The 143,638-nt window shown below is 51.5% G+C and overlaps 2 protein-coding genes, 1 long non-coding RNA gene and 1 other non-coding gene across 5 annotated transcripts; 3 read left to right on the plus strand and 1 right to left on the minus strand.

The window, feature by feature from the left end:
- Positions 1-5,377: 5,377 nt before the first annotated feature.
- On the minus strand, positions 5,378-8,146 carry LOC140403394 (uncharacterized). Its single transcript, XR_011938295.1, has 3 exons — positions 7,978-8,146; positions 6,759-6,902; positions 5,378-6,643 (listed from the first exon to the last, which is right to left on the minus strand). It is a non-coding gene; the product is annotated as an uncharacterized lncRNA (long non-coding RNA).
- A 3,344-nt stretch (positions 8,147-11,490) lies between these two features.
- LOC140403295 (Krueppel-like factor 1) lies at positions 11,491-60,016 on the plus strand. Of its 2 annotated transcripts, XM_072491113.1 has the most exons (4): positions 11,491-11,777; positions 16,846-16,963; positions 49,966-50,980; positions 55,255-60,016. In XM_072491113.1, exons 3-4 carry the CDS (start codon positions 50,038-50,040, stop codon positions 55,428-55,430), a joined length of 1,119 nt encoding a protein of 372 aa, XP_072347214.1. In that variant the 5' UTR covers positions 11,491-11,777; positions 16,846-16,963; positions 49,966-50,037; the 3' UTR covers positions 55,431-60,016. The 2 variants fall into 2 exon arrangements, with proteins under 2 accessions (XP_072347214.1, XP_072347213.1); XM_072491112.1 differs by lacking the exon at positions 16,846-16,963 and having other exon boundaries at positions 11,492-11,777.
- On the plus strand, positions 55,972-60,016 carry LOC140403243 (uncharacterized). The gene is made up of 3 exons (XM_072491010.1): positions 55,972-55,978; positions 57,184-57,697; positions 58,025-60,016. The coding sequence occupies exons 1-3, from the start codon at positions 55,972-55,974 to the stop codon at positions 58,752-58,754; spliced, it is 1,251 nt and encodes a 416-aa protein (XP_072347111.1). The 3' UTR covers positions 58,755-60,016.
- Positions 60,017-126,433: 66,417 nt separating this feature from the next.
- LOC140403414 (U6 spliceosomal RNA) lies at positions 126,434-126,540 on the plus strand. Its single transcript, XR_011938308.1, has one exon. It is a non-coding gene; the product is annotated as a U6 spliceosomal RNA (small nuclear RNA).
- Positions 126,541-143,638: the final 17,098 nt, after the last annotated feature.

The raw sequence follows: 143,638 nt of genomic DNA on the forward strand, positions 1-143,638 counted from the left end.
CATTGTCACAAAACCCTCGATCAGCCAACAACCCCGAATCGAGCTTCCCCCCCCCCCCCCCCCCGACCTCAGTTCCCGTCCCGATGTAAGCCGAATCTCCAGCCAATGGGGCGCATAGTGCGAGATTACTACCCCCGCGTACTCTGCCCTCCCTCCCAACCAAAAACCTCCTGGCTCACCACAAAAAATGGCTATCCTTGAATACACCCTATAAACATGTGAGAAAAAGGAATACTCCCTTCCCCTGGGTTCTTGAAGTGCCATGGGTCCACCATACCCCATCTTTTCCATAAACCCGGGTTTCCCAGAGGAAACCCAAGCAGGCACGGGGAGAACGTGCAGACTCCGCACAGACAGTGACCCAAGTCGGGAATCAAACCTGAGAGCCTGGCGCTGTGAAGCAACAGTGCTAACCACCTTGCTACGTGCCGCCCATCAGCCCATCTGATATTCCCCCCCCCCCCCCCACCACCAAGTCCCCAAGTACAGTTGCCCCTTTCCCCCCTAGATCGTGAAAGTCCACATTAAGATCATTTTCCTTCACCGCTTTTTCGTCCCGGTGTGGGACCCTAGTCCACCCGGATACAGCATGCCAAACTGCACCTTGCTTTTAAACAGCGCAGCGTTGGCCTGTCCAGCACTTGACCAGGTCCGTTCAAATGTCCTGGCACAAGCGAATGATGTGTCCTTCCCACTTACATGACCACATGCTCTTCACCCACCGCAGAATCCGCTCTTTGTTCTGGAATCTGGGAGCCTCACTATTGTTGCCCGTGATGGTTCCCCGGATTTGTGTCTCTGAGCGACGTGTGGGCCCGGTCCACCTCTGGGGGCTTGGCAAAGCCTTCCTCCCCGACCAGCTTTCCGAGCATCGATGCCACGAATCCGGTCGGGCTCCTCCCCTCCGTGCCCTCTGGTAACCTGATGATCCGTAGGTTCTGCCGGCGGGGCCTGTTTTCCTGGTCACCTACCTTCCCCTTCAGTGCCTTCTGGGTCGTCACCAACCTTGCCACCTCGGCTTCGAGCAAGGCAATCTGCTCTCCCTGGTCCGTGGCTGCCTTTTTCAGGTCCCACACCATTGCCCCCTGGGCCCCAGTCTCCACTCCGCTCTGTTTCTCGGAGAGAGCCACCTTTCGTGGCTCAGCTCATGGCTGCCACAGGAAGGCCTCTAAAACTGACTGCATCTGGCAGAGCTGTACGAGTGGCCTTCTCTCTCACCACCTATCTCCAACTGCCATCCAATTAGCTAAACTAAAACTTTAAAAAACCTTCTCTGCCTTACAAGGCCCCAGTTGCTCAGCAACCGCTGCTGATTTATTTACTCTTCATGCTGTAGCCCTCTCTAAGCACAATCGAGACACAGTTGGAACCGAACCAACCCACATGCAAATAAACACCTTTGTCCAACATGAATCTAACTATAGGGGTGAATCCTCCTCTGGTAGGGTACTGTGTTACGCTGGCAGGGCACTATGTTCCACTGGCAGGGTACTGTGTTCCGCTGGCAGGGTACTGTGTTCCGCTGGCAGGGTATTGTGTTCCACTGGCAGGGTACTGTGTTCCGCTGGCAGGGTACTGTGTTCTGCTGACAGGGTACGGTGTTCTGCTGGCAGGGTGCTGTGTTCCGCTGGCAGGGTACTGTGTTCTGCTGACAGGGTACGGTGTTCTGCTGGCAGGGTGCTGTGTTCCGCTGGCAGGGTACTGTGTTCCGCTGGCAAGGTGGTACAGTGTTCCGCTGGCAGGGTACTGTGTTCCGCCGGCAACGCGCACCGCCCGCGGGTTTCCTGGCCAACAATGTGCCAAGAAACACATGGCTGGGGAGGCGGAGAATTCACCCCATAGGTTTTAACCCTTCCAGGCACAGAAACATTAAATTGAACCCACTTAAAACTATACCTTATTTCTAATGTTTACCGATACAAATATAAACCCCTTCAAGTTGCCTTTGTTTTCCTAACACAAGTAATTTAGAAATGTTCGTTCCAGACATCCGTGCTGTATGACTGTTCCTCTCATTCGGTATGAGGTATTGTTCCACGTGGCTGATACCCTAACCAAGTGCTCATTCGTTAAGTTTGTGAGATATCTCAGAATGAATGGACATCACAGCTGTTCCGATCCTGTCACCAGCTGATGCTGACTCAGATAGGTCACCCTGACAATGGCCGCCAATTTAATTTTGCTCATGGCGTCATCTGCACAGTGCGCCGTACCACTGCAAGTAAAGGGTGCTCAGACCATTGCCCAGAAATCACCACATGGCACTTCCCGGAGGTGCGATCAGAAAGAAACCGAGTCAAAGGTGGTGATGTTGGAAGGACTGACCAGTTAAATGCTTGGCCTTAAACGTGGGCTTTAAGGAGGATCTTTTAGGGGGTGTGCAGGGAGGTGGAGGGGTTTAGAGGGAATTGTGGCTGCCCAGAGAGCACTGAGTAAAGGCTGAAAGGCTTAGGAGGCACGTAAGAGCGAGGGAGATAGACAAGGGGTTGCGAATGCTCGAGGGTTTCCACCAGAAAAATATATAAGCCCCGCCCGCCCCATCCTTATTGGCCCTGTAGATACTGCAAACAAAATTAAAGAGGACAGCAGCCCCCCCCCCACTCCGCCGCCCCCCCCCCTCACCCCTGCTCTCCCCCTCCTCACTCAGTGAGTGGGTTATAGTCCAGATCACAGCCCCAGAATTCCAAATTTTAACACCATTAGAAACTAGGGGCAGAATTTCTGGGCCCCACTGATATCGAGAATAGAGGTGGACGACACGCTGGTTTCCCCCCACCGCTACCCCCCTAACCCCCCCCCCCCACTGCTACCCTCCCCTACCCCCCCCCCCCCCCCACCGCTACCCTCCCCTACCCCCCCCCCCCCCCACTCCCGCCGTCAGCCCTTTAATGGAAGGTGAGTTTAGGGGCGATGCCCATCCCAGTGCAACGGGCAGCCGACTGGATTCATTAAGGGACTGGCTGAGTACAATTAATAATAATATAATACTAATATTATTATTATCAATTAAAGGCTGACTGGGATTTCCCAGTTAAGTCTCCAGTTTAATTATAATCTTTATTATTATTCTGTCACAAGTAGGCTTACATTAACACTGCAATGAAGTTACTGTGAAAATCCCCTCGTCGCCACATTCCGGCGCCTGTTCGGCGACACAGAGGGAGAATTCAGAATGTCCAATTCACCCCAAAAGCACGTCTTTCGGGACTTGTGGGAGGAAACCGGAGCCCCCGGAGGAAACCCACGCAGACACGGGGAGAACATGCAGACTCCACAGGGACAGCGACCCAAGTGGGAATTGTACCTGGGATCCTGGCGCTGTGAAGCAACATTGCTGCCCGATGCAATGGGCAGCCGGCACCCAGTCCGAGGCCAGAGGAGTGGGGGAGGGGAGGGGGGAGGGGAGGGGGGGAGGGGGCTTGGGGAGGGTGTTGGGAGGCGGTGAGCCAGTACATGTGGCAGACCTACAGACTCCCCCCCCCCCCCCCCCCCCCCCCCCGCCAACACCCCACCCCCTCACTTGCCCCGAGCTAGTAGCCTGGATTGTCACCTAGGTTACCCCCTAGTCGGGTTCTTCGCTCAAGCTGGCAGGTCTCTGATTAGCCGTCCGGCTTCGAGAGCCAGCCTTAATTGCAGGGAACCCCTGACTCCACGCCAATCAAGGAGGGGTGCAGGCCAGGATCCTAAAGAGTGACTGTATTTCCAGGTGATGGGGAGAGAGGAGGGGTGGGGGGCGATGGGAAGGGGGCAGGGCGGGGGGGTAGGTGCCGGGAGGTTTAGGACCCCGGAATCAGCCCCCGGCTCCTGTTTCCTGCCTCCCATCTGAAAACTAGCCCTCGGGTTTTCTAAATGAAAGGCTAGTGTTGGAGGAGATCCTGTACGAAACCGCAGGAGGTGACTTCACCCGCTCAACGGCTGTTTCTGAGTCGGCTGTGTTGGCATCAGAGACTAAAATCCCTCGTGCGGCCACGTTTATCTGGGTAACGGCAGCTAAACCCCACAGGAGCTACTGAGGTGGCCGCCCTGGTGGTGCAAACGTTTAACTCAAGATAATCTCAAGACTGATCTTGAATGTTTCCGGTGATAGGGCCCTGATTGTTCCATTGTTGGATCATCTTTGGGAAGGAAGATTGTTGATACGACGGGAGGGATTCTCCCGTCCCCCAGACACGTGCTTCTCGGCGCCGCGCCGTTTGCTGGCATGGGGTTGCCTACTCCCGCCGCTTGTCGATGTTTTGCGTTATTTGAGGCACTATCTGACATGAGTTCTAAAATCTCAGGTAATAACAATGGAGCTAAAACAAATCTTCCTTCACAGATTCACAGAATTGTTCCGGTGCAGAATGAGGCCATTCGGCCCATCGTGTCTGCAAACGAGCATCATGACTTCGCGCCATACCCCTGCCTTTCCCTGCTCATCGTTGCTATTCGAATAATCATCTAACGTCCTCTCTCTCCAATGCCTCGATTGAACCGGCCTCCAACACACTTCCAGGCAGCGCGTACAGACCCCAACCACTCGCTGGGTAAAATGTTTTTTCTCACTTCACATTTGCTTTTTTTGCTATGCCACGCAATGGCCATTTCTAACACGAGGGAATGTGGCCATTGCCCCTTGACAGTCAATGGCAGGACCATCACTGAATCTCCCACAACCAACATCCTGGGGGTTACCATTGATCAGAAACTGAACCAGATCAGCCATGTGAATACCAGGGCAGGTCTGAGGTAGGAATCCTGCAGTGAGTAACTCACCCACTGACTCGCCAAATCCATCTGTAAGGCACAAGTCAGGAGTGTGATGGAAAATTGCCCATTTGCCTGGATGAGCGCAGCTCCAACAATGCTCAGGAGGCTCGACACCATCCAGGACAAAGCAGCCCCGCTTGATTGGCACCCCTTCCATAAACATTCACTCCCTCCATCACTGATACACAGTGGCAGCCATGGTGTACCATCTGTCATAATATCCACTCATGTATATAATGAGATGCAGACAGGCAGTGATTGACCAGGATGACCAGTAAGCACACGACACAGTGCAGCCAATCACCAGACAGGACACTGCCACTATAAAGCCAGAGGGCACTAGGTTTCCCGCTCTCTCGGGACCCAGCCACTGAGACAGTCAGAGTCCACGAGCTAGCAAGCACAAACACCATGCGGTAGCTAGTAAGTCTGGTCAGGCTACTACAAGGTCACTAGTCAGATCAGTATAGTGTCGACCCACAGCTGAATATGTTTATCAGTTCTATCGTTCAATAAAACAGTGTTGGATCTCCTCCAGTGTTAGATGTCTGTTTCTAGTGTTGTAGGGAAAAATCCCTTGTACCGGTGCATTCAAGAGGCCGAGTCTCAAGGCAAGGTTCAAAGCGTTGTTCTTTATTGTACAATTACTGAAGCCTTCAGGGAGACCCACGCAGCCAGCTCAGAAACAGTGACTTGGCCACGTTGATCTCGACAATTACACATTCGCTCTGTATTTTTATAGATTTGAGCGGGAACATTTGCTCATACATAATAGTTAAAAAGTGGTGGGTAGTTTTGATTTAGATCTCTCAGACAGGTTTAAACTGAGAATATGCATCCTATTCGGCCAGGAAGCTCCCTGGTAGACTTTGTCAATTTACATCTGTATGGTGTGTGTCCGTGTTGATGAGATTATCTGTGCTCGCTCCGGTGTCCCTCCCTTGCCAATTTGCATCTGTATGGTGTGTCCCCGTGTTGATGAGATTATCTGTGCTCGCTCCGGTGTCCCTCCCTTCTCTAATGTGTTTTCCATTATCTCCCTGATGTGTCTCCTTAACTAAATCGACCTCCGATGTCTGTGGCTGTGCTATGCTTTTGTTTCTGTGTTTGCTAGATGAGGTGTTAATGTCATCTTTGTCCTGCTGTATGTGTAGGGGACGCTAATCTAATCTATACATTTCATTTATTCCTTCTATTCTGGTTTCTTTGCCTGCCTTGGCCATTTTATTTATAGACTATTTCATTCTTTCATAAGTCTTTGTAATACAGTTGTGCCATATATCCCACTGCCAGGGTCTTGACTTGCAGATATCCCGATCTCCTGGCCATGGGGCTGTTTTAAGATGCAGCCTCGTGCTGTTGCTGGGCAGAACAAGGGTCTTCCATCAATTTCGAATTAAAGGTCTCTCAGCTGTGCAGAAGGGGATTTAAACGAATGTCCATCCGGGTGTCCCCTTCTGCATTGTGGGCACATTATAGACGGTGCCAATCAGTCCAATAAAACAGTCCAATGAATGAAGAATGTTTGATGATAAAAATATGATCTTGGAAAATGGCCTACTTCACTAGCTTCCCTGCATCGAGTGCAGTCCACATCGAACCTACCTGCCTGACACATCATGGTACCAGAGTGGTACTGATCGTGACGGACCTACCTCGATTGAATCAGCATTGACTAGCAAGCAGCCATCCGGTGAAATGGAAAACATCCAGCCGCCTCCGCAGCTCCACATCTCCGGCAACCTCGGCGTCAATTGGAAAATCTTCAAGCAAAAGTTCCCATTGTACATCGAGGCCACCGACCTCGAAGCAGCATCGGATGCCAGGAAGATCGCGCTATTTCTCTCCACCGCGGGGGACCACGCCATCCACATCTACAACTCCCTTACGTTCGCTGACGGCGAAGACAAAACAAAATTCAAAACAGTCCTGCTGAAGTTTGACAGCCACTGCGACATTGAGGTTTGCCTAACACATCACCATCTACAAGATGCACTGCAGCAACTCACCAATGTTCCTTCGACATCACCTTCCAAACCCACGGCCACTACCATCCAGAAGGTCAAGGGCAGCAAAAACCTGGGAACACTGCTTGAGATTCCCCTCCAAGTCACTCACCATCCTGTCTTGGGAATATATCGGCCGTTCCTTCACTGTCAAACAACAACAAAGAACAAAGAAATGTACAGCACAGGAATAGGCCCTTCGGCCCTCCAAGCCCGTGTCGACCATGCTGCCCGACTAAACTACAATCTTCTACACTTCCTGGGTCCGTATCCCTCTATTCCCATCCTATTCATGTATTGGTCAAGATGCCCCTTAAATGTCACTATCATCCCTGCTTCCACCACCTCCTTCGGTCGCGAGTTCCAGGCACCCACTACCCTCTGTGTAAAAAACTTGCCTCGTACATCTACTCTAAACCTTGCCCCTCTCACCTTAAGCCTATGCCCCCTAGTAATTGACCCCTCTACCCCGGGGAAAGGCCTCTGACTATCCACTCTGTCAATGCCCCTCATAATTTTGTAGACCTCTATCAGGTCGCCCCTCAACCTCCTTTGTTCCAGTGAGAATAAACTGAGTTTATTCAACCGCTCCTCATAGCTAATGCCCTCCATACCAGGCAACATTCTGGTAAATCTCTTCTGCACCCTCTCTAAAGCCTCCACATCCTTTTGGTAGTGTGGCGACCAGAATTGAACACTATACTCCAAGTGTGGCCTAACTAATGTTCTATACAGCTGCAACATGACTTGCCAATTCTTATACTCAATGCCCCGGCCAATGAAGGCAAGCATGCCGTATGCCTTCTTGACTACCTTCTCCACCTGTGTTGCCCCGTTCAGTGACCTGTGGACCTGTACGCCTAGATCTCTCTGACTTTCAATACTCTTGAGGGTTCTACCATTCATTGTATATTCCCTACCTGCATTAGACCTTCCAAAATGCATTACCTCACATTTGTCCGGATTAAACTCCATCTGCCATCTCTCCGCCCAAGTCTCCAAACAATCTAAATCCTGCTGGTCAAAATCCTGGAACTCCCTCCCTAACAGCACAGTGGGTGTACCTACACCACATGGACTGCAGCGGTTCAAGAAGGCAGCTCACCACCACCTTCTCAAGGGGCAATTAGGATTGGACAATAAATGCCGGCCTAGCCAGTGACACCCAAATTTCATGAATGAATTTTTTAAAAGGCTGACCAGGCCTCCTTCGTACTCTTACCTGCCATTGGCCTGCTGGGAAAATTAGTAGATTGATGATCAACCTGTTTGGCCGCATTATGATCACACCTTCTTTAAACATGTAGTCCTGGAGAGGGGCTCAAACCTGGAGCTTCTAGCGCAGAACCAGCTACCCACTGGACCGCAAGACTTCCACGTCCTAAATATAACCTGGCTAAATGAATGAAATGAAATGAAATGAAAATCGCTTATTGTCACAAGTAAGCTTCAAATGAAGTTACTGTGAAAAGCCCCAAGTCGCCACATTCCGGCGCCTGTTCGGGGAATTATGGAATGGGTTCTCCAAAACACCAGGAATAATCCCAGAAATACACACACTCCATGGGGTAAAAACAAATTGAACCCGCGCAGTTCCCTTGACTTGGCAAAATAGGCTCCTGGCGCAGTCCAGACTTTCAAACCCGTGATCCCTGGAAGTAAAGAGATTCCGGGGATCCTCGAGGCCAGAGTGGAGACTAAGCAATCTGTACCTGAGCAGGGTTAATGATCTTGGGAAGAGGTGGTTTGATAGAGATGTTCAGAGTGGTGAGGGGATTCAATAGAGCAGACAGGGGGAAACATTTCCATTGGTAAGGGTGAGGGGGTGTCAGTCAGCAGAGACACAGATATAAGATCACTGCTAAAAGAACCAGAGGGGTGATGAAAATCATTCCTTAAATACAAATTAAACACACTGATGCGGAGCGATACATTTTGTGGGAGGAACGTGAAGAGACAGACAAATAAAGGGTTCAGCTCTAAAGGACATGGTTGTGTATGAGCTGTTACGGGCCAGGGTTTAGAGAACCCCAAAGTGTATCATGGAGTTCACCTGACCCACAATTTTTAATAGATTGTGGTGTGGGGAGCACACGGCCCACTCTACAGGTGTGGTACAGCAGAAATGGAAAAGTATTTTTTAAAGTAAAACAATGTTTATTCTATGAACTCAAGTTAACCTTTTTAAAACATACAGTGAACATCTTAGCAACCATCAATTCAAATGCAACCCCCAAAGAATACAATAGCTTAATCCTTTAAGCTTTCCTTTTAACATCCATAAAACTTAAAACACCTTTTACCAGAAGCCCATCAGGTTAAAGTCACTACTGTTATTAGTTTTAAATCACCAGGATCGATTTACAGTCTTTAGGTTACAGAGAGATTCATACACCTTCTGGCTGTGACTGCAGCTATCCAGCTCTGAAAACGAAACTAAAACACACCCTGCAGCAAACAGCCTAAAACGAAAGTAAAAAGCGGACAGACAGCCCAGCTCCACCCACTTTCTGACATCACTGCGGTAATAAACACCCATTTCTTAAAGGTACTCTCACTACAGATATTTATATACACACCCATTTATAAACACCCATTTCCTAAAGGTACTCTCACTACAGATATTTATATACGCACCCATTTATAAACATCCATTTCTGAAAGGTACTCTCACGTGACAGAGCTTAAGGCATGAAAGGTGGCAGGACATGTTAAAAGACCAGTTACTAAATACGCAGCATCCTCGAATATAAACAGAACTTAAATAAATAAATTTAGAGATCCAATTCATTTTCTTTTAAATGAAGGGGCAATTTAGTGTGGCCAATATAAAATCAGAAAACACGGTAAACTCAGTAGGTCTCGCAGCATCTGTGGCAAGAGAAACAGAGTTAACGTTTCAACTCCGCCTGACGTCATATTGGAGCTGAAATGTTAACTCTGTTTCTCTCTCTACAGAAGCTGCCAGACCTGCTGAGTTTATCCGGCATTTTCGTTTTTGTTTCAGAATTCCAGCATCCACAGTATTTTGCTTTTATTATTACGCAGTATCCTGGGCTTTAGTAATAGGGGCATCGAGTGCCATAGAATTAGAATCATAGAATTGATACAGTGCAGAATGAGGCCATTCAGCCCATCGAGTCTGCCCCGGCTCTCTGAAAGAACACCCTACCTAGCCCCCCCCCCCCCCGCCCTATCCCCGTAACACCACCTACCCTGCACACCTTTGAACTGTACAAGAGCAAGGAGGTTATGTGGAACTAATAGAAGACATCAGTTAGACCTCAGCTGGAATATTGTGGTTAACACTGTTGCTTCACAGCACCAGGTCCCTCAGGTTCGATTCCCATCTTGGGTCACTGTCTGTGCGGAGTCTGCATGTTCTCCCCGTGTCTGCGTGGGTTTCCTCCGGGTGCTCCGGTTTCCTCCCACAAGTCCCGAAAGACGTGCTGTTAGGTGAATTGGACATTCTGAATTCTCCCTCTGTGTACCCGAACAAGCGCCGGAATGTGGCGACGAGGGGCTTTTCACAGTAACTTCATTGCAGTGTTAATGTAAGCCTCCTTTTGACAATAATAAAGATTATTATTATTAAATCTGGGTGCCACACTATAGGATGGATGCAAATGCATTGGAGAGAGGGCAGAAGAGGTTCACAAAATGGTTCCAGGGCTGAGAAACTTCAGTTATGGAGATAGATCGGAGAGGTGGGGCTGTTCTCCTGGGAGAGAAGGCGGCGGAGGGGAGCTTTGCTAGAAGTATTCAAAATCATGAGGGGGCTGGACAGGGTAGGTCGGGAGAAGCCATTTCCGTTGGCAGAATGGTCAAGACCGAGGAGGGCACAGATTTAAGGTAAGCGGTAGAAGAAGCAAAAAGACGAGGAGGAAAATAATTTTCACGCAGCGAGTGGTGGGGTCTGGAATGTACTGCCTGGGGGGGGGGGGGGGGCGTTGGTGGAGGCCGGTTACATCGTGGCATTCGAGAGGAAATTAGACGATTATTCGAAAAGGGAAGAATCTGCAAGGCGACGGAGCGAAGGTGTGGGAGAGTGGCACTGGGAGAAATGCTCATTTGGAGTGCTAGTATTGAGACAGTGGGCTGAATAGGCCTCCCTCTGCACTGTAACAATGGGACTGGAAGGGTGGTGAAACTCGATTCAATAGTAAGATTCAGAAAGAAATTGCTTATGCACTTGAAACATTAAAAAAATAAAACAAAATTGCAGGTTGAAAGGGAAGGGAAGGAGGGAAACCAATTGGCAGCTATTTCATACGGCAATCACACACACAATGGGCCAAATGGCCTCAATCCGCGCTCAAACATTGCGTGTGTCAACAGAAGCTGATGCAAGCAAAGTTACTTTAAAATACTAAACTTAAAGGTTCGGCACAACATCGTGGGCCGAAGGGCCTGTTCTGTGCTGTATTTTCTATGTTCTATGTTATGTTCTATGTTCTTAAATCATCTTGTCAACATTACAAAAAAAAACTGCTAGAAGACTTTGCTCTCCGTAAAGTTTTTAAAAAGTTTATTAAACTTTATTTTCAAAGTTTATTAAACTTTTTTTTTGTTCCAAAAGGTTGGACACTTTTTTTTGGGGGGGTGTCAATTTCATAACTTGCAACTGACAGGCACCGCCCTTAGCCAGCAGAAACTTTCATTAATATTGGAGTGTGTTCATTTAAATCAGGCGTCTGAATATTAATCAGGGACAAGGACAACCCCCGTTCACAGTCGAGCTGTGGGGGGGGGGGGTGGTTAAAGGGAGAATTGGGAGCCAACCTGTTGCCTGTCAGATCGGGAACGGGGAGGTGATTATGAGAGTGAGCAGTCAGCAGAGAGGCAGACACAGGGAGTGCAGCCACACAGACAACGGGGAGCCTCTTCCCCACAACAACCTGGAGGGTGACAAGCTGCTGCCTTACTCCCCTCGGCATGGCTTTAGCAGACGCCGTCCTCCCTTCCATCAGCTCGTTTGCCAACTGCAGCAACTTCCAGGAGAGACAGAACGCGATCATTAAGGTACAACAGGATGGAAAAGCAGCAAGGAGCAGATCAGAGCTGGAGTGACTTACCTGGTGGAGTGGGGAGGAGGAGGAGGAGGAGGGGGTGGTGGTGGTGGTGGAGTGGGGAGGAGGAGGAGGGGGTGGTGGTGGAGTGGGGGGGAGGAGGAGGGGGTGGTGGTGGAGTGGGGGGAGGAGGAGGGGGTGGTGGTGGAGTGGGGAGGAGGAGGAGGGGGTGGTGGTGGAGTGGGGGGGAGGAGGAGGGGGTGGTGGTGGAGTGGGGGGGAGGAGGAGGGGGTGGTGGTGGAGTGGGGGGGGAGGAGGAGGGGGTGGTGGTGGAGTGGGGGGGAGGAGGAGGGGGTGGTGGTGGAGTGGGGGGGAGGAGGAGGGGGTGGTGGTGGAGTGGGGGGGAGGAGGAGGGGGTGGTGGTGGAGTGGGGGGGAGGAGGAGGGGGTGGTGGTGGAGTGGGGGGGAGGAGGAGTGGGGGGGAGGAGGAGGGGGTGGTGGTGGAGTGGGGGGGAGGAGGAGGGGGTGGTGGTGGAGTGGGGGGGAGGAGGAGGGGGTGGTGGTGGAGTGGGGGGGAGGAGGAGGGGGTGGTGGTGGAGTGGGGGGGAGGAGGAGGGGGTGGTGGTGGAGTGGGGGGGAGGAGGAGGGGGTGGTGGTGGAGTGGGGGGGAGGAGGAGGGGGTGGTGGTGGAGTGGGGGGGAGGAGGAGGGGGTGGTGGTGAGTGGGGGGAGGAGGAGGGGGTGGTGGTGGAGTGGGGGGGAGGAGGAGGGGGTGGTGGTGGAGTGGGGGGAGGAGGAGGAGGGGGTGGTGGGGAGTGGGGGGAGGAGGAGGGGGTGGTGGTGGAGTGGGGGGGAGGAGGAGGGGGTGGTGGTGGAGTGGGGGGGAGGAGGAGAGGGTGGTGGTGGAGTGGGGGGGAGGAGGAGAGGGTGGTGGTGGAGTGGGGGGGAGGAGGAGGGGGTGGTGGTGGAGTGGGGGGGAGGAGGAGGGGGTGGTGGTGGAGTGGGGGGGAGGAGGAGGGGGTGGTGGTGGAGTGGGGGGGAGGAGGAGGGGGTGGTGGTGGAGTGGGGAGGAGGAGGGGGTGGTGGTGGAGTGGGGAGGAGGAGGGGGTGGTGGTGGAGTGGGGAGGAGGAGGAGGGGGTGGTGGTCGAGTGGGGAGGAGGAGGGGGTGGTGGTGGGTGGGGAGGAGGGGGTGGAGTGGGGGGAGAGTGGGGAGGGGGTGGGGGGAGAGTGGGAGGGGGTGGGGGAGAGTGGGGAGGGGGTGGGGGGAGAGTGGGGAGGGGGGTGGGGGGGAGAGTGGGGGAGGGGGTGGGGGGAGAGTGGGGAGGGGGTGGGGGGGAAGAGTGAGGGGGAGGGGGGGAAGAGTGAGGGGGAGGGGGGGAAGAGGGGAGGGGGGGAAGAGGGGAGGGGGGGAAGAGGGGAGGGGGGGCAGGGGGGAGGGGGTGGGGGGGGCAGAGTGAGGGGGTGGGGGGGCAGAGTGAGGGGGTGGGGGGGCAGAGTGAGGGGGTGGGGGGCAGAGTGAGGGGGAAGGGGGGCAGAGTGAGGGGGAGGGAGGGGGGGAGAGTGAGGGGGGGAGAGTGAGGGGGGGAGAGTGAGGGGGAGGGAGGGGGGGGAGAGTGAGGGGGGGAAGAGTGAGGGGGGGAGGAGGGAGGGGGGGAAGAGTGAGGGGGGGAGGGGGAGGGGGGAGGGGCGGGGTGGGGGGGCAGAGTGAGGGGGTGGGGGGGCAGAGTGAGGGGGTGGGGGGGCAGAGTGAGGGGGTGGGGGGGGCAGAGTGAGGGGGTGGGGGGGCAGAGTGAGGGGGTGGGGGGGCAGAGTGAGGGGGTGGGGGGGCAGAGTGAGGGGAAGGGGGGCAGAGTGAGGGGGAGGGAGGGGGGAGAGTGAGGGGGGGGCAGAGTGAGGGGGAGGGAGGGGGGGAGAGTGAGGGGGGGGGCAGAGTGAGGGGGAGGGAGGGGGGGAGAGTGAGGGGGGGGCAGAGTGAGGGGGAGGGGGGGCAGAGTGAGGGGGAGGGGGGGGAGAGTGAGGGGGGGAGAGTGAGGGGAGGGAGGGGGGGGAGGGGGGGAAGAGTGAGGGGGGGGAGGGGGGGAAGAGTGAGGGGGAGGGAGGGGGGGGGAGTGAGGGGGGAGAGTGAGGGGGAGGGAGGGGGGAAGAGTGAGGGGGAGGAGGGGAGGGAGGGGAGGAAGAGTGAGGGGGAGGGAGGGGGGAAGAGTGAGGGGGAGGGGAGGGGGGAAGAGTGAGGGGGAGGGAGGGGGGGAGAGTGAGGGGGAGGAGGGGGGGGAAGAGTGAGGGGGAGGGAGGGGGGGGAAGAGTGAGGGGGAGGGAGGGGGGGAAGAGTGAGGGGGAGGGAGGGGGGGAAGAGTGAGGGGAGGGAGGGGGGGAAGAGTGAGGGGGAGGGGGGGAAGAGTGAGGGGGAGGGAGGGGGGAAGAGTGAGGGGGAGGGAGGGGGGAAGAGTGAGGGGGGAGGGAGGGGGGAGGGAGGGGGGGGAAGAGTGAGGGGGAGGGAGGGAGGGGAAGAGTGAGGGGGAGGGAGGGGGGGAAGAGTGAGGGGGAGGGAGGGGGAAGAGTGAGGGGGAGGGGGGGAAGAGTGAGGGGGAGGGGGGGAAGAGTGAGGGGGAGGGGGGGAAGAGTGAGGGGGAGGGGAGGGGGGGAAGAGTGAGGGGGAGGGACGGAGTCAGGTGGGAATGGGGGAAGAGTGAGGGGGAGAGGGGAGAAGAGTGAGGGGGGAGAGGGGGAAGAGGGACTGAGTGAGGGGAGAGGGGGAAGGGAGGGGGGGAGGAGAGGAGGGGGGAGTGGAGTGAAGAGGGGATGGAGGGGGTGGGAGAGATGGGGGGCTAAGGGAGGAGAGGGGAGAGGGGAGAACAGGGTATGGTGAGGGACGAGGGATGGGGAGGGAGAGGGAGGAGTGGAGGTGAAAATCTCAATTTACTGAAAGATGGGGACGGTATAAACATGACATCACCTTGTGTTATTTCACGGAACATTTTGTGTGTAAAGGAGGGGGGTTGTTTCAATATATTATAGTAGCACTGCCAGCAAGCCTTTCATAGTCGAATAGCAGGTTTTGCGGTTTTGTTGTGAAATAGGAATTTCCATTGCAAGGTGCAGCTAGGTCCAGTTCAACATGCTGGGAATCTGAATTAAAAACAGAAAGTACTTGATGATACTGTGATTGTAAATATTAGACACTCCCGCTGAACTTTAGGGGAACACTCAATGCAGTCGATTCGAGTGTGGATGTGCATTATCAATCTCAAGGGGGAAAGAATTAATACATTTTCTTTGTATCTAAAAAAAAAAGGGTGTTGATTGACCTAATGGCACTTTTGGTTACGTCGAATTAGCAATTTGGTCAAATTTAGAATGGTGAATTTGATGAAGGTGTGTACAACAAGGTATTAAATATTGGGGGAGGGGGGGGAGAATGGGAAGGGTGCAGTGGGTAGCGCCCCTTGCCTCTGGGACAGTAGCTCTGGTTTTGAGTCACCTCCTCAGGACTTGACGTCCATGGAAGGTGTGCTCAAAATGCAGCCAAACAGGTTGATAAATAAAAGCCTGCAAATCCTTGCTATGTGACTGTGGTAGCAGAGCCCACTCCAATACCCGGCCCGTGATCACCAATGCCCTCTTATGGCACAGTATCTGAAGTAAGGGATCTTGTCGAGTTACCACATGAGGCATTTCGTGTTTGTAGGTGCGTGTGTGTCGGGGGAGGGAGGAATGAGTATGCAAAATCGTAGAATTTACAGTGCAGAAGGAGGCCATTCGGCCCATCGAGCCTGCACCGGTCCTTGGAAAGAGCACCCCATTTAAACCCACACCTCCACCCTATCCCAGTAACCCCACCTAACTTTTTGGACACTTAAGGGCAATTTATCATGGCCAATCCACCTAACCTGCACGTCTTTGGACTTGTGGGAGGAAACCGGAGCACCCGGAGGGAAGCCCACACAGACACGGGGAGAACATGCAGACTCCGCACAGACAGGGACCCAAGCCGGGAATCGAACCTGGGACCCTGGCGCTGTGAAGCAACAGTGCTAACCACTGTGCTACCGTGCTGGGAGGATTGAACCAGTTGAGGGATAGACAATGGCAGGGGGGGGCGTGAAGGGGGGGGCGTGAAGGGGAGTAGCGGCCAGTGCTAGTGAGGGAGGAGGGAAACACACTGGGAACTGGGAGGACAGGTGAGGTTGAGTGAGAATGCATGATTGGTCCATGGAATTTACAAGAATTGTCAATTGATTTTTTCTTTGTGCAAAATTTGTTTGTTTTTTTTGTTTTGCTTCGGTTGGCCCTGCGAGATAAAGATCTTTCTGGAATAATTTCAATTGAGAATTCCATTGCGATTGCAAAGCGAGAAACTGTTGCTATTCTGAAGTCCATGTTCTATCGATAAGGGAATAGTGTAGATGGGCTTTAGAGTGGTTTCACAGGTCGCCGCGACATCGAGGGCCGAAGGGCCTGTCCTGCGCTGTAATGTTCTATCGCGACAGTCAGCAGCGTTTTCTGGAGTGTGCAGCGTTCTGTCCTATGTGAGGAAAGTGCGGTGGCCATTCCATGCAGAGCAAGATCCCACAGACACGAAGCATCCCTTTTTAATCTGTATTTTTTTGTTATTTTGGTGGGGTCCCACACTGCCGGACCCCGGTGCAATGTGCAGCAACGCTGGCAACGTAGCACTCCCTCGGTTATTGCACTTGAACACACTGCGATGGCCAGTGGCTGCTCGTGCTGGAACCGATTCTTGCTTTTCCCAGCATCGCGAGGCTCCCGACCTGTGGATCAGGCAAAGCTCGCGGTAATCCCACAGGAAAGCATTCCAGAATTCTCTAGTGATGCTCACAAGGAAGACCTGGGTTCGGAATATGAGGCAAAAGCCCCGATAGTTCAAAATCCAACATAGAAGGACAGGTTTTGCAGCTTACATGATTTTGGGACGTTCCTTTACGGTCAATTAAAGTACATTCAAAGTGCAGTCACTTGTGGCAAAATAGGAAAAGTGGCAACCAGTTTGTGTTCAGAAGATCCCATAAACAAGAATGTGACAATAAACCCCTGGGTTAGTTTTCTTCTTTGTTAATTTGCAGGACGGGGGCATCACTGGCCTAGGCATGAATTTATTGCCCGTCCCCACTTGCCCTAGTGAGGGTATTTAAGAGTCAACCACATTGCCGTGGGCCTGGAGTCACATGTAGGCCTGACCAGGTAAGGACGGCAGATTTCCTTCCTTAAAGGCCATGAGTGAACGAAATGGGCTTTTATGGCATCAATCGACAATAGTCATCATTTAATTCCAGATTTTTTTTGACTGGTTTGGATTCAAACCCAGAGGTGGGTCTCCGAACCACTACATCACTGCCACTGCCTACCCCTAGGGGGAGACAAATATCGGCCTGGACACGAGTGAGGATTCCACCCTGCTCTTCCTCCCTGCGATGGGAGATTTCACATGAAATGAAAATCGCTTATTGTCATGAGTTGGCTTCAAAGAAGTTACTGTGAAAAGCCCCTAGTCGCCACATTCTGGCGCCTGTTCGGGGAGGCTGGTACGGGAATTGAACCGTGCTGCTGGCCTGCCTTGGTCTGCTTTAAAAGCCAGCGATTTGGCCCTGTGCTAAACCAGCCCCTAAACATCCATCTGCGAGGGCGGCCAAGGGCCTTATTTCATCTGAAAGATGGCACCTCTAACCATGCAGCACTCCCTCAGTGGCTGGGCTGGAGTGCCCGCCTGTATTATGTGCTCAAGCTCCTCGAAAAGGGGTCTTAAAAACCTTCAAAAGTGTGGGGGCTACCACTGAGCCACATATACACAACTTGCATTTACAAAGCTCCCTTTGATGTGGTCAAATATTCCAAGGTTCTTCACAGGGAAAAAAAAGTATACAAGCAAAACTTTGAAGGCAGGAGTTTTGGATTTAACCTGAAAGGGATTTTAGAATGTTGTGTCGAGTAACCGTGCGTTCCCACCGACAGCTCCACCCGTAATGTGAAATTGCTGATTACATAATTCAAGAAGATATCAGATGTCCCTGGTCATTTCAGTAATCCTCCCAGCCTTCACTCCCCTCAAAACCAAACAGCCAAGGAACCCTTCACCAGGATTCCAAAACAAATGATGGGACTTTTGCTCCACTGAGAAATTAGTTTCTAAATTCACGTCACGATCTCCACACCACTCAAGAGAAACTCCCCTTCAGTAACTTGCACAGAGGGGGCAAAGATCGTAGAATTTACAGTGCAGAAGGAGGCTATTCGGCCCATCGAGTCTGCACCGGCCCTTGGAAAGGGCACCCTAATTAAGCCCACGCCTCCACTCTATCCCCGTAACCTAGCAACCCCACCTAACCTTTTTTGGACACCAAGGGCAATTTAGCGCGGCCAATCCACCTAACCTGCACGTCTTTGGACTGTGTGAGGAAACCGGAGCACCCGGAGGGAACCCACGCACACACTGGGAGGATGTGCAGACTCCGCACAGACAGTGACCCAAGCCGGGAATCGAACCTGGGACCCTGGAGCTGTGAGGCTGTGGTTGGCAACAGGGCTAACCACACTTAAACAGCAACTAAAGCCTCTCTATGATTTTCCCAGTTATAGGAGGGATTGGTTGCGAAACAAACCAATGGCTGCATCCCAAGGAATATCTTGGAAGCATCTGAAGTTGCTGAGGAATTTTGCATTTGAAGACTGGAGATTGGGATAGTGGCAGGGTGGGAGTTAATTCCACTCCAGAGAGGGTCTTGAAGGGGGTCTTTAGGATCGAAGGTGTTAATATCACCTTTAGTTCCTGGTTTGGCAAATGGTCTGTTTTAAAATGTCCATCCTTGCTTTCAGAGCCTGGTCACTCCTCCTTGTCCATCTGCTCCCGCTCGATATAACGCTCCGAAATCCCGGCTGCTCCTCCAATTCTGGAATCCCTTATTTCTATCATTCCGCCTCTGGCAGCCAATTTTCAGTCATCTACACCCTCAAGCTCGGGAATTCTTTCCCTGACATTCTTTGGCTCAGGATCCTTCTCTCTCTCTTCCTCAGAACATACCTCTTTGACTGAACTATTGGCCAGTTATTCTTCAGTCAAATAATGGGCGGGATTCTCTGTCCGCTGACACCGGAATCGGGAAACATAATTGGTGAGCAGCGGTTTCACGCCAAATCGCAATTCTCCGGTGCCCCGACAGCGGAGTCAATGCGTTCCACTCCGCACGTAGAGTAAACACAGTTAGCGTATCTTTCGCGGGCCTGACCCGGTATTCTCCGGGGCCTCCGCGACGCTCCGGGGCCTCCGCGACGCTCCGCCTCCACTGGGGCGAACTCCCAATGGCGAGGTTCACTTGTGCTTTTAAAAATCGTGAAACAGGCGGCGTGGCTGCTGAGGGAGAGCGAGGGGGTATGGAAAATGTCCGACATCGCAGTAGTGTGCTGACTGCCGTGTCGCTGGCAGGGGGGCTTCTGCCAGGGCCAGGGGGAGGAGCAGGGGTTCGGCAGGAGGTGGGGTCGTGGTGGACTGGCACGGAACACCATTGCCGCGGCTGCAAGGCAACCATGCAGCTGCATACACTGCTGCCTGCCCACTTTGAATTTAGTGCCACCCCCCCCCCCCTTACCAAGTGCCCTCTGGCCCCACCAACCAATCAGTGGGGTGGGTGCGCTCCAGCGCAACCAGTGCCATCTTGTTGGCTGGGATGAGTGTGTGTGGGGAGTGTGATGTGTATGTGCGGCTGGGATGAGTGTGTGCGGGGAGTGTAATGTGTCTGTGCGGCTGCAGCTTGTCAGCCTCCTGAGTGTCAATCACGGACCCGGCGAATCCCCCACCGTTTTTCATTGGAATCGATTGTGTTCCACGCACACCGGTGCTAGCCCCTCCGCGGTCGCTGAATCGGCCCAGGTGCACCACCTGTTTTGCTGTCGTGGAAGTCCACGAAATCTGCCCCGGCGTCAACACTTAGTCTCAGGAATGGAGAATTCCGCCAAATACAATTTTGTTGACAATTTAAAATTATCCCCACCACGGGGATGTTTTAATTGTTAAAGAAGCTTTATAAATGTACGTTCCTTGTTCTTGTTATCTGGTCCATGTCTGGTCTGATTAGCAATAACAATAGATTAAAGTAACTATAAATACTCCGAATATATACCCTGTCTGCAATTGCAGAAAGTCAGGACAGGTTATACATCGAGCCTCTTCTGTTAGTCACGAGTCTGATAAAATCCAGATTAAACTTCTTTCTTGAGTGTGAATATGTGTGGGCAGCACGGTAGCACAGTGGTTAGCACAGTTGCTTCACAGCTCCAGGGTCCCAGGCTCAATTCCCCGCTGGGTCACTATCTGTGCGGAGTCTGCACGTTCTCCCCGTGTGTGCGTGGGTTTCCTCCGGGTGCTCTGGTTTCCTCCCACAGTCCAGAGACGGCCAGGTTAGGTGGATTGGCCATGATCAATTTTCCCTTTGTGTCCAAAAAGGTTAAGTGGGGGTTATGGGGATGATACAGTGTGCTTGAGTAGGGTACTCTTTTGTAAGGGCCGGTGCAGACTCGATGGGCCGAATGGCCTCCTTCTGCACTGTAAATTCTATGTTCCCCACCTACCCACCCCAAGTTCAATTTTCCATTACAAATTTAACTGGAGGAACTTCACCCATCCCTATTGCCCGTGAGGAGGTGGTGACTTGCTGATAAGTTGCAATGGAGTTGCTCAGCTTCACGGTGACCCCTTCTGTTTAGAAAGTGCCTTGCCTTAGTAAAACTAGCTTCACAAGTGGTGTAAATTTGGAGATTTAACGGACCGATGGTAACCAGTTACCAAAGCTTCCTCGAAAAGGTTGCTTCAAAGGGGCATCTTAAAGCTCTGAAGCCTGGGGCCTACAGCTGACGGCATAAGGTTGGGAGCAGCAAATCGGATGGCATTAGTAAGATTCGGGGGTTGAACCACCTTCTGTGACTCACTCGAAGCTAATATTTAATATACCGGCAGCTCACCTCTGGCATTGCTCGTGCTGTGTTGTTTTGTACTGACGAGGGATATTTGGCACGTAACATACATGGCAGCTGTTATGACAACGTGTCAAAAGAACAAACAAAGAACAAAGAAATGTACAGCACAGGAACAGGCCCTTCGGCCCTCCAAGCCCGTGCCGACCATACTGCCCGACTAAACTACAATCTTCTACACTTCCTGGGTCCGTATCCTTCTATTCCCATCCTATTCATATATTTGTCAAGATGCCCCTTAAATGTCCCTATCGTCCCTGCTTCCACTACCTCCTCCGGTAGCGAGTTCCAGGTACCCACTACCCTCTGCGTAAAACACTTGCCTCGTACATCTACTCTAAACCTTGCCCCTCTCACCTTAAACCTATGCCCCCTAGTAATTGACCCCTCTACCCTGGGGAAAAGCCTCTGACTATCCACTCTGTCTATGCCCCTCATAATTTTGTATACCTCTATCAGGTCGCCCCTCAACCTCCTTCGTTCCAGTGAGAACAAACCGAGTTTATTCAACCGCTCCTCATAGCTTATGCCCTCCATACCAGGCAACATTCTGGTAAATCTCTTCTGCACCCTCTCTAAAGCCTCCACATCCTTCTGGTAGTGTGGCGACCAGAATTGAACACTATACTCCAAGTGTGGCCTAACTAAGGTTCTATACAGCTGCAACATGACTTGCCAATTCTTATACTCAATGCCCCGGCCAATGAAGGCAAGCATGCCGTATGCCTTCTTGACTACCTTCTCCACCTGTGTTGGCCCTTTCAGTGACCTGTGGACCTGTACACGTAGATCTCTCTGACTTTCAATAGTCTTGAGGGTTCTACCATTCACTGTATATTCCCTACCTGCGTTAGACCTTCCAAAATGCATTACCTCACATTTGTCCGGATTAAACTCCATCTGCCATCTCTCCGCCCAAGTCTCCAGACAATCTAAATCCTGCTGTATCCTCAGACAGTCCTCATCGCTATCCGCAATTCCACCAACCTTTGTGTCGTCTGCAAACTTACTAATCAGACCAGTTACATTTTCCTCCAAATCATTTATATATACTACAAAGAGCAAAGGTCCCAGCACCGATCCCTGTGGAACACCACTGGTCACAGCCCTCCAATTAGAAAAGCATCCCTCCATTGCTACCCTCTGCCTTCTATGGCCTAGCCAGTTCTGTATCCACCTTGCCAGTTCACCCTTGATCCCGTGTGACTTCACCTTTTGTACTAGTCTACCATGAGGGACCTTGTCAAAGGCCTTACTGAAGTCCATATAGACAACATCTACTGCCCTACCTGCATCAATCATCTTAGTGACCTCCTCGAAAAACTCTATCAAGTTAGTGAGACACGACCTCCCCTTCACAAAACCGTGCTGCCTCTCACTAATACGTCCATTTGCTTCCAAATGGGAGTAGATCCTGTCTCTAAGAATTCTCTCCAGTAATTTCCCTATCACTGACGTAAGGCTCACCGGCCTGTAGTTCCCGGGATTATCCTTGCTACCTTTCTTAAACAGAGGAACAACATTGGCTATTCTCCAGTCCTCCGGGACATCCCCTGAAGACAGCGAGGATCCAAAGATTTCTGTCAAGGCCTCAGCAATTTCCTCTCCAGCCTCCTTCAGTATTCTGGGGTAGATCCCATCAGGCCCTGGGGACTTATCTACCTTAATATTTTTTAAGACACCCAACACCTCGTCTTTTTGGATCACAATGTGACCCAGGCTATCTACACCCCCTTCTCCAGACTCAACATCTACCAATTCCTTCTCTTTGGTGAATACTGATGCAAAGTATTCATTTAGTACCTCGCCCATTTCCTCTGGCTCCACACATAGATTCCCTTGCCTATCCTTCAGTGGGCCAACCCTTTCCCTGGCTACCCTCTTGCTTTTTCTGTACGTGTAAAAAGCCTTGGGATTTTCCTTAACCCTATTTGCTAATGACTTTTCGTGACCCCTTCTAGCCCTCCTGACTCCTTGCTTAAGTTCCTTCCTACTTTCCTTATATGCCACACAGGCTTCGTCTGTTCCCAGCCTTTTAGCCCTGACAAATGCCTCCTTTTTCTTTTTGACGAGGCCTACAATATCACTCGTCATCCAAGGTTCCCGAAAATTGCCGTATTTATCTTTCTTCCTCACAGGAACATGCCGGTCCTGTATTCCTTTCAACTGACACTTGAAAGCCTCCCACATGTCAGATGCTGATTTGCCCTCAAACATCCGCCCCCAATCTATGTTCTTCAGTTCCCGCCTAATATTGTTATAATTAGCCTTCCCCCAATTTAGCACATTCATCCTCGGACCACTCTTATCCTTGTCCACCAGTACTTTAAAACTTACTGAATTGTGGTCACTGTTACCGAAATGCTCCCCTACTGAAACATCTACCACCTGGCCGGGCTCATTCCCCAATACCAGGTCCAGTACCGCCCCTTCCCTAGTTGGACTGTTTACATATTGTTTTAAGAAGCCCTCCTGGATGCTCCTTACAAACTCCGCCCCGTCTAAGCCCCTGGCACTAAGTGAGTCCCAGTCAATATTGGGGAAGTTGAAGTCTCCCATCACCATAACCCTGTTGTTTTTACTCTTTTCCAAAATCTGTCTACCTATCTGCTCCTCTATCTCCCGCTGGCTGTTGGGAGGCCTGTAGTATACCCCCAACATTGTAACTGCACCCTTCTTATTCCTGATCTCTACCCATATAGCTTCACTGCCCTCTGAGGTGTCCTCTCGCAGTATAGCTGTGATATTCTCCCGAACAAGTAGCGCAACTCCACCTCCCCTTTTACATCCCCCTCTATCCCGCCTGAAACATCTAAATCCTGGAACGTTTAGCTGCCAATCCTGCCCTTCCCTCAACCAGGTCTCTGTAATGGCAACAACATCATAGTTCCAAGTAGTAATCCAAGCTCTAAGTTCATCTGCCTTACCCGTAATGCTCCTTGCATTAAAACATATGCACTTCAGGCCACCAGACCCGCTGTGTTCAGCAACTTCTCCCCGTCTGCTCTGCCTCAGAGCCACACTGTCCCTATTCCCTAGTTCTCCCTCAATGCTCTCACCTTCTGACCTATTGCTCCCGTGCCCACCCCCCTGCCATACTAGTTTAAACCCTCCCATGTGACACTAGCAAACCTCACGGCCAGGATATTTATGCCTCTCCGGTTTAGATGCAACCCGTCCTTCTTATACAGGTCACACCTGCCCCGGAAGAGCTCCCAGTGGTCCAGATAATGGAAACCCTCCCTCCTACACCAGCTGTTTAGCCACGTGTTTAGCTGCTCTATCTTCCTATTTCTAGCCTCACTGGCACGTGGCACAGGGAGTAATCCCGAGATTACAACCCTCGAGGTCCTGTCTTTTAACTTTCTGCCCAGCTCCCTGAACTCCTGCTGCAGGACCTCATGCCCCTTCCTGCCTATGTCGTTAGTACCAATATGTACAACGACCTCTGCCTGTTTGCCCTCCCCCTTGAGGATTCCCTCTACCCGTTCGGAGACATCCTGGACCCTGGCACCAGGGAGGCAACATACCATCCTGGAGTCTCTTTCACGTCCACAGAAGCGCCTATCTGTGCCCCTAACTATAGAGTCCCCTATTACTATTACTCTTCTGCGCTTTGACCCTCCCTTCTGAACATCAGAGCCAGCCGTGGTGCCACTGCTCTGGCTGCTGCTGTTTTCCCCTGATAGGCTATCCCCCCCGACAGTAGGCCGCATTGTTTCCTTGCTGCTCATGGCACAATATCGTGAGGTCATTGAGAGATGAATTGCCATGGGGTGAGACTAACTGAGACTGGTAACATTCTGAAACTAGCAAAGAATGTCTTTCTCCCTTTCTCTCTCATTCTTTCAACACTTGGAAATGTGATATTTTGCTGCAAGACTTTACGCAGGTTTTTTTTTGAGTCTGTTGGTCAGAAGATGGAGGTGGTGTCTTCCAGGTGCGAATGGTGTCCAGATCCTGTCTGAATATGTTCAAGACTGAGATCGATACATTTCTGGATGTTAAAGACGACAGGGGAGATGGGGGCAGTGTGAAGAAGTGGTGTTGAAGTGAAAGACCATGATCCTGTTGAATGCAGGAACCATCCCGTAGGGCTGAATGGCCTAGTCTCACCCCTATTTCTACCGAAAGGTGCAGTGGCCACTATTTCGGAGAAGAGCAGAGTTCTTCCCAGGGCCCCGGCCGATTATTTATTCCTCGCCCAACACCCCCGGAAACGGATTATCTAATCGTTATCACATTGCTGTTTATGGGATCGGACTGTGCTGGCGGCTTCGCTTTCAACATTTTATTGAGGCATTTTTTGGTATTATAACAACACAATAAACAATGTACATGAAACTATAAACATAGTGCAAAATCCGTCTCCCTCCCTTACAGGCCCCACCTTTCTTAACCCCCTACTCTAAGCTAAACTAAGCCCCCCCCCCCCCCCCCCCATTTTGCTGACGATTAATTTTCCGTGAAGAAATCGACGAACGGTTGCCACCTCCGGGCGAACCCTAACAGTGACCCTCTCGAGGCGAACTTGATTTTCTCCAAACGGAGAAAGCTAGCCATGTCCGATAGCCAGGTCTCCGACTTCGGGGGCTTTGAGTCCCTCCAAGCTAATAGTATCCGTCTCCGGGCTACCAGGGAAGCAAAGGCCAGACCGTCTGCCTCTTTCTCCTCCTGGATTCCCGGGTCTTCCGACACCCCGAAAATCGCCACCTCTGAACTCAGCGCCCCCCTTGTTTTTAACACCGTGGACATGACATCTGCAACCCCCTGCCAAAATTCCCTAAGCTTCGGACATGCCCAGAACATGTGGACGTGGTTCGCTGGTCCTCCCGCACATTTTGCACACCTGTCTTCCACCCCAAAGAATCTGCTCATCCGGGTCACTGTCATGTGAGCCCGGTTACCGACCTTGAATTGTATCAGGCTGAGCCTGGCACATGTTGCGGACACGTTGACTATACTCAACGTGTCCTCCCATAGACCATCTTCTATCTCTCCTCCCAGCTCCTCCTCCCACTTACGCTTCAGCTCCTCGGTCTGCATCTCCGCTGACCCCATAAGTTCCTTGTAAATGTCAGAGACGCTCCCTTCTCCTACCCACCCTCTGGAAACTACCCTGTCCTGAATCCCCCTTAGCGGTAGGAGCGGGAAGGTTGACACCTGTTTATGTAGGAAGTCCCGCACCTGCAGATACCTGAATTTGTTTCTCCTCGCCAACCCAAACTTCTCCTCCAGCGCCCTCATACTCTGAAAGCTCCCCTCTATAAACATATCCCCCATCCTCTCAATCCCTGCTCTCCGCCATATCCACAACGCCCCATCCATACTTCCTGGGCAAACCGGTGATTATTACAGATTGGGGACCAGACCGATGCTCCCTCTGCTCCCACATGTCTCCTCCATTGCCCCCAGACTCTCAGGGCCGCCACCACCACGGGGCTGGTGGAGTACCGTGCTGGCGGGAAAGGCAGAGGCGCAGTTACCAACGTCCCCAAACTGGCGCCCTTGCATGAAGCCGCCTCCATACGCTCCCATGCCGACCCTCCCCCCACCACCCACTTCCTGATCATGGGTATATTCGCCGCCCAGTAATAGTTACTAAAATTTTGCGGCGCCAGCCCGCCCTCTCCCCGACTCCGCTCAAGCATTACCTTCCTTACCCGCGGGGTCTTGCCCGCCCAAACAAAGCCAGTGGTCACTTTGTTGACCCGTTTAAAAAAGGACCGCGGAATAAAGATGGGGAGACATTAAAACACGAACAGGAATCTCGGGAGGACCATCATCTTCACCGTCTGCACCCTCCCAGCCAGTGACAACGGGAGCGAGTCCCGCCTCCGAATAATCGTCCTTCATTTGGTCTACTAGTCGGGCCAGATTTAATTTACGCAGCCGTCCCATTCCCGCGCCACATGAATGCCTAGGTACCTAAAGTTTCCCCTACTAATCTAAACGGCAGCTCCCCCAATTGCCTCTCCTGTCCCTTCGCCTGCACCGCAAACATCTCACTTTTCCCCATATTTAGCTTATACCCCGAAAACCGGCCAAATTCCCCCAGAATCCTCATGATCGCTCCCCCCCCGGACCAGCCACTTCCAGCCCCTTGAGGCTGTCCGAGCAATTGCCAATGGCTCTATACCTAGCGCGAACAACAGTGGGGAGAGGGGCATCCCTGCCTCGTCCCCCGGTGCAGTCTAAAATAGTCCGATGTTGTCCTATTCATCCATACGCTTGCCACAGGAGCCTGATACAGCAACCTGACCCAGTCAATAAAGCCCCCCCCAAATCCGAACCGTCCCAGTACCTCCCACAGATATTCCCATTCTACTCAATCAAAAGCCTTCTCTGCGTCCATTGCGACCACTACCTCCACCTCCCTACCTTCCGGGGCATCATGATCACATTTAACAGCCTTTTTACATTGGTCTACTCTTAACAAACCCCGTCTGGTCCGGAACACAATCCTCAATCCTGGAGGACAAAATTTTGATGAGCAATTTGGCGTCCACATTCAACAGGGATATCGGCCTGTACGACCCACACAGCTCCGGGTTCTTGTCCCGCTTCAGAATCAGCAAAATCGTGGCCTGTGATATCGTCGGGGGAAGCACCCCTCTTTCCCTGTCTCATTGAACATCCTCATCAACACCGGCCCCAATATCCCAGAGAACCTTTTATAAAACTCCACTGGATTCCCGTCCGGCCCCGGGGCATTACCCGACTGCATGGCCTTCAGACCCTCCACTATGTGTTCCAGCCCGATTGGGGCCCCCGTCCTTTCTACCAGCCCCCGTCCACCTTTGGGAAATTCAGCCCCTCCAACAAGTGCCTCATCCCCTCCGGCCCCGTAGGGGGTTCTGACCTGTACAGCATACTGTAGAAATCCCTAAACGCCTTATTCACCCCTGCTGAATCTCCAACCAGGGGCGAGATTCTCCGACCCCCAGCCGGGTCGGAGAATCGCGGGGGCTGGCGTGAATCCCGCCCCCGCCGGTTGCCGAATTCTCCACCACCGGATATTCGGCGGGGGCGGGAATCGCGCCACGCCGGTTAGCACCCCCCCCCCTTCACCCTCGGCTGCCCAAATCTCCATGGATCCACCCCCCATCTGCTCCATGAACCCTTTTAGTTCCTTTGCCATTGCTGGCACCCTGCCCGTTTTCGAGCTTGACTGGTCCAAGCCAGGGTCAATAACTGTGTTGAAGTCCCCTCCCATGACCAACCTGTGCGAGTCCAGGTCTGGTATCTTCCCCAGCATCCTCTTTATAAACTCCACATCATCCCAGTTTGACGCGTACACATTTACTAATGCCACCTGCTCCCCCTCCAGTTTCCCACTGACCATAATGTACCAACCTCCCACGTCCGAGAATATTCTACCCGCCTCAAACACCACCCGCTTATTGATCAGGATCACGACCCTTCTAGTCTTTGAATCCAGTCCCGAGTGAGAGACCTGACTGACCCAGCCTTTCCTCAATCTAATCTGGTCAGTTACTCTAAGGTGCATCTCCTGCAACATTACCACGTACGTCTTCAGTCCCCTAAGATGCGCAAATACACGTGCCCCCTTGACCGGCCCATTTAACCCTCGAATATTCCAGGTGATCAGCCTAGTTGGGGGGCTCATTTGCCCCCCCCCCCCTCCGCCGATCAGCCATCCACTTTTTGGGCCCGCCTCCAGCCCATGCTCCGCGCCTCCACCGGCCCGCCCCCAGGCAGCCTCCACTCCCAGCCTCCTCTCTGTCCCTTAGCCCAAGTCCCTCCCTCGTCAGCAGAACATTTACCCCCCGCCCTCGTAACAACACTCTGTAACCCTACCTCTTTAATAAACTGAACATATGCACCCCCCCCCCCCACTGCGCTTCTGTGAGCTAGCCCGCCCAGCTAGCTTGGTGGCCCCCATCCGTGGCGCCGGATAGTCTCCCACCTATTGTCGTGTCCGCCGTGTCCCCCCCCACTCATTCAAACATACTCAAGCGTCAAACAATCCCCACACAATTGCCTGACAGAAAAACACCAAAATCTAAACAAGCACACCTCCATCCCCCAACAATGCAAATGAAAACCTTAACTCGCTCAGCTCTGCCACTGGTCCCAAATCAATACAGAAGGCATCACAAACAGCTTCCACAAAACAAAAAATGAGAAACTTTTTTTTAAAAGAACAGAAAAAAAACAAAAAACATGAACGTTGCAGAAAAGTTCAAAAGTTCTCCGTCTACCACCAGTCCTTTCCTTTTCGCGAAGTCCAGCGCGTCCTCGGGCGACTTGCAATAAAAGTGCTGTTCCTCGTACGTGACCCAGAAACGGACTGGATACAAGAGTCCGAACTTAATCTTTTTCTTAAAAAGGATCGACCTAGTCTGGTTGAAGCCTGCTCTTCTCCTGGCCACCTCCACACTCGGATCTTGGTAAACCCGCAGGATATTGTTGTCCCACTTACAGCTCCGTGTCTGCTTGGCCCACTGTAGAATGCACTCCTTATCCAAGTACCTGTGGAATCTCACCACCATGGCCCTTGGGGAGGGGGGGGGGGGGCGGTCTCCCATTCACGGCTACCTCGTGAGTGCTCTGTGAGCCCCGTCCCCCTCCAAGGGCCGGGAGAACGTCCCATTCCCCAGCAGTTTCTCGAACGTGCCCGCTATGTATGCCCCAGCGTCCGCTCCTTCGGACCCCTCCGGGAGCCCAATGATTCTCTAGGTCCTCCACCTTCTCCAGGAGCTTCTTCTGCTGGTCTCTCAGCATCCCCACCTCCAGCTCCACCGCAGTTTGATGTTCCTCCTGCTCAGCCAGCGCCTTCTCTACCTTCTGGATCACCCGATCTAAGCTCCAGCCGCTCAATTGACTCTTATCGGGTCCAAGCAGTCCCGTTTTTGCTTAGCAAAGCCTTCCTGAATAACCTGCATCAGCCGATCCGTTGACGGCTGGGTCGACAAACCAGAGGTCCGGTCCTCCGCCATGCTGTCTCCTGCTGCAGCTTTAGCCCAAGCCTTCTCTGTCTTTCTGTTTCTGTCTTTACGAGCACTTCTAGTCCTCTCCATGCACAGACGTGGGAATTCAGTACACAATTGCCTCTATCACCAGTTTATAGAATTTACAGTGCAGAAGGAGGCCATTCAGCCCATCGAGTCTGCACCAGCTCTTGGAAAGAGCACCCGACCCAAGGTCAACACCGCCACCCTATCCCCATAACCCAGTAACCCCACCCAACACTAAAGGCAATTTTGGATACTAAGGGCAATTTATCATGGCCAATCCACCTAACCCGCACATCTTTGGACCGTGGGAGGAAACCGGAGTACCCGGAGGAAACCCACGCAGACACGGGGAGGATGTGCAGACTCCGCACAGACAGTGACCCAAGCCAGAATCGAACTTGGGACCCTGGAGCTGTGAAGCAATTGTGCTATCCACAAGGCTACCGTGCTGCCCATTAAGTTTAGCTTCTAACATTACAAGAATAGCTGTGCTGCAAAAGTATTTAATTGGCTTACATGAATGTAAACTTTTTTTTTTTTTGAAGATATATATTTACGTTTTCCCTTTTCATCGCTGTTATTTGCCGATATCCAGTGACAGAGGCACTGGTGTACTCCTTGTGTCGAACCAGAAAGCAATGCTGCCCATTTCTCAATGTCCTGACTTGGGACAGATATCAATGTTCCATCCTTGTTGCTACGACAATGCCCTGGAATTCCCTGCTGCACGCCATCATGGAAGCCTCAACACAATACAGGCTGCAGGGGTCCAAGGGGAAGGTCCATTAACTGGCACACTCAGCTGACCTTCCCTTCTGCGCATTGTAAAGGCAGGCTGGCGCGAGGCTCAGGGCGCCGCGGGCAAGCCGTGGGGGCAACTCAGAATGGGCATTGCCAGCCTTAAGCCGCATCCCAACGAACAGGCCAATAGCCAAGTGCAAAGGGTGAAGGGGTGAAGTTTTCCTATTCCTCCCATTTAAACTCTGCAAGACCCCAGCATCTGGGTGGGCGGGTGAACTGTGACGAGGATGCAGGGATCCTTCAGCATGATCTGGACAGGTTGGGCGAGTGGGCAAATCAATGGCAGACACAGTATAATTTGGATAAGTGTGAGGTTATTCACTTTGGAAGCAAAAACAGGCAGATTACTACCTGAATGGTTGTAAATTGGGAGAGGGGAGTGTGCAGCGGGACCTGGGTGTCCTTGTGCATGCACCAAACGCTGAAGGTAAGCATGCAGGTGCAGCAGGCGGTAAAGAAGGCAAATGGTTTGTTGGCCTTCATTGCGAGAGGTTTCGAGTATAGAAGCAGGGATGTGTTGCTTCAATTGTACAGGGCCTTGGTGAGGCCACACTTGAGAGTATTGTGTGCAGTTTTGGTCTCCTTCTCTGAGGAAGGATAGAACATAGAACATAGAACAATACAGCGCAGTACAGGCCCTTCGGCCCATGATGTTGCACCGAAACAAAAGCCATCTAACCTACACTATGCCATTATCATCCATATGTTTATCCAATAAACTTTTAAATGCCCTCAATGTTGGCGAGTTCACTACTGTAGCAGGTAGGGCATTCCACGGCCTCACTACTCTTGTTCTTGTTCTTGAGGGAGTGCAGCGAAGGTTTACCAGACTGATTCCAGGGATGGCGGGACTGTCATTTGAGGAGAGATTGACTAGGTTGGGATTGTTCTCGCTGGAGTTCAGAAGAAAGGGGGGGATCTCATAGAGAATTATAAAATTCTAACAGGACTAGACAGGGTAGATGCAGGGAAGATGTTACCGATGATGGGTGTGTCCAGAACCAGGGGTCACAGTCTGAGGATTCAGGGTAAACCATTTCGGACAGAGATAAGGAGACATTTCTTCACCCAAAGAGTGATGAGCCTGTGGAATTCATTACCACAGGAAGTAGTTGATGTTAAAACATTGAATATATTCAAGAGGCGGCTGGATACAGCACTTGGGGAGAATGGGATTAAAGGCTATGGGGAGAAAGCAGGAATAGGCTATTGAGTTGGATGATCAGCCATGATCATGATGAATGGAGGAGCAGGCTCGAAGGGCCAAAAGGCCTCCTCCTGCTCCTATCTTTTATGTATCCTAGAACCAGCCAGGTACAATTAAACCTTTGATGTTGGAGGGACTGAAATGTCCCTGGAATGAGATTTATCCGCGCTGCCTCTGATCCGAACTTTCACCTCGGCTAGTATAAATCTCACAATGGTCGGCCATTTTGGGGCTGAGTTATTAGCTCACCCAGAGCGGGTGGTAAGCTACTTGCTGCACCGCCCTGGGGTGAGATTAAATACAGAAATCTGCAATAGCTGGAGAGGACAAGCTGTTCACATAGGCAAATCAGACGCATGTTACGGAATCTGGCCTCGAGGAAAAATGATGACAGCTATAAAACACGCTGAATGCAGCTATACCTCACAAAACATTTCACAGAGATATTGTCAAATAGCATTTGGTATAGAGCCAAACAAGAAGGAATTAGGACAGATGGCTGAAAATCTGTTTAAAGATGTAGGGTTTAAGGAGCCTCCTTAAAGCTGGAGGGAGACTGAGGTGGTGTGGAGTGTGGGGGCAGGTATGTGTGTTTGTTTGTGTCATCTTGGCGGCTGAATTAGGGAATATTACTTTTCCCTTCAGTGGGATGAGATGCAGAGAATAAGTTGGTGCCTATTTGTGATGGGCTGGGCCTCCACTCGGTCCCTTCTGTGACGTGCGGGGCCTCCCTCTGGGCCCGTCTGCAAGGCACCGGGCCTCCCTCGGGCACGTCTGCGACATGACGGGCCTCCCTCGGGCCTGTCTGCACCACGCCAGGCCTCCCTCCCTCGGGCCTGTCTGCGAGGCGCGGGGCCTCCCTCGGGCCTGTCTGCGCCATGCCAGGCCTCCCTCACTCGGGCACGTCTGCGACATGACGGGCCTGTCTGCGCCATGCCAGGCCTCCCTCCCTCGGGCCAGTCTGCGAGGCGCCGGGCCTCCCTCGGGCACGTCTGCGACACGGCAGGCCTCCCTCGCTCGGGCCCGTCTGCGACACGGCAGGCCTCCCTCGCTTGGGCCCGTCTGCGACACGGCAGGCCTCCCTCGCTCGGGCCCGTCTGCAACACGGCAGGCCTCCCACGCTCGGGCCCGTCTGCAACATGGCAGGCCTCCCTCGTTCGGGCCCGTCTGCAACACGGCAGGCCTCCCTCGCTCGGGCTCATCTGTGACACGGCAGGCCTCCCTCGCTCCGGCCCGTCTGCAAGGCCTCGGGCCTCCCTCCCTCGGGCCAGTCTGCGAGGCGCCGGGCCTCCCTCCCTCGGGCCAGTCTGCGAGGCGCCGGGCCTCCCTCCCTCGGGCCAGTCTGCGAGGCGCCGGGCCTCCCTCCCTCGGGCCAGTCTGCGAGGCGCCGGGCCTCCCTCGGGCCTGTCTGCACCATGCCAGGCCTCCCTCCCTCGGGCACGTCTGCGACATGACGGGCCTGTCTGCGCCATGCCAGGCCTCCCTCCCTCGGGCCAGTCTGCGAGGCGCCGGGCCTCCCTCGCTCGGGCCCGTCTGCGACACGGCAGGCCTCCCTCGCTCGGGCCCGTCTGCAACATGGCAGGCCTCCCTCGTTCGGGCCCGTCTGCGACACGGCAGGCCTCCCTCGTTCGGGCCCGTCTGCGACACGGCAGGCCTCCCTCGTTCGGGCCCGTCTGCAACACGGCAGGCCTCCCTCGCTCGGGCCCGTCTGCGACACGGCAGGCCTCCCTCGTTCGGGCCCGTCTGCGACACGGCAGGCCTCCCTCGCTTGGGCCCGTCTGCGACACGGCAGGCCTCCCTCGTTCGGGCCCGTCTGCAACACGGCAGGCCTCCCTCGCTCGGGCTCATCTGTGACACGGCAGGCCTCCCTCGCTCTGGCCCGTCTGCAAGGCCTCGGGCCTCCCTCCCTCGGGCCAGTCTGCGAGGCGCCGGGCCTCCCTCCCTCGGGCCAGTCTGCGAGGCGCCGAGCCTCCCTCCCTCGGGCCAGTCTGCGAGGCGCCGGGCCTCCCTCCCTCGGGCCAGTCTGCGAGGCGCCGGGCCTCCCTCCCTCGGGCCAGTCTGCGAGACGCCGGGCCTCCCTCCCTCGGGCCAGTCTGCGAGGCGCCGGGCCTCCCTCCCTCGGGCCAGTCTGCGAGGCGCCGGGCCTCCCTCCCTCGGGCCAGTCTGCGAGGCGCCAGGCCTCCCTCCCTCGGGCCAGTCTGCGAGGCGCCGGGCCTCCCTCCCTCGGGCCAGTCTGCGAGGCGCCGGGCCTCCCTCCCTCGGGCCAGTCTGCGAGGCGCCGGGCCTCCCTCACTCGGGCCTGTCTGCAACGGGCCTCCCTCGGGCCTGTCTGCGAGGCCTTGGGCCTCCCTCGGGCCAGTCTGCAAGGCGACGGGCCTCCCGTGGGCCTGTCTGCGCCACGACAGGCCTCCCTCCCTTGGGCCTCCCTGCAACGGGCCTCCCTCGGGCCTGTCTGCGACGGGCCAGGCCTCCCTCCCTCGGGCCTGTCTGCGAAGGGCCTCCCTCGAGCCTGTCTGCGACGGGCCTCCCTCGGGCCTGTCTGTGACGGGCCAGGCCTCCCTCCCTCGGGCCTGTCTGCGACGGGCCTCCCTCGGGCCTGTCTGCGACGGGCCTCCCTCGGGCCTGTCTGCGACGGGCCTCCCTCGGGCCTGTCTGCGACGGGCCTCCCTCGGGCCTGTCTGCGACGGGCCAGGCTTCCCTCCCTCGGGCCTGTCTGCGACGGGTCTCCTGTCAGCCTGTCGTTACAAAGCAAATTCAGCCAGGCCCCACAGAGCACAACACTGGACACTAAAATGAACATTCAATAAACAATGAACAAATACAGCATTCTTTCTGCCCTGTAACCATCAATAAATGTCAACCATGTGACATTTAGCTCTCAACAAACCATGATGGTAAAGTGAAATCGATAGTGTGAAATTTAATTATGAACAAATCCATTGCAACTTTGTACTTTCAATAAAAGTTTTTTTTTTACTCATTGGGTTTGGGTATTACTGGGCCAATGTTTATTGCCCAAGCCTAAATACCCTAGAACTGAGTGGTTTGCTGGGCCACTTTACTGTGGGTCTGGAGTCACATGTAGGCCAGACCGGGTAAGGACGGCAGATTTCCTTCCCTGAAGGACACTAGTGAACCAGATTTTTTTTTTGCGACAGTCGACAATGATTTCATGTTCGCCATTAGATGGTCGTCCAAAGATGTGCAGGTTAGGTGGATTGGCTGTGCTAAATTGCCCCTTCGTGTCCAGGGATGTGCAGGTTAGGTGACGGGGATAGGGTGGTGGAGTGCACCTGGGTAGGTTGTTTCTTCGGAGGTTTGGTGCATACTCAATGGGCCGAATGGCACTCTTCTGCGCTGTACAGATTCTATAATGATTAAACTTTTTTAATTCCAGATTTTTATTGAATTCAAATCTCACGATCTGCTGTGGTAGTGGAGTTGGGTTAAAAGAGACCCTTTCACATTAGCTGCAGCAGTATTGACTGATGACTGGTTTCACCAATTAAAAGCTTCCAGCCCCCTCCACCCCCTCTGCCCGCTGCGGAATCGCAAGTAACCCCCCGTGCACGCTGCCAATGTTTAAAATTTTAATTGTAATCATGTGGGGGAAAGCAGCAGTGATGCAACACCTCGGGGACGGTGCGGCTCTGATGATATTCCGCCCGCGGAAGAGGTTTTTGCGGAGCGACAGAAGTTGCGCAATTGGCCAGAATTGGGGGCAGAGTGGAAATTCTGTAGGGTTGGAGGAGGCGAAGCGATCGGGAGGGGGATTGCAAACATCCGAGTCAGCTGAAGTAGGCCACTCGGCCCCTCGAGCCTGCTCCGCCATTCAATAAGATCGTGGCTCATCTGTTTTTTGTGTTTGAAATTCCACATTCCCATCGACCCCTAATAACCTTTGACCCCTGGCCGAACCAGAATCGATCCATCTCCGCCCTATTCAATGTCCAGCCTCTACCGCTTTCACAGCTTTAGTTCCAAGAGCCAACATATTCGAGCCTTGAATGCAGGGGAGCAGGATGAAGGGAGCAACTCCCCCACCCCCATAGGGATCCCAGTTCCCCCACACTCAGAATACCTTTCAGGCAGAATAAACCGAGGTTTTTATCCTTGGGGAGATTCTCCTGCTGCAAATCTCACCGTGCGAAGAAGAACCATCAAAGGAATGTCTTGGTTGTATTTTCACTAAAGGACAAGTGAAAATGCACCTCATTCCAGTGTCGCACTCTTCTCTACTCACCCGCCCATTCGCTTTCACGACACCATCCAGTAAGGAAACAACACTTGCCTCTCTCTTCATTGTGTCTCACCATTCCATTCCCCATCTCCTCTCCCCTCCACGGCTCTCTCTCAACAGGAGAGACAGCATCACCGACAATAACAGACCGGGATAGGTGTTCAACTTGAAGATGACACTCATCGAGCTTTCAAACCAGGCTTCTGGTCTACAGCAAGACCTGGACAAAATCCAGGCTTGGGCTGATAAGTAACCATTCGCACCACACAAGTGGCAGGCAATGATCATCTCCAACAAGAGAGGCTTTAACCAGAGGCTTTACGGGCAGCACGGTAGCATTGTGGATAGCACAATTGCTTCACAGCTCCAGGGTCCAAGGTTCGATTCCGGCTTGGGTCACTCTCTGTGCGGAGTCTGCACATCCTCCCCGTGTGTGCGTGGGTTTCCTCCGGGTGCTCCGGTTTCCTCCCACAGTCCAAAGATGTGCAGGTTAGGTGGATTGGCCGTGATAAATTGCCCTTAGTGTCCAAAATTGCCCTTAGTGTTGGGTGGGGTTGCTGGGTTGTGGGGAGAGGGTGGAGGTGTTGACCTTGGATAGGGTGCTCTTTCCAAGAGCCAGTGCAGACTCGATGGGCCAAATGGCCTCCTTCTGCACTGTAAATTCTACGATAATCTATGAAAACCACAGCCCCTTGACATTCAATGGCAACCAGCGCTGAATCCCCCACAATCAACATCCTGGGGGTTACCATTGATCAGAAACTAAACTGGACTAGCCATATAAATACTGTAGCTACAAGGGTAGGTCAGAGGCTGGGAATCCTGCTGTGAGAACTCACCTCCTGAATCTCTAAAGCCTACAAGGCACAAGTCAGGAGTGTGATGGAATACTCTCCACTTGCCTGGATGAGCGCAGCTCCAACAACACTCAAGAAGCTCGACAGCATCCAGGACAAAGCTCGATTGGCACCCCTCCCACAAACATTCACTCCCTCCACCACAGATGCACAGTGTGTGTCATCTGAAAGATGTACTGCAGCAACTCACCAAGGCTCGTTCCATGGCATCTTCAAAAGCTGCCATCCCGACAATCTAGGAGGACAAGGGCAGGAGATACCTGGGAGCCCCACCACCTGGAGGTTCCCCTCAAAGTCACTCACCATCCCGACTTGGAAATATATAGCTGTTCCTTCACTGTCATGGGATCAAATTCCTGGAACCCTCTTCCCAGCAGCCCGTGAGTGTACCCACACCAGGTGGACTGTAGATGTTCTAGAAGATGGCTCACCACCACCACCTTCTGAAGGGCATTTGGGGATAGGCCACAGATACTGGCCTCACAGTGATGCTCTCTTCCCATGAACAAATTAACCGCCGTATAGCGAGTTACAAATCTACAGCATGTGTTGTGTCGTGTCATGTAATTTCACAAGTGTGATGGATGTATAATATCCAGTATATTCTATACATTGTACTTGGGAATGTTATATCAATAATATATAGTTCAGTCTATGTAGTGTATGCGGAAGTGTCATATCCATAATGTTTTGCATGCAGAAAGATGATGTCTCTATAATAATCTTTATTGTCACGAGTAGGCTTACATTAACACCGCAATGAAGTTACTGTGAAAATCCCCTTGTCGCCACATTCCGGCGCCTGTTCGGGTACACGGAGGGAGAATTCAGAATGTCCAATTCACCTAACAAGCACGTCTTTCAGGACTTGTGGGAGGAAACCGGAGCACCCGGAGGAAACCCACGCAGACACGGGGAGAACGTGCAGACTCCGCGCACACAGTGACCCAAGCCGGGAATCGAACCCGGGTCCGTGGCGCTGTGAAGTGCTAACCACTGTGTGCTATAGGATAGTCTATATAACGTACACCGGAGCCTTATATCTATATTAAACAGCTCAGTTTATCTATTGTAAATGGAGTGACACCTAGTTATGTTATCACTTTCAATATTTGTATTTCAATTTAAGAGGTGTGGCTCTGGCTGTTGTGTATTTGTAGTCATCTTGAGCCAATCATTTGCTGCATGTGTGTGTTTGAATTGGTTTCATATTTTTGGTAATGTATATGCGCTCCTCGTGGTCAGTCATTGAGCGGAAAGAGCCCTGGCTTTACTGCTGAATATAGATGGCAGAGTACAGAGAGGCAGAAGGGGCAAGGGGGGGGGGCAGGGTTACCACTGTAAATCACAGATGTCCCAGGCAGGGTGCTCCGAGAAAGCAGCTCGCCACTGTGATCATTGCTATCAACCAATTAAACAATGACGGGCAGCTGTTAGATTAGGTTTCACTGTTGTGCTGACTCGCTCTGGATTTGCATAACATCGTGACTGGAGGCTTAATAAAATCGGAGCAGGATCAGTCCACTTGAGGCATTCCAATTCATAGCTTAACCCCCCCCCCCCACTGGCCCCTTGATTCCGTCATGATCTCTGTCTTGAATATCTTCAGTGACCGAGAAGCCACAATCTCTCTGGGCCAGAGAATTTCAAACACCCAACGAGCGAAGAGATTTGTCTCCTCCTCCCAGCCTCCCAATTGGCACATGCCTCGTCCCATGGACTTTTGTCGCTGTGAAGTTATCTCCATTGCGAACGGACGCCTCTTTTTTCCGTACCCGTTTCTATCGCTGTAAATGAGATGAAGTGGGTGCCCCTCGGCCGTCTGCCTTTAGCCACCAGCTCCAGGATCGAAGCCTGGCATCGCAGCCTCCATTTTATTCCCAGCGAACCCTCTCCATTCCTGACCAGGAACATGTTGGGTGACCGTTTGTAACTCCTGAGGTTTACGGGGTTGCGTGGGAATGTGGGCCGAAGTAGGGAGCTCTTTCAGAGGGTCAGTCGGTGCAAGAGTCAAATGTGGCCTCCTTCTGCTCTGTAGGATTTCTATGATAAATCTCGTCTTGGCTAATGATGCCGTGAAGCTATTTGTCGTTTGTTGTAAAAATCCATCTGGTTCACTAATGCCCCTTTATGGACGAAAATCTTCCTTCCTAACCCGTCCTGGCCTACACATGACTCCAGACCCACAGCTGTGGTTGACCTTAACTGTGCCCCCCGCCCCCCCCCCCCCGCCGAAATGGGCGAGCAAGTCTCTCAATTTAAGGGCAATTAGGGATTGTTATAGAATCATAGAATTTACAGTGCAGAAGGAGGCCATTTGGCCCATCGAGTCTGCACCGGCCCTGACCAAGAACACCCTACTGAAGCCCACGTATCTACCCTATCCCCGTAACCCAGTAACCCCGACTTAACATTTTTCGGACACTCAAGGGCAATTTAGCATGGCCAATCCACCTAACCCGTGGGGGACAGCACGGTAGCATTGGGGATAGCACAATTGCTTCACAGCTCCAGGGTCCCAGGTTCGATTCCGGCTTGGGTCACTGTCTGTGCGGAGTCTGCACGTTCTCCCCGTGTGTGCGTGGGTTTCCTCCGGGTGCTCCGGTTTCCTCCCACAGTCCAAAGATGTGCAGGTTAGGTGGATTGGCCATGATAAATTGCCCTTAGTGTCCAAAATTGCCTTTAGTGTTGGGTGGGGTTACTGGGTTATGGGGATAAGGTGGAGGTGTTGACCTTGGGTAGGGTGCTCTTTCCAAGAGCCGGTGCAGACTCGATGGGCCGAATGGCCTCCTTCTGCACTGTAAATTCTATGATAATCTTTGGACTGGATGGGCAGTATAACTAACCTTGCAACTGACATCCATATGTCCTGAAAGAATAAAGAGGAAATAAATGTAACCTTTGACAGTGCAGTATTTATTCAGTACTGCACTGCGTGTGTGTGTGTGTGCCAGCATAGATTATTTCACGGGCTGAAGGGAGTGGAGTTAATCCACGATTCCCTGACTCCGTGTTACTCGCTCTCATTACTGCCTGACACGTTGAGTATCCCCGGTTGCCACCGGTTTTATTTTTATATTTTCAGTCTCTGTGGGATTTAAATTTGGTTTCCTCCGTATGTGCAATTGTGCAGACAATCCAGGTGAATGCGCAGTGTGGTATGGGCAAGTGATTCTCTGATACAAATGCATTACGAGGCAGCGCTGGAGTCATGTTGCAACTGCTTAGTGCAAATAATTCCTCTTCTGTATCCTGTTTCTAATGAATGTTAGCAAACATCGTGCGTAGAGAGCTGAAGTTGCCCATATATGAATACAATGCTGCCTAACCTGTTGGGTAGAAGTGGAGTTAGGTAGTTTGAGTCATCGCTAACAATTCCTTGTTCACAGGGAATTGATGCCTCATGAGATCCTAACTGAGATCACAGTGTCATGATTACTACAGAGATGTCCTCTCATTCTCGGCTACCTCAATCCTACGGCACGTAGAAATGTGGGGTGTACATCGTTAACTAATAGAATGTTAGTTAATGGTGTTTAATTAATCTATGTTAATTTAACACCATTGACCATCATAACTAAACACCATTGATTATCATGTTAGGTAAACTAAGGCCGGCACGGTGGCACAGTGATTAGCACTGCTGCCTCACGGCGCGGAGGTCCCAGGTTCGATCCCGGCTCTGGGTCACTGTGCGTGTGGTCTTTGCACATTCTCCCCGTGTCTACGTGGGTTTCACCCCCACAACCCAAAGATGTGCAGCGTAGGTGGATTGGTCACACTAAATTGCCCCTTAATTGGAAAAAACTGAATTGGTTATTCTAAATTTTAAAAAAAATGTTAGTTAAATTAAACACAATTGACTAATATGTTAACTAAACACCATTGACCAACATTAGCTATTAAGCACCATTCATGAACAGGTTAACCAAACACCATTGACAAATAGTTTAGTTAAACACCATTGACTAATACTTAGGTTAACTAGCATGTTAATTAAACAACATTGAACACGTTAGTTAACACCATTGACAAATATAGGGCGGGATTTACCAAGCAATCCGCTGCTTGTTTTCCAGTGGTGGAAGCAGCCCGCCAGTGGGATTTTCTGCTCCCGCCGTTGTCAATGGGATTTCCCATTGAATGCACCCCTCGTCATCGGGAATCCTGAGGCGGGAGTGCACCATTGGTGGGACCGGAATATCCCTCCAGCGTCAACAGCTGGTAAATTCCACCCGTATTAACGAAACACCATTGACTAACATGTTAAGGAAACACCATTGACTAACACGTTAAGGAAACATATTGACTAACATTCTAGTTAAACACCATTGACTAACATTCTAGTTAAACACCATTGACTAACACTCTAATAAACACCATTGACTAACACACTAATAAACACCATTGACTAACACACTAATAAACATCATTGACTAACACTCTGTTAAACACCATTGACTAACATTCTAGTTAAACACCATTGACTAACACACTAATAAACACCATTGATTAACACTCTAATAAACATCATTGACTTACATTCTAGTTAAACACCATTGACTAACATTCTAGTTAAACACCATTGACTAACACTCTAATAAACACCATTGACTAACACTCTTGTTAAACATCATTGACTAACACGTTAGTTAAACACCATTGACTAACATTCTAGTTAAACAGCATTGACTAACACGTTAGTTAAACACCATTGACTAACACGTTAGTTATATATCATTGACTAACACTCTAATAAACATCATTGACTAACACTAGTTAAACATCATTGACTAATACATTAAGGAAACACCATTGACTATCATGTTAGTTATATACCATTGACTAACAGTATAGTTAAACACTATTGACTAACACTCTAGTTATATACCATTGACTAACATGTTAGGGAAACACCATTGGCGCCATAGTAGCACAGTGGTTAGCACTGTTGCTTCACTGCACCATGGACCTGGGTTCGATTCCTGGCTTGGGTGACTGTCTGTGCGGATTCTCCCCGTGCCTGCGTGGATTTCCTCCGGGTGCTCTGGTTTCCTCCAAGTCTCGAAAGATGTGCTTGTTAGGTGAATTGGACATTCTGAATTCTCCCTCCGTGTACCCGAACAGGCGCCAGAGTGTGGCGCCTAGCGGGTTTTTCACAGTAACCTCATGGCAGTTTTAATGTAAGCCTACTTGTGACAATAAAGATTATTGTATTATATATTGACTAACACCATTGACTAACACTTCAACTAAACACCATTTAACAAGCATTGTGTTCCGTGGCCTGGAAGCCCTACCTGGCCTGTGACTCAGAAGGTTAGTGCTCCAGTTTCAGTACAGACATCGTGCTGCACTGCTGGAGGTGTCATCTTTCAAATGAGGCATTCAACCAAGACTTGTCAGTCGATATAGAAAATCCCATGACTGCTATTTGAAGAAGAGCGAGGGAACTCTCCCCCTGTCTCCTGGCCAATATTTGTTCCTCAACGAACGTCGCGAAAGACCGCTGATCACTCTGGCATTGCTGTTTGTGGGATCTTGCTGTGCGAAAATGGACCCTCGCGTTTTCCACATGAGAACAGTGAATATACCTCCAGAGTCCTACCTTCACTGACTGTTGTGCATGTTGAGATGCCCACTGGTTGTGTAAGGTGCTACAGAATCGCAAGCATTTCTTCCTTTCTGTCAATATTCCATTCCTAGGGCCTGTCCCAACCTTCAGAATTTGATCCCTACCGTTCCAGTTCTTTTCCCCCTGGATTTTGTCAGTCAAACGATCTTCTCTTTGGTTTTACGTCAGCCACGTGAGCGCAGTGTGGATTAACTGTGGGTTGTGATGGCTGCCAATTCAGCCAATCAGAAGGCGCCTCTTAACAAGGTGGCTGCGACCTTGTCAAGGAACCATGCGAGCTGCCTAAAGCAAGTCAAAATCCCAAATGAACGCTCCAACCCCTCAACGCTCCAACCCCTCAAAAGTATTCCCAACAACAAAGCTCCTCACTCCCAATGCCAGATCCTTGATGATGATAGGATTTCGCAAAACCCTTTAAAGTCATTGAAGTACCTTTTTGAAATGTTGTAAGAAACATGGCGGCCAATTTTCACCCAGCAAGTTCGCAAATACCTGCAATATCATAACGGCAAGATCATCTGTTTAGTATAAATGTTGGTTGTAGGATGGATATTGGCCAGGACGCTAGGAGATCTCGCCATGTTCTTCTTCAAAATAGTACCATAGGATCTTTTACATTGACTCAAAAGGGCAGATGGGACATCTCGTGGGTGGTACGGTAGCACAGTGGTTAGCACTGTTGCTTCACTGCTTCAGGGTCCCAGGTTCGATTCCCGGCTTGGGTCACTGTCTGTGCGGAGTCTGCACGTCCTCCCCGTGTCTGCGTGGGTTTCCTCCGGGGGCTCCGGTTTCCTCCCACAAGTCCCGAAAGACGTGCTGTTGGGTGAATTGGACATTCTGAATTCTCCCTCCGTGTACCCGAACAGGTGCCGGAATGTGGCGGCTAGGGGCTTTTCACAGTAACTTCATTGCAGTGTTCATGTAAGCCTACTTGTGACACTAATAAAGATTATTATTTTATGTCTCATCGAAACGATGAGACCTCTGACAGGGTGACACTCTCTCGGTGCCACTTTGGAGTGTCTGCCTGGCCTCTTGTGCTGAGGTGAGGCGGGGTTTTGACACATGACCTTCCAAGTTGGAACTGCTCCTGGTGAGCCAGGGCCTAATGATTGACATCTGAAAGTAATTGCTTTTCCCTCTTCACTCGCGAGGGGGAGGGAGGGGTGGTGGCACTGAGGGCCTTACTCCATCCCTGATCGCTGAAGTCAGCTTGCACAGTTTCTGTCCAAGACGTTTGCAAATATTATTAGAAGCAAATCCCCCACCCGCCTACACACAGCTAATCCTCGCCTTGGGCATTGCTGCCTCGTCCATATTGATTAAACGCGCAACCTCTCAGATGGAGCCAAGAAGCAAAATGCACGTATGATCCTGGGACAAGTCTGAACAGGGTTTGGAGTCACTGACAGTGCGGCAGAACTGAGCCTCCATCTGAAAATGAAATGAAACGAAAATTGCTTATTGTCACAAGTAGGCTTCAAATGAAGTTACTGTGAAAAGCCCCTAGTCGCCACATTCCGGCGCCTGTTCGGGGAGGCTGGTACGGGAATTGAACCGTGCTGCTGGCCTGCCTTGGTCTGCTTTAAAAGCCAGCGATTTAGCCCTGTGCTAAACCAGCCCCGGCCCTGAGCTTGTGCCAAGAAACTTGCACAATAACACCTTAAGCTGCAGAATAAACAGACAGCCCTCCATTTTATTGGCTAATTAAGCAACGTCAATTATTCATTTTCAAGCCAGGGAGCTTGCTGAGCAAAGCTATTCCGAAGATAATGGCTGCTCTGTGGTTATGTCGGCAACGCCTTCCCTGCTCAGATAAGGAGCCGTACCAGGATTGGGAGTTTGAAGCACTTCCTTGAGGACGGGTAAAAGGAAGGAGTTGCCTTTCTTGGCTCATTAAACATGTCAGAGTGAGCTCCCGGCCATTGCGAGCAACATGCAGCAAGCTCCCGTGGTGAAACCATGAGACGAAGGAGCAGTCAACCCCGTTGCTATGGTGCCCGAGGCCGAAATGCTGGCCTGAAAGCGAGGTGGCAGCCTGCGACCCCCCCCCCACCTCCCAACCTGGATCAGCGGAAGGGGCATCCACGTACAGGGCCTCATCTGGGCACCTGAACCTAGGTCGTCCAACCCCCTGCGTTTGGTGGGTCGGACTGTGACCTCTGGTCCTTGTGATTCCGTACGGATTTCCAGCTGTTTCTTTCCCTCTCCAAATAAAAGATTGGAGGCGGACAGGCAATGTGTGCCCACTTAAAGAGGGGTCAAAAAATAAAACGGGAGAGACTCGCATTTATACAGAACCTTTTCCAGTCTTTGGACATCCCAATGAAGCTGATGAAGATCCAACTGTCTGCAACAAGGCTAGTAGGTCGGAAATGGGACAAATTAGCGAGGGCATCGACCTTAGCCCAGTGGGATCATTTCGAGTTAGAAGATTCTGTAGTGGCTCATGGCAGTTAATTTGTGCACAGAAAGATCCCAAGCCAACAGTGTGATAGCGATCAGACAAATCTGTTCTTGTGATGTTCGCCTGATGGACAAATATTCGTCAAGACACTGGGGAGATCTCCATTGCTCCTCTTCAAAGTAGGATTTTAAAAAACATTCACCCGAGAGGGCAGATGGTTGGGTGGTGTGGGGACCTCTATTTTTACTGTTTGATTTGAAAGGCGGCCCCTCTAACAGCGCAGCACTCCCTCGGTGCTGCACTGCGAATGTCAGCCCTGATTCTGTGCACCTGGAGTGGGACCTGAACCCACGAACATCTGGCGCAGGTAAAGAGCAAGCAAGAGGATACGAGCCCAGAAATTGGGCCTTGGGGGAGAGCGAGAGAGACGGGAGAGCTCTACAAATGTCACCCTGTGGGACCCACACGGCGAGTAGCTATTACTCAGGAGTACAGGGCGCTGCCTCGCGTGGACAGCTGGTTACCTCATTACCGAGGGATTGAGAACTCCGGCTTGAGCGCCACTGTTGGCGGCTCACCAGAATGCTACCTTCAGTTGACTTTCTTTGAGTATGTGGGGCTAATAAACGGCCTGCTCAGGTCTGCCGACTGTGTGTGCGAAAGAATGGAACAGGACGTCTGCTCGGGCTAATAATAGTTTACAACCAGGAACAGAGTTTGCAGAAGGGCAGATCGGAATCAAATTTGATTTCACGTGACTCTCAATAATTCGGATTTTGACAGCTCTGTAATGGCTGCTTTAGGGAAAAGAACATGGGGATATAGGAGCAAGAGTAGGCCATTCAGCCCATCGAGCCTGCTACACCATTCAATGCAATCATGGCTGATCATCCACTTTAGTGCCTTTGGTTCCCCCACACTATCCCCCATAATCCCTTTTTTGACATTGGTGTTTGGAAATCTGTCAGTCTCTATTGTAAACATAGCCAATGCTTCTACAGCCTCTGGGAAATTCAGGGGCGGCATGGTGGTTAGCACTGCTGCCTCACCGTGTCGGGGATCCGGGTTTGATTCCGAACTTGGGTGACTATCTGTGTGGGGTGCGTTCGCCCCCCCCCCCCCCCCGGTGTCTGCATGGGTTTCCTCCGGGCCTCCAGCTTCCTCCCACAGTCCAAAGATGTGCAGGTTAGGTGGGGTTGCGGGATTACAGAGATAGGATGGGGGAGTGGGCCAAGATAGGGTGCTCTTTCGGTCGGTGCAGTCTTGTTGGGCCGAATGGACTCCTTCTGCACTGTAGGAATTCTAAGATAGTTCCAAAGATTCACATAAGGCCTAGGAGCAGGAGTAGGCCATCTGCCTAGGAGCAGGAGTAGGCCTCGAGCCTTCTCAGCCATTGAATAAGATCATGGGTGATCTTTTTATGGGCTCAGCTCCATTTACCCGCCTGCTCAAACATCTATCACTCTTTGCTTTAAAAACCATCAACGAGGTTGCCTCAACTGCTTCACTGGGCAGGGAATTCCACAGATTCACAAGCCTTTGGGTGAAGAGGTTCTTCCTCAACTCAGTCCTAAATCTGCTCCCCCTTATTTTGATGCTGTGCCCCCTAGTTCTAGTTTCACCCGCTAGGGAAACAACCTCCCTGCTTCTATCTTATCTATTCCCTTCATAATTTTATGTTTCTATAAGATTCCCATACTTCTAAATTCCACTCCCTCCAGCGCCAGTACATCCTTTCTCAAGTTAGGAGACCAAAACTGTATTGATTTATTGAATCATTGATATATATTGTGAACAGCTGGGGTCCAAGTACTGATTCCATAGAATAGAATCCCTACAGTGCAGAAGGAGGCCATTCGGCCCATCAAGTCTGCACCAACCCTCTGAAAGAGTACCCCACCCACCCTGCCCTATCCCCGCAACCCCAGTTAACCTGCACATCTTTGGACTCCAAAGGCAATTTAGCATGGCCAATCCACCTAACCCGCACATCTTTGGACTCTGGATTCTTCCGCTACCCCACCAATCACAGCGAGCTAACATGAGAATGATCCATTTATTCCTACTCTGTTTTCTGCCTGTTAGCCAAACTAACATCCTCAGAAACAAAACTCTGACAGGTTCGTCCAACGTGACTTCTTGCTTCTGACCTCATGTTGACTATGCCCAATTGGATCATTATTATCTAAGTGCCCATTTATCACATCCTTTAGAAGAGATACCAGCATTTACTCTACTACTGATGTAAGGCTAACAGGCCCATAGTCCCCTGTTTTCCCTCTCCCTCCCTTCTTAAGAAGAAAAAGAACTCTTGTCATGTATTCTGCCTTATTTACATTTTTCCACAATTAATTAATGCCAAATAGTAATTTGCCTGGGCAATCTCGATCCAAGTACAGAATCTGTTGGCTGCAGAATATGTTGGCTGCACAGGTTAAGATGCTTCCGGCAGTTGGACATTGTGGTGAGTGTGTGTTTAAGGCAAATTAGCCAGGACAGGGGATGTGAAGGAAAATTCAAGACATTTTATTTATATGGCCGCACTTTTTTCAAATAGAAGTGTGACTACTGTTGTAACGTGGCAGCCAATTTGTCCATCGCAAACTCCCCAAAACAGTGTTGAGGTAAAGGACCAGACAAAATCTGACAAAGGTCATAGTCGTACAGCACACAAAAGGCATTTTGGCCCATTGCATCTGTGCCGGTCAAAAACAACCATCTAACTATTCTAATCCCATGTCCCAGCACTTGGCCCATGAACGTGTCGGCCTTGGCATCGCAAGTGCACATCTAAATACTTCTGAAATGTTATGAGGGTCTCTGCCACCCTCTGGGTGAAAAGGTTTTTCCCTCACATCCCCTCTGAACCTCCTGCCCTCACCTTCAATCTATGCCCCCTTCGATATTGACCTCTCCACCAAGGGGAAAAGGTTCTTCCTGTCAACCCTATCCATGCCCCTCATCATTTTATGCCGTTAGCCAATCATGTCCCTCCTTCAGTCTCCTCTGCTCCAAGGAAAACAACCCCAGTCTGTCTCTTCATAACTAAACCTCTCCAGCCCAGGAAACACCCTGGTAAATCTCCTCTGCACCCTTTCCAGTGGCTATCACATCCCCCCTATAATGTGGATTCCAGAACTCTGCACAATACTCTAGCTGTGGCCGAACCAACGTTTTGTACGTTATATAATCTTTATTGTCGAAGTAGGCTTACATTAACACTGCAATGAAGTCACTGCGGAAAGCCCCTAGTCGCCACATCACGGCGCCTGTTCGGGTACACGGAGGGAGAATTCAGAATGTCCAATTCCCCCAACAGCACGTCTTTCGGGACTTGTGGGAGGAAATCTGAGCTCCCGGAGGAAACCCGCGCAGACACGGGGAGAACGTGCAGACTCCGCACAGACAGTGACCCAATCCGGGAATCGAACCTGGGACCCTGGAGCTGTGAAGCAACCGTGCTAACCACTGTGCTACCTGTTCCCAGTAACGTCCCTGCTCGTAAAGGTGTTAGTTGGGGGATTACTGTTGGCCACATGCCCCTCATGCCCCACACCCATCTGAGAGGGTGGCACAGTGAAGTGCGATTAGCTGTTATAATCGAGGTATTATTCTTATGCGTATATATAAAGAAGCGGTTTTCACCAGGGAGGGGTAAGAAAAGGGAGTTTGTGCCTCTGTTCTCTAGGTTGTCAGAACAAACCTTTGTTAAGGAAAGACCGGTTCCAGATACCTCGTTTGCTCGGTGAGTGTGAATTGAACTATAACGGGGCAGATTGTGTCTTGGTTTACCGCCTGAACAAAGAAGATAGGGCAGTGAAGCGCTCCCTCAAATCCTGGAGTGGGACTTGAACCAATGGCATTCTGACTTGTATCTGGCAACTGAGCTGCAGATAAAGCTTCCCACTCGATGGGACTCTTTTCTCTGGCGTCCAAGGAAGACTCTCTTTTTTTTTTTTTCCCTCTATTTTGTGAACGTTCCTGAAGTACTTATTTGTCTGAGTGAAGGAGATGTCGATGGAAGAGAGGGAGGGGGAGAGAGAGGGGGATTGGGAAGTTTAGGGAGAAAGTTTCAACGCTGAAAGTGTGTTTAGCATTGATGGGGCAAAGGAAATTGGAGATGTCCAACACCAGGCCAGAATGGAATGAAAAATGAAAATCGCTTATTGTCACGAGTAGACGTCAATGAAGTTACTGTGAAAAGCCCTAGTCGCCACATTCCGGCGCCTGTTCGGGGAGGCTGGTACGGGAATTGAATCGTGCTGCTGGCCTGCCTGGGTCTGCTTTAAAAGCCAGCAATTTAGCCCAGTGAGCTAAACCAGCGCGGAGATCTCCGAGGTAGTGACAGGAAGAGGGAGGAGTTGAAGCTTGTTGTGTTCGATGTCTAGCAAGGAACCCACATGACTTGTCCAAACCAGGATCTTTATTAAAGCACACGAGATAAGGTAACGATCTGTTACAGAGCAAGTTATCATGGAGTTTCTTTATACTCCCCTGAAACTACCCCTATGCTCGACTGTCCTCATGTATGTCTTAAAATCTTCTCCGGATCACCAGATCTGCCCTCCCTTATGAGTGCCTTGTCACATGAACACTGTCTTGATACCGCGTTGTACCGCCACCTGCTGGTTGGAGGTCGCACCACCAACTATGTACAACACCGTCTGCAGGCACATCACCTGAAAGCGGGGTAGGAATTTCAATATTGGGCAGTTTCTAGATGAGCATGTATTTCCGTGAACAGTTTTTGTGAGTTGGGGCAATTTGAGAAAGACCATGGCTAAGATTTTCCGGCCAAATCCGCCAGCGTGTCTGCCGACAGTGCACCGCCCCCCCCCCCCCCCCCCCCCCCCCGCCCACCCCATCCCAACAGTGCCACGATTTCCTGACAGTGTAGGGAGCAAACATTGGGAAAAGCCTTGACAGCGGCGGGACCAGGGCATCCCACCGCTGACCAATGGTGGGCTGCCTCAAAGCACACGGCGCAGGTGAGTGGGTGGCGAAGGGTGAATCTCTCCCCCACCTCCATATTTAGAAGTTAAAAACAAGCGGGTCGTTTAATATTCTTGATATTCTTTGTTTTTTGTTTGACAGTGGTGGGAAGTGGACGGCAACACAGCCAAGCTCAACTCTCTGGTTGGCAAAGGCTCTGCGGAGACGACCGTAATGCCCATGCTCACGCCGGATCAGATCAAACGCGAGGACGACGACTTTGGCTCGTACTTGGACCTGGACCTCTTTCTGTCTGATCTTTCCAGTGGGGAGACCAGCGTCAGTCCGCCCGTGCCAGCCGGCTACGCGTTGGCAGACGGGACGGGGAACTGCAGTGGTAAAGTGAAGAAGGAGGCCCAGCAAGCCGGGGACTGGAATGGTTCAGACGCCCCGCGCACCAGCCTCGTAGCCGAACTGTTGTCTTCCGACGTCCAAACAAGCCTGGGAAATCAGGCCAATTGCGTTGACGCTCGCAGCAAAACCTACACCAACCTAGGGTCTGCAGACCATGGTATGGCAGTCCAAGTATTGGAGAAACTGGTAGATCACACGCACATGCCAGCAGGAGGCGCTGTTCAAGGGTTTCAGAAGCAGGCCAGCATGGCCTCCGCTGCCAACCCACTGGTGGACGAGAAGCCCGTTTTGATACCAAGGAATCAAATGCCAATCCCTCTGGGTCGACAGTTCTATTCGCAAACGCAGGCGGAACCAGCCTCGGGGAGCCTGAGGTCGCAGCCAGTGAACCAGTTCCAGATTCCCCAGAACTATCGATACCACCACCACCTTCAGCAGCAGCCCCCCCTCGGTTACCACGTCCTCTCCAGGTACCCATCCTACTACCCGCACCAGCCACCTCACCAGTATCAGGGGCAGATCCATTTCTACATGTCTAACCTCAAGGCTGCCCACTCCACGCAGGGCGCAGCCCTCCCTCCTCCTTCCTCCCTCATGGCACTGATACCACCACCCACGGCGGCGCCCGAGGAGGCCAAACTTAAGCGAAGCCGGAAGACCTGGGTACGGAAGCGAGTCACCACCCATACCTGCGACTACCCTGGCTGTGGCAAGGTTTACACCAAGAGCTCCCACTTAAAGGCCCATCTTCGCACCCACACAGGTAACAAGACTTGCAGAGTGTCCACCTCCATTCAGTTCAGCTCGGTACATTGAAATGCAAAACTCATTTTGCGCAACCAATGATCATATCTTTCCGAAACAGCCCACAGTGCTTTAAAATTGTGTAGGAAAATGCAGCAACCAAATTCGACACAACAAACTCCAACAAGGGAGAACCAATTACATTTGTTTCCTGGTGTCTTATTAATGGGGGGATGTTTGCAATCACCTTAAGCCCATTCCAAACTCTCTCAATCATTCTTGCGACATGGCCATTGCTGACTTGTCCAGCATTTATTGTCCTCTTGATTAATAAGGGGATCAGGGGTTATGGGGAGAGGGCAGGAGAATGGAGATGAGAAAAATATCAGCCATGATCGAATGGCGGAGCAGACTTGATGGGCCGAGTGGCCTAATTCTGCCCCCATGGCTTATGGTCTTATGGCCTAAGGTGGTGATGAGTTGCCTTCTTGAACCCACTGCCGTCCACCTGGTGTAGGTACACACACAGTGCTGTTAGGGAGGGAGTTCCAGTATTTTGACCCAGCGACAGTGAGGGATTTCCCGGTCAGGATTGTGTGACCTGGAGGGGAACTTGCAAGTGGTGGTATTCCCAGGCATCTGCTGCCCTTGCCCTTCGAGGGGGTTGCGGGTTTGGAAGGAATCTCTGCAAATCATCTCTTAATAATAATAATAATAATAATAATAATCTTTATTGTCACAAGTAGGCTTACATTAACTGCAATGAAGTTACTGTGAAAATCCCCTAGTAGCCACAATCCAGCGCCTGTTCGGGTACACCGAGGGAGAATTCAGAATGTCCAAATTACCTGACCATCACGTCTTTCGGGACTTGTGGGAGGAAACCGGAGCACCCGGAGGACACCCACGCAGACACAGGGAGAACGTGCAGACTCCACACAGACAGTGACCCAAACTGGGAATCGAACCTAGGACCCTGGTGCTGAGAAGCAACAGTGCTAACCACTGTGCTACCGTGCCGCCATAACCAGTTCTGTTCACCCCTCACCGTGTTGCTTTCCTCTCTCCCTCGTGGAGGGGGACGCTGAACCCAATTGTACCCCCTCAAACTCCCTCAACTGTTAACAATCTAACTCTGCCTGGAGCAACAGGAGGATCCTGACCTCCTGGATGATCTGTTTTGTGCCTGATTCCTAGACAAACAAACACAGAGGGGAAGGAGGAGGGGGAAAGAAATCACTAAAAGTAAAAGGATAAAAGTGTCTCTGTTTCAGATAGACATCGTCCAGTTAGGTTCTTTTTAGTCTAGGCCCCCAGTTGGATGGCTTTGCTTTCAGCCCTGTAATGGTTTTCACTTAGTTTCGTCAGGATCTCAAGATGTCTCTGCAGAAGCAGAAGGCTGGAAACCTTTTGGAGATAGCGAGAGAGAGAGAGCAACTCACAGCGTCTTCTCTCAGCATCCAAGAGTGTTCTCTATGGGTCCTCTGAAAACACCCCACCTGGCAGGACCCAATCGCTCTGTTGCCGGGCAGTATAAGGTCTTTGGCCAATTCATTGGCCACCAGCCAACCAATCGAACCGAATCCCTCCAATTTCTCGGGTGCCAGAAAGTCTGAGTTCTTCTGTTCAAAAGCTAAATCTCCAATAGCACAGTGTGCTATTTTGCGACTTTTGAATTCCTCCCTTCCTCTGCTTGAATTAAGGGTATGTGTCCATTAAACATCCATGGATCTAAAATGCTCACGGCAAAGTTAAAGAAATGGGAAATAAGGGAATCCACAGGAAGGGCGCTGGCATTAGTCAAAGAGGTAGGTTTACGGAGCATTTTAGAGGAAATACGAGACGTAGACAAGTTTCAGGGGGGGAATTCCAGGGAAGGCCACCAGTGGTGTAGTGGCAAAATTTGGGTATGTTTTGGAGGCGAGGTATGTTTTGGAGGCGAGGAGCACAGAGCTGTTTGTCCCAGGCACGGCACATTATCGAATGCTGCACCTGTGCGCAGCTTCGAGGGAATGTTGGTTGTGGGGTTGAAAAGGTGGAGGGGCGGGACTACAGCGGGATTTGAAAGCAAGGATGACAATATTCAAGGTTGGCTTTACCAGCAGCCAGATTGGGCTGACGGAGGGGGGGATGTGATGGGGACTTGGGAGCACGTTGGGACACGGGCAGCTGAGTTTTGAATGGCTTTTAGGTTTGCGGAGGGTGGGATGGGGAAAGATGGCCCCCGAGTGCATTGGGATAGTCTGGTCTGAAGGGAACAAAGGTAAGGATGAGGGAATCAGCAACGGATGAGCAGCAGATGAGCTGAGGCAAGGGGTGGTGACAGGCGGTGTTACGAAGGTGAAAATAGGCCATCTTAACGATGGCTTGTGTAGGTAGCTGGAAAGTCATTTTGGGGTCAGATGTCACACCCAAAGGTTACAGGCAACCTCGGGGCATCCAGGCACTTTGCAACATATGAACCACTTGTAAAGTAGGCAGCCGATATGTGCACAGCAAGATCCCAGGGGGTTATGGCCAATAATCTGTTTTGGTGATATTGTTCAAGGGTTAAGCATTGGCCAGGGCTCCGATGAGAGCGCCCCTGCTCTTCATTGAAAGTGCGTTGGGGGTCTTTTTACAACTTTCAGGGCCATCGGCTGACATCTCTCTTCAGAAAGACAGCACCTGTAACTGTGCAGCACCCGTATTGGGCGGGTCGGTGTAGATGTTGTCCTGGAGTGGGACTTGAACCCACATACTTCTTACCCAGAGATGGCGAATGCTGCACACTGAAACCGCAGTCAGTTGTCAAGTGGGGAAAGGGTGAAGATGGGAGGAAAGCTGACCTATAGGTGAGGTAGTCCATCAGTCTGGGAAACCTATTGTCCCTCAGCATCTGGAGCTTTATAGGGGAGAGGTTCCCTCGGGAGACTGAAGCTGCACTCCCCTCACAGTGGCCAGCTGTGAATGGGTTATCAGCGCCCCCTCCTCTGAATCTGAGTATTGCGGGTTTTGGTCACATTGCAGGACTTGAGCTCGAGATTCTAGATTGACGCACCAGAGCAGTACTGAGCGAGACCTGCACCAGCTGCCCTTCCAGCTGGTGCGTGAGAGAACCGTCCGCTATTTCGAAGAAGAGCATTGGGAGTTCTTCCTGGTCAATATTTATCCCCCCCCCCCCCTCACACACACAAACAACTCAAAAGCAGGTTGCCTGGTTATTATCACACTGCTGTATGTGGGAGCTTGCTATGTAAAGTATTGCTGCAGCCAAAAAGAATTTGGCTTTTCAGGTTGTGAATGGTGCTCCAGAATATGGTCCGACACACAATATGGGTGGGAATTGGGAGCTGGAATCTGACACGGAATATGGTGGGAGTTGGGAGCAGGAATCTGTTGCTGACACTGAATTTATTCCAGGATTTCTAGGCCTTGCTTCCTCCACGTACCAGTCTTTGAATTCTCTCAAATGCAGTTTGCGGTTCCATGCGCAATGACCACTCTCCACAACCTCTTTGATGGTGAGTTAATGTTCACACTGGACCCCCCTCCTCAATGTTAGCATGTGAACCAACTGGACAAGGCATGAGCTGCTCCCAGTTCTTCGTTGACATTCATGCATCCATGATAAAGGGGAACTCTGGCAGGCATTTAACAGGCACCGAAACCCTAGCATTTCAGTGTCAATGTGATGCCAGGCATGTTGGCTGTAAGTCCCATGACCACCGATCGTATCAATCAGCATATCCCTTTGGCTGTTCACAATAGAGTCATCGAGCTTTACAGCACAGAAAGAGGCCCTTCGGCCTCTGGGCCAGCCATGTACTGTATTCTGTGTCGGATACTTGCTCCCAACTCCCATCTCCGATACTGCTCCCACTCAACCAATCCGTGCTTGCAAAACTCAGAATTAAATGCCTAATGTTAGATGGGATTCTGCGATTGGACAGCACTCGTTGAGCAATCCTGAGCGTGTTTAAAAATTACACTAATGGTGAACTTTAAGATTCTCAATTGGGCTCGCTATTTACACCTGCTGGAAATGACAGATTTTCATCTGCAGTGACCTGTCCTATGCAAACAAAACAAATTGAAGCGTGGAGAGCAATAGTTCCTTAGTGCATTCTCCATGACAACAGTTTGACCAATCGGAATCCACTTGCCAACAAATCGGCAACTTTTTCTCATGCAGTATAAGTTGTTGCTTCCTTTGAAATTTGGCATTCTTGTGTTTGTTCTGAGTACAAGATGAAAAACTTTGAGAGCATGTCTCCCTCTGTAACATAAGTTGTGGTGTCTTTTCCATTGCAGGTGAGAAGCCCTATCAATGTACCTGGGAAGGCTGCAGTTGGAAGTTTGCCCGCTCCGATGAACTGACCCGCCACTATCGGAAGCATACGGGACACCGGCCCTTCCAGTGCCACCTGTGCGAGCGGGCATTCTCCAGGTCTGACCACCTGGCCCTTCACATGAAGAGGCACATGTGACCTCTCCCCGCAGCGCCCACCACTGGATGAGATGTGTGTGCGCGTGGGGCAACCTCCCGGCCTTCTGAACGATCAGCTCCACTCAGAACGCAGTGGCATCCACCTCCCTTCTACCTAGAGGAGAGGAGGGGATGGGGGGCGTAACGTGACGCCCCCCATCTATTTGGTTCAGTCTGGGGTATGAGAGAGAAGGGGACAGGATGAAGGGCTGAGGGGGTTGATTGAAGGAGTGCACCAGAAAAAGGGGTGGGGGAGGGGGGTTGCTGTGTGCACGTGTGGGGGTGTAAGAAGGATATTCCTTGTATTAAACAATATTCAACCAACGCTTTTTAATTACCAGATGGGGAGGGCAGGCAGGAGTGCCCAGGTGAAAATTTGGTACCCGTGGTGAATCCACAGATTATTGTTCTGTTGTTTGTGCCCACCAGGGTGCCAATCGCACATTTCTCGAAGTGTTATTTTTTTTGCCCAGTGCCACTCCATCTGGAGGAACGGGTCAATGCCCGGTGTCGGAGGAGGGCACAGACTATGGGCACTAGTGATGCAGGGTAACTCCCAGCGAACGACACCTTGGCCCAGTGCTACCCATTGAATTGAGCCCGAGCACGCAGATTCTGTTGTGTTTTGCTGTGCCAGCGAGGAACTGGGCAAGCGAGGGGTCTTGGCCAGTCAATGACGAAAGGGTAGGGCTGGGAAGCAGCTGCCAACCTGCTCTAGGGTGGGCCTGGGGTCCTCGGTCTTTTCCGCTGCGTACGTGTTGACTGAACGCGTTGTACCCGGCCTGGGACTCGTTGCCTGCTGATAACATTGGGATTGTTGGAATGTTAAAGCAGCAGGGTGCCCTGATTCCCGACATGTTCATACCAACCTTTGATCCTCTCCCACCCTCTTCCCCATAAGCTGAGCAAATATACTGAGTTCGCACACGTACGCGCGCACCCATCTCCGTCTCCCCAGCCAGTGTTGGACAAGGTGGCCACGGTACCCACTGCCCCTGTCTGGAAATGTGTAGCGTTGGAGGCTGGATAGAAGCTGTGGGCGGAGCTTGATTGGCAGTGGCAGATGCCCACCCTGCCAAGTCCAGCTGTGCGCGCCCCCCTCCCTGTCTTGAAGTCCCAGAGACCTCTCACTGCTCAGTGGAGCCCCCTCTCCGGAACTGGCCTGTGTTAAGTAGGCCTGACTGATCGACATGTGGCTCAACAAACCCGTCCCCTCCTGAGCTAATAATGGGATGGGTCTACCTGTGCTAATGAGTTAGAGTGTGTGTGTGTGGGCTTGATATGTGTCAGCTTGATCACATGGTGTCTCATTGTCTGAGATCATACATGGGGCCAATATGGCCAAATGGCCAAGATTCTGCCTAGTCATGGAACCGGTTCCCGAGCGACAGTGGGCACCGCCAGGTTGGATTAGACCCCTGAAGAGGAGCAGGAATTGATCTCTTAAAAGGTCCAGCGAGGAAATGGGCCCCTTGTTGTCAGAGTGTCTGCAAGGATTCACTCCCTGGTATCACCCCCAGAATTGTATCACCACCGTTGATATTTTCACCTTCCCTGTCGAATGGGCCTGTTACTGTGGTCAAACCATGTTCCCCTCTCCCAGGGGCAGGAGCAAACGCTCCGGGATAAAGGAGGGGAAGGGATGGAGATGAGGTCGCACAGATACCTGAGCTCTCTGATGTCTGTTAGAAAGCTTGGAACCATTGTTGGGCAGAGGTCTTTATACCAAAAAGCCTCTGTGTAAATTAGCTGAGCCTCCATTCTCCCTTCCCCCTCCAAACTCACCAACTCTCCTTCTCGTCACAATCCCACCTACTCTCCTCCCAAACCCCTCAATCCCACCTACTCTCCTCCCCAAACCCCTCAATCCCACCTACTCTCCTTCTCGTCACAATCCCACCTACTCTCCTTCTCGTCACAATCCCACCTACTCTCCTTCTCCCCAAACCCCTCAATCCCCCCTACTCTCCTTCTCATCACAATCCCACCTACTCTCCTTCTCCCCAAACCCCTCAATCCCCCCTACTCTCCTTCTCGTCACAATCCCACCTACTCTCCTCCCAAACCCCTCAATCCCACCTACACTCCTTCTCCCCAAACCCCTCAATCCCACCTACACTCCTCCCCAAACCCCTCAATCCCACCCACTCTCCTCCCCAAACCCCTCAATCCCACCCACTCTCCTCCCCAAACCCCTCAATCCCACCCACTCTCCTCCCCAAACCCCTCAATCCTACCTACTCTCCTCCCCAAACCCCTCAATCCCACCTACTCTCCTCATCACAATCCCACCTACTCTCCTTCTCCCCAAACCCCTCAATCCCACCTACCCTCCTTCTCCCCAAACCCCTCAATCCCACCTACTCACCTTATCGTCACAATCCCCCCTACTCTCCTCTCGTCACAATCCCACCTACTCTCCTCCCAAACCCCTCAATCCCACCTACACTCCTTCTCCCCAAATCCCTCAATCCCACCTACTCTCCTTCTCGTCACAATCCCCCCTACTCTCCTTCTCGTCACAATCCCACCTACTCTCCTCCCAAACCCCTCAATCCCACCTACACTCCTTCTCCCCAAACCCCTCAATCCCACCCACTCTCCTCCCCAAACCCCTCAATCCCACCTACTCTCCTTCTCCCCAAACCCCTCAATCCCACCTACTCTCCTTCTCGTTACAATCCCACCTACTCTCCTCGTCACAATCCCACCTACTCTCCTTCTCCCCAAACCCCTCAATCCCCCCTACTCTCCTTCTCGTCACAATCCCACCTACTCTCCTTCTCCCCAAACCCCTCAATACCACCTACTCTCCTTCTCCCCAAACCCCTCAATCCCACCTACTCCCCTTCTCGTCACAATCCCACCTACACTCCTTCTCCCCAAACCCCTCAATCCCACCTACTCTCCTCGTCACAATCTCACCTACTCTCCTTCTCGTCACAATCCCACCTACACTCCTTCTCGTCACAATCCCACCTACTCTCCTCGTCACAATCCCACCTACTCTCCTCCCAAACTCCTCAATCCCACCTACACTCCTTCTCCCCAAACCCCTCAATCCCACCTACTCTCCTTCTTGTCACAATCCCACCTACACTCCCTCTCCCCAAACCCCTCAATCCTTCCTACTCTTCCTCTCCCCAAACTCCTCAATCCCACCTATTCTCCTTGTCACAATCCCACCTTCTCCCCAAACCCCTCAATCCCACCTTCTCCCCAAACCCCTCAATCCCACCTTCTCCCCAAACCCCTCAATCCCACCTACCCACCTTCTCCCCAATCCCACCTACCCACTTACCCTCCTCCCCAAACCTCTCAATAACACCTACCCTCCCTCTCCCCAAACCCCTCAATCCCACCTACCCACCTTCTCCCCAAACCGCCAATCCCACCTACCCTCCCTCTCCCTAAACCCACCTACCCACCTTCTCCCCAAAGCCCTCAATCCCACCTACCCTCCCTCTCCCCAAACCCCTCAATCCCACCTACCCACCTTCTCCCCATCCCCTCAATCCCAGCTACCCACCTTCTCCCCAAACCCCCAATCCCACCTACCCACCTTCTCCCCAAAGCCCTCAATCCCTCCTACCCACCTTCTCCCCAAAGCCCTCAATCCCTCCTACCCACCTTCTCCCCAAAGCCCTCAATCCCTCCTACCCACCTTCTCCCCAAAGCCCTCAATCCCACCTACCCACCTTCTCCCCAAAGCCCTCAATCCCACCTACCCACCTTCTCCCCAAAGCCCTCAATCCCACCTACCCACCTTCTCCCCAAAGCCCTCAATCTTGCCTACCCACCTTCTCCCCAAAGCCCTCAATCCCACCTACCCACCTTCTCCCCAAAGTCCTCAATCCCACCTACCCACCTTCTCCCCAAAGTCCTCAATCCCACCTACCCACCTTCTCCCCAAAGTCCTCAATCCCACCTACCCTCCTTCTCCAATGTCCCAATCCCACCTTCTCTCTTTCTCCCCAAACACCTCAATCCCACCTGTCCGCTTTCTCCCCAAACACCTCAATCCCACCTGTCCGCTTTCTCCCCAAACACCTCAATCCCACCTGTCCACTTTCTCCCCAAACACCTCAATCCCACCTGTCCGCTTTCTCCCCATGTCCCAATCCCAAAGCCCTCCTTCCCAGATGTCCCAATCCCACTTGTCCTCTTTCTCTCCAAACATCCCAATCCCACCTGCCCTCCATCTCTCCGAACGTCCCAATCCCACCTCCTTCAATTACCTGTCTTTCATGACCCAACTGGGCAGGAGCGCATCCACTTCTCTCTTGACCCTGTTTCTCTTCCGCACCTGATTATTTGTCCCTGGTGCTTTCCTCCATAACTGGGGGGTGGGATATTGAGTCTGATGCCTATGTTCTCGCCGCCTTTCCCTGGGATTTCAGCTCCTGGCTGTTGTAGCAATCAGTCGGCAGCTCATTGTAAATAGCACTAGCTCCGACTGGGAGAGATTTATATGGAGCAATGGATCCTTTCCCCCATTGTAGGGCAAGGGTTCAGGGTGATTATTTTGTAATTCTGCTCTTGTGGTTAAGCTGTAATAAATAAAAAAAATAAAAATGTACAGATTAATCCTTTTTACACTGTTTATTAAGATGGTGGGTGTAATTCTTCCTGAGGTGAATGTTGTGTTTGAGTTACACGCTGCATTTTATGTCTGTTGTGCCGTTTGTTACCGTAAGCCTGCACAATACCAGTTTTGCGCGGAGCATGTGGGTGTGTGTGTGTGGGGGGGGGGGGAGACCATTTGTGCCGCTGGATGGGATTGCTCCTGTCTGCAGTGGATCTTCGTCTGAACAGGTACCTGACTCCTCCCCAATGTTGCTGCCTCTGTCAGAATATATGAATATATAGGAATAATATGATCAGGGATAGTCAGCATGGCTTTGTGAAGGGTAGGTCGTGCCTCACAAACCTTATTGAGTTCTTTGAGAAGGTGACTGAACAGGTAGACGAGGGTAGAGCAGTTGATGTGGTGTATATGGATTTCAGCAAAGCGTTTGATAAGGTTCCCCACGGTAGGCTATTGCAAAAAATACGGAGGCTGGGGATTGAGGGTGATTTAGAGATGTGGATCAGAAATTGGCTAGCTGAAAGAAGACAGAGGGTGGTGGTTGATGGGAAATGTTCAGAATGGAGTACAGTCACAAGTGGAGTACCACAAGGATCTGTTCTGGGGCCGTTGCTGTTTGTCATTTTTATCAATGACCTAGAGGAAGGTGCAGAAGGATGGGTGAGTAAATTTGCAGACGATACTAAAGTTGGTGGTGTTGTCGATAGTGTGGAAGGATGTAGCAGGTTACAGAGGGATATAGATAAGCTGCGGAGCTGGGCTGAGAGGTGGCAAATGGAGTTTAATGTAGAGAAGTGTGAGGTGATTCACTTTGGAAGGAATAACAGGAATGCGGAATATTTGGCTAATGGTAAAGTTCTTGAAAGTGTGGATGAGCAGAGGGATCTAGGTGTCCATGTACATAGATCCCTGAAAGTTGCCACCCAGGTTGATAGGGTTGTGAAGAAGGCCTATGGAGTGTTGGCCTTTATTGGTAGAGGGATTGAGTTCCGGAGTCGGGAGGTCATGTTGCAGCTGTACAGAACTCTGGTACGGCCGCATTTGGAGTATTGCGTACAGTTCTGGTCACCGCATTATAGGAAGGACGTGGAGGCTTTGGAGCGGGTGCAGAGGAGATTTACCAGGATGTTGCCTGGTATGGAGGGAAAATCTTATGAGGAAAGGCTGATGGACTTGAGGTTGTTTTCGTTGGAGAGAAGAAGGTTAAGAGGAGACTTAATAGAGGCATACAAAATGATCAGGGGGTTGGATAGGGTGGACAGTGAGAGCCTTCTCCCGCGGATGGATATGGCTGGCACGAGGGGACATAACTTTAAACTGAGGGGTAATAGATATAGGACAGAGGTCAGAGGTAGGTTCTTTACGCAAAGAGTAGTGAGGCCGTGGAATGCCCTACCTGCTACAGTAGTGAACTCGCCAACATTGAGGGCATTTAAAAGTTTATTGGATAAACATATGGATGATAATGGCATAGTGTAGGTTAGATGGCTTTTGTTTCGGTGCAACATCGTGGGCCGAAGGGCCTGTACTGCGCTGTATTGTTCTGTGTTCTATATCGCAACTGTGGCTTGGCGGTAATGTCACTGGAGTAGGCCCGAGGCCCTGGGTAATGCTCTGAGGGCACGGGGTCAAATCCCACCATGGCAGATGGTGGCATACATCTTGATCCAGTCTCAGTAATGGTGACCGTGGCCAACTATCGTTCATTGCTGCAAAACCCCATTAAAGCCCCTTTTGGGAAGGAAATTTTCTGTCTGGCCTACGAGTGACTCCAGATCCATGTTAATGTGACTCACTCTGAAAGGCACTCTGAAATGTTCTAGCAATGCCTCCCCTGTAAGCTCAATTGCGTAACCCTCTTCTCCCCCCTTTCTAAAGGTAAAGTCGCCATAGTCCCAGATGACCATAGACTGCTCTCTCTCTCCCCTTTTGAGGAGGGTGACTGGTGGTGATTTAACCTGAGGGTCACCATGTCCCAGGCGAGGTTGAGTAACCTCAGCTGGTGCGGGAATTGAACCCGCCGCTGCTGGCTTCGTTCTGCTTTACGAACCAGCTGTCCAGCCAACTGAGCTAAACAGGCCTCTCCCTAAATGCATCTTCACTGTTCACTTCACCCACTCCCTGCGAGAGGGCGCTCCACATTGTCTCCACTCTGGGCAAAGAGATTCCTGCTGAATTCCCGGTTCGATTTGTTGGTGACTAATCTATATTGACGGCCTCAAATTGGACACTTCCCCACAAGAGGGAACATTCTCCGCTTGTCCGCTGTATCAGAAACATCCATCACCTTGGGTCACCCCTCCGCCGCCTCCTTTGAAGAGAATAGCGACCCAGCTCCTTCCTACCGGGTTGGCGACTCTGCTTGGCTGGAATCCTGGAGGTTTTGCCATAGGCTGCCCAGTCCTCCTATTCTGCCCCAACCCCACCCAAGCTCTGGCCAACCCACCCCATCCACTCCTCACACATGGCCCTCCCTCGGCCAATTGCGAAGCGGACAGACTCTTCATGACCCAACTGGGTGATTCGTTGCTGTGCGACCACCTTGTTCGGTTCACTAAAACTCCCATATAGTTCATTGACCGACAAAAGCAAGTATTTAAATGAAAAAAGGACACTTTTAGCCTGAACCCTCCCATCCAGTCTCTCCAGGGTTACCCCAGCAGTGTCCCGGAGATTGATTTTCAATTCCTGCATCTCCAGGTTGCGGTGATATGCATCACTGTAAATACATAAGGGGTTAATGTAAATACACTACAACTAAGTAAACACTAGAGGGAGCACCGGGGATGTAATGACACACAGACATACAACTAACTTCTATGATTCTATGATAATGAACACTTAGAATAGGCAGTCAAGACACCCAGAGGTGACACTACCACAAGGGGGCATTACAAAACCCATATATAAGGACAGGGCACACATGCTCTGTTCTCTTTCCACAGGCAACACTCAGAGAGAAGGACAGGGCAGATCAGAAGCATCACACCCACCACGTGGCTTAGAGCAGACTGGTTAGACTGAGTTACTATAGCAAGATTAGCAGGAGAGTCAAACTCAAGTAGGAGAATTGTTAACTGTTCAATAAATGTGCTAATAAATGTGCTAAACCTATCTCCAAGTCTGAACCTTCCTTTGTCAGAGCATACATCGAGGAAGCAGCTTATGCTACATGAAGAAGCAGAACACAACACAGGTCATTCCTGGAGGGTTGGCAACTCAGTCCAACTTCTCCCGCTAGGTTAAACCCCCAGATTGCTGGCAGTAAGCCTTTCGTTATTCAGTTGGACCCTCGAACCTGCTTCAATATCTTTTTCTTCTAAAAGGGTGACCTGAATTATACATCGTGCTCCAGGTGGGCCCAGCCGATACAAATTTAGCATAACCTCTTCACGTTTCGAATCTATCCCTTAAGAAATAAATCCCAGTGCTTGAGTGCTTGTAGGGTTTACTTGGAAGTGTTCAAGATGTTAAAATGAATCAATTAGGCCAAGATTTTCTCTAATTGGGGGGGGTTCAATACTGAGGGGAGCCCTTAGCATGATCCAAATCATACATACACTTTGCAGTGCAGAAGGACATTCAGCCCATCGAGTCTGCACCGGCCCTTTGAAAGACCACCTTACTGAAGCCCACACCTCCACCCTAACCCAGTAACCCCACCTAACCTTTTTGGACACTTAAGGGCAATTGATCATGGCCAATCCACCTAACTTGCACATCTTTGGACTGTGGGAGGAAACCGGAGCACCCGGAGGAAACCCATGCAGACACTGGGAGGACGTGCAGACTCCGCACAGACAGTGACCCAAGCCGGAATCGAACCTGGGACCCTGGAGCTGTGAAGCAACAGTGCTCACCACTGTGCTACCGTGCCGCCCACATGACACTACAAAAGGTGGGACAGGAAGCTGCAATGAGGAAATAAGAAATTTACAAATGGATATAGATAGGTTAGGGGAGTGGGCCAAAATGTGGCAGATGGAGTTTAACGTGGATAAGTGTGAGATTATCCATTTTGGTCGGAAAAATGGAAAGGTAACTTATTATCTGAATGGAGAGAAACTGCAGATCTGGGGATCCTCGTGCATGGATCACAGAATACCAGCATGCAGGTAGAACAAGTAATGAGGAAGATAAATGGAATTTTGGCCTTCACAGCGAAAGGAAGAAGAGCATAAAAGTAGGGAAGTGTTGCTGCAACTGTCCAAGGGATTGGTGAGACCGCTCCTGGGGTGTTGTGTACAGGTTCGGTCCCCTTATTTGAGGAGGGATGTGGTTGCATTAGACGCAGTCCAGAGGAGGTTCGCTAGATTTCTTACCCGGTCCTAATTGCCCTAGAACTGAGTGACTCGCTGGGCCATTTCAGAGGGGGATTTATGAGTCAACCAGATTGCTGTGGGGTCTGGAGTCACATGGAGGCCAGACAGGGTAAGGAGGGCAGATTTCCTTCCCTAAAGGGACATTAATGAACCAGATGTGGTTTTGCGACAATCGATGACAGTTTAATAGTCGCCGTTGCATAGCTTTCAGTTCTAGATTTTAAAAAACTATTATTTTATTCAAGGCCTTTTACACATATACATAAAAATATCAGACAAACAAAACATCGACCTAAACAACCAACCACAAATCTTCAACTTTCCCCGATGCCAACACCCCACCACATCCCAACTCCCTAATTATTACCATCTCCCCCCCCCCACCCCCCCCCCCCCCCCCCCACCCTGACCCCTCAGTCCACCTTGAAGAAATCAATGAATGGCCTCCACCTCCAGGTGAACCCCTCCGACCCCCGCAGAGCGAACTTGACCTTCTCCGAACGCAGGAATGCTGCTCGGTTACTCACACACCCTGGCCTTCAGCGGCTCTGAGTCCCACCGACACAGCAATATCCGTCTCCGGCCTATCAGGGAAGCAAAGGCCATACGTCAGGCTCTCCCCCCCCCCCCCCCCACCTGGACCCCCGGATCTTCCGACACCCCAAATATCACCACCTCCGGACTCGGGGCCCACCCCCACACCAAGAATCTCGGACATCACATCTGCGAACCCCTGCCTACAGCCCCTCAGCTTTGGATACATCCAGAACATGTGGTTGTGGTCCCCCCCACTGCACACCGCCCACACCTATCCTCCACCCCTGCAAAGAACTGGCTCGTCCTCGCCACCGTCATGCGGGCCCTATGCACCACCTTAAACTGGATGAGGCTCAACCTTGTACACGACAAGGATGCATTCACCCTCCATAGGGCCTATTTCCACATTCCAGCCTCCATCTCCCATCGCAACGTCTCCTCCCATTTGTGCTTAATCTCCCCCACCGAAGCACTCCCCCCCCCCCCCCTCTATCAACTGACTGTAGATATCCAACACCCTCCCCTCCCCATATCATCCCCCAACAACAACCTGTCTGGCAACACCGGAGGCGGCAGCCCCGGGAAGGACGGCATCTCCTCGCGGAATCCCTCACCTGCAGGTACCTGAAACCATTCCCTTTTGGCAACTCCTACATCTCCTCCAACTCCTCCAGCCCAGCAAATTTGCCCCCCCCCCCCGTGACCAAGTCCCTAAAGTACTCCATCTCCACCTGCCGCATCCAGCCTCGCCGACACAAACCTATGGTTGGCACATATCGGTGGCCACAACGACATGCCCTCCAGCCCGATATGCTGCCTGCACTGGCTCCACACCCGTAATTCCGAAACCACCACCGGGCTCACCAAGTGCCTGACCGGCGGGAACGGAAGGGGCGGCAACAACAGAGCCCTCCAACTCGTCCCCCTGACACGGCGCCGCCCCCATACACCTCCACACCTGCTGCCTGCATTCCTAGGCACCGAAAACTCGCCCTCGCCAACCTGAACGGCAACTCCCCCACCATCTTCTCGTGCCCGTTCGCATTAATCGGGAACACCTCCCTCTTCCCCGTGTTCAATTTGTACCCCGAAAACAAACCAAATTCCCTCAAGATCTCCATAATCCAGGTGGCACGGTGGTTAGCACTACTGCCTCAACGCGCCGAGGCCCCGGGTTCGATCCCGGCCCCGGGTCACTGTCCGTGTGGAGTTTGCACATTCTCCCCGTGTCTGCGTGGGTCTCACCCCTGCAGCCCAAAGATGTGCAGGTTGGTGGATTGGCCACGCTAAATTGCCTCATAATTGGAAACGAAAATGAATTGGGTACTTTAAGCGTATAAAATAAAATCTCCATAATCCCTCCGATGCTGCTCACTGGGTCTGAAACATATAACAAATCGTCCAGTATAGCGAAACTTTATACTCTGCACCCCCCCCACCCACTCCTCACCCCACTCAAACCCTCTCCAGCCCCTTGACCCTCTAAGTGCCACTGACAACAGTTCTATCGCCAAGGTGAAAAGCAACAGGGAGAGCGGGCACCCCTGCCTCATCCCACAATGTAGCCCAATGTACCACAAACTCGTCCTGTTCGTCCGAACGCTCGCCGCCGGCACCCTGTACAACAGTCGAATCCACTCCACAAACCCCTGACAAACGCGAACCGACCCAGCAGCTCCAACACATACACCCTCTCCACCCGATCAAAGGCCTTCTCCGCGTCCATAGTCGCTACCACCTCCACCTTCTGCCCCTCTGAGGGTATCATGATTACATTAAGCAGCCTGTGCGCATTCGCCAACAACTGCCTTCCCTTCACAAACCCCGTCTGGTCCTCCGCTATCACCCCCGGCACACACTCCTCGTTCCACAATGCCAAAACCTTTGCATCAACATTCAGCAACGATATCGGGTGGTACGACCCACACTGCTCCGGCTCTCCCCCCCCCCCCCCCCCCCCCCCCCCCCCCCCCCCCACCTCAGGGAAGGGTGTTGAGGGATAGCGAGCAAAGCAGAAGGTGCTACATAAATTTGCTGCTATTATTATAAATGGCGCTGGAGTCAATGAATGAATGGTGGATGGGGCTAGTCTGAGAGGCTGAATGGCCTCTTTAACTAAAGTGTCCTCTGTCATGTGAGAGTACCTTTAAGAAATGGGTGTTTATCAGTGATGTCAGAGAGTGGGTGGAGCTGGGCTGTCTGTCATCTTTTTGCTTTCATTTTAGGCTGTTTGCTGCAGGGTGTGTTTTAGTTTTGTTTTCAGTGTTGGAGCTGAAGCCAGACAGAGCAGGTGTACTGTTGATCTCTCTGCCATGAAAAGACTATCAATCATTTGGTGAATTAGGAATTATAAATGTTTTCAGTAGTGAATGTAAACCTGATGTGCTTCTGTTAAAAGGTGTTTCTTTTGTCTTCTGGATGTTGTTTGGCAAGTTATTAAGGATTACTTAGTGTTGTATTCTTTGGGGGTTGTATTTGAATTGATGGTTGCTAAGATGTTCACTGTCTGTTTTAAAAAGGTTAACTTGAGTTCATAGAATAAACATTGTTTTGCTTTAAAAAATACTTTTCCATTTCTGCTGTACCACACCTGTAGAGTGGGCCGTGTGCTCCCCATACCACAATCTGTTAAAAGTTGTGGGTCAGGTGAACTCCAGGATACACTTTGGGGTTCTCTAAACCCTGGCCCATCACACCTCCCTCTTCCATAGTCACTGACGTAGGTTGGCGTGTAGCCCCCCAGGCACGGAGCTTGGCACAGAGTCATTAAACGTGAGGTGATGGGACATCATCCCCCACAACTCCTTGATAAACCCTCCTTGATAAACACTTAGCCCTTACGTTCAAACCGGAGAAATAACTACTCCACTGAGGTAACAGAATGAGGAACCTGTACTCCGGAGCGAGGGGGAGTGGCTCTGCAGGGGAGGAATGGAGTTGGAGGATAGGTAATATTTTCCTGACTGCGCGGATATTTGTAAATTAAAGTCAGGCCCAAGTTTCTTCACGAATAAGAATAAAGCGTCAAGCTTTTAAAAAATATTGAGTATTGCGAGATGGAGTGTCCTCTCTTGTTTTCATTGTTGTGAAGCTTTGGTGGTTCACATTTACCCTCCGTCGCTAAGACCGCCCATTTTCACCTCCATAGCATTCGGCCCATCAGGTCTGCACCAACCCAACCCCCCGAAAGACCACCTCACCTCGGCCCAATCCCTGCCCTGTTCCTGTAACCTCACCCCACAGGCCAATCCACCTAGCCTTTAAATAATGATAATAGGCTTTCCAATCTGCTTTCCCGCCGATTGCCCTCTGGAACCCCCCTGATGACCCTGGCGTTAAAACTCTCCGAGGCCTTTGCTAAACAAGCCGTGGAGGCTTGCTGTGGTTATAGGTGGCCACTTGGTCAACGCTGCCCTCTTGTGGCCCCAAGCAGAATGGACCGAATTGGCGCGGCAATTCAAGACTGAGATCGCTAGATATTTGATGGACACGGGTTAGTAAAAGGATGTCATGTGGGGCAGTGGTTTAGCGTTCCTACTTCAGGGTCAGAAGTTCCGGGTTCGAGTCCCACCTCAGGACTCGGTGGCCAAGGAAGGTGTGTTCGTAACGCGGCCAAATAGGTTGAGTGTCAGCCTTTAAATCCAACACACCTGATGACAGGCGGTATAGATTGGGCGATTTCCCTGGTCAGCCGGACTGCAGGGAAGCAATGGCAAACCGCCGCAGTACATTGCCACGCACAACCATGGGCCAATGAAAGTCCATGATCAACAACACCAAGGGTCAGGTGTCTGGAGAGGAAATGGAAGGTAGTCAATGAAATTGAGGTGGGGATCGGCCATGATTAAGTTGAATGGTGGAGCAGGCTTGAGGGGCTGAATGGCCCACTCCTTTTGAGGTGAATCTTTCGTGTACCGTGGGCAGCGGGACCAGGAGTGCCGCTCCAGCCTCACCTGATCGGCAGCGGGCACTCTCTCTCCCTCTGCCACTTCCCACCGGATGGGATTGGGAAACTCAGCCGAGATTATGTGTGGAATTTGACGGAGCAAAACGTGTCCCCCATCCCACCAGCCTCCCCTCTGCGTCCAGGGGGACAACAACAATTGCATTTATGTAGCGCTTTTAACGTAGTAAATACGTTGCAAGGCACTTGACAAGAACATTTCACAATCTCGCACTAAACGACAGCAGACAGGGTGGTATTATCGCTGGACTAGTAATCCAGAGACCCAGCTCTGGGGTCCCGGGTTCCAAATCCACCATGGCAGGCGGTGCAACTTAAATTCAAGAAAAATCTGAAATTAAAAGTTTGATGTTGTTGATTGTTGTAAAAACCATGTGGTTCGCTAATGTCCTTTAGGGAAGGAAATCTGCGACCTTACCCGGTCTGGCCTACGTGTGACCCACAGCAATGTGGTTGATTCTTAACTGCCCCCTCAAGGGCAATTAGGGACGGGCAATAAATGCTAGGCCCATCCTGCGACACCCACGTCCCCATGAATGAATGAATAAAAAATGATTCAGGCAGATGACCAAAAGCTTGGCCAATGACATAGGCTTAATCAGGTAGCCTAAAGGATGTTAGGGAGGGTCAGGGAGTGAATTCCTTGACTGGGCCCAGGCGGCTGAGGGCATAGAATCAGCAGTGCAGAAGGAGGCCATTCGGCCCATCGAGTCTGCACCAGACCTTGGAAAGAGCACCCTACCTAGGCCCACGCCCCGACCCTTATCCCGTAACCCAATAACCCCACCTAACCTTTTTTTTTGGACACTATGGGCAATTTAGCGCGGCCAATCCACCTAACCTGCACATCTTTGGACTGTGGGAGGAAACCGGAGCACCCGGAGTAAACCCACGCACACACGGGGAGGATGTGCAGACTCCGCACAGACAGTGACCCAAGCCGGGAATCGAACCTGGGACCCTGGAGCTGTGAAGGGACAGTTCTATTTTTATAAACGTTTTATTGAGGTATTTCTTTGGCATTTTAACAGCAACAAAATCAACAATATACATAACAAGGAAAATATAAACACAGTGCAAATTCCACCTCCCTATCCCACAGGTCTTGTCATTACTTACCCCCCTAACCTACGCTAACCTAACCCCCTCCCCCCCCTTTCTGCTGACGATTAGTTCTCTGCGAGGAAGTTGACGAATGGTTGCCGCCTCTGGGCGAACCCCAGCTGAGTCCCTCTCATGGCGAACTTAATTTTCTCCAGGCAGAGGAAGCCAGCCATGTCTGAAAGCCAGGTCTCCGATTTTGGGGGCTTTGAGTCCCTCCATGCCGGCAATATCCGCCTCCGGGCTACCAGGGAAGCAAAGGCCAGAACGTCTGCCTCTTTCTCCTCTTGGATTCCCGGATCCTGTTATACCCCAAAATTCACCACCTCATTGCCACCCTCGTATTTAATATCGTGGGCATGGTGTCGGCAAACACCTGCCAAAATCCCCTCAGTTTTGGACATGCCCAAAACATGTGGACATGGTTCGCTGGCCCCCCCCCTCACACTTCGCACACCTGTCCTCCACCCCAAAGAATCTACTCATCCGGGCCACTGTCATGTGAGCCCGGTGAATAACCTTAAATTGGATCAGGCTGAGCCTGGCACATGTTGTGGTGGCATTGACCCTTCATAACCCGTCCACCCAGAGGCCCTCCTCTATCTCTCCCCCCAGCTCCTCCTCCCACTTTCGCTTCAGCTCCTCGGTCTGCGTCTCCTCTGAACCCATAAGCTCTCTATATATGTCCGAGATGCTCCCCTCCCCTATTCATCCTCTAGAGACCACCCTATCCTGAATCCCCCTTAGCGGCAGGAGTGGGAAGGTTGGTACCTGCTTCCGTAAGAAGTCCTGTACCTGTAAATATCAGAGTTCATTTCCCCCCGCCGATGCAAACTTCTCCTCCAGCGCCCTCATACTCGAAAAGCTCCCCTCTATAAACAAGTCCCCCATCCTCTCAATCCCCGCTCTCCGCCAAATTCGGAACCCCCCGTCCATCCTCCCCGGGGCAAACCGGTGATTATCGCAGATTGGGGACCACACCGATGGCCCCTTTGCTCCCACATGTCTCCTCCACTGCCCCCAGACTCTCAGGTCCGTGCCGGCGGGAATGGCAGAGGCGCAGTTACCAATGCCCCCAGACCTGTGCCCTTACAAGAAGCCGCCTCCATACGCACCCATGCCAACTCCCCCCCCACCAGCCACTTCCTAACCATGGCTATATTAGCCGCCCAGTAATAATTGCTGAAATCCGGCAGCGCCAGCCCGCCCGCTCCCCGACTCCGCTTGAGCATTGCCCTCCTCACTCGTGGGGACTTGTCTCCCCCATGCAAAGCCCACAATAATTTTATTGATCCGCTTAAAAAAGGACCGCGGGATGAAGATGGGGAGGCATTGGAAAACGAATAGGAATCTCGGGAGGACCGTCATTTTTACCAATTGAACTCTGCCTGCCAGAGACAACGAGAGCTCATCCCATCTCCGGAAATCCTCCTTCATCTGCTCCACCAGCCGGGCCAAGTTCAATTTATGTAGCCTGTCCCAATCCCTCTCCACTTGGATACCCAGGTACCTGAAACTGTCCCCTACCACTCTGAACAGCAGTTCCCCCAGTCGACTCTCCTGACCTCTCGCCCGGACCACAAACATCTCGCTCTTCTCCATATTGAGCTTAGACCCCGAAAACTGGCCGAATTCCCCTAAAATTCCCATAATTTCTTCCATCCCCTCCATTGGGTCTGAGACATACAACAGTAGGTTATCCGCATGCAGTGAGACCCTGTGCTCCATCACCCCCGGACCAGCCCCTTGAGGCCCTCAGACCAATTGCCAGCGGCTCTATCGCCAGCGCAAACAGCAGTGGGGAGAGGGGGCATCCCTGACTCGTCCCCTGGTGCAGTCTGAAATAGTCCGAAGTTGTCCTGTTTGTCCGTACACTTGCAACCTAACCCGGTACAGCAACCTAACCCAGTCAATAAAGCCCCACCAAACCGCTCCAGCATCTCCCATAAATAATCCCACTCAACCCGGTCAAAGGCTTTCTCCGCATCCATCGCAACCACTACCTCAACCTCCCTACCTTCCAGGGCATCATGATCACGTTTAACAGCCTTCTTACATTGGCCACCAGCTGCCTACCCTTAACAAACCCTGTCTGATCCTCCACAATAACGTCCGGTACACAGTCCTCAATCCTGGAGGACAAAATTCTGGCCAGCAGTTTGGCATCTACATTCAACAAGGAAATCAGCCTGTAAGACCCACATAGCTCCGGGTCTTTGTCCCGTTTCAGGATGAGCGAGATCATGGCCTGTGACATCGTCTGGGGCAGAACTCCTCTTTCCTTAGCCTCGTTAAAGACCTTCATCAGCACCGACCCCAATATTCCGAAGAACGTTTTATAGAACTCGTCTGGGTACACGTCCAGTCCCGGGGCCTTACCCGACTGCATGGCTTTCAAACCCTCCACTATCTCCTCCAGCCCGATCGGGACCCCCAGCCCTTCTACCAGCTTCCCATCCACCTTTGGGAAAGTCAGCTCCTCCAAGAAGTGCCTCATCCCCACCGGCCCCGCAGGGGGTTCCGATCTATGCAACCAGCCGAGTCCCCAACTAAGTTCCCATCCCCGTCAACAACTTTCTCTAGCTGCCTCCCTCTTTCTGAGCTGCTGTGCAAGCATCCTGCTGGCCTTCACACCGTGCTCGTAAATCGCCCCCTTCGCCTTTCTGAGCTGTTCCACTGCCCTCCCTGTGGTTAACAAACCAAATTCCACCTGTAGCCTCTGCCGTTCCCTTAAAAGCCCTGCCTCTGGAGCCTCCTCATACCTCCTATCAACTCATAGAATCTCTTTTACCAGTCGGTCCGTTTCATAGATCATAGAATTTACAGTGCAGAAGGAGGCCATTCAGCCCATCGAGTCTGCACCGGCTCTTGGAAAGAGCACCCTACCCAAGGTCACCTCCACCATATCCCCATAACCCAGTAACCCCACCCAACATTAACGGCAATTTTGAACACTAAGGGCAATTTATCATGGCCAATCCACCTAACCTGCACATCTTTGGACTGTGGGAGGAAACCGGAGCACCCGGAGGAAACCCACGCACACACGGGGAGGATGTGCAGACTCCACAGAGACAGTGACCCAAGCCGGAATCAAACCTGGGACCCTGGAGCTGTGAAGCAATTGTGCTACCCACAATGCTACCGTGCTGCCCTATCCGCCCTGTCCCTGTGAGCCCGGATTGAGATCAGTTCTCCTCTCACCACTGCCTTCAGCGCTTCCCAGATCACCACTGCTGAGACCTCCCCCGTATCATTTACCTGCAGTAAATTCAGCATTCACTTCCTCAGCCTCTCGCACACCGCTTCGTCCGCCAACAGCCCTACATCCCACCTCCATTGCGGGCGCTGCTTCCTATCCATACTCGCCTGCAGGTCCACCCAGTGCGGAGCATGGTGCGAGATCGTAATCGCCGAATACCCCGTGTCCACCACCCCTGCCAACAGGGCCCTGCCCACAACGAAGAAATCTACCTGGGAGTACACCTTGTATAAGTGGGAGAAAAAATTTCTTGGCCCTCGTTCTAACCACTGTGCTACCGTGCTGCCCTTCACATGGCCACTGGGAATGGAGCAATGGAAAACGGACACTTGGCAGGGCTCAGAGTTGGGAAGAGCGCAGAGATCCCGGAGGATTTGCGGGCAAGAGGGGGTAGCGGATTGGGGTAGGTTGGGGGTGAGGCCAGGGAGGGATTTTGACACGAGGATGGGAGTTCTCAACTGGAGGAGATGCCTGAATGACAGCCAGTGGAGGTCAATGTGTACAGAGTTTTGGACAGGATTGGCGACGAATCTGTGCTTCTCAATTTGACTGAAATCCGTCACTGACGTCCTCATCTGATGCACTGAGGCAAATGAACATTGATTCGACCGAGGGAGACGCACGCACACAGCAGGCAGGCTCCCCACTCTTTAACATTCGGTTTAAATTGTTGGATTGGAATTCATGTGAAGCAAGACCATTCTGTTATCCCTGGATTATTTCCCAGCAAGTATAATCCACTCCGTTAACTGGCAAAGCTCAAATATTTGATGAAACATGTCAGAACGCAAAGGAACAGGAGAAGTTTGTTCATCACAGGAACCTGCCCCTCCATGCAGTTAGATTTTGGTTTCACACCATCTCCCCACCTTGGTTCTATATCGTACAGAATCGCAGAATTGGTAGGGTCAGAATGAGGCCAATTTGCCCATTCCATCTGCTCTCCAAACGAGCATTGTGACTTGGTGCCCATTCCCCTGCCTTTTCCCCCCCCGTACCCCTGCTCATTGTTTCCATTCAAATAATCATCCAATCCCCTTCTGAATGCCTCGATTGAACCAGCCTCCACCACACTTGCAGACAGTGCATTCCAGACCTGAACCTCTCGCTGGGTGAAAAAGTTTTTTCTCACATCGCATTTGCTTCTTTTGCAAATCACTTTCAATCTGTGCCCCCCCCCCCCCCCCCCCCGCGTGTCTCCCCCCCACCCCCCCACTCTTTCTCGATCCTTTTCCGAGCGGGTGCAGTTTCTCCTTGTCTACTCTGTCCAGCCCCCTCACCATTTCGAACATCTCCATCAAATCTCCCCTCCGCCTTCTCCTCTCCAATGAGATCAGCCCCAAACCTGATAACAAAAATCTATTGACCTCAGTTGACCCCTGCAGTATAGACAACCTTTTGGGGAGGAGACAGTTTCAGATTTTCACCACCCCTTGTGTGAGGAAATGCTTCCTGACATCAGCACCCCTCCCCCCCCCCGACTCGAATTTTAAGGAATCATAGATGATAGATCATAGAATTTACAGTGCAGAAGGAGGCCATTCGGCCCATCGAGTCTGCACCGGCTCTTGGAAAGAGCACCCCACCCAAGGTCAACACCCCCACCCTATCCCCATAACCCAGTAACCCCACCCAACACTAAGGGCAATTTTGGACACTAAGGGCAATTTATCATGGCCAATCCACCTAACCTGCACGTCTTTGGACTGTGGGAGGAAACCGGAGCACCCGGAGGAAACCCACGCACACACTGGGAGAACGTGCAGACTCCGCACAGACAGTGACCCAAGTCGGGAATCGAACCTGGGACCCTGGAGCTGCGAAGCAATTGTGTTATCCACAATGCTACCGTGCTGCCCAAAATCTTACAACACCCAGTTAAAGTCCAACAGGTTTGTTTGGAATCACTAGCTTTCGGAGCGCAGCTGCTTCATCAGGTGTGGTTTTTTTAAGGTTCTATCCTCTTGTTCCTCACAACCCCAGAAGAAATAGTTTGTCGAATCATTCCGATATTCTGTTTGAATTTCAAACCTCCAGCGTCTCGCTCTGTCAACACATCCCTCCAACACTTAAAAAAGAAAATCTCAATTCTACACTTAAGCTAAGTCAATGCAACCCATCCTCGTCGTTTAACCCCTCGTGTCCTGGTATAATCCCAATGAATCTAAGCTGCTATTTCCCCCTCTTCCCCGCCAAGGCCAGTATATTCTTCCTGAACTCTTACGTTGGGGCTAAATGTACAGCATTTTGTTCACTTAAGGCTTCCGTACACCAGCAGAGGAAGGCTGCGAGGCAGGGTTAATAAAGAATCCACGTTTATCAGATCCTGCAGTTTGATTTCTAAAAGCCTCTGGCTGAATATATAGAACGGAACGAGGTGGCAACACACACAGTGCTGCACTCCCTCAGTGGGACACTGGGTGGAGCTGGTGCTTTATTCCCTGAGGCGGGATAGAAGTATCTGAGGTGACGGTGCCAACTCGGGCACAGCTTTTTATTAAAGTGTATTTTATTGCAATCATGTATCAATCAAGGTTACAACAAATAAACACACAGGGAAGCGTACTTCCCAGCAATCCATTATGCAGTCTACAATTCCCCCCCCCCCGATGGATTAATCACGACATTCAACAGCCGTCTTATGTTACTCGCGAGTGCCTGCCCTTCACGAAGCCTGTTTGATCTTCTGCAACCACCCCCGGGACACAATCCTCCATCCGCCCCACCAGCAACTTAGCCAATACTTTCACATCCGTGTTCAATAGATATATGGGCCTGTACGACCCATATTCCACCGGGTCCTTCCCCTTTTTCGGGATTAGCGTGATTACTGCCTGCGTCATCGTCTCTGGCAACCCCTGTAATTACAAAGGAGGGTCAGGATCGGTCACCCTCATTCACGGCCCACAGCTCCAACCAGAAGGACCAACCAATCCACCCAACCTTCACATCTTTGGACTGTGGGAGGAAACCGGAGCACCCAGAGGAAACCCGCGCACACACGGGGAGAACGTGCAGACTCCTCATAGATAGTGGCCCGAGCCGGGAATCGAACCTGGGACCCTCCTGTGAAGCAACAGTGCTAACCACTGTGCTACCGTGCTGCCCATAATTGTCCACGAGCCCAGGGCCTGGTCTCGCGCCAGCCTGTGTCTTGGGCGCCCAATCAAAGCCTCATCCATTCGTACTTGCTGATAGGCTCAACGGATACACATGGGCCTATCAACAGGCAACGCAGAACAAAATCTGACTCTGATTGGCGGGCAGGTTTGCGACTCGACCAGGGCCGGACAGCGTCAGCTAGGCCCGAGGCGGGACAGCCAGAATCAAACATGTGGGGGATGGGGGGTGTGGGGGATGGGGGGGGAGGCTCTCTCACCCCCTCCACCCCCTGGCACAGGGCTGCCCCCTCCTCTCTCACCCCCTCCACCCCCTGGCACGGGGCTGTCCTGTCTCAGCTGACCCTCTTTGATATTAGGTGGGGGAGACGGGGTTAATGAGGGGTTGGCTCGGCTGGGGTTGGCGGTGAGAGTGGGGGTGGGGGGTGGGGGGATGGGGGTGGGGGGTTACAGTACCAGGATGTAGGGAGAGGAGAGTGTGCGAGGATGTTAGCCAGGGTTGCAGACTTTGTCGCTGGATTAGTAACCCAGGGTAATACTCTGGGAAACTCAACCATGGCAGATGGCAAAATTTGAATTCAATAAAAATTAAATATTCAATAAAAAATCCAGAAAGGAAATCTGGTCTGGCCTACATGGCTGACATGTGATTCCGGACCTTGGCTGCCCTCTCTTCCCTCACCCTCTCCACCCCTTGGCACGGGGCTGCCCCCTCCTCCCTCACCCTCTCCACCCCCTGGCACGGGGCTGCCCCCTCCTCTCTCACCCCCTCCACCCCCTGGCACAGGGCTGCCCTCTCCTCTCTCACCCCCTCCACCCCCTGGCACAGGGCTGCCCCCTCCTCTCTCACCCCCTCCCCCCCTGGCACGGGGCTGCCCCCTCCTCTCTCACCCCCTCCACCCCCTGGCACAGGGCTGCCCTCTCCTCTCTCACCTCCTCCACCCCCGGGCACAGGGCTGCCCCCTCCACCCCCTGGCATGGGGCTGCCCCATCCTCTCTCACCCCCTCCACCCCCTGGCACAGGGCTGCCCCCTCCTCCCTCACCCTCTCCACCCCCTGGCACGGGGCTGCCCCCTCCTCTCTCACCCCCTCCACCCCCTGGCACAGGGCTGCCCCCTCCTCTCTCACCCCCTCCACCCCCTGGCACGGGGCTGCCCCCTCCTCTCTCACCCCCTGGCACGGGGCTGCCCCCTCCTCTCTCACCCCCTCCACCCCCTGGCACGGGGCTGTCCTGTCTCAGCTGACCCTCTTTGATATTAGGTGGGGGAGATGGGGTTAATGAGGGGTTGGCTCGGCTGGGGTTGGCGGTGAGGAGGGGTGGGCTCAGGGTGGGAGGGGTGGTGTATGAAGGATGTGTCTGCGATGTAGGGGAGGTCGGTGGTGGGTGAGGGGGGCTTGGGGTGGGGGGAGAACTATGAGCGGTGGTCTCGCAGGCTCCTTCTGTGAGTCCTGCGGGACCCCCTGCTTCTTGCATTAGTGTCTGTGGCCAGGGCACTAGTGTCAGCGTCTCACCCCCGCCAAACACTCGCCCTCGATGGTCAGGAGCTTGGAAATCTCGGTTCACCTTCAATCAGGACAAATTACGCTTTGGGGGAGGAGAAACAAGCATTTAAAAAACGTAAAGTGTGGTAAACCACTGTTACTGTACTGTATATATTGTTTGTTGTCTCTGCTGGCTCCGCCTGTGGCTCCTCCCCTCAGGCCCTGTATAAAGGTGGCCGACCTCTGGCCCTGCCCCAGTTCGGGATCTGTTGCCAGCAGGTTCTCGTTTAGCTTATTAAAGCCACAGTTTCGTTCCAGAACTCGTCTTTGTTATAATTGATGGCACATCATGAAGTCACAGCCATCACTTGCTTCGTCTATGATCCTGAGGACGGTTCGCAAATGAGAATCTAGATACCACGAGAACATTTTCCCCTGGCTGTATTGGCGACCTCCAGTGCCCTCTCTGCCCGGGCCCGGCAGATCAGGGCGAGGGGCACCATCACCACTGTAGTGTCGAAGACCGTCAGCCCCCCAATCTCTCCTGCTGCTACACACTCAACTCTTAACCTCCTGACCGGAGAGTCAGAACACAGTCACATAGGCAAATCGAATCCCATTCCGTTTACAGAAAGAATTTGAGATTCGTCTTTTCAATCGCTCACGTTCCAAGACAAATAAACATCATGTTTCTAACATAAGAATAAATGCTGAGGTTGAAAAACCGCTTGGTCCTTTTTGAGGAGGACAACCTATCCGTTGAGGTGATTTCCATGACAGCTCAGTGGTAATAATCGCTCTTTGAACTCTGTTCTACTTCCTGATGAATTGGTACCCTGTCAATTCACTCATTGGGACCCTCCTCAACTTGCGCCCCTTCCTATCCTCACGGGTTGAAAGATCGGACTTCGCAATCCTTCCCTCGTGATGCCAACTATTCAGCGACCATATCCGTGAGGGATCTCGCAAAGGCGAATTTCGCAGCCATAACCGAAGCATGAAACAATCGAAATATTATGGGCTGGATTCTCCATTTCACATGCTAAATGCCGGCTCGAACGGAGAATTCGTGGGCGTTTTACCACGGCAAAATCGTTGCCGACCCCTCGCCGATTCCGGGACCGGTGAGGGGGTAGCAACGGCGCCGGATGAAACTCCCGGCTCCCGCACTGAAAATGGGCGGAGACTGGCCGGGTCCCTGGCTGCACATGCGCACGGCGATGACCTACGGCGGTCGCACCCAACCACCTTGCGCTGGCCACGCGCGGCCCCGACTGCTGAGACCAGGTTTGTCCCGCGCGGTCAGGAACTCGGCCCGTCGGGGCAGGAGCATCGCAGGAGGGCCTTGCGACGGCACGCGATATGCAAGGCGGTGATGCCTTTTCGGAGGGGGCAGAGCATGGCTGACCAACGTCAAACCAGCGCCAGCGCCAATTTGGGCCATTCTCCGCCCGATCGCCGATTATCGCAACGGAGAATCCCGCCCTCAGTGTTAGCGCCAGACAGAATCGGGGGACTTCTACCACAACAAAATTGGCGCAGGCCCCTGAGCAATTCGACAACCGTTAATGGGCTAGCACTGACACCACGTGGAACACGGGCATTTCCAATCAAACACGGTGTCGGATTCGCCAGGGTCGGGGTTGGCACTCGAGAGGCTGACAAGCTGCAATCGCAAATTAGCGCTCCCCTCCCCACACACACTCATCCCAGCCGACAAGGTGGCACTGCTTGCGCTGGAGTTCGCCCATCCCACTGATGGGTCGGCTGGGGCCAGAGGGTACCTGGGGGTGTGCCCTGGGGGTGGGAGGTGGAGACCCATAAGATCCATGGCCCTAAGTTCACACTGGGCAGTCGGCGGCGTGCACGGCTGCCTTTCCGGCTGCGGCAATGGTCTTCCGTGCCAGTCCACCCCGACCCCACAACCCACCCGAAATTTGGTGGGGATGGGATGGAGGTTGATTGTCGAGGGTCCGCATCCTGGATCACCTCAGGGAAATGAAGGGGAATAAAGGGATCGGAGAAGGGAATCTTAACTTCAGCTGGGATGCAGGAACCTTATTTAACACTCAGGGGGCAGCATTGCACGGGGAGAGGACTTCCTAAATCTGGCACGGCGAACTAGAGATTTAGTTGATGCCGTTTGAATGTTGCTGTCAGGCAGGGAAGCGAATGGGGCCTAGAGGCAGAGGCCTGGGCCTAGACAGAAGCCTCAGGCCCAGATGTTAGGCTTGGACCCTTGTGGCACCAGGGCTTCTGGTTCTTGTCAAACTCTGTCTGCATTCTTCCAATTTGGGCCTCTTGAGCAACCTCGATTTTAATGGCTCCACCGTCGCAGTATATCAACGAGCAGCTGGCCTGAGCTCTGTCATTCCCGTCCCTAAAACTCTTCCCCTTTCTTTCTCCCCTTCATCGAAATGTTGCTCATCGGCCCCAATATCTTTTTGTCCGACACACCAGTGAAACATTTTGCTGCTCCTGTGAGGGACGTTTATTAAATTCAAGGCACTATATAAACATAAAGTTTAGTATTCTCCGGTTGTTAGGATTCCCTGTTCCCAGTGGCTGCTTAGTTTTCCGCGAGTTTTCCGACAGTGGTGTCTTCAATGGGAAATCCCGTGGACAAGCGGTGGGAATAGAGAATTGAAGTAGGAAGCAAGGGTTCGGGAAGGCGGCACGGCTTGAGTCCACGAACTGGGCCGAGGAGGCTCCATTCAGCCCGTGTTCTGGAGGCACTCAATGTGCACCCTCTGCTGGTTATCTCCAGTACTGCGGCTCGGTTTGTTTCGTCTCTGCTCTGCCCCACTCATTCCTCTGCTTAACAAATACGGCAAGTGAGAAAGAAAATGGATGATTATAAAAATGCAAATGAAGCTTTCCAGCAGGAGTTCATTCATATGCCTCCAAGCATTAACCATGCTCGGCCAGGGGCCCCAGTGGAAAATTACTGGGCTGTGTCTAGCGTTTCGGACCGAGGATATGGCCTGGCCTCCTGCAGTTGAGCTTTGCTCCATTTCATTGTCTGTTCATAAATAATATTTCCTCATTAATGTGAGGGCTGGTGTTGTGCACAGTGAATGAACACTCCCTGAGCAGGAACAGCCCAGATTAACAACAAAGGTACAGCACGGGGTTAGATACAGAGTAAAATTCCCTCCACACTGTCCCCATCAAACACTCCCAGGACAGGTACAGCACGGGGTTAGATACAGAGTAAAGCTCCCTCTACACTGTCCCCATCAAACATTCCCAGGACAGGTACAGCACGGTGTTAGATACAGAGTAAAGCTCCCTCTACACTGTCCCATCAAACACTCCCAGGACAGGTACAGCACGGGGTTAGATACAGAGTAAAGCTCCCTCTACACTGTCCCCATCAAACACTCCCAGGACAGGTACAGCATGGGGTTAGATACAGAGTAAAGCTCCCTCTTCACTGTCCCCATCAAACACTCCCAGGACACTACAGCACGGGGTTAGATACAGAGTAAAGCTCCCTCTACACTGCCCCCAACAAACACTCCCAGGACAGGTACAGCACGGGGTTAGATACAGAGTAAAGCTCCCTCTACACTGTCCCCATCAAACACTCCCAGGACAGGTACATCACGGGGTTAGATACAGAGTAAAGCTCCCTCTTCACTGTCCCCATCAAACACTCCCAGGACAGGTACAGCACAGGGTTAGATACAGAGTAAATCTCCCTCTACACTGTCCCCATCAAACACTCCCAGGACAGGTACAGCACGGGGTTAGATACAGAGTAAAGCTCCCTCTTCACTGTCCCCATCAAACACTCCCAGGACAGGTACAGCACAGGGTTAGATACAGAGTAAATCTCCCTCTACACTGTCCCCATCAAACACTCCCAATACAGGTACAGCACGGGGTTAGATACAGAGTAAAGCTCCCTCTTCACTGTCCCCATCAAACACTCCCAGGACAGGTACAGCACGGGGTTAGATACAGAGTAAAGCTCCCTCTGTACTGATCCCCAGCAAACACTCCCAGGACAGGTACAGCACGGGGTTAGATACAGAGTAAAGCTCCCTCTACACTGTCCCCATCAAACACTCCCAGGACAGCTTACAGCACGGGGTTAGATACAGAGTAAAGCTCCCTCTACACTGTCCCCATCAAACACTCCCAGGACAGGTACAGCATGGGGTTAGATACAGAGTAAAGCTCCCTCTACACTGTCTGATGACTCGACAATGTTAAGTGTTTTTCGAGTGGGACAGATCTATGGTAAATGTTTTGTTCAGCAATTTTAAGAAGTAATCGGGGACGTGTATGATAAGTTTGATTTTCTAACTCGGTATAACCTTGGTTCATCAGTGTCCAGACACCGGTTTGTATTCCCACGTCACTAGCCTGAAGTCACTGGGTTCAGGCCGACACAGGTTGAACTCAGTGCAATGGTTTACTTTTTAACATTGCCCTAATTCCTCTGGTGCTGCATGAGTGACGGAGGAGAATAACCTGCCCAGCCAGATAAGAGGTGGCAGCTGTCACGTAGCCAAGACACATCAGGCTGAACCTCGGTCGCGGAAATGTTGCTGGAAAGTTCAAACAGTTCATATGTGGGTTTAAAACAGACCAGGTGAGGAAACATGGCCCAGATTAACAGGCTGGTCGCTGCCCCTATCTCCAGATTCTCACTGGGCCAGGGAATGAGTGATCACGTAAGATAGTGCCTTCCCACACGGTACCTGAATAAAAGATTCCCGCCTCTCCGCCTCGCCTCCCCCACCCTGAGCAGTACCTATTCCTTAACCAACATCAGTAGAATCGTAGAGTTCCTACAGTGCAGAAGGAGGCCATTCAGCCCATCGGGTCTGCACCAGCCCTCCTTCGGAGGGCCCTGCCTAAGGCCACTCTCCCACCCTCTGCCTGTAGGCCCACTTTGGACTGCAGGAGGAAAACCGGAGCACCCGGAGGAAACCCGCGCAGACCCGGGGGGGGGGAGAACGTGCAGACTCCGCACAGTCAACCAAGGCAGGAATGGAACCCGGGTCCCCGGCGTGTGGGGCAGCCGTGCTAACCACTGCGCCGCCGCGCCGCACTGGAAACAGATGATCTGGCCGTTAACACATTGCGATTCGCGGCTGGTTGTGTGCTAACTGGTCGCAGCGTCACCCGCATTATAACCAGGACTTCAATGAGTAAAACACTATGGGATGGATCAAATTTGTGAGAACTGCCACCGAAAAGTCTTTTTAAGTTTACAGCAAACACGTCACAAAGTTCTTAGGAACTCCTTATCCAGCGTTCGATCTCATTTCTTCTGATTGACTCTGTGGGCATTTCGACTGCGATGGCTTCACTCTCTTCACCGTGTCCCTTAGTTTAGATTCAAAACATCCCTTGCAGGGCAACAGTTATTGAAAGCCAAACGAGATAAGACACTCGAAGGAACTCTGATGGAAAGTAAAAGAATTCTTAATATGAAAATATTTACAGTGTGAAGTGCAAGAAATGCTTCGAAATCACTCGGTGCAATCAGGAAGTCTGGTTGTTTTTGATCCTATCGGCAGCTCTTTAGTTTTCTTCATTCTTCTGTGAGGTGGTTAGGCCATCCGTAATTGCCCTTGAACTCAGTGACTTGCTCGGCCACTTCAGAGGGGGCAAGTTAACAATCACCACATCGCTGTGGCCAGGCCGGGTAAGGAAGGCAGATTTCCATCCCTGAAGAGGCGTCAGGGAGCCGGCTTGTTAACGACCATCAATGCCGGTTGCCACGGTCACCATTACTCACCACCAGCTCTCAATTCCGGATTTTACGAATTGAATTTAAATTTCAGCAACTGCCCAGGCGGGGTTTGAACCCGTGTTTCACACGGACACGCGGATTAGGAGGCCACTCGGCCCCTCGAGCCTGCTCCGTTCAGTACGACCGTGGCTGAGCTGCCTGTAACCTCAACCCCACATTCCTGGCGATCCCGCCGGTGACCTTTCACCCCCCTCTTTGATCAAGAATCTATCCAGCGCTTCCTTAAAAATATTCTAAGCGTCTGCCTTTCCAGAGTCTCACGATTTCTCCCATCTCCGTCTTAAATGGGTGACCCCTTATTTTTAAATAGTGACCCCCTAGCTCTAGATTCTCTGACAAGAGGAAACATCCTCCCCACAGCAACCCTGTCAAGACCTCTCAACAACAAAGAACAAAGAAATGTACAGCACAGGAACAGGCCCTTCGGCCCTCCAAGCCAGTGCCGACCATGCTGCCCGACTAAACTACAATCTTCTACACTTCCTGGGTCCGTATCCCTCTATTCCCATCCTATTCATGTATTTGTCAAGATGCCCCTTAAATGTCACTATCGTCCCTGCTTCCACCACCTCCTCCGGTAGCGAGTTCCAGGCACCCACTACCCTCTGTGTAAAAAACCTGCCTCGTACATCTACTCTAAACCTTGCCCCTCGCATCTTAAACCTATGCCCCCTAGTAATTGACCCCTCTACCATGGGGAAAAGCCTCTGACTATCCACTCTGTCTATGTCCCTCATAATTTTGTAGACCTCTATCCGGGCGCCCCTCAACCTCCTTCGTTCCAGTGAGAACAAACCGAGTTTATTCAACTCGGGGCCTTAAAGTCGCCTCTTACTCTACTAAACTCTATTGGATACAACTCAACCTCTCCAACATTTCCTCATAAGACAACCTGCCCCCCCCCCCTCATTCCTGGTATCAGTCTGGCAAACCTTCTCTGAACTGCTTCGAAAGCATTTCCATCTTTCCTTAAATAGTCCATCCTTTCCCAGAGCCTGGATGGCTGGGTGACCTAAACACCATGTGACCACTTCCCCTCCAATGGGCTACCACCGGGGGATGAACCTGCCTGAACTGACCCGAGTGAGGGAGGGGCGAGGTGTTCCCTTGCCAAATAGCCGCACCAGCACTCATCGGCCTCAGGGGCGCAGGACGCGGCGACACTTGGGTGAGGTGCCGGAGGGATGCCCAGTAGGTGAAGAGAGGGGGCAGGGGAAAGGGGGTGTTTGGAAGGAGTTTAGCTCCAATCGGGCAGCACGGTAGCACAGTGGTTAGCACTGTTGCTTCACAGCTCCAGGGTCCCAGGTTCGATTCCCGGCTTGGGTCACTGTCTGTGGGGAGTTTGCACGTTCTCCCCGTGTCTGCGTGGTGTAGCGCACAAAGACTCCCGAGAGACGAATAGGGGTGAAATCGATGAGGCTTTATTAAGCGTGACTCGTTCCCCGCAGTTCAGCAACAGACTGGAGCTGCGGGGAGAATTCCTGGTTCTTATACTCCGCCTTCAGGGCGGAGCTAGAGATCAACAGCCAACCAGGACCCGGGATCTGTCAGCCAATGACATCACGGCTTCACAGTCCCACATGACCCCTAACACGTGGGTTTCCTCCGGGTGCTCCGGTTTCCGCCCACAAGTCCCGAAAGACGTGCTTGTTAGGTGAATTGGACATTCTGAATTCTCCCTCTGTGTACCCGAACAGGCGCCGGGGTGTGGCGACTGGGGGATTTTCGCAGTAACTTCATTGAATAACTTCACAAGCCTACTTGTGACAATAAAGATTATTATTGTCATAAGTTTGAGGAAAACTCTGAGGGCGAGGGCTGGGTCCTGTGTGATTGTGGCAACACATTCCAGCTTGTTAATGAGACAAGGCAGGTCAATTGGTTTCCGTGCTGAGTACCTGCCAGTCCTGTTGAAGCAGCGTCAGGATGTGTGTGTGCTTGAAAAATTCAGGTGGAAGGCAGCCTCCACGTTATAAGCAAATAAGCAATACTGAAAAAACCTGGGTGGGTTGAGCAGGAAGAGATTTCAAAATTTGACAACCTTAATCAGGCCAAAACAAAACAATATTTCCTTCAGGGGCTGTACTTTTTTTTGAAATGCGTTTTGGTGCCTGGCTCCTGCGTTTTCTTCCCTTGTGCAGGTCCGGGTAAATGATTGACCAAGTTATCAAGCGGTCTGCTCGGGAAAGCTGGGATCTCACTGCTGATAATTGCTGGGACAAAACGCAGAGGCCAGCACAATTCAGCTGCAGGCCAGTCAGCCCATTGTGCTGGCTCCTGGAAAGACACGTCCAATTAGTCCCAATCCTATCCCCTTGAAGGAGGGCTAGATCCCCCGGATAAGTCTCCGTTCTGTTGTTCAAAATTCATTCCAGGGATATGGACGTCGCTGGCTAGGCCCGGCATTTATTGCTCATCCCGAACTGGTCCTTGAGAAGGTGGTGACGAGCCGCCTTCTTGAGCCGCTGCAGTCCACGTGGTGTAGGTACGCCCACAGTGCTGTTAGGGAGGGAGTTCCAGGATGTTGCCCCAGCGACAGTGAAGGAACGGCCGATATATTTCCAAGTCAGGGTGGTGAGCGACTTTGAGGGGAACCTCCGGGTGGTGGGGTGCCCAGGTATCTGCTGCTCTTGTCCTTCGAGATTGTAGCTATCGTGGGTTTGGAGCTTTGGTGAGTTGCTGCAGTGCATCTTGCAAATGGAACACTCGGTTACCACGGTGCGTGGGTTGTTGGAGGGGGGGAGTCAATGTTTAAGGTGGTGGATGTGGTGCACTATTTTGTTCTGGATGGTGTTGGACGTCTTGAGTGTTGTTGGAGGTGCACTCATCCAGGCAAGTGGAAAGTATTCCATTACACTCCTGACTTGTAGATGGTGGACAGGCTTTGGGGGGGGTCAGGAGGTGAGTTACTCGCCGCAGGATTCCCAGGCTTTGACCTGCCCTGGTAGCCACAGTATATATATAGAATCATAGAATTTACAGTGCAGAAGGAGGCCATTCGGCCCATTGAGCCTGAACTGGTCATTGAAAAGAGCATCCCTACCCAAGCCCACACCTCCACCCTATCCCCGAAACCCAGTAAGCCCACCCAGTTATTTTGGACACTAAGGGCAATTTATCAAGGCCAATCCACCTAACCCTCACATCTTTGGACTGTGGGAGGAAACCGGAGCACCCGGATGAATCCCACGCAGACACGGGGAGGACGTGCATACTCCGCTCAGATAGCGATGGTAATGCCATTGTATGACAAGGGCGATGGTTAGTTAGATCATCTCTTGCAGGAGATGGTCATTGCCTGGCACTTGTGTGGTGCAAATGTAACTTGCCACTTGTCAGCCCAAGCCTGGATATTGTCCAGGTCTTGATGCATTTGGACATGGACTGCTTCATTATTTGAGGAGTCCCGAATGGTGCTGAACATTGTGCAGCCATCCACAAACATCCCCACTTCTGACCTTATGATGGAAGGGAGGTCATTGATGAAGCAGCTGAAGGTGGTTCGGCCGAGGATACGACACTGAGGAACTCCTGCAGTGATGTCCTGGAGCTGAGATGATTGACCTCCAACCACCACAACCATCTTCCTTTGTGCCGGGTATGACTCCAACCAGCAGAGGGTCCCCCTTCAGCTTCCCATTGATTCCAGGACTCCTTGATGCCATACTCAGTCAAATCTCCCTTGCCCTCACCTCTGGAGTTCAACTCCTTTGTCCATGTTTGAACCAAGGCTATAATGAGGTCAGGAGCTGAGTGACTCTGACAGAACCCAAACTGAGGGTCCGTGAGCAGGTTATTGCTGAGTAAGTGCCGCTTGATAGCGCTGTTGATGACCCCTTCCATCACTTTGCTGATGATGGAGAGTAGACTACAGGACATGCAAAAAACACTGCACACCTAATGACATGTTACTATAGTGTAGGGGAGGAGGGCATCACCAGGCCCTTGGCTCTGGAGGCTGAGCACGAATGGGCAAGGTAAATTTGAGTTAGGAATTCCAATGTCGTCCTGCCAGTCACTGCATAGCGCCCAATGTCCCTATTTGTCTACTTCCCAGAGAACCTTCTACATATAAACAAAAATTCCATTAGACCTACTTTTATGATGCTCTAATTATCCCTTGTTTCCAATTGGGTCTTTTAAACCAGACCTTGGAAAAAAACGTGACTGCAGCAGTCTCACACACACACATTAACCAAGGCGTTTAACCCTTACTGCTCCAAATACATATAATACAATATATCTGAAATGCCTACAATCAAAGCGCCAGTTGTAAATGAAGCAATTAGCAGATATTTTCTGAGGGTTATGGAATTTTCCTGGGAGTGCACAGGAAGCTCACATTGTCAGCCACTCATCCACTCAGAGGCGGCGAGCACACAGTACAATTGGGATACAGAATTCATCCACACGCATGCGCTTGACATCGCATGATGATCTCACGGGGGGGGGGGGGGGAGTCAGTCATGCCTTGATTTTAAAATTCTCGTCCTTCCATGAACGCGACTCTCCCTCTGTTATCTCTCTCTCATCTTCTCCAGCCCCGCAACCCTCCCAGATCGCTGATCTCCTCCAATTCTGCCCTCCTGAGCACTCCAGATTTTAATGGCTCCCACCATTGATGGCCGTGCCTTCAGCTGCCTGGGTCCCTGGCTCAGGAATTCCCTCCCTACGCCGCTCCAATCTCGAACTCACCCTCCTCCTTCAAGGCATGCCCCCTTAAAGCATTCCTCGTTGACCGAGCCTTCGGTCGTCTGGCCTAATAGCTCCGGCCGCCCTCGCCTCGGCCCGCTGGGCCTCCCCAACCCACCCGTCACCCCCTAACTGGACAGTCATACTGGGGGGCCACCTCAACTGGACGTTCCCCGGAAGATCGCGCCGGTCGTTGCGGCAATCGGGATCCCGATCCGAAAGTGGCCGCGCCTTCCCGGAAAAACAAAAACCTGAGCAGGGAAAATTCAGTGGCTGCTGTGGGAAACGAGGCGGCCAATTAGCACACGGTTCAAGATGGCGGCCCACCACCACCTTCTCCAGGGGCAATGAGGGACGGGCAATAAACGGTGCGGCTAGGCCAGCGACGCCCACACATCCCAGGAATCCACAACTTAATGTATCAGCGGACAATACCAACGTGTAAGACTGAGAGTCGAAGGTAGGAGAGAGCGTGTTTTCCGGGCCCACATACCCCCATGGGGTACACACAATTCCACAGCTGCCAGCTCCTACGCATACCCACTTGTGAGTCTCAATCAGGAGAGCAGAGGCTGAGGGTGGCGTCAATGTTCAGGCAATAATAGCTGGACTGATCTCGAGCTCTGTAAAAACAAGGCCAGTGTGTGCTAATGTGCGATGTGTCCTCAGTCAGAGTTCAGTTGCATGAATCATGCCTTATGTAATGCACACACCGACGATTATTATGTAACTAAAATGCCAAATGATGGGATTTTTTTCCACAGGAAAGAGAACATCCCCCCCCCCACCACCACCACCACCAACCAACCACAACCGCCCCCTGTGTTAATTCAGTTTAACCAAAGCTCCAACATCAATCCCAGATTCCTGCTGGGATTCTGGGTGCTTACCCGATACCACGCTCACTCGATATTCAAGTTGCCGCGGGGGGCCCTGGCAGTAGAATAGCTGCACGGTGGCCTATTTTAGTTCGACAGGATCAAAACGGTTGCCGATTCATTATCCCATTTCCCCGGAGAGCGACATGGATAATCTCTCGCTTGCTGGGATTTGGCCAAGCTGTGATAAGATAAACGTAATGAGTCATTTGATTGATGGAGATGGTTCACCAGGAGGCTGGGGGCTGGGGGGGTATCAGACTAACCACCCCCCCCTCCCTTATAATTCTCAATCTATGACTTTGAAGTGTCTGTTCCTGAGCGTTGAACCTTGATGCTCGATCAATAACTCCTGAGACGCGATTGAAGACAACTGAAGGCTTTATTGGACTAGGTGTTTTCCCCAGCAGCGCAGGTACAGAATGCAGCTGCTTGGGAGACACAGGCTCTTATACTCCGCCTTACTGGGCGGAACCAGCAGGCAGGCTTCACCAATGAAAATAGCAGTCTCAGGACCTCCCACACCAATGATCTTATAGCATTCTTCAGGGTACTGTAATACCCCTAATACAGACTACCACATTCACCCCCTGTTAATAAATAGTCCGGCGGGGTGGTGGTCTTGTGTTATACAGTGGTAGAGGTGTAGGTTATGATGGTACCCGGTATACATTAGCACAGTGTTTTGCCTCGTTACATGTCGCAACTATTTACAATAACTATTTACAGTCAATTAGTCGATCGGGGGCTCTGTTCGTCCTCTGCGATCATCGTAGCTTCGGCGGTGATGCAGGCGCCGGCTCGGGCATCCGTGTCTCCGGGAGCGTGGCTTCGGCTTCTTCAGCAGCTTCATCAGCCCTAGATGGGACCAGTGGAAAGACCGATCCACCCGGGAAGGGGGCGGCTGTGGGATGCGCCGGTGGGAGGGATGATGGGGTCGGTAGTGGAGGCGTGGGTGGGGATCCAGCGGGTGCCAGGTCCCGTAGGGAGACCGTATCCTGTCGGCCGTCGGGGTACGCCACGTAGGCGTATTGGGGGTGAGCGTGCAGGAGGTGGACCCTCTCGACCAATGGCTCCGACTTGTGCGCCTGCACGTGTTTGCGGAGCAGGATGGGTCCAGGAGCTGCCAGCCAGGTTGGGAGCGAGGTCCCGGAGGAGGACTTCCTGGGGAAGACAAGGAGACATTCGTGAGGGGTTTGGGTTGGTCGTGGTACACAGTAATGATCGGATGGAGTGGAAAGCATCCGGGAGGACTTCCTGCCAGCGGGAGATTGGGAGATTCCTGGACCGTAGGGCCAGTAGAACGGTCTTCCAGACCGTTCCGTTCTCCCTCTCCACCTGCCCGTTTCCCCAGGGGTTGTAACTGGTCGTCCTGATCGAGGCAATGCCCTTGCTGAGCAGGAATTGACACAGGGGAAAAACTGTGGATTGGATTAGTGGGCGGGCCTTGTCCGCATAGTTGGTGACCCACTGGGCATAATATGAAAAAAATCCCAGGCAGCGTTTCAGGGCCTTGGAGCAATGGGGGAGGGGAAACTCCCTGGGGGGCGCATGCGTTCGGGATCTGGGCCGATAACTCCATCATGCACTACGTAGCCGAGGATGGCTAGACGGTCGGTACTGAACACGCATTTGCCCTTGTTATATGTCAGGTTAAGGATTTTTGCGGTATGGAGGAATTTTCGGAGGTTGGTGTCGTGGTCCTGCTGGTCATGGTGATGGTGATGTTGTTGAGGTACGGAAACATGGTCCACAAACCGTACCGGTCAACCATTCGGTCCATCTCCCGTTGGAAGACCGAGACTCCGTTTGTGACACCGAAGGGAACCCTTAGGAAGTGGTAGAGCCGCCCATCTGCTTTGAATGCAGTGTACTTGCGGTCGCCCGGGCGGATGGGGAGCTGGTCGTAGGCGGATTTTAGATCCACCGTGGAAAAGACCTTGTATTGTGCAATCTGATTGACCAGATCAGATATGCGGGGGAGAGGGTACGCGTCGAGCTGCGTATACCTGTTGATGGTCTGACTATAATCGATGACCACCCTATGCTTCTCCCGGGTCTTTACAACCACTACTTGAGCTCTCCAGGGGCTGTTGCTAGCCTCAATAATACCTTCCTTCAGTAACCACTGGACTTCCGACCTAATGAAGGTCCGGTCTTGGGCGCTGTACCGTCTGCTCCTGGTGGCGATGGGTTTGCAATCCGGGGTGAGGTTCGCCAACAGGGAAGGCGGATCGACTTTGAGGGTCGCGAGGCTGCAGACAGTGAGGGGCGTATAGGGCCGCCGAATTTAAAAGTTAAGCTCTGGAGGTTACATTGGAAGTCGAACCCTAGGAGCGTGGCAGCGCAGAGGTGAGGAAGAAAATAGAGCCGGTAATTTTCAATCTCCCTTTCCTGGACCGTGAGGTTCGCTGTGCAGAACCTTTTGATCTCTACCGAATGAGGTCCGGAGGCCAGGGAGATTCTTTGGTTGACTGAGTGGATAGGAAGAGAACAGCGCCTTACCGTGTTGGGGTGTATGAAGCTCTCTGTGCTCCCGGAGTTGATCAGGCAGGATGTTTTATGCCCGTTGATGAGCACGGTCGTCGTCACAGTCGAGAGTGTTCGGGGCCGAGACTGGTCCAGGGTCACCGAGGCAAGTTGTGGCAGAATTTGGGTGTTTTCCTCGGGCGGTGTTTGGTTATCCGAGTCGGGGTCCTGAGAGCCCAGCCAAGATGGCGGCGCCCACTGGTCGCACATGGCTGGAGGTGTACAAGATGGCGGCGCCCATCCGTCACACGTGGTCCCCGGGGGACAAGATTGCGGCACCCGGAGGCCGCACGTGGCCCTGGAGAAGGAAGATGGCGGCGCCCGCGGCTCGTGGAGAGAGTTGTGGTGGCGGTCCCGGTTCGCCCCCGGAGACCGCGGTGACCGCCCGGGCCTGGCATACTGCCACGAAATGGCCCTTTTTGCCGCACCCGTTGCAGATGGATGAGTGGGCCGGGCAGCGCTGCCGGGGGTGCTTGGTTTGCCCGCAAAAATAGCAACGGGGCCCCCCGGGGTTGCCTGGCAGTCTCGCAGCTCAAGCTTGTGGGGGGATGGGGGATGCATCGGAGTCGGCCGCGGGGGTTCCACGCTGCCCAAGGGGTCGCCGCGCGATCAGGGACGTAAGCTCGGGCGTTTCGGGAGGCCACATCCAAGGAGCTAGCAAGGACCCGTGCCTCCTTGAGGCCTAGTATCTCTTTATCCAGCAATCGCTGGCGGATTTGTGAGGACAGTATACCTGCAACGAAAGCGTCCCAGATCAAAAGTTCTGTGTGGTCGCTGGCTGAAACTTGCGGGCAGTCACAGCTCCTCCCTAACACCAGGAGCGCATGGTAGAACTCCTCCAGCGATTCCCCGGGGATTTGTCGCCTTGTCGCTAGCAGATGTCGGGCGTAGACCTGGTTGACAGGGCAAATATAGTGGCCTTTCAGCAGGGTCATTGCGGTCTCGAAATCGACCGCATCCTCGATGAGGGTGTAGATTCCTGGGCTCACCCTCGAGTGGAGAACTTGCATCTTCTGGTCCTCCTTAGGTTCAGTCGTGGCCGTCCTGAGATACCCTTTGAAGCACGCCAGCCAGGTTGCCGCTGAGTTTGCCGCTTGGAGGCTGAGTTGCAGACACTCCGGCTTGATTCGGAGCTCCATCCTTTTAAATCTAGCTTATTAAATTGATGCACGATCAATAACTCCTGAGACGAGATTGGAGACAATTGAAGGCTTTATTGCACTAGATTTTACCCCCAGCAGCGCAGGTGCAGAATGCAGCTGCTGGGGACATTCAGGCTCTCATACTCCGCCTTACTGAGTGGAACCAGCAGGCAGGCTTCACCAATGAAAATAGCAGTCTCAGATACCTCCCACACCAATGGTCTTACAGCGTTCTTCAGGGTATCGTAATACCCCTAATACCGACTACCACAAACCTATGATGCCAAGGGAGTCATGTGACATGGCCTACCGCAGTGCTTTTCTCAGCCTCCGTTGATTGTTATCTTAGTTCTTCCCGGGCCCTGGGTTGGCCTGAAGCTTCTCGGGTCCAGAGGGGCAATTTCTGTCACAGAGAGGGTGGTGAGTGTCTGGAACGAGCTGCCAGGGGCAGTAGTAGAGGCGGGTACAATTTTGTCTTTCCAAAAGCATTTAGACAGTTATATGGGGAAGGTGAGTAGAGAGGGATATGGGCCAAATATGGACAATTGGGACTAGCTTAGTGGTAAAAACTGGGCAGCATGGACAAGTTGGGCCGAAGGGCCTGCTCAAATGCTGTAAGCTCTATGACTCTCCCACAAGGCTCCTTTCTTTGAAGGAACAATCAACAGACTTTCATTGACATTTCCCACTTACGCGCAATTAATTCATTAAAATCTGCAAGGACGGCTGGGTCACCACAGATCCATTTACATTTTAATTAATAAATTATTCATTTTTAATCCTTGCTAATTATGGAGCTGTAAATGTAACACGAGAGGTAAAAGCCAATGTTGCTTTGATTGCCACTGGACATAACTCGGCCTATTATTCCCAAAGGCCCACCCCACCCCCCCCCAGTAGCTGATTTTCAATAACCGTCAGACAGAGGAAGGCTTGCATTTCTATAGTGCCTTTCACAGATCCAGATCCTAAGGCCCTTTCCAGATAACGCAGTGTGGGCAGATGAGGAACGGTTGAGGACTCTGGGTCTGTACTCGTTGGAGTTTAGAAGGATGAGGGGGGATCTTATTGAAACTTACAGGATACTGCGAGGCCTGGATAGAGCGGACGTGGAGAGGATGTTTCCACTTGTCGGAAAAACTAGAACCTAAGGGCACAACCTCAGACTGAAGGGACGATCCTTAATAACGGAGATGAGGAGGAATTTCTTCAGCCAGAGGGTGGTGAATCGGTGGAACGCTTTGCCCCAGAAGGCTGTGGAGGCCAAATCACTGAGCGTCTTTAAGACAGAGATAGATAGGTTCTTGATTAATAAGGGGATCAGGGGTTATAGGGAGAAGGCAGGAAAATGGGGATAAGAAAAATATCAGCCATCATTGAATGGCAGAGCAGACTCGATGGGCCAAGTAGCCTAATTCTGCTCCTATGTCTTATGGTCTTATGGGCCCAGATTTCTGTCCCTGGGTCGGTGCGCAGGCGGGAGATTTTCCCGGGCTCGGTGAGCCCAATCTTTGAAAACGTCTGCTGGCAGCTCGGAGTGTCGGTGGGTGAGCTGAATAAGGGGTTAGGACGGCGACCCCAAAATGAGTGCAGAGGTGGACTGGGTGCGAGGCCTGCCACTGTGGAACAGCACTCTGTTTAAATAATAGAAAAAAATAAAACAAAAACACATGTCTATCCATGCCAACCCATGTCTGTGTACCCACCCCGTGGTCCCTCATACTCCCATGCCAATGTAGTACCAACTCATGCCAACCCATCCCCCCACACAACACACCTCGCCCCCTCCATGCCAGCTCACCTAGTATCCTGGGGCAGCCTCGACAAATTTGACAATTCCTGGACAGCTTGGCAGTTCCTTTCCAACCTGACAGTTCCTTGACAGCTGGGCAGTTCAAACAGGTCTGTGCATAAAACGTGCATAAAAAAGTGCAAACCATGTTTAAATCTAACAAATTCGAAGGATGTCTTTCCTCTCTCAAAAGATGCCCTGCCTCTCCCAGAAATGACTCGGGAACCAATTGTAACCAAGAAACAAAAATAAACCACCAACTGAGTTCAAAGTCACAAGGACCAACACCAGCCTAGCTGTGTGTCCCCCCAGTTAATACTTCAGTAACTACAGAGATCTGTGTGTCCGTTTACACTGTCTATGACTGAAGGCATTAGAGGCAGGTACAGTCTGATATTTTGGCTAGCATTTCTGACTGAAGTGATTTTAATGCTGGCGTGGGCCCCATTTGAGTTTATTCAGCCTGCTGGAGATGGTGGAGTAATACTCAGAGACTTGAGGCCTTACAGTATATTTTCACTTTGGATTGGATTGGATTGGATTTGTTTATTGTCACGTGTACCGAGGTACAGTGAAAAGTATTTTTCTGCGAGCAGCTCAACAGATCATTAAGTACATGAGAAGAAAAGGGAATAAAAGAAAATACATAATAGGGCAACACAACATACACAATGTAACTACATAAGCACTGGCATCGGATGAAGCATACAGGGTGTAGTGTTAATGAGGTCAGTCCATAAGAGGGTCGTTTAGGAGTCTGGTAACAGTGGGGAAGAAGCTGTTTTTGAGTCTGTTCGTGCGTGTTCTCAGACTTCTGTATCTCCTGCCCGATGGAAGAAGTTGGAAGAGTGAGTAAGCCGGGTGGGAGGGATCTTAGATTATACTGCCTGCTTTCCCCAGGCAGCGGGAGGTGTAGATGGAGTCAATGGATGGGAGGCAGGTTCGTGTGATGGACTGGGCTTCACGACTCTGAAGTTTCTTGCGGTCCTGGGTCGAGCAGTTGCCATACCAGGCTGTGATGCAGCCAGATAGGATGCTTTCTATGGTGCATCTGTAAAAGTTGGTACTTTGACTATCCATAGAATCCCTACAGTGCAGAAGGAGGCCATTTGGCCCATCAAGTCTGCACCGACCCTCTCCTAGGCCCATTCCCCTGCCCTATCCTCTATTCCCCATCAAACATGCATATCTTTGGACAGTAAGGGGAAATTTAGCGTGGCCAATCCACCTAACCTGCACATCTTTGGAATGTGGGAGGAAACCGGATCACCCGGAGGAAACCCACGTAGACATGGGGGAGAACGTGCAAACTCCACACAGACATTCGCCAAGGTCAGAATCGAACCCGGGGCCCTGGCACTGTGAGGCAGCAGTGCTAACCACTGTGCCACCATGCTGCCCTAAGATTACCATTGACCCTGGAACCCAAATAGTGTTACAGAACTGATCAAGGCCAGGCTCCTTTTGAATTGGGAGCGCATCCTGCCTTTGTTACCTCGGCACTTGACTCTTCCCATGCTCTCCTGGCTGACCTTCGACCTTCCGCCATGCATACACTTGAGCTCCACTTAACCACCTAAATCCTGACTCATACCAAGCCCCCTTCACCCATCATCCCCGTGTCCTCTTACCTATGGTTCCCGGCCTGGTAACACCTCATTTTGAAACATTCTCACCATCGCTTTAAAATCCCTTCTCCCCTCGCTCTCAGTGACCACCCCCAGCCTGAAAATCCTCCAGGATTTCTGCACTCCTGCAATTCGGGTCTCTTTCTAAAAAAAATACTTTCTGGGATGTGGGCGTCGCTGGCTTGGCCGACATTTATTGCCCATCCCTAATTGCCCTTGGGCAGTTGGTGGTGGTGAACTGCTGTGTGGGCCTACAGAGTCATCGTGTTACAGCAGGGAAAGTGACTCTTCGTCCCATCATGTGAGGGTCTCTGCCTCCGACACCCTTTCAGGCAGCGAGTTCCAGATTCCCACCCCCCTCTGGGTGAAAATCTTCTTCCTCAAATCCCCTCTAAATCTTCTGCCCCTTCCCTTAACCCCCTGGTTACTGCCCCCTTTGCGAAGGGGAACCATTTCTTCCTGTCTACCCTGTCGTGTTACTCACACTGGGGTAACACGGACTGCAACTGGATGCAGTTGTACTGGAAAGTAAACTCCAAACTTTGATGTTGGTTCAATACGCTTTATTGAACTTGTTAAGCAGTGCGCACAGTTCGCTGTGGGTTTGATACTCTACTAATCTAAGCGTGCTCGCTATAACTAACTAGACCAGACTAGCTCTGAGCCACGTGTAAAAGGTGCTAACTGATATATACACCCTGACTGTCACTACAGTTGTCACCAGTGGAAAGAGGCAGAGTGTTGATGCCTCATGTGTTTTATAGTGGCAGACCACCTACTAGTGTTCTGCCTGGTGATTGGTTGTGTTCTGTCCTGTGTGTTGATTGGCTGTACTGGGTGTCTGTCACTGCCTGTCTGTATCTCATTATGTGCATGAGTGCTTATCGTGACATAACCTATCTATGTCCCTCAGAATTTTGTACACCTCGATTAGGGCTCCCCCCACCCACCCCTCCCCCCCCCCGCACCGTCTCTGCTCGAAGGAAAACAACCCCAGCTTTGTTTCATAGACGAACCTGTCCAGCCCAGACAACACGCTGTGAGGAAGGGAGCACCAGGATTTTGACCCAGCGACAGTGAAAGAACAGGGCCGAATCCCCGTCGCGCGTTTTGCAGAAGGTACACACTTGCCCTTTTGAACTCGATTTGAACCGCTCCACCATTAGCGGCCATGTTTTCACCGACCTCTGTTCTAAACCCGTGAATTCCCTTCCTAATCTCTCCCTCCGTCTTTAGAACGCTCCTTCAAATTCTATCCCTTTGTCCAGGTTTTTAATCATCTGTCCTACATCTTCTTACGCAGCTTGGTGGCAAATTTTGTGGAGGACGAAATACTATCAGAGAAATACTACGACACAGAAAAACCAGCATGCGTGTGTTTGGCGAGGTACTGTGGTTTGTTGCTTCCAGCTGACGTGGAAGCTCTTCCGTGCCTGCCACAGGCATATTTGAGGGATTTGCAGCTTTATAATCATCTTTTAACATCCAGTCCTATTTTAATCCAAATTCTTTTGCCCCCACCCCAACCACACCCCACCCCCACCCCAACAGGGCCACCTGTCACGTGTTCTTTCACAAAGCACTGACTCTTGTTCTGCTATTAGCACATTCTGCTCTCTTACCTTTAAGCCGCTATCAGCGCCTTTAACACTGCCTTTAACACTGCCACGAACAGTCCCTTCCCTTTGTGTCTGTGACATAGAACATAGAACATTACAGCGCAGTATAGGCCCTTCGGCCCTCTATGTTGCGCCGACCTGTGAAACCATTCTAAAGCCCATCTACACTATTCCATTATCGTCCATATGTCTATCCAATGACCATTTGAATGCCCTTAGTGTTGGCGAGTCCACTACTGTTGCAGGCAGGGCATTCCACGCCCTTACTACTCTCTGAGTAAAGAACCTACCTCTGACATCTGTCCTATATCTATCTCCCCTCAACTTAAAGCTATGTCCCAAATCTTACCAAATGTCCCCGGAGCAGCCCAGATCATCAACTTTGCTCCACCCCCTCTCTTCAACGGTTTACAACCCATCACATTTCTCCCTCTCTTTAGTTCAGGAGAAGAACCACACGGATTTGAGCCAATTAACTCTGTTACTCTCTCCACCGATGCTTCCAGATCCGTTGAGCTTCTCTCGCGCTGTCTCTTTTCTTTTCAGAGTTCCAGCATCTGCGGTATTTTGCTTCGATTTTGGTCTCAGATTTTGATTGGTCAGGCTCTTGCGAAAGGCCCATGAGGAAACGGTGCTGTAGAAATGCAGAGCGGAAAATGCTGGGAACGATGGTGCTATGCCAAGGCAAGTTGTCCTTGGATCGCGGTGCGGCACCTGCTCACACCCAACTCATTGTCCTGTTTGCTGCCACCTCATCGCCACCTCTGCTGACCGAGCTCTGAAGATCGTCCGCGCACTCTAACATGGTGTCAAATACCAACGGCCTCACGTCACGTTACTCCCTTTCTGTTTCATTCCCCTCTTGTTCCTCGCCTCGCCTCACCTCTGCTTGAGTTACTGAGTGATGGAGATTGTTCCTGTGCACCTTGATGGACCACTGGGGTTTGTCCCCTCATTCACGTTCATCAAAGAACTGATGATGGCGCCCGTTCTATTATTCATGGCCATTGCGGCCTAGCTTTAAGGGCTTGTAGCCTCGTTGACTGATATGACAATGAGCTTTTAGATTAATTCCTTTCGACCTTGTCTTCAAAAAGGATCAAAAGATCTCCCATTCGAGCGACACCTGTTGCTTTTCTAACTTTGTTTCAGTTTAATATGAGGGAACATTAGGCTCGCCAACTCTGGTTGAATGGTTCTTGAGAGGTTTCCTTACTGCCGGTCAAATAGCCTATTTTTTTAATTTAGCCTCCATCTTCAACATTTTTAGAAATGTTCAAAGAAAATGATGAAAAAGAAACAGTTTCCTAGGATTTCTCCCCTGGGTCACTATGCTTCCAGGAAATCAATTTTGGATGCCTGGGGCCTCCAGGGCAATCCTGGAGGGTTGGCAACACTACTGACCGACCTGTAGCTGTGCCCGGCCCAGGGTCCTGTGGGTTCCGAGACTCTGCTCCAGCAGACAAGGCGGCCGTTTCACTGCATCGCTGAGGGAGGGAGTGCTGCTCTGCTGGAGGTGCCGTCTTTCGGGATGAGAAGTTTCACGGAGGCCCCCTTTCGGCCCTGTCTGGCGGATGCGGAAGACCCCGCGGCAGATTATCCGAACGTTGTTTGTGGGAGTTTGCCGTGAGCAAATTGAGCTGCTGCGTTTCCCACGTTACAACAGTGACTTCAAAAGTGCCTCATTGGGCGTAAAGCGGGTTGGGGAATCCTGACGTTGTGAAAGATGCTATATAAATGCAAGTCCTTTATTTTAAAATTCAACGCTTCTTCGTCTCCTTCCTGCCTCTCCCTGCTCCTCATTCCTTTCGCCTGATGTGTATTAGCGCTGGTGAAATCTAAGTGCATTCCTATAATGTGAAATGAAGATAAATATTAAGAGACTTCTACAATAAACTTGAGATTCCAGGCTTCGTTAGGACAACACTAGATGGAGCCGTGGCTATTTGTAAGAACATTTTTGAGGTACATCAGATATTACAAGTATCATATTAGTATTTACAACACAAAAACAACCCACTCAACTCCGTTAGACTTTGCCGAGCTTATACTCAAGCCCCTATGCTTAAGCTTTTTCCCATCTGACTGAATACCCCTCCCATTAATTTTTCATTCATCTTTTTTCTCAAGTGTGCTCTTATCTCACCTCTCTTTAAATAAAAGCACACTGGAAATCTGAAATAAAATCAGGAATTTCTGGATAAACGCAGATCTGGCAGCATCTGTGGAGAGGGAATCCAGAGTTAACGTTTCGAGTCTTTGTCAGAGCCTTAAACAGGTTTATGATATTCCCCACTTACGTATTCACGTTCCACGTCAGTCCCGGGATGGGGGCGTTGCTGGCTGGGCCAGCATTTATTGCACAGCCTTAATTGCCCTTGAACTGAGTGATTCGCCGGGCCATTTCAGAATCACCCACATTGCTGTGGGTCTGGAGTCACATGTCGGCCAGACCGGGTAAGGACGGCAGATTTCCTTCCCTGAAGGACATTAGTGAACCAGATGGGTTTTTACGACAATCGTTTCATGGCCATAATAAGACTTTTAATTCCAGATTTGTACTGGATTTAAATTTCACCATTTACTGGGGTGAGATGCGAACCCAGGTCCCCAGAGTGTTACCCTGGATTACTAGCCCAGTGACAATCCCAGCACGCTATATCCTCCACAGTTTTTCCTGAATTCTGTGCTGGATTTATTATTTTTTTTTCCAACTGAGAGCCAATTCTGGGCTGTGTGTGTGTGTGGGGGGGGGGGGAATTACTGGAGGTCCAGGATGAACTTTGGAATGGACTAGTGAATTAGTGGGACGGGATGTGTCCTAAGAGCGGGCTTGAGGAGCCAATATCAGGAACGTTCCCTCTCTAATTAACACTAAGTTCAATCCAAAATACTTAAATTCAGATAATAATGGGAGAACGATGGAAAGAGGTGGGCGTTAGAGAGGGAGGGGGCAGAAGCGAATGGGAGGGGGCTGGTGCAGGAGTGAGGGTGGGGAGAAGCTGGTAGAGAGAGAGAGAAGTGGGGAAAGGGGGAGAGAGAGAGAGAGACGGGAGAGGTGAGCAGGGATGGGGAGGTAATGGAGAGAGGTGGAGGAGAGGGAGGTGGTAGGAGGCACTGATGGGTGAGGGAGATTTGGGGGGGGGGGGTTGTGTTGAGAGAGAGGAGCAGGGGAGGGGGCAATTGATGAATGAGAGACTGCAAACAACCAGAGGGGTCTGGAAATGAGCCAGATGGTGACAGGTGGAACAGCGGTTAGCACTGTTGCCTCACAGCGCCAGGGATCCGGGTTCGATACCCCGCTGGGTCACTGTCTATGCGGAGTTTCCACATCCTCCCCGTGTCTGCGTGGGTTTCCTCCGGGTGCTCCGGTTTCCTCCCACAGACCAAAGGTGTGCAGGTTAGGTGGACTGGCCACGTTGTTCACTGTTATTTGATTTGATTTGATTTGATTTATTGTCACATGTACCGAAGTACAGTGAAAAGTATTTTTCTGCGGCCGAGGGATCGTACACAGAACGTACACAGTAGATAATAGAATAATCAACAGACAACATTAACAAATGGTACATCGACAAACAGTGATTGGTTACAGTGCGGATCAAAGGGTCAAACAAAGCATGAGCAAGAGCAGCATAGGGCGTCGTGAATAGTGTCTTACAGGGAACAGATCAGTCCGAGAGGGAGTCGTTGAGGAGTCTTGTAGCTGTGGGGAAGAAGCTGTTCCTATGTCTGGATGTGCGGGTCTTCAGACTTCTGTACCTGTCGAAAGGTCACTGCTGTCGAGAGGTCACTGCTGTCGAGAGGTCACTGCTGATGAAAGGGCACGGCTGTCGAGAGGTCACTGCTGTTGATTGGTCACTGTTGCCGAGAGGTCACTGCCGTCGATTGGTCATTGCTTTCGATTGGTCACTGCGGTCGATTGGTCACTGCTGTCGAGAGGTCACGGCTGTCAGTTGGTCATTGCTGTCGATTGGTCACTACTGTTGAGAGGTCACAGCTGTCAATTGGTCACTGCTGTCGAGAGGTCACTGCTGTCGAGAGGTCACTGCTGTCGAGAGGTCACTGCTGTCGATTGGTCACTGCTGTCGATTGGTCACTGCTGTCGAGAGGTCACTGCTGTCGAGAGGTCTCTGCTGTCGATTGGTCACTTGTGTCGAGAGGTCACTGCTGTCGAGAGGTCACTGCTGTCGATTGGTCACTGCTGTCGAGGGGTCACTGCTGTCGATTGGTCATTGCTGTCAATTGGTCACTGCTGTCGATCGGTCACTGCTGTCGAGAGGTCATTGCTGTCGATTGGTCACTGCTGTCGAGAGGTCACTGCTGTCGATTGGTCACTGCTGTCGATTGGTCACTTGTGTCGAGGGGTCACTGCTGTCGAGAGGTCATTGCTGTATATTGGTCACTGCTGTCGACAGATCACTGCTGTCGATTGGTCACTGCTGTCGATTGGTCACTTGTGTCGAGAGGTCACTGCTGTCGAGAGGTCATTGCTGTCGATTGATCATTGCTGTCGAGAGGTCACTGCTGTGGATTGGTCACTGCTGTCGATTGGTCACTTGTGTCGAGAGGTCACTGCTGTCGAGAGGTCACTGCTGTCGATCGGTCACTGCTGTCGAGGGGTCACTGCTGTCGATTGGTCATTGCTGTCGATTGGTCACTGCTGTCGATTGGTCACTGCTGTCGATTGGTCACTGCTGTCGATTGGTCACTTGTGTCGAAAGGTCACTGCTGTCGAGAGGTCACTGCTGTCGATTGGTCACTGCTGTCGAGGGGTCACTGCTGTCGATTGGTCATTGCTGTCGATTGGTCACTGCTGTCGAGAGGTCACTACTGTCGAGAGGTCACTGCTGTCGATTGGTCACTGCTGTCGATTGGTCACTGCTGTCGATCGGTCACTGCTGTCGAGAGGTCACTGCTGTCGATTGGTCACTGCTGTCGATCAGTCACTGCTGTCGATCGGTCACTGCTGTCGAGAGGTCACTGCTGTCGAGAGGTCACTGCTGTCGATTGGTCACTGCTGTCGATTGGTCACTGCTGTCGATCGGTCACTGCTGTCGAGAGGTCACTGCTGTCGATTGGTCACTGCTGTCGAGAGGCCACTGCTGTCGAGAGGTCACTGCTGTCGAGGGGTCACTGCTGTCGATTGGTCACTGCTGTCGAGAGGTCACTGCTGTCGAGAGGTCACTGCTGTCGATTGGTCACTGCTGTCAAGAGGTCACTGCTGTCGAGAGGTCACTGCTGTCGAGGGGTCACTGCTGTCGATTGGTCACTGCTGTCAAGAGGTCACTGCTGTCGAGAGGTCACTGCTGTCGAGAGGTCACTGCTGTCGATTGGTCACTGCTGTCGAGAGGTCACTGCTGTCGAGAGGTCACTGCTGTCAAGGGGTCACTGCTGTCGATTGGTCACTGCTGTCGAGAGGTCACTGCTGTCGAGAGGTCACTGTTGTCGATTGGTCACTGCTGTGGATTGGTCACTGTTGTCGAGGGGTCACTGCTGTAGATTGGTCACTGCTGTCGAGAGGTCACTGCTGTCGATTGGTCACTGCTGTCGAGAGGTCACTGTTGTCGATTGGTCACTGCTGTGGATTGGTCACTGTTGTCGAGGGGTCACTGCTGTGGATTGGTCACTGCTGTGCATTGGTCATTGCTGTTGAGAGGTCACTGGGAATAAAGATAGCAGTTAAGTGTCGCTGTTTTGAGTAGTGTTGTTTAAGGGATAATTGTGAGATAATTTCTGGTGTATTTTTAAAGATTTTGATGCTGCGTTAGTAATAAAGTTTGTTTTAATATCCCATATTCCTATCTTTTTATGAATTCACTCCTGGAGTGAAGTCTCCTTTCCTCACAGTCTTAAAGAATAAAAATAAAACATTCGGATTTCTGTCCAGTATCCGAGCCATTATTGGGGTCTGGTCCGGCATTGTAATAGTTATAGACTCACTAAGGGACTGGGTGTCACGGTGGCACAGTAGTTAGCACTGCTACCTCCCAGCTCTACGGACCAGGGTTCAATTCCAGCCTCGGGTCACTGTCTGTGCGGAGTCTGCACGTTCTCACCGTGTGTGCGTGGGTTTCCTCCGGTTCCCTCCCGCAGTCCAAAGATGTGCAGATTAGGTGGATTGGCCGTGATAAATTGCCCCTTAGTGTCCAAAAGGTTAGATTAGCGGGTTACAAGGATAGGGCAAGGGAGTGGGCCTAGGTGGTGCGCTCTTTCAGAGGATCGGTGCACAATCGATGGGCTGAATGGCTTCCATCGGTACTATACGGATTCTATGATTCTGTGAAGTGGGAAGTACGAACATTAACGGGTCAATTGAAAACAGTGCAGTCAGTGTTATCAGTCTGCCTCAGAATACAGAATGATGTTTCATACTGTCACAGCACATAAAGTTACTCAGTTGGAATGACTGTGTCATGCTACATATTTCCAGTAAATGCTGGGTGGGGCTTGATCTTGTATTAAATGGGTTTCTCTGCAATGCCCCATTAGCAAAGCTGATGCAAATCTGCCCGATTGCAAAAGACTTTGCGATGTGGTCAGAGTGTCGCTTCTTTCGAAATCAAACCAGCAACTCCTCGTCTGCTCGTCAGTGAGAAGATTTGGAACTTACAGCTCAACGCCATCCATGCCAGCAGTATCAGGAAGGGAGGATGGAGGGAGGGGGCGGGTTAGGGGACGGCTTTCAAGATGCAGCAGGCATGAATCATGGCAGAGGCCCTGTTCTGTGTCAGCCTTCTCCTTCCTGGACGTTTGAGGGTATGCAAAACTACAGCGCCTCCCCCAGGCCAAAACACAGGCCACAGAGCTTGTCAAAGCAGCTCGCGGACCTGGAGTAGATGCGTGCCGGGTTGCGTCGAGTGGAACTGGAGGTTAGGGAAGAGTGGCTTGTGGCAGTGGTATTCTGACTGGTCAGAGGGTCGCTGGGATGTCGCGGGTCCACAGCGGACGTCAACGTGTCGGTGGCGCGGGATCTCTCCTCAGAGCGTGGACAGACACACAGCGTGGAAGAACTGCTCAGAGTTAACAATGAACCTTGGCTGTCCCAAGTCGCCAGTTATTGAAATCCAGCACTTTAATAGCAGTGTTGCCTCCCTTGTGTGTACCATTTAAAAGATGCACTGCAACAACTCACCAACGTTTCTTCGTCAGCACCTTGCAAACCACCAACCTCGACCATCTAGCAGGACGGCTAGGGGCAGCAGGCAAGTGGAAACTACTGCCACCTCCAACTTCCCTCTAAGTCAGGCACCAATCGGACTCAGACACATCGCCATCCTGGTCGATGAGTCAAACCCTAGATCTACCAAGCTGCACTGGGAGTGGACGGTTAGCTCAGTTGGCTGCACTGCTAGTTCGTGATGCAAAGTGATGCCCACAATCATAGATTATCATAGAATTTACAGTGCAGAAGGAGGCCATTCGGCCCATCGAGTCTGCACTGTCTCTTGGAAAGAGCACCCTAACCAAGGTCAACACCGCCACCCTATCCCCATAACCCAGTAACCCCACCCAACACTAAGGGCAATTTTTGGAAACTAAGCGCAATTTATCATGGCCAATCCACCTAACCCACACATCTTTGGATTGTGGGAGGAAACCGGAGCACCCGGAGGAAACCCACGCAGACACACGGGGAGAACGTGCAGACTCCGCACAGACAGTGACCCAAACACTGACTAGAGGGCAGACAGTTCAATGTCTCAGGGCATCCCTAATAAGTGCCTTCGAGAAGGGATGTCCCAAGCAGAAGGGGGAAACAAGATTCCAGCCCCAGCAAAAGGACCTGGCCTAGTCCAGCACACTCTTGCCCATAGGCATCAGTGCGCCCAGGGTGCCCAGCACGTGCCAAGGCTCACCACCCAACCGGCCTTGCTCCTCGCCAACCACACCCAGGGCAGCGCACCAGCCGCACCGACACTAGAAAACTTATGTCATCCTCAATCGAGGCGACCCCAACACCGAGGAGAAGAATCATGCTCAAGAAGCCCAGCAATTGGGTGTCTAGGGAGGGGACTGACCACCTCCCCGTGATACGATAAAGGAAACCCCCCCCCCCCAAAAAATAAATCAAACCGGAACCAACCACAGCACACTGTCCACCCAGGTAAAGACAAGAAACCCCATAAGGGAGAGTTATCGAATGTTATTATTATGCATCATTCTATTCAGTCGCTGTTATTTCGATGTTTCGATGGTTGCTCCCTTTTTTGAGTCCATACCGTATTTTAAACCTTGCTATTTTTATATATCAAAGAATATTAACTTTATTAATTTGACTACCTTTTTGTGATCAAGTTACCACATCTTTTTGGCGACGAGGATAAAACAAATTTGGGTTTCAGCACATTCAACACAACGTTTTGCTAGGTGTGCCCATAGAAGACAAGTTCGCGAAGCCATGGCTATGTTTGGGTCTCGCGGAGTTTGCGGAAGAGAACGAGGACTGGACCGCCTACGTGGAAAGGTTGGCACGTTTAGCTACATCACGGAAACCTGGGCACATTTCTTTCGTGGGATAGGTTGCACTCATTCAGAATTGCCACAATCCTAAGATTGCGAAGGTATGGCAGCTGGTTTACAAAATCAGTCCGGAAACCGCCCCTCTAGGGCCAATGAACAATGAACAAAGAACAAAGATAAGATTGGGTGGGGGGGGGGGAATTAAATATATATTAAGAAAGGAAGAAATGGTAAAAGACAGTTAAAATGAAATGGGATGAAAATAAATGGGTCGAGATGGGGTAGAGCTGACCATCTTTCTCACTTTCCCACTAATCCCACTTTCTCTGTCTTTTAGCTTTGACAAAGAGTCATCGGACTCGAAACATTCGCTCTTTTCTCTCCCTACAGATGCTGCCAGACCTGCTGAGATTTTCCAGCATTTTCTCTTTCATTGTGGGTTCAAACCCTACCCTGGTGATCTGAGCGCAAAGATCTAGGTAGACTGAAGGAGTGCTGCACTGTCTTTCCCCTGAGGCTCCATTTGCTCTCTCAGGTGAATGTAAACAATCCACTATTTCTCTTTGCGACAGTTTTCGATAGAGGATCTGGATCGGCGCAGGCTTGGAGGGCCGAAGGGCCTGTTCCTGTGCTGTGTTCTGTCTGGTGATTGGCTGCTGTGTTCTGTGTGTTCACTGGTCATCCTGTGTGTCAATCACTGCCTGTCTGTGCCCCATCATATACCTGCGTGTATATTATGACAACCCTCTTCTCTTCTTTTGTGGCTTCCCCACCTTCCTTCCGTCTTCCCCAGGTCAGCGAGCCAGTCTGCAGCTTTGGGTGGTGCTGCCGATCGCCAGCCGAGCAGGATTCTCCGGCGTGCGATCGGGGAAGCGAAAGCAAGGGCGTCGGCCCCCTTCCCCATGTGTAACTCTGGCTGCTCCGATACCCCGATACCCTGAAGATTGCCACTTTCGGGCATGGCTTCACCCTCACCCCCACAACTTTGGACATTGTCTCGGAGGAGGCTGCCCAGAACCCAGCAAGCTCGGGGCAGGCCCAAAACATGTGGGTGTGGTTGGCCGGGCCCCTCTGGCACCGCTCACATTTGTCCTCCACCTCCGGGAAGAACCTGCCCATTCGGGTTCTGGTCAGGTGCGCTCTGTGCACCACTTTGAGCTGCATTAGGCTTAGCCTTGCGCAGGAGGAGGTGGAGCTCACCCTGCTCAGTGCTTCGCTCCAGAGTCCCCAGCCTACCTCTGTCCCCAGTTCGTCCTCCCATTTTTGTCTGGTCCCGTCCAGTGGTGTTTGGGCTCTGTCCAGTAGCTGTCCGTATATTTTCCCACGTAGCCCCCCCTTCTCGCTGCTTGTGCCTATCAGGTCCTCTAGTAGTGTGGCTTCTGGGCCCCGGGGTATCCCACTGTCTCTTTGCGGAGGAAGTACTTTATTTGGAGGTGTCTCAATTCCTGTCCTCTTGCTAGTTTCCACTTCCTCGTCAGTTCGTCCAGTGTCGCCAGTCTGTGCCCTACGTAGAAGTCCCCGACCGTCAGTGTGCCCCCGTCCCGCCTCCATCTTTTGAAGGTGGTATCTAGCATGGCTGGGGGGGGAATCTGTGATTGCCGCAGATGGGGGCCATGGGGGACATTTTGGTTATCCCTAAGTGCTGTCTCAACTGGGTCCACGTTCTCAGCGTGGCCGCCACCACTGGGCTCGTTGTGTATCTTGTTGAGGAGGATGGGAGTGCTGCTGTACCCAGGGCCCGGAGGGTCGTTCCTTTACAGGATGCCTCCTCCATTTGTACCCAATCTGTGTCGGGTTCTTGTACCCATCAACTCACTTTTTCTGCCGTTGCTGCCCAGTGGTAGTATTGTAGGTTCGGTAAGGCCAAGCCTCCTTTGATTTTGAAGAGGAACCTTGGCAGTACGTTCATCTTGATCGTCTGCACTCTTCCCGCCAGGGAGAGTGGGAGTGAGCCCCACCGTTGAAGGTCTTTTCTTACTTCCTCCACCAGGCTGGTCAGGTCCCACTTGTGGATCTGTGTCCAGTCTCTGGCTGTCTGGATCTCCAGGTAACGGAACCTGTTCTGGGCCGTTTTAAACGGGAGCCCCTCCAGCTCTGCCCCTCCCCCTTTTGGGTTCACTGGGAATGCCTCGCTTTTTGCCCAGGTTAAGTTTGTAGCCCGGAAAGGTTCCAAACCCTTTCAGCATTTGCAGTATTGCCTTCAGTCCCTCGTGTGGCTTCGAGACATCGAGGAGCAGGTCATCTGCACAGAGTGAGACTCTGTGCTCTTTGCGCTGTGGAGGGCAATCGAGGACACTGACCTTCAGTTACAAAAAGAGAAGGATTTAAAATTAAACTCGCGAGAGAGAGAAAAAAAACCAATTGGGTCCAATTACTGATACGTCACCAACTCAAACTGACAGAATGAAGCTCTGCGTTTGGCTGACAATGTCAGAACTTCACGAACTGGTGAACGCAGGCTTTTGTTTGATGAGAGCCTTCACTATTATGTAACAGGGCACAGATGGACTGAAAGTGCAGAGGAAGCCTGCACATCTGACGGGTAATCTGACAACTCGGGTGTTGCAAAAGACTTCCCAGCAGCTGTGATCAAACCCTTCTTTCCCAGAAACCTTTCATAATAACGGCGTGACTTCGGTAAAGGTCAGCTTCTTACTCAGACGTGAGGCAATTAAGAGTTCTCTCCCTTTTGGTAAAAAATTAGATCATCAGCCAGGGATACCAGAAAATAGACAACTGCCTCGTTGCTCATGCTCTGTAACTGAGCCAGCCTTTACAACACCAACCCAACCCAGCAAGACAACCTTTATTGCCGAGAGCTAAATGCAGGCTTGGCCGGGCCCGAAGTGTGGCATGAAGGTTGGCACAGTTAGTGAAGGGCAGTGCCAGCTCATCGCTTTTTAAAAAAAATATGTTTATTAAAGTTTTTTAACACAATTTTTCACCCTTACAAACAATAAACCTTGTAGCAAAATAGAAAAAAAACGCACATAGCAAGATATATACATGGTAAAACGATATGTTACAGAGCTTTGTACACTGGCTCCCTCCCATACATGCCAGGGGCTGGATTAGCACGGGGCTAAATCGCTGTGTAGCACCGTCAATATGACGCAAGGCAGGTTGAGGTAATGTCAATTGAAGGCTTTATTAAGCAGAACTTTATCCCCAGCAGCGTGGTTACAGAATGCAGCTGCTGAGGGAAATGGAGGGAAAAGCTGGGTACTTATACCGGCATTTCTGGGTAGAGTCCAGTAGGTGGCAGATCCTATCAGGACCTGGCATCCCTCCACCAATAGCCTGTCGACACGTGGTGTACCGTATTACCCCTAACACATACCACCACATTCACCCCTTGTTGAAAAAGAACCCGGCGGGATGGTGGTTCGCATGGTGGTAGGGGTTTACAGAGTCGGTACTGTGCCGTAACTTTGAACAAAACACAAAATTATCTCTTCAACTGGGCCAACAGGCCAAACAGGGTCGGAATGATGCCATAACTATAACAAGACACAATCACTGAAAACGTTGAGAGTTAAAGTGATTCGATGAGCCGGATGGGCGCCCTGGTCGTCCTTTCCGATCGTCTCGGGCGTGGTGGTGATGGCACTGGCTCGAGTCCCGTCGACTCTGGGAGCGTAGCACTGTCCCCTGTGTCCTTACTCCTGGGCGGGTCTGGGAGGAGAACCGAACCCCCCGGGAAGGGGGTGGCTGCGGGATGAATCAGCGGGAGTGAGGAGGTGGTGATTGGCGTTGGGGGGGCTGTGGGTAGCTCTCGCAGGGAGACCGTGTCCTGTCGGCCATCGGGGTACTCCACATAGGCGTATTGCGGGTTGGCGTGAAGGAGATGCACCCATTCCACCAATGGATCTGACTTGTGCGCCCGCACATGTTTCCGGAGCAGAATGGGTCCTGGAGCTGCTAGCCAGGTCGGAAGTGGCGTTCCAGAGGAGGACTTCCTAGGAAAGAGGAGGAGGCGCTCGTGAGGCGTTTGATTCGTGGTGGTGCACAGCAGGCATCCGGGAGGACTTCCTGCCAGCGGGAAATTGGGAGACTCCTAGACCGGAGGGCCAGCAGGACGGCCTTCCAGACCGTTCCATTCTCCCTTTCTACCTGCCCGTTCCCCCGGGGGTTGTAACTGGTTGTCCTGCTCGAGGCTATGCCCCTGCTGAGCAGGAATTGACGCAGTTCGTCACTCATAAAGGAGGACCCCCTATCGCTATGGATATAGTCGGGGAAACCGAACAGTGTAAAAATGGTACCGAGGGCTTTAATGACCGTGGACGCTGTCATGTCGGGGCAGGGATGGCGAAAGGGAACCGGGAGTATTCGTCAACGACGTTCAGGAAGTATGCGTTGCGATCGGTGGAGTGAGGGGGCCTTTGAAATCCAAACTGAGGCGTTCAAAGGGTCGAGAGGCCTTAACCAGGTGCGCTCTATCTGGCCTGAAAAAGTGCGGTTTGCACTCAGCGCAGATCTGGCAGTTTCTGGTGACTGTTCGGACGTCCTCGACGGAGTAAGGGAGGTTGCGGGCCTTAAGGAAGTGGTAGAAACGAGTGACCCCCGGGTGGCAGAGGTCCTCGTGGAGGGCTTGTAGACGGTCCACTTGTACATTGGCACATGTGCCGCGAGATAGGGCATCGGATGGCTCGTTCAGCTTTCCGGGACAGTACAAGATCTCATAATTGAAGGTGGAGAGTTCGATCCTCCACCGCAAGATCTTGTCGTTCTTGATCTTGCCCCGCTGTGCATTATCGAACATGAAGGCAACCGACCGTTGGTCAGTGAGGAGAGTGAATCTCCTACCGGCCAGGTAATGCCTCCAGTGTCGCACAGCTTCCACTATGGCTTGGGCCTCCTTTCCTACTGAGGGGTGGCGAATTTCTGAAGCGTGGAGGGTTCGGGAGAAGAAGGCCACGGGTCTACCTGCTTGGTTGAGGGTGGCCGCCAGAGCTACATCCGATGCGTTGCTCTCGATCTGGAAGGGGAGGGACTCGTCGATGGCGCGCATCGTGGCCTTTGCGATATCCGCTTTGATGCAACTGAAGGCCTGGCATGCCTCTGTCGACAGGGGAAAAGTAATGGACTGGATTAGCGCACAGGCCTTGTCGGCGTATTGTGGAACCCACTGGGCGTAATAAGAAAAGAAGCCCAGGCAACGTTTCAGGGCTTTGGCACAGTGGGGGAGAGGGAACTCCATGAGGGGGCGCATGCGTTCAGGGTCGGGGCCTATCACTCCATTACGCACTACGTAGCCCAGGATGGCTAGACGATCGGTGCGGAACACGCATTTTTCTTTGTTGTAAGTGAGGTTCAGGGCGTGAGCGGTCTGGAGGAATTTTTGGAGATTGGCGTCGTGGTCCTGCTGGTCGTGGCCGCAGATGGTGACGTTGTCGAGATACGGGAACGTGGCCCGTAAATCGTGCTGGTCAACCATTCGGTCCATCTCACGTTGGAAGACCGAGACTCCGTTGGTGACGGCGAATGGAACCCTTAAAAAGTGGTATAACCGCCCGTCTGCTTCGAAGGCAGTATAGTTGCGGTCACCGGGACGGATGGGGAGCTGGTGGTAGGCGGACTTGAGGTCCACGGTGGAAAAGACCTTGTACTGTGCAATCCGATTGACCATGTTGGATATGCGGGGGAGAGGGTACGCATCTAGCTGAGTGTACCTGTTGATGGTCTGACTATAGTCGATGACCATCCTCTGTTTCTCCCCGGTCTTAACGACTACCACCTGGGCTCTCCAGGGACTGTTGCTGGCCTGGATGATGCCTTCCTTCAGCAGCCTCTGGACTTCGGACCGGGTAAATGCTCGGTCCTGGGCGCTGTACCGTCTGCTCCTTGTGGCGACGGGTTTGCAATCCGGGGTGAGGTTCGCAAACAAGGAAGGCGGTTCAACCTTGAGGGTCGCAAGGCCGCCAAATTTAAATGTTAAACTCTGGAGGTTGCATTGGAAGTCCAACCCTAGGAGGGTGGGCGCACAGAGGTGGGGGAGGACATACAGCCGGTAATTTCGGAACTCCCTCCCCTGCACCGTTAGGTTAGCGATGCAGAACCCCGTGATCTGAACGGAGTGGGATCCCGCCGCCATGAAAATTTTCTGGGTGCTTGGCCGAATTACGAGGGAACAGCGCCTTACCGTGTCCTGATGAATGAAGCTCTCCGTGCTCCCAGAGTCGATAAGACACGGCGTCTTGTAGCCATTCACTAGGACTATAGTGGTTGCAGTCTGGAGCGTCCGGGGTCGCGACTGGTCGAGGGTCGTCAAAGCCAGACGTGGTTGTTGAAGTTGAGCATCGTAATCAGGCAGTATGTGGCCGTCTGTGTCGGGGTCCTTCAGCCAAGATGGCGGCGTCCACGGATTGAGCGCGGTCGGGGGTGGACAAAATGGCGGCGCCCATCTCTCCCTCGTGACGTCCAGGGTCCAAAATGGCGCCGTCCGTTGGTCGCACGTGGATCGCTGGGGGGGGCTGGGTCTGTGGTCCCGTTTCTTCCCCGGAGATAGCGGCGACCCCGCGGGACTTGCACACCGTCGCGTAGTGGCCCTTCTTCCCGCAGCTTTTGCAGGTAGCCGCGCGGGCCGGGCAGCGCTGCCGAGGGTGTTTCGGCTGGCTGCAAAAATAGCAGCGGGGCCCCCCCCGGTTGGTCTGGTGTTTTGGCCGCGCAGGTTTGCGGGGGTGGGGGGGGTGTCGGAGAGTCGACCGCAGCGGGGGTCCACGGAGCCCAAGGGGCTGTAGTGCGGTCGGGGGCGTAGGCGCGGGCGTTACGCGAGACCACATCGAGGGGTGCCGCCAGGGCTCGAGCTTCTGTAAGTCCCAGAGATTCTTTCTCCAGAAGCCTCTGGCGGATCTGGGAAGAGGCCAAACCTGCCACATACGCACCGCGGACCAGGAGCTCTGTGTGTTCACTCGCTGTTACCGCCAGGCAGTTGTAGTTTCGACCCAGGATCTGCAGGGCGCTATAAAACCCGTCCAGCGATTCCCCCGGAAATTGCCGTCGTGTGGCGAGCTGGTAGCGAGCAAAAACCTGGTTGGCGGGCCGGATGTAGATATCCTTCAGCGCGGCGATGGCACCGGTGAAACCGTCCTCGTCCTCGATAAGGGAGTAGACATCAGGACTCACCCTGGAATAGAGGACCTGCATCTTTTGTTCGTCTGTCGGTGTGCCGGTGGCCATTCGGAGGTAGCCCTCAAAGCATGCCAGCCAGTGCTTGAAAATAGATGTCGAGTTAGCTGCTTGGGGTGCGATGCGCAGGCACTCCGGGGTGATTCGGAGCTCCATGTTCCCACGTCGTTTCCTTCAATTTAAATTCTGCTTAATAAATTGTAGCACCGTCAATATGACGCGAGGCAGGTTGAGGTAACGTCAATTGAAGGCTTTATGAAACAGAACTTTATCCCCAGCATCGTAGTTACAGAATGCAGCTGCTGAGGGAAATGGAGGGAAAAGCTGGGTACTTATACCGGCATTTCTGGGTAGAGTCCAGTAGGTGGCAGATCCTATCAGGACCTGGCATCCCTCCACCAATAGCCTGTCGACAAGTGGTGTACCGTATTACCCCTAATACATACCACCACACGCTGGCTTTTACAGCAGACCACGGCAGGCCAGCAGCACGGTTCAATTCCCGTACCAGCCTCCCCGAACAGGCGCCGGAATGTGGCGACTAGGGGCTTTTCACAGTAACTTCATTTGAAGCCTACTTGTGACAATAAGCGATTTTCATTCATTCATTCCCAAATCTTTGTGCCATCTCATCTCTGAGACAAAGGTGCAATCCTGCGTCTAGCTGACAACACAAGCCGCCACTCCGTCAGTTTTCAGTATTCCACACCAGGTTCGACATCCCCGTTCGAATTTCTTCATGGCCCGGTGGCACTTGCCTGAACAACACCCGTCCCTTTGGCGGAGATGGGAAATGTCGCTCTGGGGCAACCCCGTGTGGCAAAATGGCCGACAGCCTGAACGTCAGGCCCGACACAGAACTGGACACTTTACATTCAGATTTGGACATTTTGAATGGAACCACGCCGGAGGCACAGGCAGGCCTGACGGGAACACAAACAGCCCAGTTCGAATATACTGGACAGAGACAGACAAGTCAGGGCAAGTCTGGGCCTGTCCGGTAAGCAGGAGATCGGAGATAATTGGCCCCATTCGGATAGATCAATTGTTGTGGATTGTCCAGATGCAGCCTGAGGACATGATCTACACGCATTGGGACAGAATTCCGTCGCAGGCCCGATTAGCCGGGTGTTTCCCGGCACTTGGCATTTCAAAATGGCATCCTTATCTCTCAACCACCAAATGTGACCCCCGAACCCCCAACCCACCGATAAGGGGGCCCACAGGACCCTCCCACACCTCCCTGCACCTACACGGGGTACCCCGCAGCAGGGGAAAACACCAGCCTGGCAGTACCAGACTGGCACCCAGGTGGCACATCCAGGGGGCCAGGTTGGCAGTGCCAAGGTGGCCAGGTGGCACCGGCAGTGCCAGGGTACTACCCTGCACAGAGGGCACTGCTGCCTCACGGCGCCGAGGATCCGGGTTCAATCCCACCCCCCGGGTCACTGTCCGTGTGGAGTTTGCACATTCACCCCGTGTCGGCGTGAGATTCACCCCCCCAGAATCCAAAGATGTGCAGGGTAGGTGGGTTGGCCATGCTAAATTTCCCTTAACTGGGAAAAAAAAGAATTGGGTACTCTGAATTTATCCCAGGAGTGTTTGATGGGGGCAGTGAAGAGGGAGCTTTACTCCTTGTCTAACCCCGTGCTGTACCTGTCCTGGGAGTGTTTGATGGGGACAGTGTAGAGGGAGCTTTACTCTGCATCTAACCCCGTGCTGTACCTGTCCCGGGAGTGTTTGATGGGGACAGTGTAGAGGGAGCTTTACTATGTATCTAACCCCGTGCTGTACCTGTCCTGGGAATGTTTGATGGGACAGTGTAGAGGGAGCTTTACTCTGTATCTAACCCCGTGCTGTACCTGCCCTGGGAGTGTTTGATGGGGACAGTGTGGAAGGAGCTTTACTCTGTATCTAACCCCATGCTGTACCTGTCCTGGGAATGTTTGATGGGGACAGTGTAGAGGGAGCTTTACTCTGTATATAGCCCCGTGCTGTACCTGTCCTGGGAATGTTTGATGGGACAGTGTAGAGGGAGCTTTACTCTGTATCTAACCCCGTGCTGTACCTGTCCTGGGAATGTTTGATGGGACAGTGTAGAGGGAGCTTTACTCTGGATCTAACCCCATGCTGTACCTGTCCTGGGAATGTTTGATGGGGACAGTGTAGAGGGAGCTTTACTCTGTATATAACCCCGTGCTGTACCTGTCCTGGGAATGTTTGATGGGACAGTGTAGAGGGAGCTTTACTCTGTATCTAACCCCATGCTGTACCTGTCCTGGGAATGTTTGATGGGACAGTGTAGAGGGAGCTTTACTCTGTATCTAACCCCGTGCTGTACCTGTCCTGGGAGTGTTTGATGGGGACAGTGTGGAAGGAGCTTTACTCTGTATCTAACCCCATGCTGTACCTGTCCTGGGAATGTTTGATGGGGACAGTGTAGAGGGAGCTTTACTCTGTATATAGCCCCGTGCTGTACCTGTCCTGGGAATGTTTGATGGGACAGTGTAGAGGGAGCTTTACTCTGTATCTAACCCCGTGCTGTACCTGTCCTGGGAATGTTTGATGGGACAGTGTAGAGGGAGCTTTACTCTGGATCTAACCCCGTGCTGTACCTGTCCTGGAAGGGAGTGTTTGATGGGGACAGTGTAGAGGGAGCTTTACTCTGGATCTAACCCCGTGCTGTACCTGTCCTGGGAGTGTTTGATGGGGACAGTGTAGAGTGAGCTTTACTCTGTATCTAACCCCGTGCTGTACCTGTCCTGGGAGTGTTTGATGGGACAGTGTAGAGGGAGCTTTACTCTGTATCTAACCCCGTGCTGAACCTGTCCTCTATCGACGCCGCCATTTTGTGATCACGCTGCTGCCACAGATCGTCCTTCACATGACCTCAGCTCGGTCCAGCTCGACCAGTCCCGACCTTACCATCTGCGTAATTCGATGATGCCCCCCCCCCCCCCCCATTCACTCGCCTAATTCCCTGGGGGGGGGGGGTTGTTTTACGGGGAAAGGTTAAGCAGGTTGGGCCCGTGTCTTTTGGAGTTTAGAAGGTTGTGAGGTGATTTAATTGAAACATATGAGATCCTGAGGAGACTTGCCAAAGTGGGTGTTATGTTTCTTCTTATGGGGATGGGGGTCTAGAACTGCGGGATACACTTAAAATTAGGAATCTCTTGTCACAATAACGGAGGAAAATACTGAATTGTGTCCATAAAAAATTGAACTTCAAATAACATCTGTGAGTTTTTTGAAATGGATAGACAAACGCAAAGATGGCTGAGGATGTACAGTCAGCCATTGGCTGAATCACTGGGGACATGGTACTCAAAGAGACGATGGAACTTCACCTTGCTTCTAGGCAAGGTACTTCTAAAGCACCCAGAAACGAATTAATATTAAGGCATAATGCCCATCTCATCTGAAGTGATCCTGTGAGTAATGCCCAGACGGAGTAGTAGATTCCATCTTCCACTTGGAATGTACAAAGAATGGGTTGAAAGCCAGCTGAGCGCTGCCCCAGGTTGTCTATGTGGGCGTGTGCTCTGTGAGAAGAAGTACTGGAAGTCTTGATACAGACAAAAAAACGATTTTCATTTCATTTTCATTTCATTTCAAAAAACAGCAAGCACACAGGCAGTGCCCCTACAAATAGCCATTTTTGCAGGCAAATCTCGAACATCTGTCTCTCTCTCTCTCTTTCTGTGCAAGTCAGCCCAGCCAGCAAACATCTGCAGCTGAAAAGAGAAGTGGGCAGCTTCTCCGCCAACTACAGAATCGCAAAAGCAGCTATTCACCTGCTAAAGTCAGTTTGACTGGAACCTCAAAATCAACTATTCGCCTACTGAAGTCAACCCTACCGGAATCTTGAATCATAACGGCGGCACGTTTCATCATCTACTCCTGGCTGTCATAATATGCAGCACGGTAGCATGGTGGATAGCACAATTGCTTCACAGCTCCAGGGTCCCAGGTTCGATTCCCAGCTTGGGTCACTGTCTGTGCAGAGTCTGCACGTTCTCCCCGTGTGTGCGTGGGTTTCCTCCGGGTGCTCCGGTTTCCTCCCACAGTCCAAAGATGTGCCGGTTAGGTGGACTGGCCATGATAAATTGCCCTTAGTGTCCAAAATTGCCCTTAGTGTTGGGTGGGGTTACTGGGTTATGGGGATAGGGTGGAGGTGTTGACCTTGGGTCGGGTGCTCTTTCCAAGAGCCGGTGCAGACTCGATGGGCCAAATGGCCTCCTTCTGCACTGTAAATTCTATGATAATCTATGATATGCACCCATGCACATCATGAGATAAAAACAGGCAGTGACAGACACCCAGGTTAGCCAATCAACATTCAGGAAAGAACACAACCAATCACCAGACTGAACACCAGAGGGGGGCTTCCAACTATAAAACACACGAGGCATCAGCACTCCGCCTCTTTCCACTGGTGACAACTGTAGTGACAGTCAGGGTGTATCTCAGTCAGCACCTTCTACACGTGGATCAGAGCTCGCCTGGTCTAGTAAGTTAGAGTTAGTACACTCAGAGTAGTAGAGTGTCAACCCACAGCCAGCTGTGTGCATTGAAACAGAAGATCAATAAATCGTATTGAACCAACGCCTACGTTTGGTGTCTGCTTTACAGTTCATCTGCATCCTGTTGCAGTCCGTGTTACCCCGGGGTGAATAACACGACATGGTACCAGGAGTCTACTTCATCTCAGTAATTTACCTTGAATAATTCAGTGACGACCAGCAAGTGCCTTCCAGCGGCATGGAGAAGATCCAGGCCCCTCCACAGCTCCGGATCTCCGGCAATCTCGGCGCCAACTGCGGGTCTTAAAGCACAGGTTCCTTCTCTATATTGAGGCCTCGGGCCTCGAGGATGCGTCCGATGCCAGAAAAATCGCTTCTGACTTTAGCCTTGCCCTCCTGGCGTACAGGGCAACCCCTCTGTCCACCGGTATGTCTCCGGCACAACTCCTTCTGAATCGTGACCTGCGGACGACTGTTCCGGCCATTCATTTACAGTTCGGAGTGCTGCAAAAGGTGCAGCAACTCAGAAACCGGCAAAAGCTGACATACGATGCTCATGCTATTGATTTGCCTGTGCTCTCTCCGGAAGATGCCGTTCGCGTCAAGTTGCCAGGTGGAGGCTGGTCAGCTCCAGCTGTTGTTGTTCGACAGGCTGCTCCCAGGTCGTTTGTGGTTTGCATGGCTGATGGATCCATTGTCAGGCGCAACAGAAGGGCACTACGCAAATTTGCCTGCCCACCACCGGATCTCACGTTCCCAGCTGTCGTTATGCCTTTTCCGGACACCTCGCTCCACGAGGCCACCGATCTGTCTGCAATCCCGCCTGCCATCATCGCAGAGTAGCGGCCATGTTTGATGCAGAGTGGCGGCCATGCTTGATGCATAAAAAGCTCGGGCGGGGCCTCTCAGGAGGTCGACAAGGATCCGCGCCAGCCCCAGAGATTGGACTTATAAATATTTCCTTTGTACATATTGTTCTGTATCTGCACGCTGGACACCTTACATGTACATATGCATTCACTCGCCATTTGCTGTAAATAGTTATATCTGTAAATATGTTGTATATGCTCTAAGCAACCGACACATTTTTAAAAAAAGGGGGGATGTCATAATATGCGCCCATGCACATCATGAGGTAAAAACAGGCAGTGAGGAGGCCCGAGGAGCAGGTTCACCCAGCTGATGAAGGAGCTATGCTCCGAAAGCTAGTGATTCCGAACAAACCTGTTGGACTTTAACCTGGTGTTCATAGAATTTACAGTGCAGAAAGAGGCCATTCGGTCCATCGAGTCTGCACTGGCTCTTGGAAAGATCACCCTATCCAAGCCCACACCATCACTCTATCCCCGTAACCCAGCAACCCCACACAACCTTTTCTGGACACTAAGGAGCAATTTAGCATGACCAATCCACCTAACCTGCACATCTTTGGACTGTGGGAGGAAACCGGAGCACCCGGAGGAAACCCACGCAGACACGGGGAGAACATGCAGACTCTGCACAGACAGTGACCCAAGCCAGGGATCGAACCTGGGACCCTGGAGCTGTGAAGCAACTGTGCTAACCACTGTGCTACCATGCTGCCCTGTGCTGTTGTAAGGCTTCTTACTGTGCTCTCCCCAGTCCAATGCTGGCATCTGCACATCGCACTTCAAGACGTTCTTCATTGAGTGTAAAGTGTTTGTGAAAGTGTACAAACTCAGCAATAGCATGATGGGAAAAATAGCCAACTCATGTAACCAAGTGTGAGACAGCTGTGTCAGCTCAGGGCCAAGACCAGACCCTGACAAACTAGACAAAGCTAAGAATCCACATAATTGTATCATACAAGGCCAGAAGAGGGAAGATAGTGCCTGACCTTATTAAAACCTGATAACAAAGCCACGATCTAGGAATGTCCTAATAACACAACTTCCTCATGACCTAGGTCCATCTGCATCAAGGCATCATGAGAGCAGAGGTAAAAACAAAATAGGACCACGTCTTAAATCCTCTAAAGACAAACTACTGCAAATAAGTCGAGTCAGGGTCTTTCCATGACAACATGTTTGATCAGAAGTTATGACTGTATTGACATTTTTGAACAAGGTCCGTTTTTGTAAAATGATACAGCTTGTGTATAAATATTGAACGTTTTCTCCATGTCTTTGCGAGCTTGAGAAAGAATGAGCAGGTTTACCTTAACAGCTCTCTCTGCTCTAACCTGTAGCCATCTGCATGCAGACTTTGGTCAATAAAGACAAAGTTATTTATTTCGAAACAGAGTTGTAAAGTTGTTTTCTTCACAGTCTTGAAGTAGGAAAGATTTTAAAAGACGACATGTTTTGGATGTCCTTAAACACTTTATAAATACAACTTGCCCACATGATTGGCCAACATCTTCAGCTCCTTGTGAAATCTCTCTGATTGTCTGTATTGACCTCATGGTATAGTCGGTTTTTAATAAGTAAACTGCCCCTAATATTTGCATTTCACTCGTTTTCCTTGGCAGAGGACCAGCCAGTGGTATAAAACTTGCTTAATTTCACAATCGGGTCGGGTTAGGCCCAGTCCTTCGGCTGCTTTGATCAGTGAGTGGGCGGTGATTTTATGCAAAGTTACAGTTCTGTCGGATATTGGGAGATTACCGCAGCTAATATGATTATTTGACTCATCATTTGGAAGTAATCCTGGTGCGGGTACATTCACCATTGCAAGGTACTGCCGTTGTACAGCAGGCATTACAGTCATTGCACCATATCTGACAAAAGGTGAAGTGAAGTGAAGTGAAAATGGCTTATTGTCACAAGTAGGCTTCAAATGAAGTTACTGTGAAAAGCCCCTAGTCGCCACATTCCGGCGCCTGTTCGGGGAGGCTGTTACGGGAATCGAACCGTGCTGCTGGCCTGCCTTGATCTGCTATCAAAGCCAGCGATTTAGCCCAGTGTGCTAAATATGGGCATGTCATGTGGTGATGTGGGGTGGGCGGCACGGTGGCACAGTGGTTAGCACTGTTGCTTCACAGCTCCAGGGTCCCAGGTTCGATTCCCTGCTTGGGTCACTGTCTGTGCGGAGTCTGCACGTCCTCCCTGTGTCTGCGTGGGTTGCCTCCGGGTGATCCGGTTTCCTCCCACAAGTCCTGACAGATGTTCTTGTCAGGTGAACTGGACATTCTGAATTCTCCCTCCGTGTACCCGAACAGGCGCCGGAATGTGGCGACTAGGGGCTTTTCACAGTAACTTCATTGCAGTGTTAATGTAGGCCTACTTCATAGAATTCGTAGAATGTACAGTGCAGAGGGAGGCCACTTGGCCCATCGAGTCTGCACCAGTACTTGTGACATAAATAAAGTTTATTATTATTATTATTAGTGTCTCAGCCCAATGCTCTGGGTTCAAATCCCACCCTGGGCAATGGCAACGGAAGGTGCGTTCATAATACGGTCAAACAGGTCGATTATCCAATTCCACATCCTACCAGCACACCTTGGACAGGAGGTAAGAGTGGGTCAGCCATGTTTGATGCAGTGTGGTGGCCATGTTTGATGCAGTGTGGTGGCCATGCTTGATGCAGAGTGGCGGCCATGTTTGATGCAGTGTGGTGGCCATGCTTGTTGCAAAGTGGCGGCCATGTTTGATGCAGTGTGGTGGCCATGCCTGATGCAGAGTGGCGGCCATGTTTGATGCAGTGTGGTGGCCATGCTTGTTGCAGAGTGGTGGCCATGTTTGATGCAGTGTGGTGGCCATGCCTGGTGCAGAGTGGCGGCCATGTTTGATGCAGTGTGGTGGCCATGCTTGTTGCAGAGTGGCGGCCATGTTTGATGCAGAGTGGTGGCCATGTTTGATGCATAAAAAGCTCAAGGGGGGATGATGGCGCCATGGTAATGTCACTGGACTAGCAATCCAGAGGCCCAAGCTAAGGCTTTGAGGATACTGGTTCAGATCCCACCATGGCAGCTAGGGGAAAATAAGCATCTGGAACCAAAAGCTAATCTCAGTCAAGGTGACCATGAAACTATCTATCGTCAATTGTTGAATAAAAACACCTTGCATTCAGTAAAATACTTCAAGGGCGGCAAATCTGTTGTTCTTACCCAACCCGGCCTGCAGCTTCAGGCTCACACTGGCGCGGTTGATTCTCAATTGTCCTCTGAAATGGCCGAACAAAGGACTGCAGCAGTTCAAGAAGGCAGCTCCGAGCCACCTTCTCAAGGGCATTTAGGGATGGGCATAGAATTCCCAGCCAGCGCTGCCGGTGTCCAATGAAATAAGGAAATGATCTTAATGGCAAGAAAGGTTAATCTCTGCCTTTTACAGCGAAAGTCCGAAAGTTTTTAGACATTGGGCAGAATTTTCCACTCCTCCCCCTCCCCATGTTTTCCGGTGGTTGAGGCATCCCGCCATTGTCAATGGGTTTTCCCATTGTTCGCATGACCTCTGCCGCCGGTGAACCAGTGATGGGGCTGGTGGGGGGTGGGGGTGGCGGTGTCTTCCATCGGCAGGACTGGAAAATCCCACTGGCGGGAACGGCCGGAAAACTTCGGCCATTGTCCCAGCCTCAATCTTATGGAAAACCACGAAAGAAGGCCTTTGTATCCTTAACGACGTCTCAGAGCACATTAATGCCAAAGATGTACTGTTGTCATGACGGAAGGTGGAATCCGATTTACACACAGCAAGATCCCATGACCAACAAAGAGATAGGTGGATTTGTTTTTTAAAAATCTGTTGGTTGAGGGATCAAATGTTAGCCAGGATACCGGAGAGAACTCCCACACTTTCCTTCGTGATAGTTCCCATAAAAACCCTGTGAGATAGCAGGCGTCGGTTTAACCTCTCATATCACAGTGCGGCAATTCCCTCAGTACTACTCTGGGAATGTCAGCCTAGATTGCTCCAAGCAGGAGTTGAACAACCACAAACTTCTGTAGCCACCTAAAATGGCTGATTCCCTATTAATTTGGCCAAAACCCGATTTAAAATGGTTCACCGAAAAGGCTGATGGGAAAAGCAGCCAACAGGACACAAACGGACAGCTGCAGACAGAGTAGCGTATTCGGCTCTGGGGAAGTCGGCCCAGATCGATACTCAAGACTATTAGCAGCACATCAACCCAGACATCTGCTGTTTAATCGGCTATCCCCGGGAACAATTGCAACATATTAGCAATTGAATGCCGGGCCAGACCTGTCGGCGCCTGCAGTGGCCGAGACAAAGACAGGTGAACGACCACCCCCCCCCGATCGAGGAATCGCCCCGTTATTGGAGAATATCGAACCCAGTGATTGGGAACAAGTCCAATAACTTGGGACTCAGGGTCAAGGGCCGCCCCGAGAGGCGGGAAGCCGCTGGGCCCTATAAAGTGAGGGGCCAAGTTCAGATCTCTCGCTCTCTCCCTTCTTCTCCTACTCGCGACCTTCGCAAGAACATCGACCAGAAACTGTAAGTCTGACTCCAGCGATCGCTACCCGATAGAGACTCCTAGCCATCGACCCGTATCAGCCTTTTGAATCCCGCGGGCCAGATCCGATTCGATAAACCATTCGTTTCCCTGACCTGGTGGGCCCTTCCTAAAGTTAAGAATTGGCCAGTAGTGGTAGGTTTCGATATAGATAGTAGGATTATTGTGTAAGCATTAATTGTTGTATATAATAAATGACCGTTGATTTCAATCTTACTAAGCGGTGTGCTGACTTATTAATCATAACCCGAGCTTGAACCACGTGGCGGTATCCGAAAGATACCTGGCGACTCGTGAGCAAAGGTGATATAATCAGAGGTAATAAAACTAAGGCTAAAAAGAGCAACACTTCCAATGAGGAGCGGGTGCTATCTCCTGAGCTCGTCTGATACTCTATCAAATAATAATAATCATTTTAAAGCTTACATTAACACTGCAATGCAGTTACTGTGAAAAGCCCCTAGTTGCCACACTCCGGCGCCTCTTCGGGTGCACAGAGGGCGAATTCAGAATGTCCAATTCACCCAACAAGCAGGTCTTTCAGGAATTGTGGGAGGAAACAGGAGCACCCGGAGGAAACCCACGCAGACACACGGAGAACGTCCTCCAGACAGTGACCCGAGCCGGGAATCGAACCTGGGACCCTGGCGCTGTGAAGCAACAGTGCTAACCACTGCGCAACCGTGCCACCAAATAACTAGCTTCCGACTAGGGCTGATTCTGGGAGCCAGCTGTTCACACATAGAGTGACCGGCACTAAGGGTGAGGTGGGGACAACAAAGGGACAATGAGGGGAGCGTAGGGTTGCTCAGGATTCATGAAGTAAGTTGGTTATATGGCATTCTCCACCATCAGCTCATTCTACACTGGGAACAGAAGTGCCGAGAATAGAGATATTATCCAGTCCAGATTCAGGCTTCTTGGCAGGGTGTACGAAGAAAACAGCAAGTAGATTAGAGCTTTCTCGAAGGCACAATAGGCCAGCGAAGCAGTTAATGGGAGTCTCGTAATATCTGGAGCTGGACCCAATCCAGTTCAACTCTCCAGCGCACCCAATGTCTTAATTAATGAGAGAGCTATTTATTTGGTTGCTGAGTCAGGCTGCTTTATTGGACTATCCAGCTGGCTCTCTCCTTAGCGAGTCACATTTACAGTGATCTCAGGGAACAACCATTGTTTCCTGAAGAACCAATTCAAGAACGGCTCCCGGTTAGCTGCGAGAGGAGGTCATCGCTTCACAATGCGGTCCCTCTGAGTTGCGTCAGAAACATGGCCCAGCTGCAGTTTATTTACTCCCCCACAGATTACTGCACAAACTGATAGAATCGCAGCAAACCAGATTCGATTTCCAGATGGGACCACCCTCTGAATTGGGCATGAGGGTCTTGGGAAATTCTCCCCTGCGCCCTGGTCAATGTTTACGCCGCACTCTACATCTTTGGAAAATAGATGATCGCGCCATTATCTCATTGCTGTGTGTGGGAGCTTGCTGTGAACAAATTGTCTAAAGATCGCCCAGTGCATTTAGATTGAGTGATAAATAGCAGACAGGGCATGGTGGGGGGGGGGGGGGGGGGGGGAAGGGGGCAGAAAGGTGGGGGGGAAGGGCAGAACTCCCCTGCTCTGACGCCCATCTGAGAGAGTGGCTGGGAGCCTCGGGTGAAGGCCTCGTCTGAAAAGTGAATCGCCCTCATAACGTCACCCCTCCCCGCCTCTGAAACCTCCTGCAGACTTACGTCCCCCTCGAGGTGTTTGCACTCAGCTAATTCTGGACTCCCGGTATTATGGCTCTGATGCACGATCAATCACTACTGAAGCGAGATTGTAGTCCAATTGAAGGCTTTAATGAACAAGTAGTTACCCCAGCAGCTCCGGTACAGAATGACTGCTGTGGGTGAAACACAGACTCTTATGCTCCGCCTGCTGGGCGGAACCAACAGGCAGGTTCTACCACTCATACTACAGCATAAGGTACATCCCACCTAGGTACCGCGATACCCCTATTATAGCCTACCACAGGCTCCAACACTGGAGGCCTTACCTTCAGCTACCTAGGCCCGAAGCTCCAAAGTTCCCTCACAAAACACTTCCCAGCTCTCTCTTGTCCTTTAAAACCCACCTCTTTTTGTCACGCATCACAATATCACCCAATGTGACTCGAGGTATTGAATTGCTGCTTTGAAGGACGTTTTACTTTGTTAAAGATGTGAAGTAATTGTTAAAGATGTGTTACTCGCTCGTTAAACATTCTCAATGTTACAAGGGTTGCACCTGATTCTGTTCATAATTCTTTTAAACATACCAACGCACAAACAAGGAGGAGGAGTAGGCCTTTGGGCCTCTGGAGGGGGCCATTTAATAAGATCATGGCCGATCTGATTGTAACCACAAATCTGTATCCTGCTGACACCCACCCCCGCCGACAACCCTTGCTTCCCAAGAATCTGTCCACCTTTGACTTAAACAAGGGGCTGTTTAGCATAGGGCTAAATCGCTGGCTTTGAAAGCAGACCAAGGCAGGCCAGCAGCACGGTTCAATTCCCGTACCAGCCTCCCCGAACAGGCGCTGGAATGTGGCGACTAGGGGCTTTTCACAGTAACTTCATTGAAGCCTACTTGTGACAATAAGCGATTTTCATTTTCATTTCAAACATATTCAAAGACTGCTTCCACCACTTTTCCAAGAAAAGAGTCCCAGAGACTAACGAGTCTCTGAGAGAGAAAAGATTGCCTTATCTCCGTTTTAAATGGATGACCCCCTTATTTTTAAATAGTGACCCCGCCCCCCCTAATCCTAGATTCTCCCACAATGAAATGAAATGTAAATCGCTTATTGTCACAAGTAGGCTTCAATGAAGTTACTGTGAAAAGCCCCTAGTCGCCACATTCCGGCACCTGTTCGGGGAGGCTGTTACGGGAATTGAACCGTGCTGCTGGCCTGACAAGAGGAAACATCCTCTCCACATCCGCCCTGTCAACACCCCGCAGCATCTTAAAGGTTTCAATCAAATCGCCACTTACTCATGCTCGCTTTGGCAGCACATAAACTAAAATTGGAACAATACAGAGAAGGTTAGCATGACCCCTACGCAAGGGTGACACACAAATTTGTGACGCGTTCCATATTTTTTGGGGGCAGCACGGTAGCACACGTGGCTAGCACTGTGGCTTCACAGCACCAGGGTCCCAGGTTCAATTCCCCGCTGGGTCACTGTCTGTGCGACGTCTGCACGTTCTCCCCGTGTCTGCGTGGGTTTCCTCCGGGTGCTCCGGTTTCCTCCCACAGTCCAAAGATGTGCAGGTTAGGTGGATTGGCCATGATAAATTGCCCTTAGTGACCAAAAAGGTTAGGAGGGGTTATTGGGTTAGGGGGATAGGGTGGAAGTGAGGGCTTAAGTGGGTCGGTGCAGACTCGATGGGCCGAATGGCCTCCTTCTGCACTGTATGTTTTATGTTCTTTCAAACAACGTCTAACCTCTCCAAACATTCCTCATAAGACACCTCGCCCATTCCTGGTATTAGTCTGGTAAACTATTTCTAAACTGCTTCTGACGCATTTCCATCTTTCCGTAAATAAGGTGACCAATACTGTACACAGCACTCCTGATGTGATCTCACTAGTACTCTGGAAAACTGAAGCATAACCTCTCTACTTTTGTATTCAATTTCCCTCACAATAAAAGATAACATTCTCATAGACAGAGAGTCATCTAGACTCGCAACGTTAGCCCCCTCGTCTCTCTGTCAGACCTGCTGAGATTGTCCAGCATTTTCTGTTTGTGTTTCAGATTCCAGCATCCGCAGTCATTTGCTTGTCATAGAATCCTTAGAATCCCTACAATGTAGAAGAAGGCCATTCGGCCCATCGGGTCTGCACCGACCCTCTGAAAGAGCTCCCTATCTAGGCCAACACATCAACTCTACCCCGTAACCCCACCTAACCTTTGGACACTAAGGGGCAATTGAGCATGGCCAATCCACCTAACCTGCACATCTTTGGACTGTGGAAGGAAACCGGAGCACCCGGAGGAAACCCACGCAGACACGGGGAGAACGTGCAGACTCCGCACAGACAGTCACCCAAGGTCAGTATCGAACCTGGGTTCCTGCTGATGTGAGGCAACAGTGCTAACCACTGTGGCACTGACTTTAATATAACATTCTATTAGTTTTCCTAATTACTTGTTGTACTTGCATGCTAGCCTTTTGTGAGTTATGCACTCGAACACCCAGATCCCTCTGCACCTCATAGCGGAACCTTTTGGAAGTCAATCTGGACAACATCTGCCAACACTGTCTTATCCACCCTGTTAATCACCTCCTCAAAATACACAATCAGTTAGATAGACATGACCTATTACCCTTCACAAATCGAACCTGATGCTGACCACACATACTATCCAAATGCTCAGACACTTTATTCTTGATTTGCAGTAAGGTCTCCAAAACCTGGCCCGCTCTGTCGATATCTGATTCCTTGTTTCATGTCTTAAGAGAACGGAACGACACTTGCAATTTTCTAATCCACCCTTCCTCAAACATGGTGGCACAGTGGTCAGCACTGTTGCTTCACAGCGCCAGGTTCCCAGGTTTGAATCCTGGCTTGGGTCAGTGTCTGTGCGGAGTTTGCACGTTCCTCCGGGTGCTCCGGTTCCCTCCGAAAAGACTTGCCTGTTAGGTGAATTGGACATTCTGAATTCTCCCTCTGCGTACTTGAACAGGCGCCGGAGTGTGGCGACGAGGGATTTTCACAGTAACTTCATTGCAGTGTTAATGTAAGCCTACTGGTGACACTAATAAAGATTATTGTTATTAAATCAAGAGAGTTTTTGAAAATTCTACATCATTCATCTTTAAGGTTCTTACCTGTTTGAAAACCGTAATTTCCTGGAAATGTGTCTATCTTAAGTCCCGTTATTTTCTCCATTAGCATTTTATTAAGCTATATTTAATTCAGCTAAACCCTTTCTGTGACTTGTATTTAGTTTTCCTCCTGGTGCATCTATTGTGATATTTTTCCATTTATGATGGCTGAATGATATTGTCGCTGGGCTGGTAATCTGGAGCATTGTTTTACAAACTGCGGATAGCGATCCGCAGCTGGATCGGGGCAGATGTGGGGAGGATCACAGAGCGATCGGTCGCTGCATTCCCGATGGTGGGAGAAGTGTCCAACAGCCGAGACTGACTTTTAAGTGCGAACATGCCGTCTTCCCGCCCTGAAGCGGCAGCAGAGAGCAGGTCACGCGCCCGGCACATATAACTGACATCGCGGCTTTTGGCACTAAATCATGGAGGAGAGATTCCTCCATTTTCTAGCTGCGAACAAGCGAGGCAACAGCACTGTGAAGAACTGAAGATGGATCGTTTTAAACAAAGAAAAAACTGATATCGGGAACAAAGCAGTGTGAAGATGATTTCTTGGGGTATGGCTTTGTTAATTGTGCCAGGGTAAATCAGCCTGCAAAGCCCATGTGGGCAGCATGGTGGCACAGTGGTTATCACATTCAGGGAACCGGGTTCAATTCCAGCCTCGGGTGACTGTGTGGAGATTGCACTTTCTCCCCGTGTCTGCATGGGTTTCCTCAGGGTGCTCCGGCTTCCTCCCACAGACCAAAGATGTGCAGGCTAGGTGGATTGGCCATGCTAAATTGCCCCTTAGTGACCAAAAGGTTAGGTGGGGTTACTGGGTTACGGAGATAGGGTGGAGGCGTAGGCTTAAGTAGGGTGCTCTTTCCAAGGGCTGGTGCAGACTTGTTGGGCGAAATGACATCCTTCTGCACTGTACGGATTCTATGGGCGGGAGTCTCTCAGCCCGGGGCTGGGCCGGAGAATCCCTGCAACCAGCGCGAATCGCAGAGCTGAGAATTGGCGGCATTGGCGCCGGCGTGGTTGGCAGAGCGCTGGTCGCGGCCCGCTCTACGCGGCCAGCCCGCCGAATCTCGGGCCGGGATGGGCCGAGTGGCCGTCGTGGAAACCCCGAGTCCCACCGGCGCCATGCACACCTGCTCTCAGCCGGCGGGGAGTCAGCATTTAAGGGTCGGGTGGTGGCCTGTGGGGGTGGGAGGGGGAGGTCCGACCCCGGGGGAGGCCTCCGATGTGGCCTGGCCGGCGATCGGGACCCACCGATCGGCGGGCCAGCCTCTCTGTCACCCGGCCTCCTTTCCTCCGCGCCGACGCCTGTACTCCTGCGCCATGTTGGGTCGGGGCCGGCGCGGACAAGGGAGACACCGCGCATGCGCGGAAATCGCGCCGGTGGGACTGCGCATGTGCGGGTTCGCGCCGGACCCACTGCACATGCGCGCATCCCCCAGCGCCCGTTCCACGGCCGGATCAGCAGCTGGAGCAGCGTGAACCGCTCTAGAACCCTGCTGGCCCCCTGGAGGGGCCAGAATTGCTGATCCTGGGGCCGTGTTGATGCCGTCGAGAATCGCAACGGCGTCAACACTTAGCCTCAGGATCAGAGAATCCGGCCCTATGATTCTGTTGGGATTCTATATGCAGGGAAGTACTGGAAAAAGAAAGTTTAAAACCCACCAAGCATCAAAGGCATTGGATAGTTCGAGGACAACCTCTATTTTTTTCAAAGGATGCAGTGAGAACTTAAAAAATCAGCTGAAGCTCTTAGCAGAAATGTAACATTGAATGACAAAGCAAGTGAGATCATGAGGACCTGCCTCATTAAAGGTCGGTGAAAATGGTCTGTTGGGAAGGTCGGCTGGAGGGCGTCCCAAAGGTCGGCCGGTTGGTAAAAATGAGTGCGGGAAAAAAATGTTTGAAAACACTCATCTAGAGACCCAGGGTGATGCCGTGGGGGCCTGGGTTCGTGTCTCGCCGTGTCAGATTGTGGAATTTGAATAAAAATCTGGAACTAAATGTCTAAAGGTGACCATTATCGATTGTTGTAAAAACCCTCACGAATGTCCTTCAGGGAAGGAAATCTGCCGTCCTTAGCCGGTCTGGCCTACATGTGACTCCAGATCTGCAGAAACTCTTAAATGCCCTCCGAGGTGGTCTGGCAAGCCATTCAGTTCAAGGGCAATTAGGGTCGGGCAATAAATGCTGGCCGGGCCAAATTATTAACCCACCCCATAAATGACTAACCTGAACCCTAACCCTAAACCTCTCAAAGCAACGTTTCAAAGTTGCTCTGCATTGGGATTCCTCTGTGTTGTGGACCCATGTCTTTTTTGGAATGGGATTATCCAAACCCAGAACCTGTGTCACACGGGACTGTGGAATCCACGGTATACTGTTCCTTAGCAATGGACATGAGTTAGTATGAAATCCATTATATCTTGCTCCTTAGCAAAGGACAGAAGTTAGAATGGAATTCATAATATCTTGTTTCTTAGTGAATGACGCAATAATGTGGAGACAGGATGATGGAGGTTGCTTTCTCAGGAATGCACTTTTCTGTAAACTACCGTCATCTCCAAGGGCAAAGGGGAGATGATTACGTAAGAGGGAGATGTAAAGACCTTGCTCTTCTATTGGTCAGTTGTCCTGTCTACTATTGGCTAGAATTACTGTCCTTCCATTGGCCTAAAATGAAAGTTTAACTGTGATATTATTGGTGTGTGAGACATGCAAATGAAGGATTAGACTGCAACTGTAATTCTATTGGTTAATCAAGCTATAAATGTTTCTGCTTCACTGGACTCAGGGAGAGTAAAGCAGTGAGCCCCACTGATTTGCTCTCCGTGTGCACATGTCAATAAAGATTAATCAAAGAGTGCTCCCGTGTCTGCCTTGTAATACTTCGACAGGACTAATCAAGGATTCCTTTCCATTTGGTTGGTTCGAAAGCCAGGTGCCATCCATGGGCTCAAACGCCACTTCCGGCCAACCCACAGTGGTGTAAAACATGGTACGGTTACAGCATAGTTTGAGGCCATTCGGCCCGTCCTGTGCCCTGCTGGCCCTCCGAAAGAGCAACTCAGTTCCAGGAGAGACAGGATCCAAGAAAAAAAAGAGAATTGAATTGTCCGGTCCTCAGACCAAGCCACTGTGCTGATGTGACCCTCCCACAATCCCTGAGTGTGAGTACCGAAGTAGCAATGATCTCTCCTGCTTCGGAAAAACATATTTGGAATATTAAAGGATGTTGCCAGGGCCCAAGGGACTGAGTTATAGGGAGGCTGGACAGACTGGGACGTTTTTCTTTGGAATGTAGGAGACTGAGGGGTGATCTTACAGAGGTGTACAAGATCATGAGAGTCATGGATAGGGTGAATTCCCAGTCTTTTTCCCAGGGTTGGGGAACCGAGAACTAGAGGGCGTAGGTTTAAGTTAAGATGGGAAAGAATTTTACACAGAGGGTGGTATGTATGTGGAATGAGCTGCCGGAGGGAGTGGGTGAGGCAGGGACATTGACAACATTGAAAAGGCATTTGGACAGATACATGGATAGGAAAGGTTTAAAGGCGTACGGGCCAAGTGCAGGCAAATGGGGTTAGCTTAGATGGGCTGTTTTGTTTGCTTATCAACTCAAAATGAAAATGGCAAAAATCTGCAACTTTTTATTCCAACTAAGGGGACATGAAATATTCCTGCAAAATTGCTTTACTTATTTATTGGTTCGTGGGGTGTGGGCCAGCATTTACTGCCCATCCCTAATTGCCCTTGAACTGAGTGGCTTGCTCGGCCATTTCAGTAGGGGGCAATTAAGAGTCAACTGCATCACTGTGTGGGTCTGGAGTCACATGTAGACCAGACCAGGTAAGGAGAGCAGATTCCCTTTGCTGAAGGACATTAATAATGGGTTTTTCATTGTCATTGTTAGACTCAATGCCAGGTTTCTTTTTCTTCTGAATTCAAATTTCACCATTTGCCATGTTGGGATTTGAACCCAGAACCCCAGAGCATTTTCCTGGGTTTCTGAGCTCGTGCCAATACCACTATGCCACCGCCTCCCATATGTCTGCCTCTCTTCTTCTATGCTAAGGGTTGGGGGAACGTTTTGCCTGAAGTGACATCTTTTTAAAAATACATCAAAAGATAAACCATAGAGGAGAGGCAAGATGAAAATGTGATATTTCCAAACCAAATTTGGAAAACAAATTCCAAAGTGCCTCCGGTAGAACGCATAATTTGCATACATCTTGAATTAAATACAGGTATTGACTTTATTTATCAACATACGAAAAAACTTGAAAATAAAATCGACCGAACACTGAATTATCACCAAATTTAAATTTTTTAAACCATTGTTTTGTCAGTAAAGTCATCTTTGAAACAAACTTTAACTTAACAGGCATAAAATGAAGACATCAAATTAATAAAACGGTATCAGTGAAACAAAGAAATGTCAAAGCTTTTCAGGACATTTTACAAGAGTACCACGTGTAATAGGAACAACAATCTACACTTCATGGGAAGGGAGTGCTGATTGATTGGCAAGTGGGCGCTGATTGGGCAGGGTGTTGCCATGCAGAATACACCAGTTAACGGATGACTGACAGTTAGCTGCCAAACTTTGTTGATGTTCAAATCAGACAGGTTGATTGGCAAATAGATGTTTAGCACAGTGGGCTAAACAGCTGGCCTGTAATGCAGAACAATACCAGCAGCGCAGGTTCAATTCCCGTACCAGCCTCCCCGAACAGGTGCCGGAATGTGGTGACTAGGGGTTTTTCACAGTAACTTCATTGAAGCCTACTTGTGACAATAAGTGATTATTATTATGGGGCAGCACGGTGGCATTGTGGATAGCACAATTGCTTCACAGCTCCAGGGTCCCATGTTCGATTCCGGCTTGGGTCACTGTTCTGTGCGGAGTCTGCACGTTCTCCCCGTGTGTGCGTGGGTTTCCTCCCACAGTCCAAAGATGTGCAGGTTAGGTGGATTGGCCATGATAAATTGCCCTTAGTGTCCAAAATTGCCCTTAGTGTTGGGTGGGGTTACTGGGTTATGGGGATAGGGTGGAGGTGTTGACCTTGGTAGGCTGCTCGTTCCAAAAGCCGGTGCAGACTCGATGGGCCGAATGGCCTACTTCTGCACTGTATGATCTATGATCTATGATGGTCAAGGCATTGCCCCGGGGAATGAACCAAAGCATGCTTCAGCCTATTTTGTTCAGATGAAACAGACGCAATGTGTGCACATGGTCTTTCTGTCTGCAAAGAACAGGGCCCCGTTCACTAACGTTCTATGTTCTATATGTAGCAGTTATCACGCTTAAGTGCGAGCCTGAATAATAATCCTAAACGGGTTGCCAGCGTAATTCTTAGCAAGGTTTAGCAAATGCTAAATCATGGAGTCACGTTGAATGGTGAGCGCTGTGTTTTGAGTTTTGCAAGCAGGGCAGCTTGGGTAAAGTCAGTACCTTGACTGCCACAAACAGCCAAAGGGACAACGCTGTTTGATATGATCCGCCACTCTCTGGGTCATAGGATCAACATACCTAATGTGTTACTGAAAACAGGCTGACAAGATACACAGGACCGGAACACAAACTGTCCACAAGAGGCCCTGGCTGAATTGATACCTGCTGTCTGCAAGAGCACTCAAGTCAACACTTGTGCATTAGGGATAGGATCGTTAGCCCAAGATTCTGATACTTACCCTCACAGTGACTTGGTTGGGGTTGTGAGATCCGGTTCGCTGAGGCTCACTGGATCAAGAGGAAGGACTGTGGTAATCTAGATTGGCCTGGATTTTAGGCCCGATAAAATTAAATTAAAGAATTTGACATTTCAAATCAAGTTGCAGTCAGCCTCAGGTAGGCTGATGGGAATTTAGACTTGAACAAAGTCAAAATCACAGTACACAGGCAAACTGCCAGGACATGTCTGGACCTGCCCTGTCAATCACGCCTCAAGAGATCATCAATTGTATTGACATGCACCAATTTGTTTTGGGGTTGTCCAGATCGAGCCAGGCTTTCGGGAACCCGGAGTTCCTGCCGTTACCTTATATACCAACAAGTTACATGTGAGCAACACCACCAGAGATGGGCAGCTGGGAGCGGGCCCCGGTGTCCTGTCCACCGGTCATCATCTAATCCATCGGGTGTTGGGATTCCCCCCTCCCGAGGCCTCATTGGACGAAAGCCAGAGAAATTCTGGAAAGGTGCGAAGGGAGGTGGATAAAGGTAGACACCCAAGCCACACCCCAGCAAAGACACCAGGAGCCAGGATGTGGAGATGCCGGCGTTGGGCTGGGGTGAGCACAGTAAGACGTCTTACAACACCAGGTTAAAGTCCAACAGGTTTGTTTCAAATCACTAGCTTTCGGAGCGCTGCTCCTTTATCAGTTGAGTGGAGAGGTGGGTTCGAGAAACACATATATAGACAAAGTCAATGATGCAAGACGATACTTTGAATGCAAGTCTGTGCCGGTATTTAAGTCTTTACAGGTCCAGACGGTGAGACTGGAGAGAGGGATAATCAGAGGTTAAAGAGGTGTGAATTGTTTCAAGCCAGGACAGTTGGTAGAATTCTGCAAACCCAGGAGAGATGGTGGGGGGTAAATGTAATGAGACATGAATCCAAGGTCCCTGTTGAGGCTGTACTCATGCATGTGGAATATTAAGGTAAGGATTAATCCCTGCTCGCCGATTCTGCGTTGTTGCACATCCTGAAGGCCACCTTGGAGAACGCTTACCCGTAGATCAGAGGCTGAATGCCCTTGACTGCTGAAGTGTTCCCCGACTGGAAGGGAACATTCCTGCCTGGCGATTGTTGCGCGATGTCCGTTCATCCGTCGTCGCAGCACCTGCATGGTCTCGCCAATGTACCACGCTTCGGGACATCCTTTCCTGCAGCGCATGAGGTAGACAATGTTGGCCGAGTCTCACGAGTATGTACCGCGTACCTGGTGGGTGGTGTTCTCACGTGTCGAGGAGGCGGGAAGCGGCATGCAAAACCCATTTTCCACAACGAAGAAAGACCCTGAGGAAATCGAGACGCGGAGAATTGGACCCACAGCGCGTCTCAGTTCGCCACACTGGTATCACACTGGCACTGAAATTCATTGGCTACCCCTCCCAGCTTGCTGCTGAAACAGGGTGTCACCAAAATCTTCCTGCCGGATAATGACCATCCCAATCAGATCATTGCTCACTGTATATCGCTCAAATTCATGAACAGGCCAAAGGCCATCACTTTCGGCCCTGAAAACTGCCCGGTGTATCTCAGGTTACCCTGAAAGGGCAACGTATCTCAAGGATTTGAGCAACAGGAACACACATTGCGCCTGTTTCAACTAAAGAAAAAAAAGAAGTGACACCTGTGCTCATTACCCAGGGCAATACTTTAACCATTCACGGTTAGCTTACTTGATTTGAATTTAAGCGGAGCTTGGCAGTTCTGCTGGCAGTCATCAGTTCACTGGTGCATTCTCCATGGCAACACCTCTACCAGTCAGAGACAGACCACTTACCAACCAATCAGCATTTTCTTCTCATGAAGTATAAATTGTTGTTCCCTTTACAGTTGGCATTCCTGCGAATGGCCTGATACGTGCAAGATGCAAAGCTTTGACAACATGTCTCTTTCTTCAGCAATAAATTAATGAAAATTAAGATTATTTTTTACCATTGATTGCGTGATACAAAAAACTTCGAGTAGCACATTCAGAATAATTTATCATCACTGCTACATTAGAAACAATGAGCACAATTCGGCCACAGCGTGCGCGTGGTGCCGGTCCCACTACGCCAGGAGCAAGGTGGGAGGGACCCAAAATGGAGTGCACACTGGACGCAAAACCACGCATGAGTCACCCGACGGGTGGCACCCATTGTGAATTGGATAATGCCCTCGCTGGAGGTAGGAAAGGTTGGGGGAGGTAAAGGAGGGACTGAAAGGGGGCAGCTCTAAAGGTAAGGGGTCCCTCAGCAACTCCACATGGGGCCATAGTGAGCACGTTTAGCTATGTATTTCCCGGCACTCGCAGCGACTCGCGTTGCATAAGAGGCCTCAGCAGGAAATGCCGAGGCTGCACATAGCCCTGTTTTGTTCACTGGGGAGCTCCGCAACACCGAGGCCCGAAGCGAACCCTGACCCCGCCCCCACCCCGCCCGAACGCCAACGCCCTCGCAGGCCACACCACCCCGATCGCATGCGCACAAAGAATGCCAGCTTGGTACCTTGGCAGTGCAAACATGGCACCTTGGCAGTGCCCATTCCACCTGCCAGGGTGCCAGGCTGCCAGGGAACCACCCTGCCCAAAGGGCATGCAGCTGGGGGCCTCCAGTCCCGTGGGAGACCCCCACAAGTGCCGTTCCATCCGGTCCCCATTCGTGGGGACCAGTACTGAACGGCACTCGCCAAGGTCGCCGAGGCGAAGAGGATGAATCCCACATCCTCAGGTACCTCGGGAGCCTGCACATTAGAGTGAGGGTAAGCAGGTTTGCCAAAAAGTGATCTCCTGGCCCGTAACGTCCGCCGATATCGCGTTGGATCTTGCAAGCCGGGTAGATCCCGGGAGCCGGATTACCCGGCTTTAATCAGCCACGATGCGCCGCGACGAGCTGCTTTTCAGGCACACCGCGGCCATTAGACCGCACCATAAGTGTGGGTGTATACTCTCTGTTTCCCGCAGCAGCCACGGATGTGGGTGCGCTGCCGGCGAACGGGAGGAATCCCTCCGTTAGTCATTTTGTTGGGTAGAACGCGCCCAAAATGTTCACGGGCATGAAACCTAGCCCTCGAATGTGGAGTCTGTGTGGGTAGAGTTGAGGAACCACAAAGGCAAAAAAAACCATAATGGGAGTTATGTACAGGCCTCCTAACAGTGGTCAGGACCGGGGGCACAAAATGCACCACGAAATAGAAAGTGCATGTCAGAAAGGCAAGGTCACAGTGATCATGGGGGACTTCAATATGCAGGTGGACTGGGTAAATAATGCTGCCAGTGGACCCAAGGAAAGGGAATTCATTGAATGTTTACAGGAGGGCTTTTTGGAACAGCTTGTGATGGAGCCCACGAGGGAACAGGCCATTCTGGACTTAGTGTTATGTAATGAGCCAGACTTGATTAAAGCTCTTAAAGTAAGGGAGCACTTAGGAGGCAGTGATCATAATATGGTCGAATTCAATCTCCAATTTGAAAGAAAGAAGGTAGAATCAGATGTAAAGGTGTTACAGTTAAATAAAGGTAACTACAGGGGCATGAGGGAGGAACTGACGAAAATCGACTGGGAGCAGAGCCTAGTGGGAAAGACAGTAGAACAGCAATGGCAGGAGTTTCTGGGAGTAATTGAGGACACAGTGCAGAGGTTCATCCCAAAGAAAAGAAAGGTTATCAGAGGGGGGATTAGGCAGCCATGGCTGACAAAGGAAGTTAGGGAATGCATCAAAGCAAAAGAGAAAGCCTATAATGTGGCAAAGAGTAGTGGGATGTCAGAAGATTGGGAAGTCTACAAAAACAAACAGAGGATAACAAAGAGAGAGATAAGGAAAGAGAGGATCAAATTTGAAGGTAGGCTAGCCAGTAACATTAGGAATGATAGTAAAAGTTTCTTTAAATACATTAAAAACAAACGGGAGGGAAAAGTAGACATTGGGCCGCTGCAAAATGACGCTGGTAATCTAGTGATGGGAGACAAGGAAATAGCTGAGGAACTAAATAAGTACTTTGCGTCAGTCTTCACAGTAGAAGACATGAGTAATATCCCAACAATTCAGGAGAGTCAGGGGGCAGAGTTGAATATGGTAGCCATCACAAAAGAGAAAGTGCTAGAGAAACTAAGAGGTCTAAAAATTGATAAACCTCCAGGCCCAGATGGGCTACATTCTAGAGTTCTAAAGGAGATAGCTGAAGAAATAGTGGAGGCGTTAGTTATGATCTTTCAAAAGTCACTGGAGTCAGGGAAAGTCCCAGAGGATTGGAAAATTGCTGTTGTAACCCCCCTGTTCAAGAAGGGAACAAGGAAAAAGATGGAAAATTATAGGCCAATTAGCCTAACCTCGGTTGTTGGCAAGATTCTAGAATCCATTGTTAAGGATGAGAGTTCTAAATTCTTGGAAGTGCAGGGTCGGATTAGGACAAGTCAGCATGGATTTAGTAAGGGGAGGTCGTGCCTGACAACCCTGTTAGAGTTCTTTGAAGAGATAACAAATAGGATAGACCAAGGAGAGCCAATGGATGTTATCTATCTTGACTTCCAAAAGGCCTTTGATAAGGTGCCTCACGGGAGACTGCTGAGTAAAATAAGGGCCCATGGTATTCGAGGTAAGGTACTAACATGGATTGACGATTGGCTGTCAGGCAGAAGGCAGAGAGTTGGGATAAAAGGTTCTTTTTCGGAATGGCAACCGGTGACGAGTGGTGTCCCGCAGGGTTCAGTGTTGGGGCCACAGCTGTTCTCTTTATATATTAACGATCTAGATGATGGGACTGGGGGCATTCTGGCTAAGTTTGCCGATGATACAAAGATAGGTGGAGGGGCAGGTAGTATGGAGGCGGTGGGGAGGCTGCAGAAAGATTTAGACAGTTTAGGAGAGTGGTCCAAGAAATGGCTGATGTAATTCAACGTGGGCAAGTGCGTGTCTTGCACTTTGGAATAAAGAATAGAGGCATGGACTATTTTCTAAACGGTGACAAAATTCATAATGCTGAAGTGCAAAGGGACTTGGGAGTCCTAGTCCAGGATTCTCTAAAGGTAAACTTGCAGGGTGAGTCCGTAATTAAGAAAGCAAATGCAATGTTGTCATTTATCTCAAGAGGCTTGGAATATAAAAGCAGGGATGTACTTCTGAAGCTTTATAAAGCATTAGTTAGGCCCCATTTAGAATACTGTGAGCAATTTTGGGCCCCACACCTCAGGAAGGACATACTGGCACTGGAGCGGGTCCAGCGGAGATTCACACGGATGATCCCAGGAATGGTAGGCCTAACATACGATGAACGTCTGAGGATCCTGGGATTATATTCATTGGAGTTTAGGAGGTTGAGGGGAGATCTAATAGAAACTTACAAGATAATGAATGGCTTAGATAGGGTGGACGTAGGGAAGTTGGTTCCATTAGCAGGGGAGACTAGGACCCGGGGGCACAGCCTTAGAATAAAAGGGAGTCACTTTAGAACAGAGATGAGGAGAAATGTCTTCAGCCAGAGAGTGGTGGGTCTGTGGAATTCATTGCCACAGAGGGTGGTGGAGGCCGGGACGTTGAGCGTCTTTAAGACAGAAGTTGATAAATTCTTGATTTCTCGAGGAATTAAGGGCTATGGAGAGAGAGCGGGTAAATGGAGTTGGAATCAGCCATGATTGAATGGCGGAGTGGACTCGATGGGCCGAATGGCCTTACTTCCGCTCCTATGTCTTATGGTCTTATGGAATGAAGGCATTGGCTGAAATTTTCCAGTCCTTCCCATCAGCGCGATGTTCCGGTCCTGCCGATGGCGACCGACTGCTGCGGCCTCACCGGCACAGGAGTGTGTGAGCAACGGGAAAAACGGGAAAAACGGACGAAAGCGGCGGGGCTGGAAGATCCCACCCCCAACCAATGGCTTCCGCAAAACACAAGCCACGGGGGGGGTGGGGTATGTCTTTAACTGGGATGCAGTTATTCCACTCAGACAAGCTTATTTACGGGACGATGGTGTTTTTCATTAAAACATTTGTTTGAAACAGTAAAAGGGCAACACAACGATTAAACTCTTAGCCCCACTTTTCTTCTCTAAGTATTTTGTTTCACGTTGATGCCATCCAACGGATTATGTTTGGGAGCCGCAAATGAGATGCCAACGAGGCAGGCATCACAACGTGTCGGAGGGGGAACAGGTCAGATTGGGAGCGGGGCAGAGAATTAAAATGGCCGGCCGCTTAGGGTCAGACCTGCACGCCGAATGGAGGAATTCCGTAAACCAGTCTTTGTCTCATATCCCCCCCCCCCCACGCTAGCCACCCCCCCGAGGAGACTGCAAGGTGAGCAGCGAAGACCAGGGTGCTGGATTGAAAATTCAAGTGACTTTGCCGTTCCACCTGGTAGTTGGGTCTGAGGCCTTGGTTGGTGGGAAGGGAGGAGGTTAAACAGGCAGGCGTTGTATCTGCTGTGCTTGCAGGGCCAGGTGCCAAGGGAAGGTGGGTGACGCTGGGGGGGGGGGGGCGGCGATGATCGGAGGGGGAGGAGAAGTAACGTGCCGCGGAGGGAATAGTCTGTTTGGAAGGCTGATGGGGGAGATTGTGAGGGGGTTGGGAGGGGGGGGGGGGGGGGGGGGGCGTTTGGCGTTGAATTGTAGGTTGGCCCGGGGCTGTGAGTCGCTTTGCGAGCTCGGCGTGGCAGGTGGCAGGAGGCAGCTGGTGGCAACTCCTGGTCTAAACAAAACGCCCACCAGAGCGTTGTAGACAGCAAAGCAGGGGACGGGCATATGGATCAGAGACGCTCACTTCCTGCTCTGCTGGGACAATCAGTTAATCCCTCGTCTGTCACTTAGCACCAACAGATTTTACCTCGAGGATTAATTATATTTGGTGACCACCTGAGTGTTGGCGCAGCTCCAGATCAACATGCAAACTCCAACTCTCAGCTTGCTTTCCATTCATTAACCTCGGCTGGTTTGCACGGATGCCAAATAAGCATTTAATGCTCTTGTACCAAACGTTTGTTTGATATCTCTCCAGCTTTCACTACAGTACAGGTGCTACAGAGAGAATCGGAGCTGGAGTAGGCGGCACGGCACTTTGAACCATTCAGTATGATTGTGGTTAATCCTCCACCTAACTCAACGCCATTCTCCACTACCGTCCCCCCCCCGCACTCCCCCCCCCCAGCACTCTCCCCATACCCCTTGACGTCTGTACTGTCTAGAATATAGATACAGGTTATTGATGCATTAAAAACCGAATCGACAACAATCATTTTGCATTCATATCGAGTCTCTAACAGTGATGGGAAACCTGCGGCCTGTGCGTTCTGAGTGCCGCTCCCACCAGACATTTTGTTGACCGTTTCCCAGGCGCAGGGTTGCCACATTCCGTCCGTGTCGTTTTTTTTTCCCTCCCGGTCTGACTGAAGCGATTGCCACGTAAAGCGAGGGCGAGGGGCGAGCGAAGTGAGGAGCGTGCTGATTGCTCCCAACATCGACTGTGAGAGCCGTCAGCTCCCTCTGCGTCAAACCAGAGCCTAGATATTTATTTTGTTTTTCCCATTTGAAGTCGTCGACAGTTCTGTTAATGTATATATGATTAAGCATTTTCTATAACTCGTTATGATATATTCGGCATGTGTTAAATGTATTTAGTTTTATTCCTGGGGACACGGTTAGTGGACAAGCCCAATTTCAATCATGCGGCCCACTGAGATGAAGGAGGGTCACTCGTGCGGACCACTCGCTATTTTAACATATTGCAGCGGTTAGCACTGCTGCCTCACAGAGCCAAGGACCCGGGTTCGATCCCGGCCGCGGGTCACTGTCTGTGTGGAGTTTGCACATTCTCCCCGTGTCTGCGTGGGTTTCGCCCCCACAACCCAAAGATGTGCAGGGCAGGTGGATTGGCCACGCTAAATTGCCCCTTAATTGGAAAAAAATAATTGGGTACTTTAAATTCATTAAAAATATAAAGTATTGGAATGTTCTGATGTGCTTTACTGGACACCATTATCAATGAAATTTGACAATGAGCTACATAAGGAAATATCAAGGCAAGTGACCAGAAGAAAGCATGGACTTGTGTATTTTGGCAACATAATTCCTGTGGGAATACGCTTTTGTTGGCTGCCCATTAGACGCAGGGAGAGTGGGGGGGAGGGGGGAAGGGGGACAGACTGACTGTTTTAACCTCGGCAGCCACGGCCCAGTTGCCAGAGGGTTGTGAGATCGAGCTCTACTCCAGAGTTGGGCACAAACTCCAGACTGGCACTCCCGCCGGAGCCCTGCACTGTTGGCGGTGCCGTCTTTCGGATAATAAGACGAGATTCCGCCCGCCATCCCAGCTGGGTGGATAAGTTCAAGAAAGGGAAGAGGAATGACCTTGGTAATTATAGGCTGGTTAGTCTTACTTCGGTGGTTGGTAAGTTAATGGAAAAGGTCCTGAAGGGTAGGATTTATGACCATTTGGAAAGATGCAGCTTAATCCGGGATAGTCAGCACGGATTCGTGAAGCGTAAGTCTTGCCTCACAAATTTGATTGAATTCTTTGAGGAGGTAACTAAGTGTGCAGATGAAGGTAGAGCAGTAGATGTTGTATATATGGATTTTAGTAAGGCGTTTGATAAGGTTCCCCATGGTCGGCTCATGAAGAAAGTAAGGAGGTGTAGGATAGAGGGAAATTTGGCCAATTGGTTAAATAACTGGCTATCACATAGAAGGCAGAGGGTGGTGGTGGATGGAAAATTTTCAGAGTGGAGATGCAGAGCGTCAGGGAGGACCTCCTGCCAGTGAGAGGCTGGGAGGTTCCGGGACCGTAGGGCCAGCTGGACGGCCCTCCAAACCGTCCCATTCTCCCGTTCTACTTGCCCGTTTCCCCGGGGGTTGTAGCTGGTCGGCCTGCTGGAGGCTATACCCCTGCTGAGCAGGAACCGATGCAGCTCATCGCTCATAAATGAGGATCCCCTGTCATTGTGGATGTAGGCGGGGAAACCGAACAGGGCAAAGATGGTGCTGAGGGCCTTGATGACGGTGGCAGGCGTCAAATCGGGGCATGGGATGGCGAAGGGGAGTCTGGGATACTCATCGGCCACACTGAGAATGTAAGTGTTACGGTCGGTGGAGGCGAGGGGCCCTTTGAAATCCACGCTGAGGCGTTCAAAGGGGTGGGAAGCCTTCACCAGGCGCGCACGGTCCGGCCGGTAGAAGTGCGGTTTGCACTCCGCACAGACCTGGCAGTCCCTGGTGACTGTCCTTACTTCCTCGATGGAGTAGGGCAGATTGCGAGCTTTGACCAGATGGTACAATAGAGTGACCCCTGGGTGACAAAGACTGTCGTTTAGGGCCCGGAGTTGGTCCACTTGTGCGCTGGCACATGTACCTCTGGAGAGAGCGTCTGTGGGCTCGTTGAGTTTGTCGGGGCGATACAAGATCTCGTAATTATAGGTGGAGAGCTCGATTCTCCACCGCAAGATTTTATCATTCTTGATCTTGCCCCGCTGTGTGTTATCGAACATGACGGCTACCGTCCGTTGGTCCGTAAGGAGAGTGAATCTCTTACCGGCCAGGTAATGCCTCCAATGCCGCACAGCTTCAACGATAGCTTGGGCCTCCTTTTCGACGGATGAGTGTCGAATTTCCGAGGCATGAAGGGTGCGGGAAAAGAATGCCACGGGTCTGTCTGCCTGGTT

This window comes from Scyliorhinus torazame, chromosome 27 (assembly GCF_047496885.1).
Source record: "Scyliorhinus torazame isolate Kashiwa2021f chromosome 27, sScyTor2.1, whole genome shotgun sequence".
NCBI classification, from domain to species: Eukaryota; Metazoa; Chordata; class Chondrichthyes; order Carcharhiniformes; family Scyliorhinidae; genus Scyliorhinus; species Scyliorhinus torazame.

Coding starts and splice junctions, on each gene's coding strand:
- LOC140403295 (XM_072491112.1), top strand. CDS start 11,691: ATGGCTTTAGCAGACGCCGTCCTCCCTTCCATCAGCTCGTTTGCCAAC. Junction 11,778..49,965: donor GACAGAACGCGATCATTAAG/GTACAACAGGAT, acceptor TTTGTTTGACAG/TGGTGGGAAGTGGACGGCAA. Junction 50,981..55,254: donor CCATCTTCGCACCCACACAG/GTAACAAGACTT, acceptor TTTCCATTGCAG/GTGAGAAGCCCTATCAATGT.
- LOC140403243 (XM_072491010.1), top strand. Junction 57,698..58,024: donor CCCAAACCCCTCAATCCCAC/CTACTCTCCTCA, acceptor CCTCAATCCCAC/CCACTCTCCTCCCCAAACCC.